Source organism: Oncorhynchus mykiss, chromosome 7 (genome assembly GCF_013265735.2).
Source record: "Oncorhynchus mykiss isolate Arlee chromosome 7, USDA_OmykA_1.1, whole genome shotgun sequence".
Taxonomy (NCBI): domain Eukaryota; kingdom Metazoa; phylum Chordata; class Actinopteri; order Salmoniformes; family Salmonidae; genus Oncorhynchus; species Oncorhynchus mykiss.
Window position 1 is genome coordinate 44,658,712 of NC_048571.1, and position 121,896 is coordinate 44,780,607.

The 121,896-nt window shown below is 42.6% G+C and overlaps 2 protein-coding genes and 1 long non-coding RNA gene across 9 annotated transcripts in view; 2 read left to right on the forward strand and 1 right to left on the reverse strand.

Moving 5' to 3' along the window:
* The window catches only part of LOC118936679, a 1,298-nt gene extending 1,253 nt beyond the window's left edge, over nucleotides 1–45 (reverse strand). For both annotated transcript variants that reach the window (XR_005052586.1, XR_005052585.1), the window contains exon 1: nucleotides 1–45. This exon is cut by the window's left edge and continues 105 nt beyond it. This is a non-coding gene — a long non-coding RNA (uncharacterized LOC118936679).
* An 11,029-nt stretch (nucleotides 46–11,074) lies between these two features.
* LOC110527864 (band 4.1-like protein 1) lies at nucleotides 11,075–119,384 on the forward strand. 6 transcript variants are annotated; one of them, XM_021609428.2, is made up of 26 exons: nucleotides 11,075–11,245; nucleotides 72,927–73,057; nucleotides 73,525–73,692; nucleotides 77,079–77,183; nucleotides 83,908–83,950; nucleotides 85,274–85,349; nucleotides 91,425–91,643; nucleotides 92,142–92,229; nucleotides 92,401–92,553; nucleotides 93,728–93,825; nucleotides 95,294–95,469; nucleotides 95,655–95,902; nucleotides 96,548–96,583; nucleotides 97,267–97,299; nucleotides 98,333–98,482; nucleotides 102,705–102,782; nucleotides 103,222–104,928; nucleotides 106,759–106,809; nucleotides 107,341–107,721; nucleotides 108,957–109,088; nucleotides 111,199–111,279; nucleotides 112,044–112,109; nucleotides 115,094–115,189; nucleotides 115,339–115,419; nucleotides 115,580–115,696; nucleotides 116,258–119,384. In XM_021609428.2, the coding sequence occupies exons 2-26, from the start codon at nucleotides 72,944–72,946 to the stop codon at nucleotides 116,261–116,263; spliced, it is 4,503 nt and encodes a 1,500-aa protein (XP_021465103.2). In that variant the 5' UTR covers nucleotides 11,075–11,245; nucleotides 72,927–72,943; the 3' UTR covers nucleotides 116,264–119,384. The 6 variants fall into 6 exon arrangements, with proteins under 6 accessions (XP_021465103.2, XP_021465104.2, XP_021465108.2 ...); XM_021609429.2 differs by having other exon boundaries at nucleotides 95,658–95,902; XM_021609433.2 differs by lacking the exons at nucleotides 96,548–96,583; nucleotides 97,267–97,299 and having other exon boundaries at nucleotides 11,077–11,245.
* Nucleotides 35,080–36,591, forward strand: LOC118965288. Its single transcript, XM_036983329.1, has one exon. It carries the CDS (start codon nucleotides 35,844–35,846, stop codon nucleotides 36,588–36,590), a length of 747 nt encoding a protein of 248 aa, XP_036839224.1. The 5' UTR covers nucleotides 35,080–35,843; the 3' UTR covers nucleotide 36,591.
* Nucleotides 119,385–121,896: the final 2,512 nt, after the last annotated feature.

Below are 121,896 nucleotides of genomic sequence, written 5' to 3' on the forward strand. Positions count from 1 at the left end.
CTCATGCTGCAATAAAAATTGACAATGATGAATTCAGAATTTAATATACTGGAGGATGTCTTCCCTGTAACGCACAGAGTTGAGATTGCCTGCAATGACAACAAGCCCAGTCCGTTGATGCTGTGACACACCGCCCCAGACCATGACGGACCCTCCACCTCCAAATCGATCCCGCTCCAGAGTACAGGCCTCAGTGTAACACTCATTACTTCGACAATAAAAACGAATCCGACCATCTCCCCTGGTGAGACAAAACCGCGACTCATCAGTGAAGAGCACTTTTTGACAGTCCTCTTTGGTTCAGCGATGATGGGTTTGTGCCCATAGGCAACGTTGTTGCCAGTGATTTCTGGTGAGGACTTGCCTTACAACAGGCCTACAAGCCCTCAGTCTAGCCTCTCTCAGCCTTTCGCGGACAGTCTGAGCACTGATGGAGAGATTGTGAGTTCCTGGTGTAACTCGGGCCATTGATGTTTCCATCCTGTACCTGTCCCGCAGGTGTGATGTTCGGATGTACCGATCCTGTGCAGGTGTTGTTACACGTGGTCTTCCACTGTGAGGATGATCAGCTGTCCGTCCTGTCTCCCTGTAACACTGTTTTAGGCATCTCACAGTACGGACATTGCAATTTATTGCCCTGGCCACATCTGCAGTTCTTATGCCTCCTTGCAGCATGCCTAAGGCACGTTCACGCAGATGAGCAGGGACCCTGGGCATCTTTCTATTGGTGTTTTTCAGAGTCAGTAGAAAGGCCTCTTCAGTGTCCTAAGTTTTCATAACTGTGACCTTAATTGCCTACTGTCTGTAAGCTGTTAGTGTCTTAACGACCGTTCCACAGGTGCATGTTCATTAATTGTTTATGGTTCATTGAACAAGCATGGGAAACAGTGTTTAAACCCTTTACAATGAAGACCTGTGAAGTTATTTGGATTTTTACGAATTATCTTTGAAAGACGGTCCTGAAAAAGGGACGTTTCTTTTTTTGCTGAGTTTATATAGGGCAGCAGCCTCTAAGGTGCAAGGTTGCATAAAAGGGTGAGAGCCGGCTTGTGATGGCTATTTTACAGTCTGATGGCCTTAAGATAGAAGCCATTTTTCAGTCTCTCAGTCCCAGCTTTGATGCACCTGTACTAACCTTGCCTTTTCGATGATAGCGGGGTGAACAGGCCGTGGCGCCGGTGGTTGAGGTCAGGTAGTTTGCCCCCGGTGATGCGTTGTGTAGACCGCACCACCCTCTGGAGAGCCCTGCAGTTGAGGGCGGTGCAGTTGCCATACCAGGCGGTGATACAGCCAGACAGGATGCTTTCAATTGTGCACCTGTAAAAGTTTGTGAGGGTTTTAGGGGCCAAGACAGCCTCCTGAGGTTGAAGAGGCGCTGTTGCGCCTTCTTCACCACTGTCTGTGTGGCTGGACTATTTCAGATCGTCAGTGATGCGTGTGCCGAGGATCTTGAAGCTTTCCACCTTCTCCACTGCGGTCCTGTCGATGTGGATAGGGGTGTGCTCCCTCTGTTGTTTCCTGAAGTCCACAATCATCTCCTTTGGTTTATTTAAGTTGAATGAGAGGTTATTTTCCTGGCGCAACTCTCCCATGGCCCTCACCTCCTCACAGTAGGCTGTCTCGTCATTGTTGGTAATCAGGCCTATTACTGTTGTGTCGTCTGCAAACTTGATGATTTAGTTGGAGGCACGTGTGGCCACGCAGTTATGCATGAACAGGGAGTACAGGAGGGGGCTGAGCACACACCCTTTTGGGCCACTTTTTTGAGGATCTGTGAAGTGGAGGTGTTGTTACCTACCTTCACCACTTGGGGGGCAGCCCGTCAGGGAGTCCAGGACCCAGTTGCACAGGGTGGGGCTCAGACCCAGGGCCCTGAGCTTAATGATGAGCTTGGAGGGTATGATGTTCAACTATTCAACTATGATGTTGAATGCTGAGCTATAGTCAATGAACATCATTCTTACATAGGTATTCCTCTTGTCCAGATGGAATAGGGCAGATTGCATCGTCTGGATCTTTTGGGGTGGGAAGCAAATTGAAGTGGGTCTACGGTGTCGGGTAAAGTGGAAGTGATATGATCTTTAACTAGCTTCTCAAAGCACTTCATGATGACTGAAGTGAGTGCTACGGGGCAATAGTCATTTAGTTCAGTTACCTTTACTTTCTTGGGTACAGGAACAATGGTGGACATCTTAAAGCAAGTGGGGACAGCAGACTGGGATAGGGAGAGATTGAATATGTCGGTAAACACTCCAGCCACCTGTTCTGTGCATGCTCTGAGGACGGCTGGGCCGGCAGCCTTGTGAGGGTTAACACGCTTAAATGTCTTACTCATGTCAACCACAGAGAAGGAGAGCCCACAATCCTTGGTAGCAGGTCGTGTCGGTGGCACCGTGTTATCCTCAAAGCGGGCAAAGAAGATCTTTAGCTTGTCCGGAAGCAAGACGTTGTTGTCCGTGGCATGGCTGGTTTCCCCTTTGTAGTCCGTGATTGTCTGTAGACCCTCTCACATACGTCTCGTGTCTGAGCCGTTGAATTGTGACTCCACTTTGTCCCTGTACTGACATTTTGCCTGTTTGATTGCCTTACGGAGGGAATACCTACATTGTTTGTATTTGGCCATATTCCCAGTCACCTTGCCATGGTTAAATGCGTTGGTTCGTGTTTTCAGTTTTTGGAGAAACCCAAACCACTGGGTAGGTTTTAATAGTCACAGTGGTTACAACATCTCCTATACACTTCCTGATGAACTCAGTCACCGTATCCGTGTATTAGTTGATGCTATTTTCAGAGGCTACCTGGAACATATCCCAGTCCGTGTGATCAAAACAATATTGAAGCATGGATTTCCAATTAGTCAGACCAGTGTTGAATAGACCTTAGCACGGGTACTTCCTGTTTGAGTTTCTGCCTATAGGAAGGGAGGAGCAAAATTAAGTCGTAATCAGATTTGCCGAAGGGAGGGCTGGGGAGGGCCTTGTAGGCATTTCGAAAAGTTGAGAAGCAGTGGTCCAATGTTTTACCAGCGCGAGTACTACAGTCAATGTGTTGGTAAAACTTTGGTAGCATTTTCCTCAAATTTGCTTTGTTAAAATCCCTAGCTACAATGAATGTTGCCTCAGGATATGTGGTTTCCAGTTTGCATAAAGTCCAGTGTAGTTCTTTGAGGGCCGTTGTGGTATCGGCTTCAGGGGAAATATACACGGCTGTGACTATAACCGAAGAGAATTCTTTTGGGAGGTAATACGGTCTGCATTTAATTGTGCAGTATTCTAATTTCTCTAAAATCACCAACCTTATTTATGTATATATTTTTATTTCACCTTTATTTAACCAGGTAAGCTAGTTGAGAACAAGTTCTCATTTGCAACTGCGACCTGGCCAAGATAAAGCATAGTAGTTCGACACATACAACAACACAGAGTTACACATGGAATGAACAAAACATACAGTCAATAATACAGTAGAAAAAAAAAATCAAAGTCTATATACATTGAGTGCAAATAAGGTCAAATAAGGGAGTTAAGGCAATAAATAGGCCATGGTGGCGAAGTAATTACAATATGGCAATTAAACACTGGAATGGTAGATGTGCAAAGGATGGATGTGCAAGTAGAGATACTGTGGTGCAAAAGGAGCAAAATAAATAAATACAGTAGGTAACCTTCAAGAAAAATCAAATGAATATCAATATTCAGGTGGTTTATGCCTACTAGTCGAAGATCCTTGCCATCATCTTACCCTACATAGACAAAATATGTGTTTATGAGTTGCCTAGCATGTGCACAATACTAAAATGTTAAATTATATTTGACTCCTGGAGCATTTTATATCTAATGCTTGTTTGAATGACTTATTCAAAACTGTCCATGAATGTCTGCAAAAATACATAGCCTCATGTAATTCATTTTCAAAGACACAAGTTGTCATATCATTTTTCAAATACGTGATTACAGTTGGGAAGAAGTGGAATAATGAAACACGTTTGGAGAATAACAGCAGTGTTCTTGCTGACAAGCACAGTAATCACCCAATATTTGAGCCCATTGTTAAGTATGAGAATCATCCACTGATCAGACAGAATAAAGTAAACAGATAACTACATCCCCTGAAGACAAGATGACATAAATCCAACCCAACACCCTAACCAAAGTATTGTTATATTCATTGTCCCCTTCTCTAGAATCAAACTTACACTTTTGGGTTCACAATCTGTTTGACAAAATTATCTAGTTACAAATCAGGTCACCCTACCAAACCCTGTTAAAACATACTGTCTGCTGCCTTTTCGTAGTCACAGCCTAAACGCCAATCACCAAACAAGGGGACAAATGCAAGTGTTTTAAGGGGCGTTTCTATAAAACATGCATCCAATCCCCTTGATCCTTTGTGGATTAAATCGACTTTAGTACAGGCTGTCAAAAGGCTGCATTCTGCAATATATTTATGGACGGGAGTAACAGCATCCTAATTATTTTGACAACACTGTACATAAAACATCGCTACCGTGCTACTCTTTACAGTTGTATAAACTCAGCGGAGAATGTTCCCCCCTCTCTATTCAACTCCACTTTAATCGCGAGGGGCGTTTCTTTAAAATCTGCATCCAATTCCCTCGATCCCTTACATAACTAGACCAATCATATACTTTGATGTGTCATCGTTCACAGTGCAGTGGCAAGACAGGACAATGATAGAGGTTATGCTCGTGATGTTAAATTGCAGGCGCATATGCTACTATTTCAGAATGATTTGGAGCACAGTTGAAAAGTTAACGCGCTGTACTTTTCAATGCGTAATATATAAAGAGGTGTGTCGTGAAAGCTTGAAAAGAGGGTCAAATGCGTGTGTCTCACAGACAATGCGTGGCAGCTCTGGATAGGAAGATTTCAAAGGTTTTGAAGAGCACTCTAAAAACACTCCACTAAGGCTAGCAGCAGCAGAGTGGCTGCTTTCTGTTATTACATAATTTGACCAAACAATTCTGATACAGAGTACCAAACCATAGCCTTAACCCAACCCTGCTGTCGTGCTTCATAGCAGGCTGATTGGGATTTGCCATGATGAAAAATGACAATAACGTACATCTCTGGCAAAACCAAATTCCTTCAACGGAGGGAGGTCTGTTGTCTCCTTGAACGTGTCTTTGTTTTGGAATTTTAGAACCTGGTGATTTATGTGGTAGCCAGCCACCACTCAATCCCAAGCGCCTTCACTGGAGGCAGGGTCACATTATAGATGTTACCCTTACAAAGAAGATTGCCGTTCTGAAAGTGCAGTAACTGCAGTCGACTGTGGTATTTTGGACACAGTAATTGCAGAATAACTGCAGTGTACTGCAGTTATACTGCAATCTAACTACAATTACACTGAAAAATTACTGCAGTAAAACAAAGTGTTATTTTGGAGACAGTATTTGCATCATACTGCAGTTATACTGCACTCTAACTGTAGTTGAAATCAAATTGTGTTGTTTACATACACATGATTAGCAGATGTTAATATGAGTGTAGCGAATTGCTTGTGCTAGTTCCGACAGTGCAGTAATACCTAACAAGTAATCTAACAATTCCCCAACAACTACCTAATACACACAAATCTAAAGGGGTGAATGAGAATATGTACATATAAGTATATGGATGAGTGATGGCTGAGCAGCATAGGCAAGGTGCAACAGATGGTATAAAATACAGTATATACATGTGATATGAGGAATGTATAATATGTAAACATTATTAAAGTGGCATTATTTAAAGTGACTGGTGTTCCATTTATTAAAGTGGACAGTGATTGGGTCTCAATGTAGGCAGCTTCTCTGAGTTGGAGATTGCGGTTTAGCAGTCTGATGGCCTTGAGATAGAAGCTGTTTTTCAGTCTCTCGGTCCCAGCTTTGATGCACCTGTACTGACCTCGCCTTCTGGATGGTAGTGGTGTGAACAGGCAGTGGCTCGGGTGGTTGTTGTCCTTGATTATCTTTTTGGCCTTCCTATGACATCGGGTGCTGTAGGTGTCATGGAGGGCAGGTAGTTTGCCCCTGGTGATGCATTGTGCAGACTGCACCACCCTCTGGAGAGCCTTGCGGTTGAGGGCGGTGCAGTTGCCGATGCGCTGTTGTACCTTCTTCACCACACTGTCTGTGTGGGTGGACCATTTCAGTTTGTCTGTGATGTGTACGCCAAGGAACTTAAAACTTTCCACCTTCTCCACTGCTGTTCCCTCTGCTGTTTCCTGAAGTCCACGATCATCTCCTTTGTTTTGTTGACATTGAGTGAGAGGTTGTTTTCCTGACACCACACTCCGAGTGCTCTCACCTCCTCCCTGTAGGCTGTCTCATCGGTGTTGTTAATCAAGCCCACTACTGTTGTGTCGTCTGCAAACTTGATGATTGAGTTGGAGGCGTGCATGGGCACGCAGTCGTGGGTGTACAGGAGGTGGCTGAGCACGCACCCTTGTGGGGCCCCAGTGTTGAGTGTACTGCAGTTATACTGCACTCTGACTGCAATCTGTTTTCGTAAGTGTAGGCAGTGGGGATGGGAGTTGTGTGCTGACTTTATACTCTTGTATAGTTCAACAGAAACAGTGCTAATCTGAAACATGGATGGTCCAAATCACAGGTTGAGAGTGACAGGACTCTCACTGACTACATGCCTAACATATTGATACATATTGATGTGCAGTGGTATACAGCTAGTGATTTCATCATCTTGCTGGCTGGCAAGTGTGTCTGTACTCCCTCGCAGCTACACTGAGTGGAGAGACGCTGTACTTTTCCACAGTGGTACTGGTCTGTTTGAAGGTAAACACACTCAGTGACGCATGCTTATTAATGTTTGTGGGGCAAAGGGAGTTCTAAGCATAGATCAGCGCTTCTAAGAAGGCAGTACATCATTATTTACATTATCTACAGCCCAGAGAAAGAGGGGAAAGTAGGAAATTATCTAAACCAGTGAGTAGGCTACGACAGGTCTACTGTAAGTGTCTGCTCTTTTTTCATCTTTACTGCTTCGCCACATGAGAACATCATGCACGGCATGAAATAGTGGATTTTCCTACAATACAGTGGATTTGATAGGCCTAACAATAGACCAGCCTGGTCTTACAGACATGGTAAACGTAAATCCGGCAGACTGAAATGAGTATGATATGTAATGTTTGGTATGGTTACGTAAGACAGAAGGTTACTTAAGGCAAAAATGAAAGTAGGGTGGTTGGTCAGGGTGGTTGGGTCGGCACATAATGCAAACGTCTAATAATCCAAAGTTTGCATGTTCAAATCTCATCAGACAACTTTAGCATTTTATCTGATTAGCAACTTTGCAACAACTTACTACTTTTTAGCTACTTTGTTACTAACACAAATGTCTAGCAACCCAAAGATTGTGTGTTTGACTCTCATCACAGGTAACTTTAGCATTTTAGCTTATTAGCAACTTTGCAACTTCTATTGCAACTACTTAGCATGTTAGCTAATCCTTCCCCTTCCCCTAACCTCAACCCTTTAACCTAACCTTAACACCTAGCCTAGCTAATGTTAGCCACCTAGCTAATGTTAACGTTAGCCATCTAGCACCCTAGCTAACGTTGGCCACAACAAATTGGAATTCGAACATATCATACAAAATAGATGATGGACATCCACAATCGAATACATCCCATACGATACATAACATATCCTACTAAATGGAGGGAAACAGATTTACATTTACTATGTTACGTCTACTAGTGAGCCACCTCATAACCCCCATCCATGTGGAAATAGGGGCGCACAGGTTTAGGGCCATAAAATATTGTGTGGATGAAAGGCGGGTGTGTGGCGGGCAGGTTGAATAAAGAGTAACTAATAGCCTACCTTAAAAAAAATCCATACATGTATAATTCTTGTGCAATGTATATCTGTAGGGTACATTGAACGTTTTCTTTAATTATTTTAGGCTATCTGGGAATAGTGCATAAGCCTACATTCGAGGGCCTAACTGTACACGCGCCATATAGCCTACACGCCAATCAACAAATGCTTTTGAGAACGGGCAGAAAAAGTTAACCTCAATCCACAGAGGCAAAAGGGACAATGCCAGAGTTGAATTCAATAAGACAAAAGCTGTGAAATGGAGAGTTGAAAATGAAGAGAAGGGAGGGACAGAAAAGTAACGCTTGGGAAAGATTTGGTGAAGTTGTAAAGAGGATGATAGCAGCGCATTCGGAAAGTATTTGACTTTTTACAAACGTTGTTATGTTATAGCCTTATTCTAAAATGGATTCAATAATTTCCTCCCCCCTCATCAATCAACACAATACCCCATAATGACAAAGCAAAAACAGGTTTTTACAAATGTTAGCAGATTTATTTTAAAAAACAACTGAAATACCTGTTTGGCGTAGTGGTCTAAGGCACACCATCTCAGTGCAAATGGTGTCACTACAGTCCCTGGTTTGATTCCAGGCTGTATAACATCCGGATGTGATTGGGAGTCCCATAGGGCGGTGCGCAATTGGCCCAGCGTAGTCTGGGTTTGGCCGGCGTAGGCCATCATTGTAATGAAGAATTTCTTCTTAACTGACTTGCCTAGTTAAATAAAGGTTCAAGAAAAATATAATATTAATATTATATATAATATATAATATAATATAAGTATTCAAACCCTTTGCTATGAGACTCGAAATTGAGCTCAGTTGCATCCTGTTTCCATTGATCATCCTTGAAATGTTTTACAGAGTCCACTTGTGGTAAATTCAATTGATTGGATATGATTTATAAAGTCACACACCTGACTAAATAAGGTCCCACAGTTGACAATGCATGTCAGAGCAAAAACCAAGAGACAAGATTGAGGGAATTGTCCGTAGAGCTCCGAGACAGGATGGTGTCGGGGCACAGATCTGGGGAAGGGTACCAAACCATTTCTGCAACATTGAAGGTCCCCAAGAACACAGTGCAGCACTCCACCAATCAGGCCAGATGGAAGCCACTCCTAGGTAAAAGGCACGACAGCCTGCTTGGAGTTTGCCAAAAGGCACCTAAAGAACTCTGACCATGAGAAACAAGATTCTCTGGTCTGATGAAACAAAGATCGAACTCTTTGGCCTGAATGCCAAGCGTCACGTCTGGAGGAAACCTGGCACCATCCCTAAGGTGAAGCATGGTGGTGGCAGCATAATGCTGTGGAGATGTTTTCAGCATCAAGGGCTGGGAGACTAGTCAGGATAGAGGGAAAGATGAACAGAGCAAAGTACAGAGAGATCCTTGACGAGAACCTGCTCCAGAGCACTCAGGACCTCAGACTCGAGCGAATGTTCACCTTCCAACAGGACAATGACCCTAAGCACACAGGCAAGACAATGCAGGAGTGGCTTCGGGACAAGTCTCTGAATGACCTTGAGTGGCCCAGCCAGATCCCGGACTTGAACCCTATCTAACATCTCTGGAGAGATCTGAAAATAGCTGCCCAACCTGACAGAGCTTGAGAGGATCTGCAGAGAAGAATTTGAGAAACTCCCCAAATACAGGTTTGTCAAGCTTGCAGTCATACCCAAGAAACCTTGAGACTGTAATCGCTGCCAAAGGTGCTTCAACAAAGTACTGAGTAAAGGGTCTTATGTAAGTGTAATATTTCAATGTATTTTTTATACATTTGCAAAAATGTCTAAAAACCTGTTTTTGCTTTGTCATTGTGGGGTATTGCGTGTAGATTGATGAGGAAAATTAACAATTTAATCCAGTTTAGAATAAGTCTGTAATGTAACAAAATATGCAACAAGTTAAGGGGTCTGAATACTTTCCAAATGCACTGGATGTGTGGTGATTGAGGCTCTATACAAATTCGACAGTCACAAAAGGGGGACATTAAATAGGCCTATGGCACATTAAGGGAACTGTATTCAAACCCTTTGCTATGAGACTCGAAATTGAGCTCAGGTGCATCCTGTTTCCATTGATCATCCTTGAAATGTTTTAAATGCCTACTGTTCAGATGGGTTAAAATGTAAACTGAAATCTAAACACTGACTGCAGGTCTATAACCTCTCTAACAGCCTTAATCTTAACTCCTGCAAAATTAAGCATTTCTTGCAGTAAAAGGATATGCCAAATGTTCACTTGGGAACAGGAGTGGAGAAATGATTTATTTCAGCATCTTGAGAAAATGCAAATGCTGTTAGACACCTTCTGTTGAAATCTTATCAGAAACCTGTTTTGTTGTTTTCACAGCTTTCTATTTTCTTACAACCATCAAATTTATGTGACTTGGAAATTTTGAACAGAAAATCTTTTCTGTTTTTTTGTTATTGCATTTTCTCCCCAGTCCCTAAAGTCCTGGCAATGCAGATGACAGAGAGAGAACGTTACAGATGTCAACTAGATTTATGACATTATTCTGGTTTATTTTGTCTTGTAGGGCACCATATAATGACAGAAGAGAAGCTGCATGTAATCAATTATAGACAAATTGACTAACAAATAGCCTCGGAAATTATAAGCAGAAATCAGGCAACAACAAAAAAACCTGCACCCACTGTTAAAAATCGTTCTGCTGTCTTTGATTGTAGCCTACAGCTAATTTTCTATACTAACGGGTTAGGGTTGGGTTATTAGCAATTGCGGGCGGGCGCGGTTGAGCAAACAGCCGAGTCGCGCACCACTAACGTGTAACCCCTAATAGGCCTACAGAACAAACCATTTTATTTGCCTTTTTTTAAACAATTAGAACATGATAGGGTTATTGTTTAACCAAGTAGGAAAACTATAAATGCATGTTCTCACTAAGTAGTCCTACCATAGTTTACACAGGTGGTAATCTATGTCGCATGTATAAACCATTCATAAAGAAAAGGCCCTGAATTGATGGACCAATTTCACTATGCCTGTTATAGTCTTCTATATGCAAAATAAACTGTTTCGTCGCATATTCTACACTACCTGAATAGGGGTTTGTGTTATGACAATGATGATATAAATCAAAGTCATTGCAGTGCCAAAGAAGTGAAGGCCGTTCTCTGCGTGGGGGAAAAGCAAGCTCCCGCTGGTTACTGGGATCCCGAGACTTGCGCGTCTTTCTCTACCACACAGCCTCTGTCCCTCCCTCTTTCACTCTCCTTCTCTTCCTCATACTCACTCGAAGCTCGCTCACTCCCTCATACTGCTGTTCCCCTTAAAGCAGGGAATAACGACGGGGCGGAGGCAGTATTGGATTGATTTGCCCGCGGTGCGCAACGTCAATGGTCCACACCTGGATGTGAGTTTGACGGAAAGGTAGGTAGCAACATTTTGCATTGTATTATTTACATTTCAAAGCCTACATGCGGTACTTCCATGTCATCATAGGGAATAGTTTATTACGCTACAATATCTTACTTCTAAATAAATTGTTGCAGATGCATGCACAAAAATAATCCACTATTGTTGCTCCGGCTAACGCTGTCCACAACACACACGTCCAAAAATGTACTTATGCCTCGTTTTTTAAATATAAAATGTTGGTAGGCTATAAGGCCATTTGTGGGCTATGCTGGATTCCGTTACTTAGTGATTTTTCTTCTTCTTCTTGATGTAGCCATACCGCACTATTTAGTGGGATTGGCTACAATCATGTTGTGCAATGGTATTCCATGTGAAAGACACACTAGACCGAAATGTCTTTCACTATTTTACATTTAGTAAGGGAGACCATGTCAATGCTTGGTTATTCTGCAATAATTCCATTCCATACGGTTTAATTTATGCTCCTCGAGTATAAAGCGAATATGATTCGGAATATGTTTGGTGGAACATGCCCATAGCCTCATCATCATAACATCCCATATGCGCACACAGGAAATTGTGTGAAGGCGATGTGTGGCATGAGGTGATAGGAAATAAACGTTTCATTTCCATGGCGCGTCCTATGGCTCCAGAGGCACTACTTGTAGCGTCAATGACGCGGCTATTCGCCTGACAGCCCCCGCCCTAACTCCTGACAGAATTAATAACAAACCTAGCCTACTCTTCATGATAGTCATCTAGCCACGATGTCATAAAGAGCCAGTATACCTACACAAATAATGAAGAATTACTCCATTAGATGTAACGTATCTTAAAGGGAGAAGGGAGTTCCCAGTATTGAGAATAAAAAGTTGTCATCATACACATATGAACATATACATATGTTATTAGTATCACAGGAACCGTGTGGTGTCGTGAAGTGAGGGTAGCCTTGGGGTGACTGCCTGTTAAGCCCAAGGCTGTGTTAGCCTCCTGGGGATGGTTGCCGTGCAGAGGACAGAAGAGAGCACCTTCTATTCTATTATGGTATGTTCTGTTATATGACCACTCAGGTGGGTGGCATCTTGTCTAAGGCCCATGTAAGCGGAGTGAATTTAGATAGCTGATTACACAGTCAATCCTTGAGCACTTATGTTGAATACATTGCCGGGTATGCTGGCATGCAATTGCTCACAAAGTGCTTTCACCTTTTATCATACCAGTTTCACCAGGCATTACAATCCATATCCAGTCAAATGCCTCACCTCTGCATCCCTTTGTTAAGCCTGCGTAACAGTGTGATGATGGCTTGAATCCCACTCACTCTTAAAACTAGCAGACTCTCACTCCCACTCACCTTCATGTTCACCTCCATGGGAGATGCTGTATAGTTTTTGTTGTTGTTTCTGTTCATTTCAGCCCTGCACAGCTATCTCATAGTATGTCTCTGGTTGACAATTGTCAGTCTTACTTGGCTTGAGTATTGCTGCTTGTAACCAATGTTAATTCACACCATCTCTCGTGACTGCAATATATCGATTTGTTTTCGTCCATGGGCTTTAATTTGTCTCAGTCCTGCTGTCAAGGCAAATTGGATCTTCTACCCAACTCAAAGTTAGCACAATCCACTTGCCTGATTTTCCCCAGACACGCCCATCTCACACAGTGCACACACACTCCACCTGACTGATGCTTATGCACGCACGCACGCACGCACGCACGCACGCACACACACACACACACACACACACACACACACACACACACACACACACACACACTCCACCTGACTGATGCTTATGCACACACACGCACGCACGCACGCACGCACACACGCACACACACACACACATATACACACGTATGCATAACATGTTGAGACACCGATCCAAACGGCAAACACAGTCCCATTTCACACCCTCTCTGAAACACCCAAACACCGCCAGGGGTGCATGTTCAGTCAGGCATTTCTAAAATGACTCAGTGTTTGACGTTTCTCAAAGGCATTTGTATGAACTGTGGACAGAATATTGAGTGACTGACAGCCCATCACCAATACCTAATCACTGATTGTTGTGGCCTTTGTCCAGATAATCACACCAAAGAAGGTATTCCTACTGTCACACTGGTATAAAGGATTTTGGAGACAGGCACAGGAATACACAATAGGGGTTTTTAATACACCTAAAACAAGCACGTATACAAAAACACTGAGCTGTACCCAAACAAAAGAGCGAGGGTAAACCATCGATGAACGACACCCGTAATACACACTATATATAGCAGGCAGCATAACAGCTGCACCAATGCATAGGTACTCACACCACCAACGGACATGGGAACAATAACCGACAAAGACAGTGGGAACATATATAACATACTAATCAGGGGAAATGTGAACCAGGGGTGTGTAATCAGACAAGACAGTCCAGGGTTGATGATAATGAGTCCCTTTCAGTGAAGCCGAGAAAGCCGGTGACGTAGACCTCCGGAACTGGTGAACAGAATGAGCAGCAGTACCGGGGGGAGGATCCGTGACACCTACAGATACAGTGGGGCAAAAAAGTATTTAGTCAGCCACCAATTGTGCATCTTTTTAAGTGGGAGAACTTGCACAATTGGTGGCTGACTAAATACTTTTTTTTGCCCCACTGTACCTCACTGTGAGGGAGTACAGTGGAAGCATCTGGCAGAAGTTAAATGAAATATATCATTCAGAAGACTAGAGCAGGCTCTGCTGCGTGCTCAGACTGGTCCATGTATGGTGGTGGTCTCACCCCTGACCATCATGCTTCTGATGCCTTTCTGGTTTCCTTGACAGCAAATACATAAGATCTGGACAGGGTTTCCCAAAAGCGTTGTGGCTCTAAGATCATCTTTCGTTCATTTAGTTTCAATGGAATTAAGAAGATCTTAGTGCTACAATGTTTTTCGGGAAATCCCAGGCTTTTTTCAGATCAGATGCTTCAATAAAAATGTAACAACTTTAGGTTCTCATAAAAGGCAAACATCTCTTCAGTGTATTTAACCAACACCAACTACAATGCGTGTACAAAACATTAAGAACACCTGCTCTTTCCGTGACAGACTGACCAGGTAAATCCAGGTGAAAGCTACGGTCCCTTATTGATGTCACTTGTTAAATCCACTTCAGTCAGTGTAGATGAAGGGGAGGAGACAGGTTGAAGAAGGATTTTTAAAGCTTTGAGACAATTGAGACATGGATTGTGTATGTGTGCTATTCAAAGTTCCCTTTGAATGGGGTATGGTAGTAGGTGCCAGGCGCACTGGTTTGTGTCAAGAACTGAAACATTGCTGGGTTTTTCATGCTCAGTTTCCTGTGTGCATCAAGAATGGTCCACCACCCAAAGGACATCTAGCCAACTTCACACAACTGTGGGAAGCATTGGAGTCAACATAGGCCAGCATTCCTGTGGAACGATTTCGACACCTTGTAGAATCCATGCCCTGACGAATTTAGGCTGTTCTGAGGGCAAAATGGGGAGTAGTGCAACTCAATATTAGGATGGTGTTCTTAATGTTTTGTACACTCAGTGTATGTTATGTGTGTCGCACTGAAACAATGGACATGGTCATTTGTGAGGCTTGGGGGGGGGGGGGGGGGGGGGGGGGTTTGTCTTCAGTGGACAATTGACCTCTTCATGGAGCTCTACGGTACTCTTCATAGGGCTGTATTCTGCATTACTGTTAACATTTGTCATGCCTCATACAGTATCTGACTGTGGCACATTAAGGTGAACAGCTTGCTACTGGAATTCTTATTTTTATGGAGGCGTTTACTTTGGAAAGCTTTCAAGTTGTTTAGTTTTCGACTGAATGGAATGTTGATTTGAATAGCTGTGGTCTACTCTCCACTTGAATTTGAACTTGGCACAGGATGGATATTTTGTTGTTATTAGATTGGATTAATGACGCTGCAACATTAACAACAAAGTAGCCATTTAATTCACCGAACCCGGCTAAATTAAGCCATGTATATAATGAAATAACTTGTGTCAATTGCCTTCCTGTGATCTAGCTATGTGAGGAATGCTTACCAAAAGCCTTATCAAATGACCATCTTCCTTGCGTAAAATACATGTGGTAAATATTTAATCTGTTGATTCAATCAGCTATCCAGCACGTGCTGGTGAAGTCACTGATGTTTAGCCACAGGACATAATCCTCTTTTTGTTTGGGTCTGAAAACTGGAACGAGGCTATGATAGAAATGCTCTATTAGGCCCTATTCCTACTACGAGAGACGAAGGAGAGTCAGAGGAGCAGAGTGGCAAAAGCGATTTCTACTTTTCATTTCACATTACATCCATGTGTTTCCTTTCGTTGTGACTGGCAACACGTCATTCTTGGTCAGCAAACTCAAATTGACCATATATCAGTCGCCGCTAGCCAGCAAGCACAAACTATTTAACAATTCAAGCTACTTTTTCTTCTAAAACATATTACAATATTGAATAATGCAACCAACCCATATTACACTCTTGAATAATGCAACAACCAGAAGCATGTGCAGACAATTAAAGAGTTTATTTTCTCGTCCGTACACATTGAATTGACTGACAATAGACAGCTAACACCTCAAAAGTCTCAATGTGCAGACATTTTCCTTATTAAAAAAAAACATCTGTTTAAAAAAACATTGCTATGCTATTACAATTTTTACTGTAATAGTGTTGGCTCAACAAGACAATTCTGTTTACACTGCTCTGCTGCTTAGAGGGGGGGGGCAACTGTAGGGCGAGTGTCGGGCGCAACGTCTGGAGGTAGCTGTGGAGACGTGACAAGTACACCAGTTTATATTGTAGTATGTGTAGACGCTTAGATCCAACCTCTTCAGACATTTATGCTCAAATCATTACGTATAGACCTCTATTTCTTCATCTGATAGATCTGATACATATTATGCTGGTTTGCATCTTGTTCTTTCAGCAGTTTCTTCCACCCCAGCTTGTTTTTATAGTTGGTTTGTATTCGTTAAATCATTCTCTCTTAGCCAGCGCTGTCTTTCTTGCAGCCTACACAGTCCGAGTCAGCAGCCTTACTGGGTAGAGCTGTCAGACAGTAGCTTTGTTAACATTAGGCCTGGAACACTCCTGTGAACAGTTTAGATCTCCCTTGCCCAGAGCATCACTTGCCTGCCTACACTCTTCAAAATAAAAGTGCAATTTGGAACCAAATAAGCTTCTTTAGAGCAAAGCCATAGCGGAACCCTTTTAGGGTCTCTGAAAAATTATAAATGGGGATGATTCTTTGAGGAACCATACAAAAATCCCAAACCATAAATGTTTCGGCCCGCCAGGACTGGAATTAAATAGCCCTGCTGTAGAGTTTTAAGCCTTATTTGCATATTTCCCAGGGTGGATTTTAAGTGAATTTTAGATTTACCAGTACCACCCACGACTGTGTTTGCTAGTGACAGAGGACATGGTTGTTGCATTCATTCATTTTCAGTCTTGTGGCCTTCTCCAAATGAGATCCTAAGAGAATATGTTGTCATTAAATTACATTCTTTAAGACAATACATATTTCATAAGGCCTATTTCTTAACACAAGCCTAGTTTTATCCTAATACAGTTAGTCTGAAACTCATATTTTACAGCCTGCTAGTCATATTATGCTGGTTTGCAAAGTGATGTCTAATTCCTGTTGGAATCTAGCCGGAGTGGGGATTATCCAATTTTTTTCAAATTTTTACTCACCTGCAACCTGCATTCAGAATGACTGCCAGGGTTGGGAAGACCAAGATATGAGACTGCCTTAAACATCTAAATTGGAACAACCATTTCAGTAACAGGTGCAATAAGTCCAATTAACAGATTGGATTAGTTTAGGAAAATGTATTATTTATATTTGAGTAGCATAAGATGACTCAATCAATCAATGTACATGCAAGAAAGTAGATATTGAAACAAACAATTCTAAAAATCAACCTGCAATAGAGCATGCTGGGAAATATGATATTGGTGGGTGTGGTTTTGGTTCAACTCTGGTTATTAACACCAACGCTGGAGTTCTTACACACCACTGAGTGTTCATTTAACTATTTACAATGTAAAGGCAAGAGTTCTCCAAGGAACCTTACGAGATGGGGAATAGGCATTTATGAACACTTTTTGTCAGTGTACTGAGAGACTTGGATGAAAGAGAACTGCTGGCATGATATCACATCATATCACTCCCCTGACAGCTCTTTCTCTGTCTGTGTCTGTCTCTACGCTTTTGTATGTCTCTATGGTAAACGTGTGGCACATCTGTCTCACTCTGGGGTCATGTAGATACATGAGTTGGTCGTAGTGTATGTGTCTGTGTTTGTTTTATGCTTGAGGCTGGAATTTCAGATCACAGCATGCTGATTTAAGCCACCCAAGCCATAGACTGTTCACTCTACTACTGTCCAGCAAATAGTGCCTGAGCATCTGCTCAGACAGATTCTACCCCCAAGCCATAAGACTGCTAAATAACCACAAGACTGCTAAATAGTTAGTTGCACTGACTCTATGCACATTCTCAAGACTATATATACACTCACACTCACTACACTGACACTCACAGAAATCCCAAACACATTCACATACACTACATACGCACACACACACATCATATGCTCCTAATCTGTCCTTTATTTGACTATTTTTATTATCTATCCTGATGCCTAGTCACTTTACCCTGCTTTTTATGTACATATCTACCTCAAATTCCTCATACCCCTGCACAGTGATATGGTACTCTGTATATTGCTTTATTCATAGTTTTTTTTATTTTTTTAAAACTTGGCATCAATGGAAAAGGCTCGTGAGCAAGTATTCCACGGTAAAGTCTACACCTGATGCATGTGACCAACAACATATTGTTTTGATTTTCCCTGATTTGCAATTCAAATGAGGAAGTATGAAGCATCCACTGGGTCTGAGGCACAGAGGCAGTGCTCCTCGCTCTGCTCAGTCTTTACCTGGAGACAACCACCCCATGTTAACCTCATTGGCTGATCCTACTACTCATTACCACGTTACAACATGCTGCCGTCATCATTAGAAAATAGAAGTACATTATCTTGCTTGTATCATTATTCATTTATTACAGTGCCAAACCAGAGGACATATGTACACAGACATTAGTATGTGGGCTTTACAGTGCGGCGTGTGTTGAGGACAGAGTGTATGCTTTAGTCCGTGTCTCCACTGAGCTGTCATTGCTGCTGGCCCTGTGGAATGTTCCCTGGCTCCGTGTTGTAGCTGGGTGAATCTGGTCACGTCTCATGCAGCGGTGCAGGGACGAGTCGGAGGGAGTCACAGAGACGAGCCTTAGGCTTGGTCAGAGACACTGTACTACTGAGAACACACATAGACAGAAGAGGAGACTTTACTTCACGCTGCTCTCTGATGTTAGGATGGTAAGGTCTGTTCTGGATAGTGCCATTCATGTCGTTGTTGTAAAGTGTGGCGTTTCTGAGGAGTGATCACGTGCTTTTGTCTTGTGGGAGTGGGTGACATAATGTTTTTAAATTGTGAGGGATGTGGAAGGATATTACACTGATTGATAGTTGATGTTTTGAGAGCTACCTGTAAAACACCCGTTTGAAATGAGCGATACAGTGTACAGGATAAGACACACCTGCAACGAACGGTAAGCAAAGTATAAGTCTGAGCAAATAGAGACCTGAAAAGCAGATGAAAGGATTGTAATCTCATTAGTGAGGAAACAATGATGCCTTTAAAAAAGGACAAGGAAAATGTTTCCATGATACCATGGCGTGGAACTGGCCAGGGTGAGTTGAATGTCTATTCATGCTCTGGGATTGAATTAGGCCTTACAAGAGGTGTAGTGGAATCATTGCAGTCTTTTCAAAGTCGAATTACACCGTAACAGAGTAACTCCCTTGATTTAACGCATGGAGGGTTGCGTTCCCTCGTGGTCAGACTGTTGACAAACACAGTCGATGGCTGAATTTTGAATGCAATATTAGTGCAATGTTTTATTTGTGTACCACTCCTAGACTGCAGTAATTGAGATGATTTATCTTATTGAATCCTCAAAACCTTGTTGATTACTGAAACGCTGCCATCACAGGTTTTAAGGAGAACCATAGGACTATTTGCTGTCTCTGACCGCTGGGGACAATGGGTATTGTCTTGCCATAGGAAGTCAATGGATGTCTCTTTTCAATGGGCTAGACAGCCCGTGTGTTGTTGACGTTTCTAATGACTGCTGGGCAATGAGCTGTCTCTCCTCTCTATGTGTTCTCTCTGGCATCATGTCTCTTTCTCTCATTCCCTCAGTGTTGTCCCTTCACCTCCTACTACTGTCTGTATCATAATTTTTTTTAACGTACTGATTCACTGGCCCCTCTCTCGCATCAGTCTCTGTTCTGATGAGATGGGTGTTCTGCTACTGTAAATCCTAGGGAGCTGCTATTTCATTTCCTTAAGACGGTTTTAGTCCTGTCTTTTATTTCCAGCTTGCCATCATAGCTCGTGGCGTGTGATGGGAAGTGTCACTTTGTCCTTCTGAAGGGGAGGCAGAGCCAGCCCAGAGAGGGAGTGGAGCATCCAGTCTGTTCTCCAGAGCTGCAGAAGCTCTCTGTGCTCCTGCTGATTGCAGTGAGTCAGCAGGTTCTGAGACTGGGATGAATTTCTCTCTCTTTTTTTCTTACATACCTGCCTCCCCCCCACTCTCTCTAAAGAAATCTCCCCTCCTTTTTCAGGGATGAGTCATGTCTCTCTGATCAAGTGGGATGGTGATTACATGTGCATGCTTCATGCCTCATTGTCTTTCACCCCAGCTCAGACAGTGGGGGTGTGCTCTTCTCTTTGTGCTACTGTATCTTACAGCCATCCAGTATCTCAGGGATTCAGTAATGTTTATTGGTGGAGGAGTTGTGTAGCTGTCTGTAGCTCTATGCAGCCAGTGATGTTGGCGGGTAGCCTAGTGGTTAGAGTGTTGGGCCAATAACCGAAAGGTTGCTAGATCGAACCCCTGAGCTGACAAGGTTCAAATCTGTCGTTCTGCCCCTGAACAAGGCCGTTAACCCACTGTTCCTAGGCCATCATTGTAAACAAGAATTTGTTCTTAACTGACTTGCCTAGTTAAATCAAATGTAAAAAAAAACTTCACTGAAGAATGTGTTTTTCCTATTGTCTGTCCATGACGTCAGCGACGCTTAAACTCTCCACTGTAATAAACATCAGAGATCGTAATTAGCCTGTCAGGAGATTAAATGAGAAAGTTTAATCAGTGCTCATGTGAACTGGGATATTCGATTCGTGCCACGTTTGTTTTTATGTTTTGATGATGGCGAGTTCCCATGATCTATGCACAGTTAGTGCTGCATAAAGTACTACCATCAAACTGGATATTGCAGAGCAGACCGGCTGGACAGGGGCGACATCACATCAGGAAAAAAAACATGTCTTTGTTTTCACTCACTTCCCAGTGCTAACTTCCCTGGTCAGGATGCTTGTTGATGTTTGTAGGCTAGTCGCGTAGCAGCAGAAGGTGTGTGGAATAGTTAGGGTCTGAGGAGCAGAGGAGAGGAGACTACTCCTAGTCCCGCTGGGCCTGTCTTGTGTCTCCCAAACTGGTCAGACAGGTTGGATAGGAGATCCCGGATGTGCCTCACCATACTGCACTTGGTGTATGCCTGCTGTGTGCTTAGAGATCTATAGACAATGTACAGGATTATTTACAAGCTAACCGATATCAATGTATGTGTGAATGACCTCTGGTCTCAGGTAATTGTTGGTTTGTATGTAGTGTGTGTGACTGTGACAGGGGTGAGGCGTCTGCCGCCTGTTATTATGTCACAGTGCTACTTTACCCCTGATGCCTGACACAAGGACACTCCCAGCTCCTCTATCATGACCATGAGCACAGCAACACACAGTATCTCTCTGCAATCAGCTACCAACTCTGCTCTTTCTCCCTGCAGACAGAACCACACTGCCAACTTTGGTCCTGGAATACTCAAATCGGTTAGCCATATAATTGACTCCAATATGTCAATGGGTGTGAGTGTCTCGGCCGTTTTAGAACTTATTAAAATCGTACATGCTTCCTATGATTTAAGATTCAGACCAGAGACTCACGTCCAGGGTGAATTTCATAGTCACATTTCACACATTCTGTTCCTCATAAACAGGGCGATTTTACTGGGGATATTAAAGGGCTGACATTAAGTGTCTTAGTCAGGAGGACGTTAGACCGTAACCATTATATGACCTACGTACAGGCCTGCTGTCGAACATCTAGACTACACCACAGCTCCATCCTAAAGGACTAAAAACTGAAACCGAGTGATATGATTTGATAACGGTGTGCGTGTGCGTGTGTGTGTGAGTGTGTGCGTGTGTGTGTGGCAATCCCGATCTATTGATCAGTAGACTAACAATGATGTTTAAATCACTTCTCTGCTTTTTATATCAACTCAGAACTGAAACGGGTGACACGACTTGATAACATCCGCGCCGTTCAATTGTGTTCAACTGTATGACAAATCCTGATGTGTTCAGCAGTCAACAATTATGGGGCTTGTTTGTGTTGTTGTGCTCACTGATGCACTGTTATCAGCAGAAGGAGGAAACAGAGCTCTCGGTTCTCCTCAGCACCTGCATGCAGAGCTACCACAAACCCCTCAGTCGTGAAGAGAGCCCACGCATTGTTTTGGCGCTCTATGAGCAGATCGCCATATTTCTCAACTACAGGCTGTATAGTTGAGTCCGTTAGTTAGTGTAGATACGTTAGTACTAGTAGTCATTAGATAAAGTGAATTTCCCCCATGCAATGTAAAGCCCTTTGATCGAGACAACAAAAAAAAGCAGTCTATTAATCGAATCCATTATTAGTATTCGTTGCATAGTTCCACAGTTTGAGATCCTAGCATTTGTTCTGCTCTCCACACAGATCTTTCTGTGGTACATTGATTCTCATCATGAAAACAGCCAAAAAGGTCCTTGATAATTCGTATCATGATGTTGAAGTGTAGCCGCTATGGTACCGCTCTGTTGCTGCATTCCTTTTGGACATTGACACTAGCACACAGTGCTGCCAACTCCTCCACAGTGCACTGATGCTTTCAGCTAGCACTCAGTAGACCCTCTATTCTGATGCACACAATGGTCTTTAACAAGAGACCGGTTTACTGGACTGACAGTAAGTCTTAAACAGTTAGCTCTTCGGCTCAGTAGTAAAGGCATTGACTGGGTGACTCTTAGTTAGGCCTCTCTGTGTATAGATGGCAGTAACACTGAGCTCCCCGTTCGACCCCTTTACTAGCTCCCTGTCACTGACACCAATAACACACAGAGTCCCTTTAGCTTCCTTTTAGCCATGCTCTGATCCTAATAAGGAGATGAATGGCTCTATACAAACAGGAGAGTGAGCTGAGCTGGGACTGGACCCATGCCCACTGCCAGCCTCTCCTTATAAAATGTCTGTCTCTCTCCCCCAGAGCCTCTCCTCGCAGACTCACCCAGCCTCTCTACCAGCCTCCCCCTGCTTCTCTCAGCTCTCAGCTCTTTGGGCAGAATGACCAGGTCCCATGTAGCTGGAATCAGGATGTAACAACGAGGGACATGAATGTGGTCAGACAAGAAAGGAGAGAGGGCAGTAGGAACTAGTATTGCCACAAACACTTCCACCCTTCAGGACTCTCTCCCTCCGAGGCAGGCAGACCAAAGCATGCTAAATGGGCACCAGCTGACAGAAAAAGCCGAGATTCTTTTGTGCTAAAACACATCTTTAGTGGCTGTCAGCGAATGACAATCCCCATGTAAGAAGTCATTGTTTTCGTATTTTTAAGAAAATGGGAGTTCACTGGGGCAGTATTTCCACTTGGCAACTGAGCATGTGCCAATCAGGGATAGGATTTCCCAAGAGAGGCCTTTTCAACTAGTCTTCCATTTAATATAGCTCTGCTTCCATGGTAACTCTGTCTCCCTCATACAGAAGGGTGCTGTTCTCTTTGTTGAATGTTTTATACACTAGCAGTCTTTTGTAGGTCTTAGTTGACATCTTAATTTCTTTCTAAATGTGTCAGAAAGGAGTGGTGTCGACTGAAACTGTGTGCCTGCCACACACATTCATAGCAGAGGTGTTGAATATGAGTATAAATGGTAACACCCCAGAGAATGTACAGTACTGTACACAGAAGAAGTTCATATACTTTTGAGCTTTTCAGATTAGGTTGAAATACGGTATTTGTTGCCACTGAATCGCTGGTCTTCAGGCTTTTTAAAGGACAAAACTGTAAGCCTTCATACCCACGTCTATCGACTATTGTCGAAAACAAAAATGAAAATCTTTCATTCCCTCACATACTATGGTATGTCTTGATATGTTCTGGCTTCTCGTCTTTACACATTACTCTAACATGCCATAGGGCCCACCCCTGCATGTCCTTCTCATTGGTTCTTTACAACTCCTTCAATACAGTGGCATGCTGTCAGCTCAGGGACTGAATGTGCACATCAGGGTTACCCAATTGGCGGCCCGTGGGTGATTTTTATTTGGCCCCCTTATGTGTATTTTGTTGTTGTTGTTGGGCATGACTGTAAAAACACCAGCAAATCAGCTCCAAGTGATTTTAATTTTGGAAATGTGTTCCAAAGTATTCCCACGCATAACAGAGAGATAGATGTATGTGATCGAGTACAAGGTGTGACATGATTATGTTTGAGTCAAATATTATATCTGTTTGGGCTTCCTGCGGTCAATTTGCAGTCTACAAATGATTTGTGGAAGCCCCCCTGATCATCCCCTCAAGAGAAAATCTGCGTGCCGCTGAACCTAGTTGATGATCCTCGCAGTAGATCTTCTACTGTTGAGGTGATGGAGCTGATGTAAATGGACAGCCTTAATTCCAGTCGACAGACTATCCATTAATTCCATTACCAGCCGAGACATCAGGCAGGCAGTCCTCCTGTGTTCTGTTCTGTTTTTAGTGTTGGACTTAATTCTCACTAGGTAGCCTAAGGGTCCAACAGCCAGTGTGTATGTAAGCAGATGCTTGAGTCAACACCTGTGGTCACTGCCCGCTGTCTAGTCGCACAGATGCCAGCAAGTTTCACAGTTAAAATGTATATAACGCACAAATGGCATATTTTGTAATGATTATAGGTTTGGCTAGCATTTATTGCAGTCTTTTTTTGGGGGGGGGGGGGGCTACAATTTGATTTTGAGAGTCACTGACTGGAAGGAAATTCTGTGTTCTCACCATCAATTAAATTGAATAAACTCCCATCTCTGCTTTGAGAGTGATGAAATATTTTTTTTTATAGGGTCACGAATCGTATCTGTTTCCACAGCAACCACAATGATTTGCAGGCAGCTTATGGTCAGTGGATTGCTATTTGCAGCACTACCGTGTGCTGATGACAGACCTACCAATGGCCATTCAGAGTTTCGTCTGTATAGCCTTTGGCTGCATTTATTTATACAGTATCTGCATTCTCATAATCATGGCTCAGCCAAAGTAAGACTATCATTACGATTCAGTAAAATCAAACAAACGAGAAAAAGAAAAAAAAACTATTTAGATGGCTTGAGTATATTTGTGAACGTCCGGTTCAATCAAGTCTTATGTACTGTAGCAAAACTTGAAATTGTGTTTTTTTTACATTGGATAAAAGTAGAGACTCAGAGCTACAAAATGATATATCGTACACTACAGTCGAGGAACAATTGGAAAGTAATTCTGTTTTGAAAGTTGCTAAACTTGTAAACTCACTTTGTAGAAAATGGCCTTTTGAATCTTTTGGTGCTACTCCTGGAGAGCCCTTTGTCTAGACCCATTTAGCATCGTTAACAAACTCTTAAGCTTTAGCCTCACCCATCTCTGGGTTGATGACAGTGTTCTGTACTAACAACAGCAGTCAAGCACCCAACATAACTTGCTAGCTACTTCCAGACACAAATGAGAGAACCCCCCCCACTCTGACCATTTTACTCGTACTAGCAGAGCTGGTTAGGCTGTTTTCAGCATAGTTAGTCACCAGAGCATTGGTGACTAACTGTGCTGCTGGTAACAATTTTTTATTACGCTTTTTTGCAAAAGTTTACTGACACCAGTTATTCTGCACTCTGGCACACTCAGATGAGAGTGCTCTAAAATCGGAGTAGATGGCCAGACTGAATTTACGAACGCACCCGAAATGGTTACTTGCATAGTGGAGTCTTTTTTTTGTTAAGGCATGTATTTAGCTAGCTAAGTTAACAATGAACCATAATCCCAACTCATGACATTACTACCCAACATGAATCTGCAGGTAGCTAACCAACTAGGTTCAATGGTAGCTAGCTAACATCAGGCTATAACTAGACAAGCAAATGGCTCTGAGATACGAATTAGAAGATCATACACAAGCGAGCCAGCCAGCTAACTTTAGCTAACTAGTTAACAGTACACTTTAACATGAAATTAAAATACTTTATGTCAAAATTAGAAACGTGTAATAACTGAAAATATAGCTAGCTAGACTATCGAGTTTATACATCATGGATGGACGTGTCTCCTGCCGGATGCCATGGTTGCCCTTAGTTTGAAGATGTACAGTAATCCGGAGACAAGTGTTTTTTTCTCCTTAGCTATCATACTCGAATTCCACTGATTTTAGAACTCGGTCCTCCAGAAAGTGGAGAGCAACACTTCTGCAGTTTTATTTTGTGATACATAAAAGCAGCATTAGACTGGATTACCTAAACATACTGACCAGCTCAAATAGAGATACGCGTATTATATGGCATGTCTAGCACACTCATTATCGAAGCCAGACATGGCTAGCTGGAAGATTGCTGTCTTTTTCTGCGGCTAAACCAACTAGGCTCGTAATTTAACAATTTAACACATTTGTTTTTACTGCACATAAAAGTTCAGATGTTCGAGAAGGCATTGCTGCCAAAAAAAAACACATTTAGATTTTTTTTTTTTTAAGTTTGCGTTCAAACGGCTCTTCTGTGAAGTAGTGACCAAACAACTAGTTTCCTGAAACGAGTCACATTTTGTAATATCACTCGCCAGATCAATGCAGGAAAAACTATTACACAGTAACGTGATCTAGTGTGTCCAATGGACAGCCTGAAATGACCACAGGACCTGTTGATGTGTTAGACCCCTTCTCCCCATGATTCTTTCCTTAGTTGTCACCAAGGCAGTCATCTTGAGTGACCCTCTATGAATATGGTTTTGACATGAGATGGACCCCGTGCCCAGACATAGAGAAGGAGACCGTTGACTATTCTAGTGACAGGCTATTCATTTTTGTTGTTGTTAGACCTGCACAACACTGCTTGATTCAAGAACAAGACGTAGACACGAGATCAATTTAAGGAACACGGCGGGAACTATCATCTGCACAATCGTAAATGTCCACCACTAAACCATAGCTCACACTTGGCAGCCAATCGTCAGGAAGGATGATAGACAAGACCGTAGGAGGTGAGTGACCCTCTCACAATTCCCCTTTACTAACAACCCTTCTTCCAGTGCAGGGATGGCCAGCTTTGATGGGGGTGGGGGCCACAAAAAAATCTAAACTCATCATGAGGGGCCGCAGTGGCTTGCGGGTCTGTGTACCCACATCCAGACCCACACATGCAGTCTGAGCCGGCCCTTGCCTTTGGGGGCACTAAGTTCAATTCTGGGGGCCCACCTTGTGAGCAAAACATTTCAGTGGCACACCTCAAGATTTTTTGTTTTTTTGTTTTAGGGTTAATTTCCTGCAATTCTACACATTTTGCCATGGGCGGAGAGAAGATTTTGCAATTGTATAACTATACAGAACAAAAAATAAATGCAACAATTTCAACAATTTTACTGAGTTACAGTTCATATAAGGAAATCAGTCAAATGAAAAAATTCATTAGGCCCTAATCTACGAATTTCACATGACTTGGCAGGGACACAGTCATGGGTGGGCCTGGGAAAGAATTGGCCCACCCACTGGGGAGACAGGCCCAGCCAATCAGAATGAGTTTTCCCCCACAAAAGGGCTTTATTACAGATATAAATACTCCTCAGTTGTATCAGCTGTCCGGGTGGCTGGTCTCAGACGATCCCTCAGTTGAAGAAGCCGGATGTGGAGCTCCTGGGCTACCATGGTTACATGTGGTATGCAGATGCACAACCAAATTTCAAAATTGTACCTTGTGTATTCTACTATACTAACTCTCAACTGAGTCCCCCCCTTGAAAGAAAAAAAAATGATATCATTTTTCCAGCTTTTTGTGTAAATTGATCCGCAAGCCTACACAAGGGAGGCCGCTAGTGACGTGTTCTGTGGCCGGGGTTTCCATGGTAACACTGCTGTAACATTAGCGACCTTTTGGTGGCATGCTGGAGATGCTGACCTCACAGCAGGACCACGCTCACACATTACACAATGTGCGAGCTAGTAACCCCAGGATAGAGGTCTATTCGGCTGAGGAATGTATGAAGGAGTTAATATAACCTACTGAGGAATGAGGCTGACTGGCTTCATGCTCCTCATCTAATGGCACGACCTCTGTCTGTCTCCAAACTGCCACTGATGCAAATATTTTCTGCTGAAACGCTGACCTAACCCATAGGATTCTCTATTACAAGCAGCCTTTATGGATTTTTCATTCAGCTGATGGTGGAACACACACACACGTACACACACACCACCCTCCGTTTAGCCTCAGGCTGAGCGTGGGATGACTGTGTGAGCAACACAGTACTGCTCATGTCAATCTCGTCACCATTGGACGCTATGAGCTATGATCACTGCTGTGTCTCTCTCTTTCTCCCGAATGGATGCTGATCAAGCTTCTCCCTGAACACCAATCACTTTAATAATGTTTACATGTCTTGCATTTCTCATCTCATATGTGTATACTGTATTCTATTCTAATCTACTGTATCTTAGTCTATGCTGCTCTGACATTGCTGGTCCATATATTTAGATATTCCTAATTCCTTTACTTAGATTTGTGTGTATTGGGTGTATGTTGTGAAATTGTTAGATATTACTTGTTAGACATTACTGCCCTGTCGGAGCTAGAAACCCAAGCATTTCCCTACACCCTCAATAACATCTGCTAAGCATGTGACCAATAACATTTGATTTGGCCAAGCCTCTGGGCCTCTGCAGAAGGACCTGGGGGATTTTCTAGGTTGTTTTCAGCAGTGTGTGTCTGTGTGTGTGTGTTTGTCTAATGGCACTCTTCCCCTCCATGGACAAGGCCAACCGGACAAATAGTGCAGCGTCAGCACATTAAGCTCCTTTTATCTCAAGGGGCAGGCAGTGAGCCATTAGAAAACTAAATGAAAGGTGTGTTTGTTTTGGTTCATTGTTGCCGTCTCTGGTTCTGTGTTTCAGCGTGTCACAGGGAGGTACAATAGTCTTTTGTTTCCAGGTGTTCCCTGAGCTGCCTGCCACTGAGTGAGGAGTGCTGAGCTGCTGCAATAGAGGTCATGTTCAGAGCCAGGGTCTGTTTGCTGCAGTGTGTGTGTGTGTGTGTGTGTGTTGAGCTGCAATATAGGTCATGTTGTGAGCCACCATTGATAGTTACTTCCTTCTCATCTTGCCCAAAGCACACCTTTATCCTGGCCTTACTTGAGCCATGCATCGCACACAGCCTTCAGTTATAATTCTACATGTCCCTTAATGGAAAAAAGCTTGTCGTGTTAAGCAGGCCGTGGTAAAAAAAAAATGTCTGAGATGATTACAGAAGACAGAAACGCAGCCCTATAAGCAAAGATATAGATAATTAATGATGATGCAGAACGGCGTAGAGAGAAGAAGCAAGTCACACCCACCACCACACAAACCCACAACTCATTTCAATATCTTCTGACATATCTCCGTGGGATGAAACAGTAACCGCCATTGCTCTGAATGTGGACCATCACTGCTCTACAAACATACACTTTGAGATATCAGAACATGGACAACCTTAGTGTGTATTGACTAGCAGTTTGTGCCCCTGAGTCAGGTCTTTGGATAATTTAGTAGAGTCTCGGTGAGGGACATTATGGGTAAGCATGTTGGCCATTTTATTTTTATTTTATTTCACCTTTATTTAACATGTTGGCCATGACTTCATGCCTGCCCTCTCTTCCCTTCCTCCACCCCTCTGTCCTCCGGTCTATAGCACATTCAGATCAGATTGATGGTTTTTATAACTGGCAGCATTTCTACTAAGGATTCCAATGAACTGGGATTAAGGGCCAGCATACTAAACAGAGAGGTATATATGAGAGGGTCGACTGCTATCTATTCCCTCTGCTTCGATCTGACAAGCAGCCCATGAAGGGAGGGAGTGTCCCGGTGGTGACTGATGTGCAGGATCAGGATCAGTCTGAGTTGTAAAGCTGTGTGTGGTGCAGTAGAGATGGTGTGGGTGTGTGTAGCTCTAAACTGAACTGGGTTTATTTTGGAGCTGGTTTGGTGTGTGTGTGTAGTCTGTCGCTCACTGCACAGTTGGGTAGGGAGGGGTTGGTCTGGATGACGGTCTGGAGACAGGGTCAGCCAGGCTATCAGTAAGGCCTCCTGAGGGTAGGTACTGTCCGGTGAGTAGCACTCTGTGGAACAGCTTGTTGGCTGTCAAGAAGTCAACTCCCTTTTCTGCCAGAAAGCTCACACACATGCATACACATAGACACGCACGCACATACACACACATGTAGTTACAGGCCCTGCGCCGCAGTGACGCATAACCTCAGTGGGAGGTACAGACCATGAGAAGAGCCTCCTCTCTCACTTATAAACACGCTACGACGTTGCGACAGTGTGTGTGTGTACTGCATGTGTCTCTCTCTCTTTGTGTGTGTATGTGTAAATTACATGGTGCCTCTTTTAGACGGCTGTACTGTTTGTGTGTATTTGAGAGCTCCCACGTGAGAAGCTGCAGTACTGTAGCTGTGAGTCGTTTGAGAGGCTGTGAATCTGTTGGCGAACTACTCTAACGAGTCAATCTCCGTGTGAAACCATGTTGTGCAACAGTGTAATCCTTCAGTATGGGCTGTATTTATCTGTCTTTGCAGATGGATTCTTGTAGCCTACACTGTTACAAAAAAAGGGTTCCAAAAGGATAGCCATTTTCAGTTCCAGGTAGAACCCTTTTGGGTTCTATATAGAGCCCTCTGTGGAAAGGGTTCTACATGGAACCGAAAAGGGTTCTTCAAAGGGTTCTCCTATGGGGACAGCCAACTAACCCTTTAAGGTTCTAGATGGCACCTTTTTTAGAGTATATCTGGACAGCTTTGGTGTGTGTTTGGGTGCAACAGAGGGATTTATGGTCTGCTGCTTAATAAACACATGATTAGCTGGCACTTGTGCAGAGTACAGGGGACACCACGAGCCGCCAGAACAGCTTCAATGCACTTTGGCATAGATTCTACAAGTGTCTGGAACTTTACTGGATGCGACACCATTCTTCCACAAGAAACTCCATCATTTTGTTGATGGTGGTGGAAAACACTGTCTCAGGCACCACTCCAGAATCTCCCATAAGTGTTCAACTGGGTTGAGATCTGGTGACAGCGCGCACACACACACACGCACCCTGTGCTCCTTTGAGATCCCCTCTTTCACAGTAACTGAGATCTCTTCTTCTAGCTATGGTAGCCAAAATAATGGGGAACTTGGCATTTTTACAAATGACCCTAAGCTTGATGGGATGTTAATTGCCTAATTAACTTGGGAACCACACCTGTGTTCAAAGCGCCTGCTTTCAATATACTTTGTATTTTATTTATTTTACTTTTATTTACAATGACGGCCTATCCCGGACGCCGCCCTATGGGACAATCACGAACGATTGTGATACAGCCTGGAATCAAACCAGGGTCGGTAGTGATGCCTCTAGCACTGAGATGCAGTGTCTTAGAGCGCTGCGCCACTCGGGAGCCCCCGAGTTTCCTTTATTTTGGCAGTTGCCTATATACTGTGAGTTCAATCAGTCTGTTGTGAGAATAGGTATGGTGACTTAAGGCGGACCAACAATCCCCTGTGGTGGGGTCTGAATCTGGGGAATAGAGCCTGTTTGTTTCACACCAGCGCACAGAGCCAGTAGACATACGCTAGCAGATGTACACATCTTTTACACTGCAGAGGATGAATGTCAGTAAAAGCACAATCACTTGTGTTAATGTGTTCCACTGCTAGCTCAAGGACACCTGCCTCATTTCACCATGCTGCCGCTTTCTACTGATGGATTTTTGTTTGTCTTCTGTGAGATACTCTGGACCGGCAGCAGTAGTGGATTTAAAAAAAAGATGGTGCAGTACTGCAGTTATTTGGCACATCAATAAAAACAAAACATTTTAAGTAAATGCTGCTCGAACATGGTTTGCAGTTTGAGACATTTCAGAAGATTATACAGATTTAAATCATTGGTTAGAAGGCCTGTACAGTTTGGCTTTGCAGAAAACGATCTTGCAGTCCGAATTTTAATTTAAAACCTCTTAAAGGTTTGGGCTCCTGAGTGGCGCAGCGGTCTAAGGCATTGCATCTCAGTGCTAGAGGCTTCACTACAGACCCTGGTTTGATTCCAGGCTGTATCACAACTGGCTGTGATTGGGATTCCCATAGGGCAGCACACAATTGGCCCAGCGTCGTCCGGGTTTGGGGTAGGCCGTCATTGTAAATAATTATTATTTTCTTTACTGTCATGTCTTGGGCTATGCCGGATTAAATGATATGACATGCTATTCTATAAAATAATTTATCCGTAATTAATATCACTTGATTGAGCTAATCATGTAAATGTAATTAACTAGAGAGTCGGGCACCACAAAATAATATTTATAGAGCTGTTATCTTCCGAATAAACTCTTAAAGACCTAGTAATATTTTAACATTAATCTTCATCTTACTTCAGTCTCATCTGAAAGTTGTACATTCTTGGTTATCTGCAAGAACCCTGGCTAACAATTTGAATCAGCAATACAAAATTGGGTTTAATTATTTATTAACTAAATACCTAACTAATGACAGAGAATTCACATACACACAATTAGTCATAACTTGATTACAAATTACGTCATAAAGGAAAACGTTCCTAGCGGGCGGAACAGATATGACAGCTTGTTACACAAAGGAAAAGGGGCTGGGTTGGAGTGAAAGAGCGAGAAGACTGAGGGACACAGGGAGAAGCTGTGCTATCGTAAATACAGTATCTTATGCATTCTAAATTACTGCCCATTTGGAAAAGGAAAATGCAATAAATATTTACTCTGAGCTGCGCTTCAGTAGGTTGGTGGTAGATGGAAGGCCGTGTTGCCAAACCGAGTCCTCTGTCCTTTGAAGAATGTCTCTGGTTGTCAATTGGATACGTTGTAGTAACGTCGTTGTGTAATAGACGGGATACTCTGTCTGTTCATTCCTAACCTGCTTTTGCAGCTGCGTTCGCTAACTCAACAGCTAGGAGGTATCCCTTCTGTAGTGAATAAGAGTTCAAAGTTCATACCATTCGCAACCAAAGCTTATGCTGATGTTGGCTTTGTTCTGTAGTTATTATCTGAACCATTCTGACATAGGACCGTCGCCCTCGTATCCTCGGAACAGGAAGTTATGTTGTCGTCAAGGCTTTATATAGGAAGGGAGAAAAGGGGTGTGTGTCATAGTTTACAACCTCTGTCTCTTCACGTGGGCGGGCCACTGAGTGAGCAGCAATATCTTATGAAAACCCACATCTCACATTTTAGAAGCTAAAATCACATTTCATCCCATCACAAATAATTTCATATTCAAACATTTAAATTGAACAACAATTCCATGTGAATCCGATAACTCTGATGTGTAGACTTTCCACTGTAGAGTTTGTAGAGTTTATGTCATCTTATCATTGATGAGAATGTCTCAGATGACAACTGAACTGACATCATATTCATTAAGTACCACCGCATATGTTCAATTGTTCGGATTACCAGAATATAGTTCATTTCCCCCCACATTTTGATGTTCCCAGAATCTCTATGTTAACCAGGTTTAAAAAAAATGTAACCTCAGTAGGGTAGAGAGAGGAAAAAGGGGGGAAGAGGTATTTATGACTGTCATAAACCTATCCCCCAGGCCAACGTCACGACATTACTGACTTGTCTAGTTAAATAAAGGTAAAAAATTCTCAGCCATTTCCTGGTTGCTAAAATTCTAATAGTTCACCTAATTTCAGTTTGTGACAAAACAAGCAGTCATTGTGTAGAAGATGATTGTACCATCTAAACCAATGTGAAGTATATTTTCCATAACTAAAAATATTGTATTTCCAACTGTTTGAAGCTGATGTACAAAACTGAAAATAAAAGTCACAAAAATGACACTTAAGAACGGGAAGAATAGAAATGGTGCACATAGAACAGATCTACTGCTTCTTAGACTTGCTTTCAATGAGAATTACATATCTATAACTCAATTTCTATGTGAATTTGGTCAGTCGCCCAAAAGTCACATATTGTAGCTTCAACAAAGACACAATCTTGTGGTTCAGTTACAGCTTAACGCCTTAGGGCAGACGGAAAACAGTCAATAACGTTCTGTAGATATGTATATTTGCAAAAAACCCTTGACGTGTTAATAGGCAGTGAATGACTAACCAGACAAAACAATACTGTTACCTCTGTTTCTGCTACTCATATTAATTGAATGAGAATGCATGCAATAAGTAGCGAATAGGCTGACTTTTGTAGTGACCTTTGTAATGCAATACAGTACTGACTTTTGTAGTGTACTATATAGGGCACAGTTAGCTTGCACTTTACACACCTTTCTGCAACATTACCATGGCTCTGAGACAGAGAGTAGTCAAGGGCTTCTGACCATGTTTTCACCTGCTGTTTTCTGTGAGCTCCGAGCATGCCACAGTAATGAGAAGCCCAATGGCTGCGATTATTCATGTGAGCTTCAACCTGAGCTAAGGTCACAGGCGTGCCACATGAACGTGCAAATGTATTTCCCGAGAGTCGTCCATCTCCTCATTTGAATTCCATGCTGTCACTGTCACTTGTCCGCTCAAGCTTAACATTGTTGTCATCTATTGCCCACCAGGTGCCCTTGGAGAGTTCCTCAATGACCTTGGCACCTTGATGAGCTCAATTTCCTGACGATGGCTCACTGCTCTTCATACTTGGTGACTTCAACCTCCCGACGTCTGCCTTCGATTTAATTTCTTTCCAACTCTTTCTTTCCCCTCCTTGTTTCTTTTGACCTCACACTTTCCCAGTCCCTCCAACTCACAAGGCAGGCAATACGCATGACCTCATCTTTACTAGTCTGCTCGCCTACTAATCTCACTGCAACCCCCTCCAGGTCTCTGATTAATTTGTTTCCTTTTCTGTCTCCCTTTCTCCAACCCTAACCACTCAGGCCCTACCCAGATGGTCATGCGCCGTCACAATCTTTGCTCTCTCTCTCTCTCTCTCTCTCTCTCTCCCATACGCTCTTATCTCTCCATTCTGCTAAATCCTTCTCTCTTCTGTCTCCTGATTTTGCTTCTTCGACCCTACTCTACTCCCTTTCTGCATCCTATGACTCGCACTGTCCCCTTTCCTTCTGGGCGGCTCGTCCCTCCCCTCCTGCTCCGTAGCTGAGTGACTCATTGCAAGCTTACAGAATGGGGCTGCGGGCAGCTGAGCGAAAATGGAGAAAAACAAAACTTCCGGAGGACCTATCATCCTTTCAGTTCCTCCTCTCTACCTTCTCTTCCTCTGTATCTGCTGCTAAAGCCACTTTCTACCACTCTAAGTTTCAAGCTTCTTCTTCTAACCCTAGGAAACTATTTTTTCCACTGGTCTCACTCACACAGAACTACCCTATGCCTTGACCTCTTTTTACCCTTTCTCTCCAGATGACATCCTGTGACTAGTGAGGTCTGGCCACCCGAAAACCTGCCCGCTCGACCCCATCCCCTCCTCCCTTCTCCAGACTATCTCTAGACACCTTATCCCATTCCTCACTTCCCTCATCAACTCATCTCTGACCACTGGCTGCGTCCCCTCTGACTTGCTTCCCTCTTCAAGAAACCAACACTCTTCTGACATCAAGAACTATGCACCTGTATCCCTTCTTTCTTTTCTTTCCAAAACACTTGAGCGTGTTGTCTCTGAACTTTCTCCTTATCTCACTCAGAATGATCTTCTTGACCCTAACCAGTCAGGCTTCAAGACGGGTCACTCAGCTGAGACTGACACTGCTCTTCTCTGTGTCACGGAGGCTCTCCGCACTGTAAAAACTGACTCTCTCTCCTCTGTTCTCATCCTCCTAGATCTATCTGCTGTCTTTGACACCGTGACCCATCAGTTACTCTTCTCCACCCTCTCAGGGTTGGGCGTTTCAGGCTCTACACATTATTGGATAGCATCCTACCTGGCAGGCTGCTCCTACAAGGTGACGTGGAGAGGATCTGTGTCTTTACCACATACTCTCACTACTGGTGTCTCCCAGGGCTCGGTTCAGGGCTCGGTTCAAGGCCCTCTCCTCTTCTCTCTATACACCAGGTCACTTGGCTCTACCATATCCTCACATGGTCTTTCCTATCATTGCTATGCGGATGACACACAACAACTTTTCTCCTTCCCCCTTTCTGACACCCAGGTGGCAAAGCACATCTCTGAGTGTCTGGCAGATATCTCAACTTGGATGTCGGACCACTCACCTCACCTCAACCTCGACAATATGGAACTGCTCTTCCTCCTGGGGAAGGCCTGCCCACTCAAAGACCTCTCCATCACGGTTGACAACTCCATAGTGTCCCCCTCCCAGAGTGCAAAGAACCTTGGCGTGACCCTGGACAACACCCTGTCTTTCTCTGCAAACATCAAAGCAGTGACTCGCTCCTGCAGTTTCATGCTCTACAACATCCTTGGAGTACAACCTCTCCTCACACAGGAAGTGGCGCAGGTCCTAATCCAAGCACTTGTCCTCTCCCGTATGGACTACTGCAACTCGCTGTTGGCTGGGCTCCCTGCTCGTGCCATCAAACCCCTGCAACTTATCCAAAACGCAGCATCGCACCTGGTTTTCCACCTTCCCAAGTTCTCTCATGTCACCCTGCTCCTCTGCACACTACACCTGCTTCATGTTGAAGCTTGCATCCACTACAATACCATGGTACTTACCTATGGAACAGCAAGAGGAACTGCCCCTCCTTACCTTCAGACTATGCTCAAACCCCACACCTCAACCCGAACACTCCATTCTGCCACCTCCGGTCTCTTGCCCTCCAACCCCAACGGGAGGTCAGCTCCCCCTCAGCCCAGTCCAAAATCTTCTCTGTCCTGGCACCCCAATGGTGGAACCAGCTTCACCCTAAAGCTAGGACACCAGAGTCTCCCTGCCCATCTTCCGAAAACATCTGAAACCCTACCTCTTCAGACAGTATCTTAAATAATCCTCCTCACTTCGACCCCCCCCCCCCCCCCCAAATAAATAAAAATAGATAAAAAGAACACAACCAGCACTTGCACTTGATAACCCCCGCCCCCCTATGCCTGTGATATGTGGTTGTCCCACCTAGGTATCTTAAGATGAATGCACTAACTGTAAGTCACTCTGGATAAGAGTGTCTGGTAAATGACTAAAGTATAAATACCAGAGCATTTCTCTACCAGTCAGGAACTTAACATTTTTGCAGATGCTCTTATCCAGAGCAACTTACAGTAGTGCGTCCATGCATTTTAATTTGTAACAGTCCCCTGTGGGAATCAAACCCACAACCCTGGCATTGCAGGTGCCATGCTCAACCAACTGCGCCATACAGGACCCTGTGGCAAGACATCAGATACAGAGACAGGTATCCACAGTGCCATAATAACAATGTCATGAGAGTATCCACCAGCCTTAATGCAATTAACTGTGTTCCGGAGACCCACTTACCTTCTCCCGTATAGATTTCCCTCAGCCATAGTGAATACCACCCCTCTGTGTCAGCTCAGCTGAAGGCTGTTCAGGGTGAAGCTGTACTTTGGTAGAAATCCCCATAAACTGACGATGAGTCGCCATTTATAGTTTGGATGGAAATGATCCAACGATTATGTTCAATATGATAATAAACTACATTCATCTACATCAATCTGACTCCAATATTATGTGAATCAATGCAACAGGCACTTTATGTTTCTGTAGGAGTCTAGTCAAGCTAGCGAGCCTCACATCACCACTTAGTATGACTATAATGAACATGTCTAACTTGCACCATTATGCAATTATTAAGAGACTAGATACAAATAGCTAATCCTGGCGACCAATGTTCTAGCAGTAATTTATTGAGGCAAACAGATCATAGATGTCATGGTGGTACCCGAGCATGTGTAGTATATAGTATAAATAAGAACTATCAATATACCTACTAAATACTCTGTAAAATGAGGAATGCATTTACTCAATTCAGCTAATATAATTTATTAGTCACAAAATAATTAACACTCAAACACTTAGTGTACATGATACATTACAGACTACTCAGAGTAAATGACGATCAACTAAATAAGATGTAACGTGCTAACACGTGTCTTCAATTCAGAATAATCTCTAAGAGAAAAAACGATATGATATACGCAGGAGCTTGGTAACAAGTTCTCAAAGTATGAACAAATTCCCTCTCCTGTTAACCAGGGCTCCCGAGTGTCGCAGCGGTCTAGGGAACTGCATCTCAGGGCCAGAGGTGTCACTACAGACCCTGGTTCAATTCCAGGATGTATGCTTCAACCAGCTGTGATTGGGAGTCCGCACAATTTGGTGATCGGGTGGCGCTCAGTGCTGTCCAGGGTAGGCTGTCATTGTAAATAAGATTTTTTTTCTTATTGACTTGCCTATTTAAATAAAATACAAATTCAAGCAGAAACTTGCCCCAACCTGAATTAACATTTCTTTGCACTTTGCTAGTAAAACAAACAAACATGAAAACACACCCAGATTATAATCACCTCAATAAAAATGATAGGAGCGCACCCCTGTGTAGCTGCTCTTTGAACTGTCCTCCATTCAATGAACAAAATAAGTTTCCATGTAACAATTATCAATAGCACTTACAGTACAATGAAACATCTCAAAATTCATAACTCTTTATGAACTATTGAAACAATGCAAACATGATAATTCAATTCACATTGTAACATTCATTTAGTCTATTTCACGTTTTAATACAGGCCTGGGCCATTATTTTCCATGGAGTGCCACATTAGAGTATATTTTTGCCATCACGGGCCAGAATCATATTACAGGATTATACGTCATGTGTATGACTGTATTGGCAGATATATCTACTGTAAATCACATCCAGATATGCTACTCATTTTACTTTTTTAACATGCACAGAAATAAACCACATCCATGTTCTCCTTTTGGTAGGTATTTTCATGATTAAACATGCATTGAATTACACGGAGGGAAAGGTACACTGCATTCAGCACCAAGGACAGAACTCTTGTTAACGGGTATGCACAAAAACACAAGAACGAGAGAGAGCTCAACATTACATTTAAACTACTCAATCAGTGTGAGGAGTGAAGTCTCTGATGGGCGTTAACTAGAGCAGTGCAGTCAGGTATAGTTTCTGACATTGCTATGCGCAGTATTGCTGAGAGGTGAGAGTCAGTAAGAGATAATCTGTGCCTTGACTTGTAATATTTCATCACTGAAAATGTCTGTTCACATACATAGGTTGACCCAAACAGTACAAACATCTTCTGAGCATGACTCCTAATCTTTGGAAAGTTTTGTTCATCGAGAGATGCATAGAACCTCGTCAGTGACATTGTTTTGAATAGTTCTCCAATCACTGCATCAGATCGAAGATCGATAAGCTCAAGTTGCAGGTCAGTGGGAGAGTTATCCACATTGAAGGTGAAAGGAGAGGAAACTAAGAGCATGTCATTTTCCACACTTTGAAATCCTCAAAACGATGAGAAAACTCACCGTTCAAAGCACGCAGCAGCGATGTATACTTCTCCCGCTGGTCATCTGATAGGGAACAGACTAGTAGTGTTGGAAGGTGGGTAAGATTGATGTTATCTGATAGGGAACAGACTAGTAGTGTTGGAAGGTGAGTGAGATTGTTGTCATCTGATAGGGAACAGACTAGTAGTGTCGGAAGGTGGGTGAGATTGATGTTATCTGATAGGGAACAGACAAGTAGTGTTGGAAGGTGAGTGAGATTGTTGTCATCTGATAGGGAACAGACAAGTAGTGTTGGAAGGTGAGTGAGATTGTTGTCATCTGATAGGGAACAGACTAGTTGTGTTGGAAGGTGGGTGAGATTGTTGTCATCTGATAGGGGACAGACTAGTAGTGTTGGAAGGTGAGTGAGATTGTTGTCATCTGATAGGGGACAGACTAGTAGTGTTGGAAGGTGAGTGAGATTGTTGTCATCTGATAGGGGACAGACTAGTAGTGTTGGAAGGTGGGTGAGATTGTTGTCATCTGATAGGGGACAGACTAGTAGTGTCGGAAGGTGGGTGAGATTGTTGTCATCTGATAGGGGACAGACTAGTTGTGTTTGAAGGTGGGTGAGATTGTTGTCATCTGATAGGGGACAGACTAGTAGTGTTGGAAGGTGAGTGAGATTGTTGGCTTCTACTTGACTGGTCAGGAGGAGTAATTGTCCCTTTAAGGCTTTGACAAGGCTGTACATCTGATGTGCAAAAATGCCCTTCCCTTGTAGTTTTGAATTCAGTTAATTCATGAGGCCATGATGTCCACGGTGAAGGCAAAATCAGCCAACCATTTTGTATCTTGTAGTTGAGGAAAATCCACATATTTTCCTTTCATTTGCAAAAACTCAGCAATCTCCGACTTCAGGTCCCACACCGTTTTAAGCACCTTCCCCAAACTCAGCCATCTCACGTTTGTGTGGTAGGGGAGATCTGCATCACCCAACTCGGTCTCTTCCAACAGTGAGACAAAGTGCCTGTGTTTCAATGATTTTGCTCATATGAAGTTTACCACTTTAGTGACTGTATCCACAATATGGCTCATTTTCAGAACACATTTACAGAGCACCTCCTGATGAATAATGCAATGCAGGAAAATATATTTTTTTGATCTGGGTTCCGCTCAACTACTTGATCTTGTATCCTTTTCAAAAGGCCAACGCTTTTTCCTGTCAAGTTTGGGCACCCATCAGGGGTCACACTGGATAACTTTTCAAAACTCAGTCCCAGCTTTGCCACACACTTATTAACCTCCTCCAAAAAATATTTCCCTGTGGTTGTGCACGTCATTGACTGCACTGAAGCTCCTCTGTCATTTCAAAGTCTGGGGTTATGCCTCGTCAGTATATCAACAACTGTGCCGTTTAATGTGTGCCGTTTCATTTCATGCTCTCATCCAGGGCCCAGGAGAAATAGGTGAAATCCTTTACCTTGTCTTTCAACTATTGTTCCATATTCTCTGCGATGTCCTCAACACGCCGTGTCACTGTTCATCTTGATAGGGAAATATTTTCAAACAGCTCTTTCTTGTCGGGGCAAAGTATTGCTGCAGAGTCAATTATACATTCTTTAATGAATTCGCCCTCAGCGAATAGCTTTCTATAGCTAGCTCTCCCAATTCCGTCTTTTGCTGAATGCAGTTTTGTGAAAAGTCCTTGCTCCTTTTGCAACAGGGAAAACAACTCTTTTGATGCACTTGTCCTCTGCTCAGAAGACATATTCCTATATTTCTCTGCATGTTTCGTCTGGAAGTGTCGGGACAAGTTGTAGTCTTTCAAGACAGCGATGCTCTCTTTGCACACTAAGTGCACAGCTTTCCCTGGTACCTCAATAAAGAAACATTTCGCTGTCCACTCTTGCTGGAACACCCTACATTCATTATCTACTTTACTTTTCTTTGAAATCTTTGAAAAACTCATTTTTGCACAATTTCTAGCTAGCTATTATTTGTAACTGTAATGTGTCAGCCACTGTCTCCTTGTGCTGTGGTTATTTATAAGTGCCTTCAACATAGATAAATAATAAATGTCCCACAAGCGGTGGGCGTTAAATCATTACACAAAGGCAAGTATTCATTGGGATTTTAATTTGAATAACAAATACATTTTTCAAAGCTTTACTATCGCAAATTCTTTGATCTGAGCATGATTCCGCAAGCCGTATTGAATCAGGTCGCGGACTGCAAACGGCCCCCGGGCCGGCCTTTGCCCGGGCCTGTTTTTAATCTGTCTTCACAACTCCAACAGTGTCTGTGCTCCCAGGGTACTGTGGAAACCTCCCTCCCGGAGAAAGCCCCAGATAAGGTGTGTTTGACCTCTGTGATAGCCCACAAATCGTCAACCATTCAAACAATGTCATGAACCGTGATTGAGACATCCCGCTGTTCTCCCACGCCAGCTAGTCGCAAGTCGCGAGTATCACCTTCTTATTCTTCCACCACAAAGCTCACAAGGACTCATCAAACACAGAGCAGAGGTTATGCTGGGCCTGAGGCAAGATCTGGCGGTGGACAACATACAAACGCTTTGGAAATGCTTTACCACAGAAGTGTAGCCTTCAGTGTGGATACAATAGCAGGCAATGCCTGGCTGGTAACAGATCTGTATGTGCTTTAACCAACTGCTTTGACATGTGGTGTTATGACATGCTTGTAGGCACTATAATTCACATGATAGAGCAGAGGGGTAGGCTAACTGCAATCTAATACCAGAATGATTGCCAATGATGAACAGACAGAGACAGAGAGAAATACTAAACGTTGTAAAGAGATTTGTGAAATTCTTCTGTCTCAGGGCCATTTCCCTCACTAGGCTCTTTGTCTCTGAGCCTAGTGGAGTAGCTCCCTGGATGTAAGCATGCCTGTTTGCTGTGAAATACAAAGACTTGATCCAGCATGAGTCCTCAGAAACGTCCATGGCTTTCCATGCTACATCACTATACTAGAGGTGTGCTGACCCGACTATACTCGTACTTCAAATCAAAGCAAAATGTATATGCAACATGGGCCGAATACAACAGGTACTTACAGTGAAATTATTACTTACAACTTGGTAGCAGAGAGAACAGTCTATGACTAGAGTCTTTGACAATTTTTAGGGCCTTCCTCTGACACCGCCTGATATAGAGTTCCTGGATGGCAGGAAGCTTGGCCCCAGTGATGTGCTGGGCCTTACGCACTACCCTAGTAGTGCCTTGCGGTCGGAGGCCAAGCAGTTGCCATACCAGGCAGTGATGCAACAGGTGTTGTATGTCTCAGACAGGGGGAGTCAGGCCTAAGAAAGTTGAATAAATAAGCAACAACCAGTGGGTCTTGCGACGGGTATACAGAGATAACCTGCCTAAATAAACTGGTCATCTTGGGCACTTAGTGGTCTGCTTGAAACATGCTGGTATTACAGACTCTGACAGGGAGAGGTTGAAAATGTCAGTGATTACACTTGCCAGTTGGGTAGTGCATGCTTGGAGTACACGTCCTTGTAATCTGTCTGGCCCTGCTGCCTTGTGAATGTTGACCTGTTTAAAGGTCTTACTCACATCAGCTGCGGCGAGTGTGAGCACACAGTCATCCAGAACAGCTGGTGCTCTCATGAATGTTTCAGAGTTACTTGCCTCGAAGTGAGCATAGAAGTAATTTAGCTCGTCTGGTAGGCTCGTGTTACTGGGCAGCACTCAGCTGTGCTTCCCTTTGTAGTCTGTAATAGTTTGCAAGTCCTGCCACAACCGACGAGCGTCGGAGCCGGTGTAGTATGATTCGATCTTAATCCTGCTTTGCCTGTTTGATGGTTCGTCGGAGGGCATAGCGGGATTTCTTAAAAGTTACTGTGGGGACAACGTCATTGATGAAGCCAGTGACTGATGTGGTGTACTCCTCAATGCCATCGGAAATGTATCCATAATTGACAGTTGATAGTCGGATCGGATGATACTCGTGATCAGAAAACACAGAAGTGTTTTAATATGCCTAAATAGATTTTGCCTATAGATGAAATAAGATTCAGAGTATGAGCAGCACGGAGGGTGTGTGTGTGTGTGTGTCTGTGTGTCTGTGTCCTCAATTTGCAGCACGCAGTTTGCTGTCACTCAGTCAGAATGCGCATCAACGTTTCATCTTTTCTCCCTACCCTCTCCCTGCTTGTTAGATACTATGCACTTTTAGAGCTTGCACAAACCTCCAACCCATTTGATTGACAATAGTAGCAGGCTAACAGAAGGCATCATCAAGAAATTATCAGACCGAAACATGCAAGGAGAAGTGGTTGGGTGAAATTATGAAGCAAAGCGAGTGGACCAATCAGAGCAGCAGGATCAATGTACAGTCCACCCTTCTCTTTACAAAACTAGCCAGTTGAGCTATTTAGAACATGTAGCAATTTGCATTTGATTGAACGATGCACGCTGGCACCCAAAATAAAAACAATTCCGATCACAGATTATAATAAAAAATACTCTGATCAAAATCGTATCAGGACAATTGCCCATATCCGTTACGATACTAGTTTTGTCCAACTACTCAGCACACCCCCTAGTAAATACAGTATGACATGAGGGATGCATACAGTCAAGGTTGGGTAAGTTACTTTCTAAATGCAATCCATTACTAGTTACCTGTGCCAAATTGTAATCCTTCATTTACTTTTGTATTGCCCAAACTCAGTATTGTAATCTGATTACATTGAGTTACTTTTAGATTACTACCCCCTTAAGGCATTTGAAGAAGACAAAGATGTATGTTACCAATTGAACAACATCTATTGCAGGATAAATCAATGTTAAAGTTTACATAGCTGGCCATGTATGGATGTTACATTTTACTTTATGGGTTGGTTATTTAGGCTTCTTCTCACCCATTGTTTTCTACTACATACTGTATAATAATACGATTAAAAATAGACTTTGGTTTTTATTGTCAAGATATATCAGAATTCCAGTCATTACATTAAATGTTATACCCCTTGATCTTCAAGAATAGGACTTGGAAATATGGGAGTATTGATTAGCCATATTGTTTTACCCGAGCATAACCCCAAAACTAAGGACTTATTAGCCAGCCCTACTCTGTTGTTTATGATTTTGCTGTCATGGAGGACTGATTGTGCTCATTGATTCTAGTTGAAAGGTAAATGCTGCGCTCATTGAACGGCATGCTTTGAGCACTGCTGAAAAGTGCTATTTACATGTGAACAATTATTTGCTATATGCCTATTGTTTACCTTGTTGTTGGTGACACTTTGATATTTTGATAATATGCAGCTGTTTTAAAGGGCGACTCCACAGAAGAAACAATAACAAAACAGTTGCACCGCCTCTGTTTTGGTTAAAAGCTGAGGGATGGGCCTGGAGAAATGTAACCACTCTCAGATTAATAGACAGAGCTATGAATGCAAGGACTGACAATACATGATATCAACATGATTGTTTTAACCATGCTATGAGGCTATACAGCGTTTGTTTGCATTCACAATGTTTACAAACATTAGAGAATTACAAGCTTGTATTTTGAGTTCTCATGGAGTGTAACACTTGAACTAAGCTCATGAGGCATTTATAAGTTAAATTCTTCAAGATCCATTGACTCTTGAAGAATATAACTTATAAATGCCTCATGAGCTTAGTTCAACTGTGAGAACCCCAAAAATATGCATGTTATAATCTATAAATACAGAAATGGATGTACCAACTACAGATTGCCCCTCTAAGTCTATCAAAAGTGTTCGAGTTTGAGCATCTGTCCATTAGGCCTGTGTTTTTTTTTAATGTATCAGCGTGAATCAGACTGAGCAATAAAAGCCCCACTTTTATTCCATAGGCTGGAATCTGCACTGTGCAGCTGTTGCAAGAGTGCATTTTTCACTGGCTGTCCACTGGTTAAACAATGTTAGATAGGCAGTTTAAACTTCTTGAATTCAACCATCATTGGGTTCAAATACACATTTAGATTTGTGAACAGCCATCCACAACAACCACAATCCATAAGGCGCAAATAGCTAAAGGAGAGAGCAGCAGTGTGATTCACATCCGCATCAATGCGCTACAGTATGTAAATAATACGTGATATCCATGTCACTGTAGACCACACCACTGCTGTCATCCTTACCTCCAAGGGTTTATTCAAGTTGGTTAATCTTTGGATGCCGACAGCAGTCGCACCATTGGAAGACTTAGCTTGGACTGTAGCCTACAAAAGCCTATTCCTGCTCTTTTCCCACGATACATCAAACACGTTTGGTGTGTCATTATAGTGGTCTCTGACTTCTAGTCAGACTCGCTCAGGTGGAACAAACTTAATCTTGCGCCTTTTTTCAATGCTGATTTTAAATGTCATTGAGAAAACAGAAGTGTCAAAGATTTTTTTTTTACCACAAAACATCCTTTCTGAATTTAAAAGTAATCCACAAAGTAATCATCTAGTTTTTCAAAAGCATCTAATCTGATTACAATATTTTTACATGTAATCTGTTTACATGTAATCTGTTACTTACCAACGCTGCATACAGTACAATATGACTTCCATTTAACACATCCTTTAAAGCTGAATTAGTCAATTTATTTGAAATACAATTTTCAATGAACAATTCCACCTATGATCTGTGAGTCAAGGACAGGGTGTATATGTATGTGTGTGGCTCCTTCCCTCAGACTTGTTTCTGTGGCAGAGTGACCTTGTGTCATAAACGCTTGATTCCACTAACAGATTGCACAGCAGATGTCACATAGTGCCGGGGGCTTCAGAGATTGGTTAACCAGGTTCCTTCAGGAGTTAGAGAAGGGTGAGAGGAGTGGAAGACAGTTTGTGGAACTGAGAGATTGATGGAACAAACAGTGTGGTGTGGCAAATCTCATTGAGGAAAAAAACATAAATAACCAAACACTCCCTGCTCTTTCTAGTACAGTCAGTAAGCATTTATCTGGATGTGTTTCAATCAATGATCCCCAGGTCTAGGTTAATAAACTTTGCGTTTGCTTATTATGTCTCATTGGATTCAGCTGCTTCTCCCTCGGGTATCACTTCTACACCCTGTGGTGTACCAGTCAAAAGTTTGGACACCTACTCAATTAAGGGTTTTTCTTTATTTTTACTCTTTTCTACATTGAAGAATAATAGTGATGACATCAAAACTATGAAATAACACACAGAATCATGTAGTAACCCCCAAAAATAGTTAAACAAATCCAAATATATTTTAGATTCTTCAAAGTAGCCACCCTTTGCCTTGATGACAGCTTTGCACACTTGACAATGCTTTCCATCAGTCTTGAAGGAGTTCCCACATATACTGAGCACTTGTTGAGCACGTGTCTTGAATTCTAAATAAATCACCTACAGTGTCACGAGCAAAGCTCCCCCACACCATCACACCTCCTCCTCCATGCCTCACGGTGGGAACCACACATGCGGAGATAATCCATTCACCTACTCTGCGTCTCACAAAGACACAGTGGTTGTAATCAAAAATCTCAAATTTGGACATCAGACCAAAGGACAGATTTCCACCGGTCTAATGTCCATTGCTTGTGTTTCTTGGCCAAAGCAAGTCTCTTCTTATTATTGGTGTCCTTTAGTAGTGGTTTCTTTGCAGCAATTTGACCATGAAGGCCTGATTCACACAGTCCCCTCTGAACAGTTGATGTTGATGTGTCTGTTACTTGAACTTAGTGAAGCATTTACTTGGGCTGCAATATCTGAGGCTGGTAACTCTAATGACCTTATCCTCTGCAGCAGAGGTAACTCTGGGTCTACCTTTCCTGTCGCGGTCGTCATGAGAGCAAGTTTCATCATAGCGCTTGATGGTTTTTGGGACTGCACTTGAAAAAACGTTCCAAGTTCTTGAAGTTTTCCGTATTGACTGACCTTCATGTCTTATAGTAATGATGGACTGTTATTTCTCTTTGCTTATTTGAGCTGTTCTTGCCATAATAGGGACTTGGTCTTTTACCAAATAGGGCCATCTTCTGTATACCACTCCTACCTTGTCACAACACAAATGATTGGCTTAAATGCATTAAGATGGAAAGAAATTGCACAAATTAACTTTTAACAAGGCACACCTGTTAATTGAAATGCATTCCAGGTGACTACCTCATGAAGCTGGTTGAGAGAATGCCAAGAGTGTGCAAAGGGTGGCTACAAAGGGTGTCTACTAAATCAAATATCTTTTGATTTTTTCAACACTTTTTTGGTTACTACATGATTCCATATGTGTTATTTCATGTCTTCACTTCTTCTACAATTTAGAAAATAGCAAAAATAAAGAAAAAGCCTTGAATGAGTAGGTGTGTCAACTTTTGACTGGTACTGTACATCTATAACATATGACTGATCTTGTTAGGTCATGTTTGTGAATGATCCCTTACAGTGATATAGGTCCTAGAGCTCAGTGATGATTCATCTTTAACCCTACTTTACTTTTAAAGAGATTTGAGCAGCACATGATCATTACAATGTCACCCCAAAGAGCTTCACTGTTATTATTTGCGGTGGGGCGATGTGGTGCAGCTGCAGAGATGTGCCTCTGCTTTATTGGCTGCTTGCTGTAACGGAGCCGTCAACAGATAGCTAACTGCTTATTATTCCAGTCCTATCAGATCAGAAAGGGCATCAAGCTTAAGCAGCAGCACCATACCTACCTCCACCCATGCCCAGTGTCTCTATCCTCACACCCACCACAGAGAAGCAGCATCTGCAAAACATGCAGAGTATTAGAACGACTCTCACAGCGTTGGAGTGGACTCTTCTAATAAATCAGTTGTGTACTCAGTGAATGTGAGTCTGAGATCTGAGGACACATCCATCCATCCAGTATCACAGAGTTTTTTTATTTGGTCCAGTGGACAGGTTGTTTCCTTCCTCAGTCCAGAGACCAGCTCCTTCCCGCTGTACTGCAGACTTTGTGCTGTCCGTATGCAGCCCCCCCCCCACAAAGATGCCCATATGGCATGGCCCTGTGCCACCCTCGGCCTGCCTGAGCAGTGAGCAGTAGGGCACATGCTCCAAAAGGGCTGTGTGTGTGTGTGTGTGTGTGTGTGTGTGTGTGTGTGTGTGTGTGTGTGTGTGCGCGCGCGCGCGCGTGTGTGTGTGTGGCTGATTACTGCTTCACGCTCTGTTGTCATAGCATTTGAGGGATAATTTCCTGGTCATAGCTTAATCTTGTGATTTGATGCAAGAATAGTTGAGCACTATCTCCCATGCCATAGGCTCCTGTCTCCTCTCGTCTCTTCTCCTTTCCTCCCCTCTTCATCCTGCTCTGGTTATGTCAGCCAGCGTGAAGTTCCTCACCCACAGTAACCTGCAGTATTTTGCATACTGGTGGAAGAATGGCTGTAGATGGGCATATCAGATACATTCTATAATTTTGGTAACTGGTATCAGGGAATGTCATGACAAACCTTTCCAAAATATACAGTGTATAATTATTGGGACAGCATTTTTTCTTCTTTTGGCTATATACTCCAAGGGTTTGGATTTGAAGTCAAACAATGACTATCAGATTAAAGTGCAAACTGTCAACTTTAATTTGAGGGTATTTTCATATATATCGACGAACCGTTTAGAAATTACAGCACACTTTGGAGATAAGCACCCCATTTTAGGTTAGCAATAGTATTGGGACAAATTCACTTGTGTATTAAAATAGTAAAAAGTTATGTATTTGGTACCATATTTATAGCACGCAATGACTACATCAAGCTTGTGACTCTACACATTTGTTGCATGCATTTGCTGTTTTTTTTTGGTTGTGTTTCAGATTCTTTTGTGCCCAATGGAAATGAAAGGTAAATAATGTATTGTGTCATTTCGGAGTCACTTTTATTGTCAATGAGCACTTCTACATTAATGTGGATGCTGCCATGATTATGGATAAGGATCGTGAACAATGCTTAGTGAGAAAGTTACAGACAAATGTACAAAAAGTACTTTAATTTCTAAACAATTTAAACGATTTAAGCTGACAGTCTGCACTTTAAGCTCATGGTCGTTGTTTGATTTCAAATCCAAACTTTTGGAGTATAAATGCTTCATTTCCCAATAATTATGGAGGGCACTGTATTTGGAGTGTGTTGCCTGCCCTTACTACACAAAAGCTATTTGTGCACTAGTGACTATGTAGGGATTGTGTAGTGAATGTGTAGTTTAGGCTCGACTCAACATTCACAAGTTGAGTTTTATATTGTTTAGTAGGAAAACAGTAGTGTTTCAAGTAGTAATCAGGTAGAGATTTTTTTCTACTTGATGTTGGTAGTAAATAAGTCATCAACACTACAGCTTTATTACATGGGCTTGTCAATAGTCATCAGGTAGAGTTTTTACTTCTTGATGTTGGTAGTAAATAAGTGTCGCTACAGCCAGACTACACTGGGCTTTTCACAACAGCAGAAGAAGTCAAAACAGGAGGTAGAGGTTGTTAGCTAGCTACTGTTTTTGAGTCATTCAGGCCGTATTCCATCCGTCTGTGATTGGGAGTCCCATATGGCGGCGCACAATTGGCCTAGTGTCATCCAGGTTTTTGCCGGGGTTGGCCGTCATTGTAAATAAGTATTTGTTCTTAACTGACTTGCCTAGTTTAAAAAATATATATATATTTGACAATCCCAAATGTAATTATCTTCCATCCTTTGTCATCCTGTATTTCTTAGCCCTTATGCTGGCACAATCTGTAAGTTTAACTTTACTTTAAGGTTTATGAATACTTTCATGTCGTTGTTTAACCATTTATATACGTTTTTACCACATCAAAAAGATTGCTAGCTAAAGCGGTGTTAGCCGTTAGCCGTTTTCATAGAGATGTATTGAGTTTAGCCTAGCTGTTTGCTAGCCCCATTGAAATGTAGCTATGTACCCTCTTTTCCTCATGCTAGCTAATAAGTATGGGTGTTTTTATGCAAATGTATGTTCATATTGGTATACTTACCCATTCTGCTTACCTATTTTGACCTGTTGCCAAGGAGGCCCTTGACATAAGAAGACTGGAGGCCATTGTTGGTAAGAGTAACAGTTGATTGATTGTCTTTTGTCCGTGGCTTTATTTTCTTAAAGGTCACGTGGTGGAGAAATGAGGCTGCAACAAAAAAAGAGGATCTGAAGGTTAAGTCAAAGTTGAATGAAGACGAGGCCTTAAATGGATTTACAAAAGTGTATATATGTCATTTAATACGTCATCAATTTAATAAAAAATAAAAATGGCAATTAAGTTTGTATAAGCTTATTACTTGTTAGATGATATATCTAAAGTTTGAAACTTGAGGAAATAACATGTGCACTAGTCTAGTTGTGACATAGTAGTGAAACAAGATGTCAATAGTGATTCTGAAGAGACAAGCATTAGTAAATGTTTTCAATAGTAATTCAAAAGGGTTTTTGTAGGAAAAAATAAAGGACAACACTACACACAGAGATGGCAATAGTAATTCCATAGGGATTGAGTCGGAATACAGCAGTAATGTTGTCACGGCCGTCATTCAAGGAAGACCAATCTACGCGTGGTGAGCGTACATTTTCTTTTATTTAGTAAAATGTTGCCAACAAAACAAGAAATAACAAAAATGACCGTGAAGCTTACAAGGCCTATAGTGCCCCTAACAAGGACAACTTCCCACAATGACAAAAGGGGAAAAGACTGCCTAAGTATGATTCCAATTAAGAGACAACGATAGACAGCTGTCCCTGATTGAGAACCATACCTGACCAAAACATAGAAATACAAAAACATAGAAAACAGAACAGAATGCCCACCCAAATCACACCGTGACCAAACCAAATAGAGACATAAAAATGCTCTCTAAGATCAGGTCGTGACAAATGTGTAGACATTGTGTCATAATTCAATACTGAACCTGTAGGAATTGTGTAGGTTTTAAGTAGTTACATAGTAATCATTTAAGGGAGAATTATGTAATGATTAGAGTAGGAAATATGTGGTATTCACCAGTAGTGAAACATCCCAATTCATTACTACATAAATTACCACTGGTTTACCTCACATCTCAAAAGCAATCACATAGTAAAACCCGTAGGTTTTGTGTAAATCTTGTGTAGTAGTGATGAGTATTTTTTCCTGAGGGTGCTCTCCGTGGGTGTTCAATGCAATGCTGGGGCTGTATTGAAAAACACACACACACACACTCAGCACCACTGTCCTGCTGTTGCTTTGTCTGTATTCTGGATTGACTCTTTGTGTTGCTGTGGCCAGCTAGAAAGAGCTCTAGGCCAGCAGCATCCACTGAACCAGCAACCCATTTATCCTGTCCTTCTGTGAGCTCTCTATTACTCCCCACACAGCATAGGAAATGCAGCTCGCCCACTCCAGGTTTCTGCTAGACAGTGTGGTGTGACAGCAGGCCGTGGTGTACTGGCAGGAGCCAGCTGCCTCTGGGCAGCAGCAAGATGCCACTCAGTTTGTGCCTAGAAGGCACTCCTATACCAACCGTCCCAATGGACCCATGTGTCTGCACTGCCATTCTGAGGGGCACCAATGCAAATGTGGACCCATTAACTGTGGCACAAAGTGATTGATTTGCGGTGTTGAAGGCTCTCTGCAGAAAGTTCTATTACTGTCATAGAAAATCATCAGATACTTTAATATCTTTATCAGAAACAACCATGATCAATAGAATTGTTGTCTACATAAAAGTCATATTACTAAAACGAAGTCAGGTGAAAAACACTGTTCTCTCTCATTTCCTTTCGTTGTTGCTATGATGAATGATGCCAACACTACATTGATCAAATTCTCATGAGGGGAAACAGTGCCGCTGTCTGCCCCAGCACCATTGTTACTGTTTTGTTGATGAAAACGGAGGAGAAAAGCATTCAGAAGCATAGTAAAAAAAATGTGCCTCGCATATTCTGCTGTCCTATTGCTTGTGCAATGATGTTCGACCGAAAAAAAAACGAGAGTTCGTTGTTAGCAGTAACTTTTTTTGTTGTAATATCCCAAATGACAATTTCCCTAATTAAGGATTCCAGCTTTAACTAAATTCCCCAGCCTTCTCTGATGTTTGAGCCGATATGCTCTAGGGTTCTCCAGCAATCCCAGAACGACTCCTGTGTATCGGCCCCTGATCCGTCTTGATCCCCTGAGATAAATACTTATCTCGGCCAGTGAGGCCTCTGACACCAACCATTTTCAGCTTAATTTAGGCTCCCACTACATCTTCTAAGGGTGAAAGGAAATTGGAAAAGCCATCTTGGAGGTGACCATGTGTTACCAACAGCGGAAGCATCTCTGGTCTGAGAGAGAGCGTATCTAGTCTAAAGGGTGCTACGCCCTTCCCACTACTGGAATGTGTTAGCACTCACTCTCTTTTGACTATCATACAGTGTTATACCCAACATGAACAGCTCCTCCTAGGCACACATCATTAGCTTTCTCAAGGACATGGATTATGCAATATATTAGCATAGAAACGAATATATTGTAGGCAGTAGAATCGTCATTGACAGCAGGGTTGGGGAAAATTAAGGGAAATAAATCACAGTTAAAAGATTATTTCTGTGACCCCCTTCTGGGCCAATTGTGCTCCGTCCTACAGGTCTCCCAATCACAGCCAGTTGTGATACAGCCTGGAATCGAACCAGGGTCTGTAGTGACACCTCTGGCACTGAGATGCAGTGCCTTAGACCGCTTTGCCACTCGGGAGCCAACATGGAAAGGGAACAAATGGTTCCTTTTGTTTGAGTGTTGCAATAGGTAATCTGATATGGTTGACTAAGATGGTATGTCAGTTTGATAGACAGGCAGCCTATCTGCCAAATGTCATTCCTGTTTGTCTTGTAGAGTGGTTGGTAAAGTGGCTTCAGCTCGTTTAATTACAATGTTATCTAGACATGTAAGTACTACACAAGAAGACTTGGAGGCACTTTAACTAACCATGTTGTCTAAACTGCCCCAACCTGCATGTTCTTTATCAACACTTATCGGACACAGGAAATTGCTTCATGGACAGTTGAAGTCGGAAGTTTACATACACCTTAGCCAAATACATTTAAACTCAGTTTTTCACAATTCCTGACATTTAATCCTAGTAAAAATGCCCTGTCTTAGGTAAGTTAGGATCACCACTTTATTTTAAGAATGTGAAATGTCAGAATAATAGTAGAGAGTGATTTATTTCAGCTTTTATTTCTTTCATCACATTCCCACTGGGTCAGAAGTTTACATACACTCAATTAGTATTTGGCTGCATTGCCTTAATAATTGTTTAAGTTGGATCAAACGTTTCAGGTAGCCTTCCACAAGCTTCCCACAATATGTTGGGTGAATTTTGTCCCATTCCTCCTGATATTGCTGGTGTAACTGAGTCAGGTTTGTAGGTTTCCTTGCTCGTACACGCATTTTCAGTTCTGCCCACAAATCTTCTATGGGATTGAGGTCAGGGTTTTGTGATGGCCACTCCAATACCTTGACTTGGTTGTCCTTATGCCATTTTACCACAACTTTGGAAGTATGCTTGGTGTCATTGTCCATTTGGAATAATTATTTGCAACCAAGCTTTAACTTCCTGACTGATGTCTTGAGATGTTGCTTCAATATGTCCACATAATTTTCCTGCTTCATGATGCCATCTATTTTGTGAAGTGCACCAGTCCCTCCTGCAGCAAAGTACCCCCACAACATGATGCTGTCACCCCCGTGCTTCACGGTTGGGATGGTTTTCTTCGGCTTGCAAGCCTCCCCCTTTTTCCTCCAAACATAACGATGGTCATTATGGCCAAACAGTTCTATTTTTGTTTCATCAGACCAGAGGACATTTCTCTAAAAAGTACGATCTTTGTCCCCATGTGCAGTTGCAAACCGTAGTCAGGCTTTTTTATGGCGGTTTTGGAACAGTGGCTTCTTCCTTGCTGAGCGGCCTTTCAGGTTATGTTGATATAGGACTCGTTTTACTGTGGATATAGATACTTTTGTACCTGTTTCCTCCAGCATCTTCACAAGGTCCTTTGCTGTTCTGGATTGATTTTCACTTTTTCGCACCAAAGTACGTTCATCTCTAGGAGACAGAACGTGTCTCCTTCCTGAGCGGTATGACAGCTGCGTGGTCCCATATTGTTTATACTTGCGTACAATTGTTTGTACAGATAAACGTGGAACCTTCAGGTGTTTGGAAATTGCTCCCAAGGATGAACCAGACTTGCGGAGGTCTACCATTTTTTTTTCTGAGGTCTTGGCTGATTTCTTTTGATTTTCCAATGATGTCAAGCAAAGAGGCACTGAGTTTGAAGGTATGCCTTGAAATACATCCACAGGTACATCTCCAATTGACTAAAATGATGTCAATTAGCCTATCAGAAAGCCATGACATAATTTTGGGGAATTTTCCAAGCTGTTTAAAGGCGCAGTCAAGTTAGTATATGTGAATGTCTGACCCACTGGAATTGTGATACAATGAATTATAAGTGAAATAATCTGTCTGTAAACTATTTTTGGAAAAATGACTTGTCGTGCACAAAGTAGATGTCCTAATCGACTTGCCAAAACTATTGTTTGTTAACAAGAAATTTGTGGTTGAAAAACAAGTTTTATTGACTCCAACCGTGTACTGTATGTAAACGTATGACTTAAACTGTAGATTATAGCTGTAGTGCAGAGAATGGACTGTAGGGTTTTTGGGAAGTGCACCTGTGCTGACAGTCTCAATAATGGTTCTCTGTAGCTCAGTTGGTAGACCTAGGTGCTGGCAAAGCCAAGATAGTGGGCTACATTCCCCGGACCACCACCATACATAAAAACATCTGCTAAATGGCATATGTTATTATATTATTATTAGCTTGGGCATTATAGAGGCAATGGGCCAGGCAGAATGTGACAATCATTTTGGTTATGAGTGCAACTCAGTTGTGTCCTGCTCATAACGACAACCAGTTTCTGGTTGAGTTGATGTCCTTTTAACCAGTTTCTGGTTGAGTTGATGTCATTTCAACCAGGTTTGTCCCTGGGCTGTTAAAAGGATATTGTGAGCTAGACAAAATATATTTATTTTAATGAGGTGAGGAAAACTGATTCCTTGCCAAGAAATTGTTAAGACAGTGAAGTGGAAGAGAACATTTAATTAATGTATGACATTTTTTAAAAAGAAAAAGAAAACAAAAGAGCAAATGTCAGCACTTCTATTCATTTTTCTCAGGGCTAATTTAAAGTAGCACTTTTTTTTAAAGCGGAACTTAAAAGAACAGTCTCTACAAATATCCATACGTGGACTTGATATGAGTTCATGATAATCATCTCTTAATATCCTGGATTTGAATAAAGATAATACATTTTGTGGGAATAAAGATAACGTACTGTGTACTAAATTATTAAAGGTTCAATTAGACAAGCAGGGCAAGGAAGCAAGGAAGACAGAAAGCACATGGGCCACAACATTAAAGATGCCAACATATTGTGCTTGTTATTGCATGTCTTTACTAGGATTACACCTATACAGTCTTTTAGTATCTTACTGTTCCATACAGTGCTGTGTGTATAGATGCTAGCAAGCCCTCTCTTGTCATCATGTGTTTATGCTCTGTTTTCCTCCTGGCCCTCAGGCCTCATGGTGCCTGTTCATTGGTTCATGTGCTCCCACACCCACTGCCTTTCTTTTCACCTCAGGGGCCTAACACACCTGCTACAATATGCCAGTAAAGATGAACGCATGTACGTAGCATGAACCTAGACACCTAACCCACCTGCCAACAGTTCAATACTGTATGCCAGTAAAATGAACTGTAATAAATACTTATAATGCTCTGACATACAGTACTCAATGAGAAACAAGGAGGGGAACCTATGGCAAAGGGAGACGAATAAAGCTCCAAACTGTTGTTTTCCATCACCCCTGCTGCTTAATGGAGACAGATACTCTACAACATAGTCCATGTATACTGAACAAAAATATAAACGCAACATGCAACCATTTCAAAGATTTGACTGAGTTACTGTTCATATAAGGAAATTGGTCGAATAAATCAATTAATGAGGCCCTAATCTATGGACTGGGAATACAGAAATGCATCTGTTGGTGACAGATGCTTTTGTATTGCTTTTGTATATATAGTGTATGTGGACACCCCTTCAAATGAGTGGATTTGGCTTTTTCAGCCGCACCTGTTGCTTACAGGTGCATAATCTCATGCACAACGCCATGCATTCACCATAGATAAACATTGGCCTTAGAATGGCCTTACTGAAGAGGTCAGTGACTTTCTACGTGGCACTGTCATATGATGCCAGCTTTCCAACAAGTCAGTGTGTCAAATTTCTGCCCTGCTTGAGCTGCCCCAGTAAGTGCTGTTATTGTGAAGTGGAAACGTCTACGAGCAACAACGGCTAAGCCGCAAAGTGGTAGGCCACATAAGCTCAAAAAACGGGGCCGCCAAGTGCTGAAGAGTGTAGAGCTTAAAAAAACGTCTGTCCTCGGTTGCAACACTCACTACCGAGTTCCAAACAACGTCAGCGCAAGAACTGTTTGTCAGAAGCTTAATGAAATGGGTTTCCATGGTCGAGCAGCCACACACAAACCTAAGATCACCATGCGCGATGCCAAGCATCAGCTGGAGTGGTGTAAAGCTCTCTGCCATTGGACTCTGGAGCACTAATGCATAGTGCTAACTGTAAAGTTTGGTGGAGGAGGAATAATGGTCTGGGGCTGTTTTTCATGGTTCGGGCTAGGCCCCTTAGTTCCAGTGAAGGGAAAACTTTACGCTATAGCATACAGTGACATTCTAGACAATTCTGTGCTTGGGGAATGCCCTTTCCTGTTTCTGCATGACAATGGCTCCATGCACATAGCGACGTCCATACAGAAATGGTTTGTAGAGATTGGTGTGGAAGAACTTGACTGGCCAGCACAGAGCCCTGACCTCAACCCATGCAAACACTTTTGGGATGAATGGAATGCAGACTGCGAGCCAGGCCTAATCGCCCAACGTCATTGCCCGACCTCACTAATTATCTTGTGGCTGAACGGATGCAGCAGTGTTCCAACATCTAGTGGAAAGCCTTCTCAGACAATTGGAGTCTGTTATAGCACCAAAGGGGGGGACAAACTCCATACTAATGCTCATGATTTTGGAATGCGATGTTTCGACAAGCAGGTGTTGGATTGGCTCTGCCCTGCTGTCTGTCTTCTGTCCTTGGTGTTTCTGGCAGGTAGGAATGTGTTGTTATGAACAGCTCTGCAGAAGTAGTAGTAATCACTGTAGTTCTCCCTCCGTAGTGAGGAGGAGCTGAGGCCATATTGCCCACGGCCAGGCCCCTGTCAGCAGCCATCAGCAGGAGCAGTAGCAGGAAGTGTGTACTGATGAGAGGTCACAGAGGGTTTTGTCTGGAAGGGATACAGCTTTTGTCAAAATGTACTTTTCGTGGCAGGTTAGGAGAACTTGCACAGCAGGTTAGGAAAATTAAATTAAAAGGTTAGTAGAATTAGGTTATGGTTAAATAAAATGCAAAAAATAGATATAATTTTGACTTCAATTTGACAAAATCTGTATCCTATCTAGACTGTCACAGAGCTGTAAGAGTTGGAATGTTCTCAGGGGCAGGGGAACAAGGAACTCGGAACACACGATAGCACCTTGTTTTTATCTCAGACATCCAGAACTTGTCATCTGTTGAGATATACCTTCAGTCTCTCCTAAGCAGTGAGGCTTTGTCTTCTGCTCTGCCTCTGTGATACAATTACTCTGTGTTATGGCTCTCCATGTCTCTCTTCTCTCGCCTCTTTTCAACATGCCGATATAGGTTTTTAAAGATTGAAGTACCTCACTTGATTGCAATGACCCGACGTTCAAATGGCAGAGCAGGCAAGCTAACTACCAGCCAAAGTTCTTGCGTGTGCCAACGAGATAATTAAGGTGGCAGAAGTTCACGTGGGAGAGATTACCATTAATTCCAAAACCACACAGAACAGAGGAGGACATCACTCTGCATGCAGTCCTCCTCTACACCATGCAGTTACAGCATGTAGTTACAGCATGCAGTTACACCATGGAAGTGGACAACAGGGATTATTCACTAACTACCACTGAGCAGAATAGATTTGCAATGAGATTTGTGGGGAGGATTAGACTGCCACTGGTATTGTAGCAAGCCCTCCCACTGCAGATTAATGTGTTTTGGCAGGTTCTCACTTGGTCAAAACAGAGATGAAAGTGTGAAGCAGGTTATCAGTGCCAGTGTATGACTCCCACCGGTCGGTCCTCAGAGGAAGGGGTATACTGTGTGTTGCTGGGCCCAGATCCTGTTGTCAGCCTGGTGTCTAGACACAGCAGATTGTTGGTCCCCCTGGTTAGGGAGCTGTGTGGTCCTGACTGCAGCACAAAGCAGAATAACACTAATGCTTGGCATTCCTTTCTGTCCTAATCCCTCTTTCCCCTGCCTATCGTTTAAGTACATCTTCTCCCTTTTTCCTGATTTCTTATTTTCCTGCTCCCTGCCTCTTCCACTGCCCCCCCCCCCCCATTCTTTCTTCCTCCATCTCTTCTTTCTCTTCAACAGATAGCGTTGTCACATTTGCTGATTGGTAGGAGGAAAAAAAAAAACATCTGAACTGTTACTATGGCAACTGAGTCTCTGAACTAAGCCAGTCCTCTTCTGCACACACATGCTCTCTCTCTTCGTTCTCTCACTTAGATTAAAGCTGAGAGAGAGAGAGAGAGAGAGAGAGAGAGAGAGAGAGAGAGAGAGAGAGAGAGAGAGAGAGAGAGAGAGACTGTAATGAATAATTACAAGATACTGTACCACAAGCAATTCAAGAGGTGCACGTTTTGGTTGTTACCCTAGCACTACACAGCTGATTCATATATTCAACTAACCATCAGGCTTTGTTAATTTGAATCAGCTGTGTAGTGTTAAGGCAAAAACCAACACAAACCCCCTTTGGGTTCCAGAGGACCAAGTTTGGGAAACGCTGGCCTACAAACAGTATGGTATTGGAACACACGTCAGTCTGCTGCTTTTGGGGGACGATGAACAGGCGTTCTCCTCTGCAGAGGTCCTGGTGCTGCATTTGTCCAGGCCAGGGCTTTTATGACTAATGAGGTTGAACAGGAAATGAATGTGCACCAATGTGTTCCGAGGGATCCTCCACTTCCCTCTGTGACATCAGTCTGCGTTAATTTGGTAATTAATCTGAATCCATAAAAGGATCTCCAGATAGGAGACCCAATTAGAACATGAGGAATAAGTTGGTTCTGGATGACAATGTGTTGGGTATGTGCGTGTGTAAAATAAAATATATATATATATTTTTTTTACACACCCACATACCCAACACATTGTCATCCAGAACCAACTCATTCCTCAGGTTCTAATAATATATATATATTTTTTTATATATACTGTATATACATATATATATATATACACACACACACACACACACACACACACACACACACACACACACACACACACACACACACACACACACACACACACACACACACACACACACACACACACAAAAGTGAAGGCGCTCAGAATACGCCCCCAAAATAACCCCCCACCCATGTTTGTTCTCTGAGCCCTCCTTATCTCTCCCACATACCCACCATCTCCACTCTGAGGTCAGGGCTTTGTGATGGCCTCTCCAATACCTTGACTTTGCTGTCCTTAATCCATTTTGCCACAACTTTGGAAGTATGCTTGGGGTCATTGTCCATTTGGAATACCCATTTGTGACCAAGCTTTAACTTCCTGACTGATGTCTTGAGATGTTGCTTCAAAATATCCACATAATTTTCCTGCCTCATGATGCCATCAATTTTGTGAAGTGCACCAGTCCCTCCTGCAGCAAAGCATCACCACAACATGATGCTACCTCCCCCGTGCTTCACGGTTGGGAAGGTGTTCTTCGGCTTGCAAGCCTCCCCCTTTTTCTTCCAACCATAACGATGGTCATTATCAGACCAGAGGACATTTCTCTAAAAAGTACGATCTTGTCCCCATGTGCAGTTGCAAACCGTAGTCTGGCTTTTTTATGGCAGTTTTGGAGCAGTGGCTTCTTCCTTGCTGAGCGGCCTTTCAGGTTATGTTGATATAGGACTCGTTTTTACTGTGGATATAGATACGTTTGTACCTGGGATGGTGTTCTTCAGCTTGCAAGCCACCTCTTTTGCCTCCAACCATAATGATGGTCATTATGGCCAAACAGTTCTATTTTTTATCAGACCAGAGGAAATTTCTCCAAAAGGTATGATTAGGTTATGTCAATATAGGACTCGTTTTATCATAGATATAGATACTTTTGTACCTGTTTCCTCCAGTATCTTCACAAAGTCCTTTGCTGTTGTTCTGGGATTGATTTGCACTTTTCGCACCAAAGTACATTCATCTCTAGGAGACAGAACGCGTCTCCTTCCTGAGCGGTATGACGGCAGCGTGGTCCCATGGTGTTTATACTTGCGTATTATTGTTTGTACAGATGAACTTGGTACCTTCGAGGCATTTGGAAATTGCTCCCAAGGATGAATGAGACTTGTGGAGGTCTACAAATTTTTTTCTGAGGTCTTGGGCGATTTCTTTTGATTTTCCCATGATGCCAAGCAAAGGTAGGCCTTGAAATACATCCACAGGCACCCCTCCAATTGACTCAAATGATGTCAATTAGCCTATCAGACGCTTCGAAAGCCATGACATAATTTTCTGGAATTTTCCAAGCTGTTTAAAGGCAGTCAACTTAGTGTATGTAAACTTCTGGCACACTGGAATTGTGATACAGTGAATTATGAGTGAAATATTCTGTCTGTAAAATATTGTTGGAGAAATCACTTGTGTCTTGCACCAAGTAGATGTCCTAACTGACTTGCCAAAACTATGGTTTGTTAACAAGAAATCTGTGGAGTGGTTGAAAAACAAGTTTTAATGACGCCAACCTAAGTGTATGTAAACTTCCAACTTCAACTGTAAGTACAAATTAATAATGATAATATATTAGCTGAAAATAAATAGTAGTAGTTGTGTGTTAGAGAAAACAACACTAGGGTGGGATCAGCTCTTTGGTAGCTGCAAGGAGTTGAGGAGTGGGGTTTTCAGTTTTTGTTGAATTATTTTAATAAAGTATTTTTTCCCCATTATGATGTGGTCTGTGAGAAGGTTAAGCCATTGACAAAGATACAGTTGGTTGAGTAATATTGTTTTTTTGCGGTAGTTGATAATGTTTAGGTGGTAGATCTGATGAGACATTTCCAAGAAGGCAAAGGGATGGGAAGAGTGGAATTCTATGACCGAAAAGGGTGGATAGTTTGTGTTATTTCTTTCCAGAATTGTAGTGGACATTGGGTGGACGGGACCAGGTTTTGTGAAAGTAGTTGTCGGGAGTGTTGTGTGAACAGATGTCGGTGTTAATCAATCCCATTTTGTGTTGAGTGATACGGTATGTGCTCTGTGCATGATCGCACACTCTATAAGTTGTGTTTTGGGCTTGTTAGTCATGGTGAAGATGTTATTGGAGATTTGTTTCCAGAAATAGATATTCGTAGTGATTGCAAGGGCTTTTTCCCATTTTGTAGTCGGTAGGGAGAGATTGGTATCTGTTTTTGATATACTATACTGTACCTTTTACCCAATCAGAGTAAAGCGATGCCATATTGAATTGTGTACCTCTTTAAATCATGCAGGGCCAATACCAGCTAGGTATTGATCTGGCCAACAGGCTGGGAGTGGTTGGTCACATGTTGGTTGATGGAGTGTTTGGGTGCTTGTTATTGTGTGTAGAATGGAAATAACAGTGGCTGTTTGAGCATCCAGGAAGATATTCCTGGAGATGGGAGCTGGGATGGCTTAGTTGTGAGGTGCATGTGAACAACTCCAAAGCTAATGTACACACGCTAACATCAATCAATCAAATGTAATTTATGAAGCCCTTTTACACAGCCTAAAACCCCAAAGAGCTAGCAAAGCAAATGTAGAAGCACAGTGGCTAAGGAAAACTCTCTAGAAAGGCAGGATCCTAGGAAAAAATCTAGAGGGGAACCAGGCTCCGAGAGGTGGCCAGACCTCTTCATGGTTCTCTCTACCTAACCCCAGCTGCAAATGAATCCCTCATGTCATTTACCACATAAGGATGTTCAAAGGAGATGTCAGCATGTGTCTGAGCTAGAGAAATTATTGAAATGTGTTTGCGACATGAAGGGAAGACGGAGACCCATGTTTGATTTGTGAGATTTCAAAGTAGCTCTGAGATGGTGAGACTTGACAGTGAGGTGTAAATAGATAGATGATATTAAAGACACATACTGTATGAATGGCTGTTTACATTGGAATGGTATCCCCATAGGTTGCTACTGCTGCACAATTGTGTGTGTGTGCTGCAGTGAAATATAATTCTCTTTCTGTGGCTGTTTGTATTAATAACCCTATGAGGCACTTTATTTAGGAGGGAGCTGTGTGTGTGAGTGAGAAAACTTCTTTGCAGTAATTTCTGTGATTCAGCCATGGAGGGAAAACGTATTTAGCAGTGTGGCACAGAGACTCAGCTGGATCAGACAGCCAGGGAGAATTAGTCCCTGGAGCAGAGCAAAGCAGAGAAGTCACACACACTGCCCTTTTGTCCCACAGGAGGGGATTTAATGCCTGTCGATTCCATGTGATTGTAAGTAATGAGACAGCGGAGGTTGAGATGGCATAGAGGAGGACGGACGGTCACAGGGGTCTCTTCATGCTGCATGGACAGTATGTCACTACCTTAAACCTTCAGCCTCTGTCTGTCCCTTTGATCCTGAGAGAAGTGGTCATGTTTCTGTCTCTGTCCCCTGGTGATAATGACGGCCGCCCACCGGCCCAATCTACCTTACGCATTATGGGGATGTGATTTTTGCCATGAGGGCAGCAGGGCAGCAGGGGTCAGATGGAGATTGGATTAGATACAATCTCCACTGAGGTAGTGTGACACTGAATACAACTGGCATCAGACTGGCTCACGGTAGCCCCAGCAGGGTTGGTTCCATTGGGGATACTGCCATCTCGGATGAGCCATGTTTTTCTTGATAGAGTGTCAGAGGAGAACGCGTCCCTGTGTCCGATACCTGTCTAAAAGTGTATACCTTGACAGAGTGGAATTAAGGAAGTATACTATTAGGTATAACGTGCTTTGGCATCCACCACCTCACTTTCCTGCATATATTTAAATAACCCATCCCTCTGGTATCCTGAATAACAAATGTATTACTGTATGACTATTGATATCAATTCTACATAAAGCGAAGCCAATTCAGAAATAATCCGGGTGCTCGCCTTAGCTGACACATCAGCTAAGATTGTTACTAGCAATCTAATTGGTGCAATCCCCCTACCTTATTTTGCGATCCATTTATTAAGCTAACCGGTTCTGCTCACACATCTTGCTGCCACTGCTAGTATGCATTTGCTAATTTTTCTCCCATCACCACCCCAGCCTCCACCTGTTAGGTTCTGTTTTCCTGCTTGGAGATTGGTGTAGCTTACCGCACTCACTGCTTTTAGGAAATGTTATATATGCTTTGCTTGGGCAGTGAGCTACCCTGAAGGAGCAGAGCCTATATCACTAAGACATTCTTAAATAAATGGTTAAACATATTTCTAGTTGGTGTTTCCTTTCTGAAATGTAGTTTTATGTGACTTGTCTGTATCACACAAAGCAATTAGGATGCCATTTCTGTTGCAGGTGCAATTGATATAGCAACTGTGATATAGAAAGCAATTAAAACGCAATTGAAATTGCATGCAACATCCAACCCTGTCATACATCACATTATGGTTTCATTAATGATTTGTTTATCCAAACATTTGGTAATTGCAACAGCAGCAATATAGACAAAATGCTGGCTGTACAATTTAGCTAGCTAGCCAAAATGTTACATATTTGCCAACCATATTTTACCAAGCTAGCTAACTAGCTAGCGATGAGCTAAGCTAGCTAGCAAGTGCAGTTCATGTTGGAATGTTTTGGTTGAACCTGGACAGAGAAAGGTATGGGTTCACTTTTAAAATTAATTTTATTGATTGCCAGACCATGTACATAAACCATGACTAGCCATGGTGTCTAGAATGTTTTATGCATTTCCCATTTGGGGTCTCTTTTGTCATGGTTTGCAGCAGCACTGGCAGCTATGTTGACATGACAACTGGGTCGGAGTTCCAAACGGAACGATGTGATGAGTCATGTAAACTCTCTTCTGCTCATTGATTGGACATCGCAAACAGTCAGTTGTTATATCAGTTATTCACGTTATAGTTAGCTTAGCTTACTCAATATGATTAGATAATGACTAGGGTTGTTGTGGTGACCGTATTACCGCCACACTGGCAGTCGAGTCATGACGAAGTCAAATTTCATGTGACCGTTGTTTCACGGTAATCTCCTCTTATGCACTCTGCACATGTGTTGGTAGAATGTCTATGGTGCCGACAGACATGACAGCTCTGCTTCTAGCTCTTAAGCCACTTTGCAGTATTTTGTTTTTTTGTGTGTTATTTCTTACATTATTAGCCCAGAATGTTTTTTTGTGTTATTACATACAGTCGGAAATAACCTTTTGGATGTCAGAGCAACAGTGACTATCCAGCATTAAGTCCAGAAATACGACTTTCCCAAATTGGAACCTTTGTTCGTACCCCCCAGGGCAATTGAACTTATCCCAGAGGTTGCTCCAAGATGCCGCCGGCGGAGAAGAGCTATTCAGAGTGGACTTCTAGTCCGACTCAGTAGGCGTGCACACACTCCACCACTTCCAAGTATTTTACATGATTATGTTCACCCTTCCAGAGAGACGTCAGGGACTGTAACATTCTCTGTTTCCCTGAATCTTGGCTCTCTCTGGATATACTGTCCATGTCCATACAGCCAGCTGGGTTCTAAGTACATCGCACACACAGGAATAAAGAAAACTCCGGGAAGAAGAAAGGCAGTGGTGTATGTTTCATGATTAACTACTCATGGTATGGTTGTGATAACGTACAGGAACTCAAGTCCTTTTTTTTTTCACTCAACCAAGAATGTCTCACAATCGACCGTCTTACCTCCCAAGATAATTATCTTCGGTTATAGTCACAGCCATGTATTTTCCACCTCAAGCCAATACCCCGATGGCCCTCAAAGAACTACACTGGACTTTGTGCAAACTGGAAACCATGTATCCTGAGGGCGCATTTATTGTAGCTGGGGATTTTAACAAAGCAAATTTGAGGAAAACGCTACCGAAGTTCTATCAACACATTGCCTGTAGTACTTGCGCTACAAGAACACTCAACCATTGTTATTCTCCCTTCCGGCGTGGCTACAAAGCCCTCTGGCCTTCTCTTCGGCAAATCAGATCACAACTCAATTCTGCACCTCCCTTCCAATAGGAAGAATCTCAAACAGGAAGTGCCTGTGCTAAGATCTATTCAATGCTGGTCTGTCCAATCAGAATCCATGCAAGATTGACTTTATCACACAGACTGGGAAATGTTCCGGGTTGCCTCTGAGAATAACATTGAGATATACATGGACACGGTGACTGAATTCATCAGGAAATGTATAGGGGATGTTGTTCCCACTGTGATTATTAAAACCTACCCAAACCGAAAACCGTGGATAGATGGCAGCATTACCACAAAACAAAGCACGAACCACCGCATTTAATCAAGGTGACTGGGAATATGGTTGAATACAAACAGTGTAATTATTCCCTCAGTAATCCTATCAAACAGGCAAAACATCAGTACAGAGACAAAATGGGGTCAGACACGAGACATTTGTGGCAGGGTCTACAGACGGATTAGTAAGGGAAAACCAGCCACGTCGCGGACACTGACGTCTTGCTCCCGGACAAGCTAAATACCTTCTTCGCTCGCTTTGAGGATGGCACAGTGCCACCGATGTGATCCACTCCCAAGGTCTGTGGGCTCTCATTTTCCGTGTGCAATGGGAGTAAGACATTTAAGCATGTTAACTAACACAAGGCTGTCGGTTCAGACGGTATCCCCAGCCTCGTCCTCAGATCATTCGCAGAACAGCTGGCTGGAGTGTTTACGGACCAATTCAATCTCTCCCTATCCCAGTTTGCTGTCCCCACTTGCTTCAAGATGTCCACCATTGTTACAGGTTCCCAAGAAAGCAAAGCTAACTGAACTAAATGACTATCACCCCATAGCACTCACTTCTGTCATCATGAAGTGATTTGAGAGGCTGGTTAAGGATCCTATCACCTCCACCTTACCTGACACCCCAGACCCACTTCAATTTGCATACCGTCCCAATACATCTACCGATGATGTATTGAACTTCACACTTCCCTATCCCATCTGGACAAGAGGAAAACCTATGTAAGAATGCTGTTCATTGACTATAGCTCAGCCTTCAACACCATAGTACCCTCCAAGCTCCTCATTAAGCTTGGGGCCTTGTGTCTGAATACCGCTCTGTGCAACTGGGTCCTCGACTTCCTGACGGGCCGCCCTCAGGTGGTGAAGGTAGGAAACAACACCTCCACTTCGCTGATCCTAAACACAAAGGCCCCACAATGGTGGGTGCTCAGCCCCCTCCTGTACTCATTGTTCACCCATGACTGCGTGGCCATGCACGCATCCAACTCAATCATCAAGTTTGCAGACAACACAACAGTAGTAGGTCTGATTACCAAACAGGAAAAGACAACCTACAGGGAGGAGGTGAGGGCCCAAAGAAGCTGATCGTGGACTTCAGGAGACAACAGAGATTACGACCCTATTCACATCGACAGGACGGCAGTGGAGAAGGTGAAAAGCTTCAAGTTCCCCAGCGTACACATCACTGACAGTCTGAAAAGGCGCAACAGTGAACTCTTCAACCTCAGGAGGCTGAAGAAATGTGTCTTGGTCCCTAAGACCCTCACACATTTTTACAGATGTACAATTGAGAGCATCCTATCGGGCTATATCGCTGCTATATCACTGCCTGGTACTGCAACTGCACTGCAGGACTCTCCAGAGGGTGGTGCGGTCTGCCCAACACATCACCGGGGGCACAATACCACAATACCCGGGGGCACAATACCTGCCCTCCAGGACATATACAGCACCTGATATCACAGGAAGGCCAAATAGATCATCAAGGACATGAACCACCCAAGCCACGGCCTGTTCACCCCGCTATCATCCAGAAGGCGAGGTCAGTACAGGTGCATCAAAGCTGGGACCGAGAGACTGAAACACAGCCATCAGACTGTTTAAATAGGCATCACTAGCCAGCTTCCGGTTACTCAACCCTCGACCTTAAAGGCTGCTGCCCTATGTAAATAAACATGGAATCACTGGTCACTTTTTAAATGGAAAACTAGTCACTTTAATAATGTTTACTGTTTTACTCATTTCGTATGTACAGTTGAAGTCGGAAGTTTACATACACCTTAGCCAAATACATTTAAACTCAGTTTTTCACAATTCCTGACATTTAATCCTAGTAAAATTCCCTGTCTTAGTTCAGTTAGGATCACCACTTTATTTTAAGAATGTGAAATGTCAAAATAATAGTAGAGAGAATGATTTATTTCAGCTTTTATTTCTTTCATCACATTCCCAGTGGGTCAGAAATTTACATAGACCCAATTAGTATTTGGTAGCATTGCCTTTAAATTGTTTAACTTGGGTCAAACGTTTCAGGTCGTCTTCCACAAGCTTCCCACAATAAATTGGATGAATTTTGGCCCATTCCCCCTGACAGAGCTGTTGTAACTGAGTCAGGTTTGTAGGCCTCCTTGCTCGCACACGCGTTTTCAGTTCTGCCCACAAATCTTCTATGGGATTGAGGTCAGGGCTTTGTGATGGCCACTCCAATACCTTGACTTGGTTGTCCTTATGCCATTTTACCACAACTTTGGAAGTATGCTTGGTGTCATTGTCCATTTGGAAGAATTTTTTGCGACCAAGCTTTAACTTCCTGACTGATGTCTTGAGATGATGCTTCAATATGTCCACATAATTTTCCTGCTTCATGATGCCATCTATTTTGTGAAGTGCACCAGTCCCTCCTGCAGCAAAGCACCCCCACAACATGATGCTGCCACCCTCGTGCTTCCAAACATAATGATGGTCATTATGGCCAAACAGTTCCTATTTTTGTTTCATCAAACCAGAGGACATTTCTCTAAAGTACAATCTTTTCCCCATGTGCAGTTGCAAACCGTAGTCTGGCTTTTTTTTATGGCGGTTTTGGAGCAGTGGCTTCTTCATTGCTAAGCGGCCTTTCAGGTTATGTCGATATAGGACTCGTTTTACTGTGGATATAGGTACTTTTGTTCCTGTTTCCTACAGCATCTTCACAAGGTCCTTTGCTGATCTGTGATTGATTTTCACTTTTCGCACCAAAGTACGTTCAACTCTAGGAGACAACGTGTCTCCTTCCTGAACGGTTTAACGGCTGTGTGGTCCCATGGTGTTTATACTTGCGTACTGTTGTTTGTACAGATTAACGTGCTACCTTCAGACGTTTGGAAATTGCTCCCAAGGATGAACCAGACTTGTGGAGGTCTACAATTTTTTTTCTGAGGTCTTGGCTGATTTCTTTTGATTTTCCCATGATGTCAAGCAAAGAGGCACTGAGTTAAGGTAAGCCTTGAAATACATCCACAGGTACACCTATCAATTGACTAAAATTTCAATTAGCCTATCAGAAACTTCTAAAGCCATGACATAATTTTCTGGAATTGTCCAAGCTGTTTAAAGGCACAGTCAACTTAGTGTATGTAAACTTTTGACCCACTGGAATTGTGATACAGTGAAATATTCTGTCTGTAAACAATTGTTGGAAAAATTACTTGCGTCATGCACAAAGTAGATGTCCTAACCGACTTTCCAAAACTATAGTTTGTTAACAAGAATTTTGTGGAGTGGTTGAAAAACAAGGTTTAATGACTCCAACTTATGTGTATGTAAACTTCTGACCTCAACTGTATATACTGTACTCTACTGTATTTTAGTCAATGCCACTCCGACATTGCTCATCCTAATATTTATATATTTCTTAATTCCATTCTTTTACTTTTAGATTTGTGTCTGTTGTGAATTGTTATATACTACTGTACTGTTGGAGCTAGGAACGCAAGCATTTCACTTCACCCGCTTTAACATCTGCTAAATATGTGTATGTGACCAAAATAATGTGATTTGATTTAGTACCCAGCTCGTTAACAACCATTAGGTTGCTAATACCCTTGTACTCACCACTCTGACATCAATGCAAATACAATAGAATATCACATCAAACACTGATCATTAAAACAGTATCATCCTTTTAAAACTCACCTCACTGGGATGGTAATTTTGAAGAAAGAAGATCAACAACAGGTTGACAATTTGTTGAAAACATGGTCTGAATTAAAATGTTGATTTGTTTCTTTATACAAAAGCCTCATTTAAGTGATAATGCCATAGAAGCTAGTGTTTGGAGGATATATTGGCACGTGTTGTTAGGCCCGAGACGACTAAGTTGAGGCAAACCATGTCAATATATCCTCCAAACACCGGCTTTGAGGTCATTGCCACTTTAATACAGGTTACCAACATATTCAAATAACGATTGACATTTGTTTTCATGAAACAGTTATTTTGATTAATTTATTTAAGCTATTTCCTCCTTCCACAATATATAGATACAAATCTAGGGTTGCTAAGGCTGGTTGTTCATTCTATTGGTTCGGTTGCCAGAGACCTAACCCAGTAGTTCAGTCTTTTTGTTCTGTATCAATGGACACGACCCAGTCATTCTTTCTAAATGTTCCATTGCCATCCCTTGCTTGCTAGCTAGTCAACTACCGCTAACTTACTGTCACGTCAAAAAGCCATCAGAATAACAGCAAAGTAACTGCATTTGCGTTTGTTTAAGCTGCTTTCAAGTGACATTTATTTGCATACATCCATGACAATGAACTAAGGGTGCCCTGATTCTGCCTGCCATAGAAAATGTCCTCTCTCATCAGGACACTGTTGTTCAGAGGAGCTAGCCAACACAACTAAAACAATCCCTTGAAACTGAAGCTGGAAAGACAACAAACTAGCTGCACTTCATTTCATTTGACCTGTTTTCGATTAATAGTTATTTGTATATATCCATAAAAATGATGCTGATTTATGACTTTGACTGGCTGAGAAAAGTTGCCTGACTGTCTGTCTCATCCCGACAAGTTCATTAATATGGGGCAGCTGGAGATCAAATTTGAATATTGAAGGAATGTTGCAAATGTTGGACAGACAGACAGCAATGTTTATACAAATCTCCGCTGTTGAAAACTAAATGTTAGTCTAAAAGAAATGTGAGATAATGTCTAGATGCTTTTTATAGTGGAAATCAAGTTTATAAATTGCCTGGCTGGGCTGATGAGACAGTGTATTGCGCAATCAGATGGAACAGAGTAAATGGGCATTTTAATGTCATAGATTTAGCCGGTGTTAAGTTGTGGAATGCACTTTTTAAAATATGTGTTTCTTTATGAAATTGGGGAGAAAAAGGGTTAGTTTCCAATTGGTAGTTACAGTCTTGTCCCATCGCTGTAACTCCCGTACGGACTCGGGAGAGGCAAAGGTCGAGAGCCTTGCGTCCTCTTAAACACAACCCAACCAATCCTCACGGCTTCTTGACACAATGCCCGCTTCACCCAGACCTTAGATACTTTTCACAATGAGGGAATGTTTGGCCTTAACCTGGATGTGGCCTTAACCCAATGTGTCAGAGGAAAGGTCGCCAGGTGTACGGTGTTTTCAGCGTGCATGCGCCCGGCCCGCCACAGGAGTTGCCAGAGTGTGATGGGACATGGACATCCCTGCCGGCCAAACCCTCCCCTAACGACTCATAGGTCTCTCGGTCGCGGCCAGCTGTGACAGAGCCTGGACTCGAACAAGGATCTCTAGTGGCACAGCTAGCACTGCGATGCAGTGCCTTAGACCATTGCGCCACTCGGGAGGCAGAATGTGCTTTTATCCAATCAGCATTAGACCCACCTGTTGTATAAAGTCTAAAAGCCTACCACATATTAAGCACGGCAGAAAACCATTAAACAATACTGTTGGTACATTGATTGTGCAGGGCAGCTTACAGAATTAGCCTACAATTATAGTGAATTTGTATTTGATTTTGAAAGCCTAGTAATAGGGCATTTTTTGTATTTTCATAATTAATAAGCTGACACATGACCTTTTTAGCTACAGAATATCTCACCACTGTGCGTTTCCATCTCCTGTTCTCCTTCATTCCTTTCTCCATTACGCAGAGAGAGGTGCTCTCAACAGTTTAATGAAATGTGTTTTGTTGTGAAAAGATGTTGATATCGATGTTCCCGAACAGATTTCACTTGGTTTGGCTGCAGGAACAGGGTTGGATAACCCCATGGCATACAGTTTGGGTGGAATATCACCTGTTGCGCAGGGAGAGGCTGCACGCTCCTCAAACAGTGGTTGATGGATGGAGTGAAAAATAAGTGTATTATTAACCCAGACATTTCCATATGCAATCCCGTGTGAAGCAGAGTTTTGATGGTTGCCACTAATAAGAGAGGGATCCCAGCTGCTACGATATTTATTTCTCAGCTGCTAATGTTAATCACAGCTCAGCATGATTGAAATCAAATGGGAAAGCGGCCTCCATTCGCTATTCGAGTGCATACGGATTACATTTATTTTTTTACCCTAACCCTGTTCCTGCCCATTTTGATTTTGGGGACATTCTAAATCAAAACTGATTTTAAATATTAGTAAAGACAAGATTAAATTGAGAATAGTCTGGTGGGTGAAAATATGATCACTTGATGAGAGAACAGCGTGTGCAGCCTGAGACAAGGAACAAGAGCGCAAGCTTCTTTTGCGTTTGTTTCTTCTTCAAATCATCAATAGCCTCATGCATCATGCAGCCCATAGACGTTTGGATTTCTTAGACATTCTAACTAATGTTGCCAAATACATCTACCCTATAGGACCTGTTTCTAATGATCCCTTTTACACTCAAAATATCCTTTCTATTTTATTAAATAATTGCCCAGGAGACAAGCATATCTTGTCTGCTAAATGAACTAGCATGCAGCCCATGGCATTTCACATAGTCAGATAACATTATAGTACGCCTGTTCTGTTCATCTGAAATACATTTTCATCATATCATAGTGTTTCTTTAGACCTGCTTTAAATAAAGATTCATTGTGATGGTGTATGTTGAATTGATTGATTTGATTGATTTGACTTTTTGTAATGTTCCTTTGCCTCGTGTTCATTAACACGTTTAGCAGCCATTTTGTATGACAAGCTGATAAAATGTCATGACGCCACAGCCCTAGTAATGACCACTACCATTACTCTTTAGCGAGGATATCTCACTGTTTAATTCTACATGCTCACAATCATAACTCGATTGAAATTACCAGCGGCTCCCAGTGCGAACAATATTCAGTCCACAATCTTGCATGCAGCTAAATGAATTGCATGACTTTCTCTGGTGATTGCATCGTCTCAATTGCTGAAGCACTGCTGGCCTAAGTAGAAGATGATTACCTGAATGAGAGATGTCTTAAATGAAGTGAATGTCCTTGATGACAAGGTGGTTTTTAGCAGACAGTCACCACAGGAAGCAGAACGATGATGGCGTTCTGCAGCACTGTTTATCTGTTACAGCCTCTGTTTGTTGTATATAGCTCTGGAGGCCAGAGAATAACTGCTACCACCAAAGAGCTGAATCACATTAACCTATGGCATTTTGAAATGTAATTTTGCGATGTCATACCTTGCCATCGCGGCTGCCTGAGAAATACCCAGTTGGTACAGGCACCTACTTGCATACTGTTTGGAAAACTCTCTTTTTGTGTCATGCAGGTCACTTTGCTTTTGTGTGGTTTTTTTAGGTTAAGGAGAGGTTGCTATGCCAACAGAGCCTGGCCCTGAGGTGAAGAACGCAGCAGAAGTGTCCTCCCAGCAGAAGGGGGCAGCAGCAGGCATGCAAGACTCTGCTTCAGACGGCAAGATGGCTAAACAGGTACGTAGGAGAGCACAGGAAGTTCAATCTACACTATAATTAGGGCCTTGTGTTTTTTCTGGTGAGATCACGTGTAATCTTCGTCCTACATCATCCATTGACAGACATTTACACACATTCAGTGATGTCATAATTATAATGTAAACTATCAAAGTAAAGAAAGTCGCACACTCCATATATAAACTCCCAGCAATTTAATGGGTATTTACCAACGTTTCGGCATCACTGTGCCTTCCTCAGGTGGATGCCGAAACGTTGGTAAATACCCATTAAATTGCTGGGAGTTTATATATGGAGTGTGCAACTTTCTTTATTTTGATAGTTTATAGTTTATTGTTAGTCAGCACGTCCACACAAACTAATTTTTCTGGGTGTGTGCCAGCTCATGTTTATTAAAGTCGTAATTATAATGGACATCATTCATTTACTTAGAATTTCACCTGTGACTATGTAACGCCCCTATGTAGGACCAGGACTCCAAACTGATCGACGACCACAGGGAAACAGACGACGTGTCAGAGAAGACCACCCCATGCAAGACCCCCAAGTCCCCCCAGAAGACTTCCAAACGGCCAAAGACTGTTCCCTTCAAGGTCACCCTACTGGACACCTCTGACTATGAGGCGGGGATTGAGGTAAGGAACCTCCCTCCAGAGCAGTGCTATGTTTTACTATTGCAGGCCACATTTCCAAGTCCTGGAAGGAACCAGTCAAAATATGTTTGTGTGGTTTTACCAGCAGATGCGACTAGTTTCTTTACTTTCGGACGTTATGTCTTTGTTGTGATTATGTTGGAGCTGCAGAGTGCAGATAAGGCCGGCGTAAAGCAGATGACAGACAGGGTGTCATGTTGGGAGCTCTCCGTGGGGCAAGGTTATACCATTCTCTGCCACAGACACACATTCCAATCATTAGGATTAGTGACACAGAGAATATAGTGAAGGAAAAGCAGGCTCTCTCGCTTACAGTGGCTGTTATTACAGCTTCATCACCAAACAAGACATGTCTTCATGCTGGTAGAGAATGGTCACTGTAGTCAGCATCCTCTCCCTGGCTAATCTGTACCAGCCTACCTTTTAGCAATGCGGATGTATTTACATACAGTAGACTAGTGTTACTTTCAATTGTATTTGGTTGCACAAAGACAGTCCACCGAGAAGCCAGATGTTAAATGCAATTCCATTTCAACTTTCTGTGCCGGTGGGCAGGACGGTTGGTCATTATGACGACTGGAGATTAGAGACAAAATCGTATTATTTAAAAATACTTTTCAAACGTGGGTCTGTTGTAGACCCACTCCCCCCCCCCCCCCCCCCCCCCCCAAGTTATAATACGACCGTTTAGATATGTTGTCTCAACCTCCCCCTGTATAGCCTGACATGAGGTAAGCAGAGATGAAGTGGGTCTACAACAGACCCATGTTTGAAAAGTCTATGTCATAATACGATTGTTTAGATGTTTTGTCTCAAATGACCCCCTTCATAAAGACCAACCGTCCTGCCCAAGTAAGTTGAAATGCAATTGTATTTAACTTCTGGCTTCCCTCTGACTGTTTTTTGTGCAACCAAATACAATTGAAAGCAATGCTAGTGCATGTAGGAAAAAAAGCAGCTAGTGTCAGCCAGGAAGGCAGGCTTTGCCACACCCCACTGCCCTCTCTCCCCTCTTCCAGGGCCCCTCCTAGACATAAATATACAACATGGCAGAGCAGAAATACTGTACACTTTGAGGGTCAGAGGATATCTCCCTTTCTGCCACATAAAATCCCTCAACAAAACCCAGTGACAGAACAATGGGAAATCTATACTCATTACATTGCGACCCAGGTGCAGTCAAGCAGAAAATAGAATATTGTGTTATCGTGAGCTGCCCTTATGATACTTAATTTCATGCAAAGGTGTGTGCGTGTGTCTGTGTCTCTGATGTAAGAATCTCAAGAACATTAGCCTCGCTTTCACCAACCTTTCTCAAAAGAAAAAATAGCAAAAATAGGTAAACAAATACTTTTAAGCCACTCGCAAACCTTTTGCTGCTCTCAACACTAGACATAAAACTCCAAATTATGATTACCAAAGCCTTTAAGCATTGTAGTGTCCTTTGCTTCCCTTTGTACTTCCATTCATTACTACAGAATGATGCACATATCGAACCCCCCCATTTTACTCATCATATTGACGTAACAAGCTGCTGCAGTACAGTGTTTATCCAAAACCCTTACCTCACTCCCGGCTTGCCTCCGACCCCCTTCCGGTGTTTAATTGGTGGGTTGCAATGTCAAGCCAGTCCTATCAAACCTCCTCCATGCTCCAGGAGTTGATAATAATAGTGTTAAGGAAAGGCAGGCACCACTCTGTGACAACTCTCACTGGAGGAGGTGCCCCATCCAAGGGTTAATTAGCCCGTCTCGTCACGACTGCTTGGCTCTGGCACCCCAGGGGCTGCAGGGGGAGAGGGGGCCGCACACTCCCATACTTCCCTCACCCCTTCCTTCAGCTTACTAGTGCATACTCTATCAGGCCATGCATGGATGAGCTGCACTGTGTTATTGTGCAGAATGTTGCTATTTCTGGCGCCATATGTTTTATAGAATACCTTGTGACTCTGACAATGAGTTTGTTTGTACTCTTTGCCAATATTTTAAATGTGTTACTTTCTCCTGTGCTTCTTTTGAGGGAAAACACTTGTGAGGAAGTTGCCAAGGTGGAGTTGAAGTAATTACACCGTGAAAGGGAGTGTCCACGGACAAACACCTCAGTGTCTTAGTCACCGGCATATTAAGATCCTTAACATGCCCGGAATGTATATTTTTAATAGATCATCTTTATGCCAGACTGTCCACTCCGACAGACCCTACATCCACATCTACATCTTCTCTCTACAACCTTGCCATGGGAACTGTGTTGAATGAGACGGGGAGAGTTCATAAGTGCTTCCAGAGTATTATCCCACAATCTTTTCAATCCTAATGAGCCAGAAGACACACTCCCAGGACTGGCAGCAGCTACTGGGGATGCAAATAAATACTGAATACTAAAACTCCTCCTAGCTCTGGCCTTGAGATAATAAGGAACCAAAAACTAGAGGGATGGTGCACACATCTGCATCTGTTTCCCTGGCAACGGCTTGCTCTGTCTCCCTGTCACCGCGGAAACCAGGCTCCAGGGAAAGCTCTGAGCCGCACAGACGCTTACTACCCGGAGAGCAGCATGCACAGCTCACACACACAGCTCACTAGCTACGTACTCCAGGGAAAAGTGTGTGTGTGTGTGTGTGCGCGTGAGTGCTTGTGTGCGTGTGTGCAGCAGCACCCTCCACCCATAGTCTGGACTCTGGGATTGAAATACCGGGGTACCATGTTACTCTGATGGAGTCAGAGTTTTGTTTTTTATGTGTGAATGTCTTCTTGAATTTACACAATAGTTTTTCCCCCTCTATTTGTTAAAGTTACATCAAGGTACTGTATATCATCGCTAGAATGATTTGCTAAAGTGCCATCCCATCAGTTGTCTCTCTCCTTTTGACATCTGAGTAGCTTTGATAGCTAAATTTGCACACTTCTTCGGTCTGTCCTTCACAGGAATGTGACAAGAAGATGAACCATTTGGATAGGGTTGAGTGGCATTGGATATTGCACTGTTTGCTCAGACCGCTTATCATGCAGAAAGCAATCTTCCTACAATTCAGTGTTCATTTTCCCTGTCAAGTATTTGATCAATTCTGACTGTAACACAGCACTCTAGGGCAGAACTGTTCTAGCCTGTAGACAGCAACATATAGCAGCTGGTGTCAAGATGGCTTCCCTATCTGGTTGGGGAGAGAGACACATTATGTTGTGTTGATTGATACATTTGCAGTTACATGACACTCTCAATACACTTCCAAGAATACAAATGTATGCACGTCAACAAAACCATGCGGTGTCGTTATGCTTTAATCAGTGAGGCCAGGTCACATGGTCAGAAATCTCCTGTCCCTTGATTGACCCTTGATTTGAATGACACGTGTGTCTGTGTTTCTGCAGAAGCACTGCAAAGGACAGGCCCTGCTGGACAAGGTGTGTGAGCACCTCAACCTCCTGGAGAAGGACTACTTTGGTCTGACATTCAGCGAGGCGGACAGCCAAAAGGTTAGTGCCTTGTCATGTAGCCTCTGACCATTCATGTACCCCCCCCCCCCCCCCTTCCCCCTTCTTCTCATGAAATACTGTCTTCGGCACAATCACCATTCCTCTCACCATAACAACAGAAGACACAGCAGGCTCTGGCAATAGTGAGCCACTCCCTTCGGAATTGGAAATGAAAATGTGCATGCTAGGTCAAATTCAGATCAACAAGCAATTTATACAATTTAAGATAAAATGGCGCCCTAAACTCCTTAAACACATTTGAACACTTAATCATCATCAGCCTACATTAGATAGCCCGATTAGTGCTCCACTGACGTCTGTGCTTTTGACTCTCCAAATGGAACTAGGAAGGCTAATTGGAGTAGAACGGGTGTAATTATGGTTATTACGCAACTGGCTAAGATTTAGCTCTGAGACCAAATTGAATGGCCATGACAGTCAGCCTGTATTAACTGGTATTAGTGTTGTTTCGAGGATGTGTGTGTTTTGGGTCTACCCTTCCTGTGTACACCTCACCTTCAGGGCAGGTATTGCAAATTGCAGTGATTGTGTAAAGATAGGATTTGGCATGTTGAAAGAGAACGGCCACTAAGGTGAGACAAACACACCTGTCTCCTGTCACTAATAACAGCTTGTATATGTCTCAGTAGTTACAGAATGACATGTTGTGACCTGATTTGTCACAAGTGGTTGAGATTTTTGAGCCCGTTCTGTCTGGGGAAGAGAAAGTAGTGTGTGTGTGAGGCAAAGACGATAAATGCTGGAGGATTTATCTCACAGCATACCGTTGAAGTCTGAAGTTTATATACACCTTAGCCAATCACCATATTCTTATCGGCAGACTCAGTAGCCTCGGTTTTTCTGATGACTGCCTTGCCTGGTTCACCAACTACTTTGCAGACAGAGTTCAGTGTGTCAAATCGGAGGGCATGCTGTCCGGTCCTCTGGCAGTCTCTATGGGGGTGCCACAGGGTTCAATTCTTGGGCCGACTCTTTTCTCTGTATATATCAATGATGTTGCTCTTGCTGCGGGCGATTCCCTGATCCACCTCTACGCAGACGACACCATTCTATATACTTCCGGCCCGTTCTTGGACACTGTGCTATCTAACCTCCAAACGAGCTTCAATGCCATACAACACTCCTTCCGTGGCCTCCAACTGCTCTTAAACGCTAGTAAAACCAAATGCATGCTTTTCAACCGTTCGCTGCCTGCACCCGCACGCCCGACTAGCATCACCACCCTGGATGGTTCCGACCTAGAATATGTGGACATCTATAAGTACCTAGGTGTCTGGCTAGACTGTAAACTCTCCTTCCAGACTCATATCAAATATCTCCAATCTAAAATAAAATCTAGAGTCGGCTTTCTATTCCGCAACAAAGCCTCCTTCACTCACGCAGCCAAACTTACCCTAGTAAAACTGACTATCCTACCGATCCTCGACTTCGGCGATGTCATCTACAAAATAGCTTCCAACACTCTACTCAGCAAACTGGATGCAGTTTATCACAGTGCCATCCGTTTTGTTACTAAAGCACCTTATACCACCCACCACTGCGACCTGTATGCTCTAGTCGGCTGGCCCTCGCTACATATTCGTCGCCAGACCCACTGGCTCCAGGTCATCTACAAGTCCATGTTAGTTAAAGCTCCGCCTTATCTCAGTTCACTGGTCACGATGGCAACACCAACCCGTAGCACGCGCTCCAGCAGGTGTATCTCACTGATCATCCCTAAAGCCAACACCTCATTTGGCCACCTTTCGTTCCAGTTCTCTGCTGCCTGTGACTGGAACGAATTGCAAAAATCGCTGAAGTTGGAGACTTTTATCTCCCTCACCAACTTCAAACATCTGCTATCTGAGCAGCTAACCGATCGCTGCAGCTGTACATAGTCTATCGGTAAATAGCCCACCCAATTTTACCTACCGCATCCCCATACTGTTTTTATTTATTTACTTTTCTGCTCTTTTGCACACCAATATCTCTACCTGTACACAACCATCTGATCATTTATCCCTCCAGTGTTAATCTGCAAAATTGTAATTATTCGCCTACCTCCTCATGCCTTTTGCACACAATGTATATAGACTCTCTTTTTTTCTACTGTGTTATGGACTTGTTAATTGTTTACTCCATGTGTAACTCCATGTGTGTTGTCTGTTCACACTGCTATGCTTCACACTGCTATGCTATCTTGGCCAGGTCGCAGTTGCAAATGAGAATCTGTTCTCAACTAGCCTACCTGGTTAAATAAAGGTGAAATAAAAAAATAATAAAAAAATACATTTAAACTCAGTTTTTCACAATTCCTGACATTTAATCCCAGTAAAAATTCTCTGTCTTAGGTCAGATAGGATCACCACTTTATTTTCAGAATGTGAAATGTCAGAATAATAGTAGAGTGATTTATTTCAGATTTATTTCTTTCATCACATTCCCAGTGGGTCATAAGTTTATATACACTCAATTAGTATTTGTTAGTATTGCCTTTAAATGGTTTAACTTGGGTCAAGTGTTTCGGGTAGCCTTACACAAGTTTCCCACAATAAATTGGGTGAATTTTGGCCCATTCCTCCTGACAGAGCTGGTGTAACTGAGTCAGGTTTATAAGCCTCCTTGCTCGCACACACGTATTCAGATCTGCCCACAAATGTTCTATATAATTTAGGTCAGGGTTTTGTGATGGCCACTCCAATACCATGACTTTGTTGCCCTTAAGCCATTTTGCCACAACTTTGGAAGTATGCTTGGGGTCATTGTCCATTTGGAAGACCCATTTGCCACCAAGCTTTAACTTCCTGACTGATGTCTTGAGATGTTGCTTCAATATATCCACATAATTTTCCTTCCAATTATCCACATAACCTAATATCCACATAATTTTCCTTGGCAAGTCGGTTAGATGTCCTAACCGACTTGCCAAAACTACAGTTTGTTAACAAGAAATTTGTGGAGTGGTTTAAAAACGAGTTTTAAATACTCCAACCTAAGTGTTTGTAAACTTCCGACTTCAACTGTAGGTACCTCTGAGAGAAGGTAGGCCCCCTCTTCAATACCAGGGCAGCCTTTACTGTCTTGGGTCCTCGGTGACTCTAAGCCAAACAATACTTGATTGAAATGTCTTCCTCAAATTCATCTCTGCCTCTCTTTGAGGATATTATGTCCACACCATTTGGGGAGAACATCTATTGTGTTATGATTGCTTTGTGAACTTTGACTGCAGTGCATCCTGGCAGCAGAACAGTGAGAACAGTTGTTATTCCTGCTGGACTGCTCTACAGAGAGGAGACAAATGAGACAGTGCCTTTTTAGTTATTGAGTGGCATTTGGCCCAGGCCGACATCTGAGAGATTCGGGAGGATAATAAATGACTGCTGTTGATTATGGTGCTTAGCACGCTGATTAAGCACCAGAGGACCTCACTCAGGTTGTGTGTGAGTGAGAGCTTGTTAGTGTCTGTGTGAGTAGATATCAGTTCATTAAATGCACACCTCACCGGCCAAGTTGTGTGCGTGAGCGCTGCAAAATAATTTCACCCGCACCAAGCGCTAAAATAGAATTTGGTCCTATTTGAGACATGCCACACGCTGCAAGTCCCCTCCTTATTGGATATCGGTAAGCTACAAACCCACGTTGATGCCTATAAGACAAACAAGGAGAGATTAATTCAATAACTAACTAAAAAACTAACTAGGCTTCTCTTTTTATGTGTGGATTAATCGTTGGAGTAGAGAAACATGATTTCATATGGCTCTGGGTCAAAATTCTACAAAGAACCATCTAAAAAGAGGAACATGTGCATAACAGGTAAAATAACAACCCAATGTTTATCTCTAAGGACAAACCAGGCCCACAGTGTCCAGTCTGGAGCGTGAAGCCCAGAGCTCTGCTGGTTGGCTACTGCGTAGCAAGCTGGAGGTGCCAAAAGCGCTGGTCTGCCCTAGAAAGCCTATGTAAATTACAATCACCAGAATGGCAAAACAATGTTTTTTTAAACAGCCGTTTTGGCCTGTAAAATGTGTTTAATATGATCAAGTTTGATCCTCACAGTGAATTATTTGAAAGTTCGCTACAAATCGAGATATTTAATTAAATAGTGATCCATTCTGACTACTACATTTGTGACTCACCACCTGGATTTGGTCTTCTGTAGCAAAATTTGAAAATGTGTTTTTTACATTGGATTAAAGTAGAGGCTCAGAGCTACAAAATAGTATATCATACACTGCATATTTGGGGAAGAATGGGAAAGTATTTCTGCTGAGAAAATGGCCTTTGAATGGTTTGGTGTCTAGTGAAGAGCTCTTCTTTGTCTACACCCATTCAGCATCGTTCACACCCTCTTAAGCTTTAGCCCCACCCATCTCCTTTCGCTCTCGGTGAGTTCACAGCACACACTTGATGCTCTGGCCGATGATTTGTTTACCTCTGGATAACATGAAAACATGCTAACCAGCTCTGCTGGCAACAATTATATTACGCTTTTTTGCAGATGTTTACTGACACCGGCCATATTCAACGGATGTTGTACACTTTAACTGAGTCATGTAGCTAGCTAGGTAAATAATAAACCTGGCTAGGTAAACAACGTGTAAGATCACACACGTCACGTAACGTTAGCTAACGAGCCAGCCAGCAAATGTTAGCTAGTTAAACAGCAATGAACATAGTGCCAAATCATGCCGTTACTATCCTGCATGAATCTGGTGGGAGCTAACTAACCAGGTTCAATGTTAGCTAGCTAACGGTTCTGGGATACTAATAATAACGTCATACACATAACATCAGCTAGGGAGCCAGCCAGCTAACGTAAGCTAGCTAGCTAACAGTACACTTTAGCTTGAAATGAAACCACTTTCTGTCAAAATTAGAATCGTGTAATATCTGAAGGTAGCTAGCCAGACTATCTTACCCGTATACATAATCATGCATGATGGACGCATCTCCCTGTCACGGATGCCATGCCATGGTTGCCCTTAGTTTGAAGATTTTTTCTCCATCTCTTTAGCTATCACACTCTAATTCCACTGATTTTCAAAACTCAACCTCCAGAAAGTGGAGAGCAACACTTTTGCAGCTCCACTACACGTTACATTTCAAAAAAGCCGCGTTCAACAAGATTTCAAACACAGACTGACCAGCTCAAATAGACAGAAACCTTCTATATGGCAGACCAATCTTAACTCCTATCTTGGCTTGTCCAGCCAACTCATTATCTCAGCCAATCATGGCTAGTAGGAAGGTTGCTGACTTTTTCTGTGGCTTAACCAACAAGGCTCGTAATTTAATAATTGTATTTGTATCACGGGCCAGCAGGCCACAAGGAGACTTGCACCCTCATGCATGCTCTTTGCATGTGCACCCAGCAGCGTTGGGTTAACTCTCTCTGGCAGGTTAAAAATAACTACATCAACCATGATCCTTTCTGATAGTTGGTGCCATTCAGCAATATGGGGTGCTTCAAATTCAAATACTTCCGGCTTCATGTGCCATCGTCGCTATCACTATCTACCGGTTTCAATGTCTATGGGACAAACTAGCTAGCAGCAGCTAGCAACAGCTAGCTAGCTAAATGTCCTTGAATGTTTCATGTATGTTTCGACCTGTCCTTAAATGATTAAAGTTGGTTCACAGTTGGTTTGATATGTTAACCTGCGTGTCATGATCGTGTCTGGTGGGGATAGACAAAATCAACATGTGCGGGTTGCCGGTGTAGTCAGCATGTTAGTGTGCAGGTGTGGGTGAATTTTTCAGGTTGTGTGTACTGAAATTGCCACTGTATCGCATTAGTGGAAACCAAGACTGTTCTCATGGCAGATCTGATCGTTTTGACTACTAGCAGGTTAGGATAATTAATGTGGCAGTTTAGGAGAATAATGTTAAGGTTCTGAAAAGGGTTAGGGTTAGCTAAAATTGTCCCTGATGCAACTAACATATCTAGCTACAACCAGGCCTGCCCTGAGAACAGACTTGGTTTCCACTAAAGCGATGCTACGAAATTGGCAGGAACACTCATGGTTTTCCAAAGATATTATTGGAGACTGCGGTGCTGTTTCAACCTATTCCACTCCTGATTTTACAGTGATAGAGTGATACTGTAGTAGCTGCCAAAAATACTTTCACCATTACTCAGCAGCTGGGATGTGCCACTCAGGCTCAGAAAGCTGGGAAGCTCACTGTCAGTGGTCAGGCACACGCCTGCCTGCACTATTATCCATGCAATAGGCATATTCACACTTCCTGTTCAACTAACAGCACATGAGCATGGTGTGATTGTCAAAGAGCAGGCCATAACCTGAGAGATTTCACACCCGGCAAGAGGGTGTGCATTGAATGAGAAAGCTTTATCAACACAAAGCAGGAGGTTAGAGTAGCTGTACAAAACTGAGCCTCTTGTGGCGAACGATGTCAATGTACATATCTGGCGTGATACGAGCTAGGATAACTGGCCAGTGGTAATTCACTGTCAAAATGGGCTAACAGATGCTGGGACTGACACTCTCATTTCCTCATGCTGAAAGTCTCAGTGGGGGAGGATTCCTCCTGCTTCCTCCCTCTCCTCCTCGTTCCATTGAACCACATGTACAGTGAAGGCTTTCACTAGAAACACCATTTGTAATTAGAGCTGCGGAGTGAATCAGAGCATGGCAACAGGGTGTGCATTAGCCACGTCTCTCACAGACGCCTGTGAATGCGCTCTCTTCTGTCTGTCTTTCAGAATTGGTTGGACCCCTCCAAGGAGATCAAGAAGCAGATGCGCAGTGAGTATCCTTGGCCCACACGCAGTATACGTAGCACATAGCACAGACACATCACATCTACACACAGTGACCGAAAACACAGTTATTATTCAAATACTGTTTGTTTCTAAATGGAATCTGCTAAGTACTTATGCAGTACAAGGAGAAGCTGTAGGTCCATTTAAGACAATATAATGAGTTTATGTTTAATACAAGCTCGTTTCTATGCTATTGTTGTAGCCGTACTGTTGCCGTAATTAAATGTTCTCAGACACTTTTATTGGTGATTTGGCGATGTCATACATGTGTCACACATAGGTAGAATCAGGAATTCCCCAAGGCAGCTGTCTAGTCCCCTTACTTTTTCAATCTTTACTAACAACATGTCATTCATTGGCTTTGAGTGAAGCCAGTGTGTCTATGTATGTGGATGACTCAACACTATACATGTCAGCTACTACAAGAACTGAAATGACTGCAACACAGAATGTGTGGCAAGGAATAAATTGGTACTAAATTACTTAAAAAACTAAAAGCATTGTATTTGGGACAAATCATTCACTAAACCCTAAACCTCAACCAAATGTAATAAATAATGTGGAAATTGAGCAAGTTGAGGTGACTATACTGCTTGAAGTAACCCTGGATTGTAAACTGTCATGGTCAAAACATATTAAAACAACAGTAGCTAAGATGGGGGACATCTGTCCATAATAAAGTGTTACTCTGCCTTCTTAACAACACTATCAACAAGGTGAGTTCTACAGGCCCTAGTTTTGTCACACCTGTCAGTCGTGCAGGTGCCACGAAGAGGGACTTAGGAAAATTACAATTGGCTCAGAACAGGACGTACACAGAGAGCTAACATTAATAAGATGGATGTCAATCTCTCCTGGCTCAAAGTGGAGGAGAGATTGACTTCATCACTACTTGTTTTTGTAAGGTATTAACATGTTGAATGCCTGTCTGAACTATTGGCACACAGCTCGGACACCCATGCATACCCCACAAGACATGCCACAAGAAAGGAGTCTCTTCACAGTACATACTATGGGAGGCACACAGTACTACATAGAGCCTTGACTACATGGAACTCTATTCCACATCATGGATTTTGTGTTGTAGATATGTGGTAGTAAAGTAGGGGCCTGAGGGCACACACTTAATGTGTTGTGCAATCTGTTGTGATGTTTTTAAAATGGTATAACTGCCTTAATTTTGCTGGACCCCAGGAATAGTAGATGGGGATCCATTATAAATACAAATACAAATACATCACATCAGTAATAGATGTCCAGTCAACATGGGCAGTAAACTCATCCCCTCTCCTCTGTCTGTCCTCAGCTGCTCCCTGGCACTTTGCCTTCTCTGTCAAGTTCTACCCTCCAGACCCCTCCCAGCTCACAGAGGACATCACCAGGTACTGTGGTCCAGCAGGGCAGCATGAACCCATATCATTTTCACACTGTATAAAAACTATGTTTATTAGGTACACCACTCCATTCACCAAAATGGTTTGCTCCAACAAACAGTGATTCACGTGGCCATGGCTTGCTACAGTTGAAGTCGGAAGTTTACATACACCTTAGCCATATACATTTAAACTCAGTTTTCACAATTTCTAACATTTTATCAAAGTAAAAATTCCCTGTCTTAGGTCAGTTAGGACCACCACTTTAATTTAAGAATGTGAAATATCAGAATAATAGAGAGAGAATTATTTATTTCAGCTTTTCTTTCTTTCATCACATTCCCACTGGGTCAGAAGATACATGCACTCAATTAGTATTTGGTAGCATTGCCTTTAAATTGTTTAACTTGGGTCAAGTGTTTCGGGTAGCCTTCCACAAGCTTCCCACAATAAGTTGGGTGAATTTTAGCCCATTCCTCCTGACAGAGCTGGTGTAACTGAGTCAGGTTTGTAGGCCTCCTTGCTAGCACACGCTTTTTCAGTTCTGCCCACACATTTTCTATAGCATTGAGGTCAGGGCTTTGTGATGGCCACGCCAATACCTTGACTTTGTTGCCCTTAAGCCATTTTGCCACAACTTTGGAAGTATGCTTGGGGTCGTTGTCCATTTGGAATACCCATTTGCCACCAAGCTTTAACTTCCTGGCTGATGTCTTGAGATGTTGCTTTAATATATCCACACAATTTTCCTGCCTCATAATGCAATCTATTTTGTGAAGTGCACAAGTCCCTCCTGCAGCAAAGTACCCCCACAACATGATGCTGCCACCCCAGTGCTTCAAGGTTGTAATAGTTTTCTTCGGCTTGCAAGCCTCCCCCTTTTCCTCTAAACATAGCAACGGTCATTATTACCAAACAGTTCTATTTTTGTTTCATCAGACCGGAGGACATTTCTCCAAAAAGTACAATCTTTGTCCCCATGTGCAGTTGCAAACCGTAGTCTGGCTTTTTTATGCCGGTTTTGGAGCAGTGGCTTCTTCCTTGCTGAGCGGCCTTTCAGGTTATGGCAATATAGGACTCGTTTTACTGTGGATATAGATACCTTTGTACCCGTTTCATCCAGCATCTTCACAAGGTCCTTTGCTGTTGTTCTGGGATTGATTTTCACTTTTCGGACCAAAGTACATACACCTCTAGGAGACAGAAGGCGTCTCCTTCCTGAGCGGTATGATGGCTGCGTGGTCCCATGGTGTTTATACGTGATACCTTCAGGCGTTTGAAAATTGCTCCCAAGGATGAACCAGACTTGTGGAGGTCTACATTTTTTTTTCTGAGGTCTTGGCTGATTTCTTTTGATTTTCCCATGATGTCAAGGAAAGAGGCACTGAGTTTGAAGGTAGGCCTTGAAATACATCCACAGGTACTTCTCCAATTGACTCAAACTATGTCAATTAGCCTATCAGAAGCTTCTAAAGCCATTACCTAATTTTCTGGAATTTTCCAAGCTGTTTAAAGGCACAGTCAAATTAGTGTATGTAACTTAATGTTCGATTGAATGTTCGAATAGGCAAAACGAGTGACCTAAAGGACTTTGAGCATGGTATGGTCTCCTGGGCTTTCTATGCACACCAGTGTCTAGGTTTGACAGAGAATTGTGCGACAAACAAAAAACATCCAGTGCGCAAAAACAGTTAGTTGAGTAGAGAGGTCAAATGAGAATGGCAAGAATCGTGCAAGCCAACATGCGGGCCACGAACAAGTAACGGCGCTGTACAACAGTGATGTGCAGAATGGCATCTCGGAACACACAACTTGTCCGTCCTTTCACGGATGGGCTATTGCAACAGCCGACCACACCGCGTTCCAATCCTATCAGCTTGTCGTGTAGCCTGAGTAACATTTTTTGTAATTTTTTTTATTTCATCTTTATTTAACTACGTAGGCCAGTTGAGGCCAAGATAAAGCAAAGCAGTGCCACAAAAACAATCTATGTACAGTGTGTGCAAATAGAGAAGAGTAAGGAGGTAAGGCAATAAATAGGCCATGGCGGCGAAATAATTACAATTTAGCATCAACACTGGAGTGATAGATGTGCAGATGATGATGTGCAAGTAGAGATACTGGGGTGCAAAAGAGCAAGAGGATAACATGAGGACACAATGGGTCAAATTAAGGATACGTTTACTCAGCAAGCTTAGCACTCCATCACAGCATACATCATCAGCACATGCATACTCTTCTTCTCCCTATCTGAAATCCTGTTCTCATTGTACTTCCATCCTGTGTCAGAATAGGTAGGATAGAATACCTGTGTCTCTAGTGGTAAATGTGGGTAGTGCAGCAGAAATACATATTTCCCTCTTGTGAAAGCTTTCTAAGAACAACCCAAATAAAACATTTCACAATTCTTTAATTGAACAGTTATTCTTATTCAAAGCACAAAATAATGGCACTGTTAAAATGCACAGCATAGTAACCAAAACAACAGTAACTGCAATTAAGTTTACTGATCCAGGCCTGTACAGAATGTCATATGTGAAGCACAGTAAGCGAGCAGACCATCTTGCAATGCGCATTCCAGCACCTTTTGATGCCAATAGGCAGTGGTGGAAAAAGGAACCAATGGTCATACTTGAGTAAAAGTTAAGATACCTTAATAATGACTCATGAAAAATTGAAAGTCACCCAGTAAAACACTACTTGAGTAAAACTCTAAAAGTATTTGGTTTAAAATATACTTAAGTATTTAAAGTAAATGTAATGGCTAAAACATGCTTAAAAATATTAATCATTTCATTTCAATAAATAATTTCAATTTCCTTGTATTAAGAAAACCAGATGCCACTATTCTTGTTTTATTTATTTAAGGATAGCCAGGGGCACACTCCATCACTCAGATATAATTGACAAATTAAGCATTTGTGTTTAGTGAGTCCGCCAGATCAGAGGCAGTAGGGATGACCAGGGATGTTCTCTTGATAAGTGTGTGAATTGTAAAAAATTATTTACTTTAGGAATGTAGTGAAGTAAAAGTTAAATAAATAGTAAAGTACAGATATCTACAAAACTAGTTTAGTACTTTAAAGCATTTTTTACCTAAGTACTTTACACCACTGCCAATACGGGTAGAAAAGGCTTGATGATCAGTTCGTAGGATAAAAGGTGTACCCCACAGGAACGTTCGCTACAGCTCAACTGACCACACACAAGTAAGCGTTTCCTTTTCTACCATAGTGTATTTCCACTCGACTGAGGAGAAGAAACGGGATGCAGAACTGTCCGTTCTGTTCCGTCTGGATGTATTTGCACACCACCCAAGTCATAATCTGATGCATCTGTGGACACCAGAAGAGCAGGGTCGAGTATAGCCAGAATCACGGAATCCAGATAACACTATATTTGGATAGTCCATCTGTAGTTGCTCTACAGACTATCCGTAACATTTCAATTAACTTCTTCCAACCTTAAACCTTATCCTAAACTTAACCCTTATTCTTAACAATCAAACTGTATTTGTCACATGCACTGAATACAACAGGTGTAGGCTTTACTGTGAAATGCTTAGATACAAGCCCTTTCCCAGCAATACAGAGTTAAACAAGTAAGAACATTTTCAAATAATACAAATAAATTAGTAACACAATAAATAACAATAATAAGGCTATATTCAAGGAGTACCGGTACCGAGTCAATGTGCAGGGGTACGAGGTAGTTGAGGTAATATGTACATGTAGGCAGGGGCAAAAGTGTCTAGGCAATCAGGATAGATAAACAGAGTAGCATCAGCGTCAATATGCATGTGTGTGTGTATGAGCGTGTGTGTTGGAGTGACATTGTAAAAAGGTGTGAGTGTGTGGGTAGAGTCCAGTGAATATGGATAGAGTCAGTGCAAGAGAGTCCATGCAAAAAAAGGTCAAATAGTATGGGTAGCCATTTGATTAACTGTTCAGCAGTCTTATGGCTTAGGGGTAGAAGCTGTTCAGGAGCCTAAACATTGCCCTAAATCTAGCTGTAACCTCAGCAAGCAGTTGCTTATCAACAGATGGTTTGTTGGTGTGACCATCTGTAGAGTATGTACAAAAATAAAGTGTGACCAAACAGAATTCAACAATTACTGCACTAGTAGGAATCAAATAAATGTATTGAAAAGTAATTAATTAGCCTAAGTTCATCATTAGACATGAACAGAATGCATCAGTGATTCGTATTTCGTGCGACTTTCTGAAGAGGCATCGAGAATTCCCCGTCTGTGTATCTGTGGTGCGGGTGCCTACCACTTTGTGTAGCTGTTAGCGATGATGGTGGGGGCGGAAACCTGGAAAAAAAAAATGCAGAAAATGAAATTTGGGAAAACGGATTCAGGCTACTAATAGGGCCCTATATAAAGTACACACACACACAAACCCACCTTCACCTTTTCACATTTTGTTACGTTACAGCCTTATTCTAAAATTGATTCAATTGTTCTTCAATTCAGACCCTTTACTCAGTACTTTGTTGAAGCACCTTTGCCAGCGATTACAGCCTCGAGTCTTCTTGGGTATGACGCTACAAGCTTGCACACCTGTATTTGGGGAGTTTATCCCATTCTTCTCTGCAGATCCTCTCATGCTCTGTCAGGTTGGATGGGGAGCGTCGCTGCACAGATATTTTCAGGTTAAGACCGGACTCCGGCTGGTCCACTCAAGGACATTCAGAGACTTGTCCCGAAGCCACTCCTGCATTGTCTTGACTGTGTGCTTTGGGTCTTTGTCCTGTTGGAAGGTGAACCTTCGCCCCAGTCTGCGGTCCTGAGTGCTCTGGAGCAGGTTTTCATCAAGGATCTCTCTGCACTTTGCTCCGGTCATCTTTACCTCGATCCTGACTAGTCTCCCAGTCTCTGCCACTGAAAAACATCCCCGCAGCATGATACTGCCACCACCATGCTTCACCGTAGGGATGGTATTGGCCAGGTGATGAGCGGTGCCTTGTTTCCTCCAGACGTGATGCTTGGCATTCAGGCCAAAGAGTTCAATCTTGGTTTCATCAGACCAAAGAATCTTGTTTCTCATGATCTGAGAGTCCTTTAGGGGCCTTTTGGCAAATTCCAAGTGTGCTGTCATGTGCCTTTTACTGAGGAGTGGCTTCCGTCTGACCACTTTACCATAAAGGCCTGATTGGTGGAATGCTGCAGAGATGGTTGTCCTTCTGGAAGATTTTCCACAGAGGAACTCTGGAGCTCTGTCAGAGTGACTATCGGGTTCTTGGTCACCTCCCTGACCAAGGCCCTACTCCCCCGATTGCGCAGTTTGGCCGGGCGGCCAGCTCTAGGAAGAATCTTGGTGGTTCCAAATGTCTTCCATTTAAGAATGAGGGAGGCCACTGTGTTCTTCAGGAACTTCAATGCTGCAGAAATGTTTTGGTACCCTTCCTCAGATCTGTGCCTCAACAAAATCCTGTTTCGGAGCTCAACGAACAATTCCTTCAGCCTCATGGCTTGGTTTTTCCTCTGACATGCACTGTCAATTGTGAGATTTATATAGACAGGTGTGCCTTTCCAAATCATGTCCAATCAAGTGAATTTACCACAGGTGGTCTCCAATCAAGTTGTGATCAATGGAAACAGGATGCACCTGAGCTCGAGTCTCATAGCACAGGGTTTGAATACTTATGTAAGTAAGGTATTTCCGTTTTTTTCAAAAAACTGTTTTTGCTTTGTCATAATGGGGTATTGTGTTTAGATTGAGGAAAACATTTATTTAATCCATTTTAGAATAAGGCTGTAACGTAACAAAATGTGGAAAAAGTGAAGGGTTCTGAATACTTTCCGAATGCACTGTATAAGCTTGCAGCATGCAGTCTCTCATACTTACAGTGTCGGTTCGCACGTTAAAATATCGCTGTCAAATAACAAAAGTTTGTGTTGAAAGACTTTGTACAGTTGTAATCATTTCAGTGCATATTTCACAGCTGTCAAATAGTTCAAAATCCCACTCTACTTAGAAGGATTAGCTACATTTGGAATTCCACTGACTGTTATGGATTAACTCCTCAGCATTCTTGTTGGAGCTATGGCCTTTTTTAACGTCTCCCTCTCCTTCACAGGTACTACCTGTGTCTGCAGCTGAGAGATGACATGTTGTCAGGTCGTCTGCCCTGTTCCTTCGTGACCCATGCCCTGCTGGGTTCCTACGCCGTGCAGGCCGAGCTGGGAGACTATGACACCGACGACCATGGCCCCGACTACGTCAGCGACTTCCGCTTCGCACCCAATCAGACACGAGAGCTGGAGGAGAGGGTCATGGAGCTCCATCGTAACTACAGGTAGGACGTACGGTTATGTCCAAGAGTATAATCTGACCACCAGAAAATGATAGGGCCATGACTAGGGTCTTGTAGGTTTTCCTGGTCAGATCACATGGTCAGAGAAATCTCTAGGCCCAGTTAGGTTTATTTCAGTTCAGTTCAGCATTTTTTATAGTAAATCCATTTTAGTTACATCTCCCATTCACATGGAACCATTGCAGCCTGCTGATGAACCTTTGCTCAGACAGTGTCCAACAACATACCATACAAATGTTGACAGATGCCACCACATTGCCCTGGTCTGTCATGGCTGTATACAATAGGCCTTGCCAACACTGTCAATACTTCCCAAGTCTCAGGGTCTCCCCCATCCCTTTCCTGGCATGGCCCCTGCACTTGGCTCTTGCCCAAGGAGTTATGGTAGAAAGGTGGAGGGAGAGACATGGGATTAAAAATATCACTCTTACCATTTTGAGTATTCAATTGGTTCTCCCGTTCTCCCATTTTTGGTTTCAGGGGTATGACTCCAGCTGACGCAGAAATCAACTTCCTGGAAAATGCTAAGAAGCTATCCATGTATGGGGTGGACCTTCATCATGCCAAGGTATGCTGTTACATATGACATGTTGTTAGTCTAAATTTCTATGTGACTGTGCAGGATTATTTATTTTACCAACATATTACTTTATTACTTGAATGTTTCCTCTCCTTCCCTCTCTTTTTCCTCTCCTTTTATCTTCCTCTCCTCTGCCATGCTTGTCTTTGGCTGCTCCAGGATTCAGAAGGGATTGACATCATGCTGGGCGTGTGTGCCAACGGGCTCCTGATCTACCGCGACCGCCTGAGGATCAACCGCTTCGCCTGGCCAAAGATCCTTAAGATCTCTTACAAGAGGAGCAACTTCTACATCAAGATTCGGCCTGGAGAGGTAAGCTGAACCAAGTTAGTGGCTTCTCTGTACATTCTTAGAAAAAAAGCTTTGGCTGTGCCCATAGAGAATCATTTTAGGTTCCAGTTAGAAAGGGTTCTACATGGAACATAACACGGTTCTACTTGAAACTAAAAGGGTTCTACCCGGAACCAACAAGGGTTCTTCAAAGGGTTCTCCTCTGGGTGTAGATAAAGTCTTAGCCCCTTTCAAAATGAACATGAAACATGAACATTTATGCAGTATGCACCCCATAATTTCTGTTATAACTGGGAATACGTCCAGCTAAAGATTGTGAGGAAACGGATGTGTGGTCAGTTCGACTGACCAGAGGACTGGAAAATATTTAGTTCCCCCTAATTTAGCTGCTCCACAGGCTTAGATTCTATAGCCTGCCTTTCTCGCCCAGTCTCTATTCAGTTCTTTGCTGCACTGCAGCCTCAACCTCTGCAGCCTACTGAGCTCAGACGCAGCTCAGAAGCTCTGCCCAGTGTGACAGGTTGTCTGGCCAGGGCTGCTAAAGTGACAAGAGGCCCACAGTGAGCCTGTGGAAGAGCAGGATAAAGAGAGCCTTTAACACTGCCAGTGCAGCTGCAGCAGCACCCAGAATAGAGGGATGAAAAGTATAAATATAGTCATGAAAATTGAAACGCTACCCTCATGTTTGTCTCCACTGTTTGAAAATTGTCGTTTCTTAGCCGTTTGCTCGGCTCAGCGCAGGAATCTGTCTGGTGGTTACAGGGCTGGAATTTCAGGGAGAACAGATTACTAGTGTCCATACTTGGGAGTTTTAACCCTGCTTGTTTAACCCTGCTTGGCTTTGGAACAGGTGTCTGTGGGTTTACAGAAGTGAACAGTTTCACACTGTCTGTTTGCTTAGAGCTTGTTTCATCTCCTGAGTGACAAGCAGGCCGATCCAGCAAATCTATCTGAAAAGCATAGAACTTCAAATTGTGACAGTTTGGAATATGAAATAAAGTGACTATGCATTACAAAGTTGTTTTTTAAGAATGTATCATGTCATACAAAACTGCAGTCTCTTCCTCATACGGAATGGAACATGATGCATTCATGCAGTAAATGTAACCCCAAGAAACACCTGCTCCTCTCTCTTTTCCCTCCTTCCCTTCCTATCGGTCTTCCCCTCTCCCCCTATCTCTCTCTCACGAACCAGTACGAGCAGTTTGAGAGCACTATTGGCTTCAAGCTTCCCAACCACCGGGCGGCTAAGAGACTATGGAAGGTCTGCATCGAGCACCACACCTTCTTCAGGTAAGAGCAACTCCAGGTATCTAATCCCCTCACTTGTAGCCATCCCTCTTGTACCTCTGTTACGTTACCCCATGCAAGCCATTTCTCCTTAGATCCTCTTGATCTTTAGGCAGCCAAATATAATCAAACACCACTCGCTTCAATCGTGTTCCCATCTCTCCATAGCTTTTTCCCCAGCCGCTTCCAGCACCTGCTATCCCCCTGCCGGGGAAGCTCAGGAGTGATTAGAGCACAGCTTTGATCAGGGCTCTTTCTCCCTGTAGGCATCATCCACAGCAGCGTTTTTGTTCCACAGCAGCCAGCACTACACTGAGGCTCGAGGTGTTTCCTTCTCTGTTTTGTGTCTTCGTCTTCATGTTACGACTTGTGTCTCTGGTGTTTCTCTGCCTGTGCTGCCTTGGATTTTGAGAAATTCACTGCAAGGGGAGTAAGACACCAGGTAGCCTAGTGGTTAGAGCGTTTGGCCAGTAACCGAAAGATTGCTGGATCGAATCCCTGAGCTGACAAGGTAATAATCTGTTGTTCTGCCCCTGAACAAGGCAGTTGAATGACTGTTCCCTGGTAGGCTGTCATTGTAAATAAGAATTTGTTCTTAACTGACTTGCCTAGTTAAATAGCAAACAAAGGTAAGAGCAATGGTTCCCGAACTATCTCATTAGGGGCCCCCCTTCCAGCGTTGGGGAACATCCTGGGCATGCTCATGCGCGATACCTTTTTCTACGGGCACAAGCACTGTTCATGATGCAAACTGTTCACAGCCATTTTGTTGGTGGGGAGAATTTTGCAGGTTTAAATTCTTATTTTCTGCAATACAACACATTTTGTCATGGGTTGCATGGAAAATTTTGCCGTTTTTAAAGCAAATTTTCTTGCAATCTTATACATTTTGCCATGTCCGATATGTATTCGTGTAATATTTGAGGGACTGAACGTCTGAAAATTTATGTGCATAAAAAAACCTAGCTGACATGGGTTAGTTGATCTGGACATTTCCTGACAAGTTATAAATAGCTCTGACTAACGTGACAAGAGGACCTGATGATGCACTTCCCAATTTTGAAATTGGACCTTCTGCATTCTACTATTACATCTTTCAAGAGTACGTTTAAAACTGGGCCGAGTTTAGGAACCACTGAATTGAGCAATGTGTTCAAACAGGTCCTGTTGCTCTAACACAAGTCCAAAGTTCTCAGCATTTTACAAAGCCGTCTACTACATCCAGTAATTACTCTCATACTTATATCTGGCATTTCTCTTAATTGTATTGCTGTAAAGCAAGGATGGTGAATTTTTCTTTCACCAGTATTTTTAAGTTAACCCTTGTTTTTTTTGTTTTTTTACCGTTACAACCAAAATTACAACCGCAATCAGACAATGAAGATGTTCTTGAATCCGGATTCTCCAGGTTAAAGTCTCCAGAATTAGGGCTGACGAATTCCTCTCTGTCTGTGGACTATAACACCTCCAGGTTAGTGTCTCCAGAGCCTCCTCCTAAGGGCTTCCTGGTGATGGGCTCAAAGTTCCGCTACAGTGGGCGAACACAGGCCCAGACCCGGCAGGCCAGTGCCCTTATAGACCGGCCCGCGCCACACTTTGAACGATCCACCAGCAAGAGGTACCTGCTGTCCCGCAGTCTGGATGGAGGTAGGTACCATGGTTGTGTTCCTCAAAGGCTACTCACACAAGTGACAATTATTCAAAGTGAATTATATTATGAAATATCAGTGGCCATGGGATATTTTTTAGAAGCGGCTAAGTATGTATATCTAGTGCTGGATTGTTCCCCTGTAAAAAAATAAAACAGTCCCACTGTGCCTTTGTCTAACCAGCAGAGTTCTCCCGGCCAGTGTCGGCCATGTGCGAGAACCAGGATGGTCTGTCCCGGCGCTGTGTCAGTGAACACCCCACCCTCCACAGCCCCTCTGGGGACGAACAGGAGACTGAACTGGAACCACCCAGTCTGGAGCAGGACCAAGAGGACCATGAGGAGGATCAGGATGAGGAACGGGATCCTGAGGAAGACCAGGACCAAGAGGAGGCGGGTGTCACCACCCCCAGCAAGAAGAAGGAGATCAAGGTACTGTTAGGCGGATGGGAGGAAGGGTTGATAGGGTAGATGATTTATGATACCGCGGTTGTCATATCTGGTTCAGAGGGTAAATGGCCCAACCTCGCATAGTTGACAGATCTATATGTTTTAGCCAACTCCTCTAACATTCCTTAGGCTACATGACATAGGAGTTGGATAAAGCACAAACAGATCTGTTGACCCAGGCTCAGCCTACTTGTCCCCACTTGCAATGCAGGAAAGTTCTCCTGTAACAGGGTGATCAAATTAGGATCCTGCATCTGTATGGACACTTAGAGAGTCACACTGCTTGTGTGGAGATCATGTTTTTGTCAGGGTGGATCTGTATGTCTCAGTGCAGATGGTCGTGACCGCAAGGGTGCAGGAGTGTACCGCTGGAACTTTTTTGGGGTCGCTGTGACGTTCCCTGCTGGGGTTTAAAAAGTTAAAGATTTGTCAGAACTAACTCTGCTGCCACTCGGTGGCTTATATGCTAACCGTTATGGCTTCACTATCCCCACTAACTGTCGTGTCGATCCTTCACTTCTCTCTCATAATGTCAAGCCGACTTAACCTCTCCTGCTGCTGTTCTTCCTTGCTCTCTCTCCCTGTCATTCACTAACATGCTCTCTCTTTAACCCTCGCTGGCAAAAGGAGGATGCTGGGTCCTCACTTGACAATATACAGGAGGTATTTGGTGTCTTGTCTGTCTCTCTGTTAGTCTGTCTGTCGGTCAGTGAGATTGTTCTTTGCCTACCTGTCTTGTTGTTTAGTAATCCCACATATTCCTGTTAAACTAGCAGTGATTGACCGACAGTGAGTAATCTTCTGCACCATGTTATATTTGTTTGCACCCAAAGTATTACATTGAAGCTGCAAAGCCTTCATTTTATGCTGGTAATGCAATATTTTATTTCCTTCTAGAATGAACTACGGTTTTGGTACAGCTGTATTTTTAGTTGTTAAATAGTGCTTCGGGGGTCGAATTTTTGTCAATTTTTTTTTGCATGAGGTGCTGCTCAAATCAAATAGACATGACAAAGTTCCCCAATGATCATTCAACTATCAGAGCAAGAGCCTAACTACAAGGAGTAGTTACTTACAGGCAATTCGATGTGAAATTCTTAAGGCAGCCTGCATGGTTGTGTATGTTCGTGTTCCTGTTTTGTGCTTCTGTGTGTTTGTGTCTACTGCTGCTGCTGTCTTGTGTCCTGTCCGGGTTGCTCAGTCTCCCTGTCTGTCTGCCTGCCTGACCTCCTTGACTCACCATCTCTGCTCTTCCTCTCTGTCTCTGCATCCTCCCCCACTCCCCCTACCCCACTCCACATGCCCCCGCCCCTGTCCCTGCTCCTGCCCCAACTCTGCCCTCTCAGTTGGACCAGGAGACAACACCTCGACACAAGGAGGTACAGCTCATTGTGCTGATGATCTATCCAGAGTTGGAGTCTGTTCCAAGTCTATTCCTGTCTATTCAATTGGACATTGCATTTCTTCAGCAGTTCTGACAAAAGCTCTGACGAAGGCCGCAAAGGCCGATACGTAAGCTTATTAAATATCAGTGATACTATCAAGAGCAGTGTGCTGTTTCCTTTTTCCTTCGTTTCTTCAGCAGTTACAATCAGCTCTGTAATTGACTGGAATTCAGATGGAATTGATTTCAACCCTGGTTCTGTCCCAGTGCTTTGTGACCCCCTCAACTGAACATGTGGTATCTACCAATATCTCACGATACTATTTGCAGAGTATTGAACATCATGGAACACTGCAATGTATGACTAGGACTAGGGGAGAAATTGCACTGAAGCGCCATTTCCTCTCTAGGTGCCTGTAGCATTAATGTGATGGCCCTATTGTTGCATGGAGATGCAACCAGCCTTCATATGAATTAACAGCATTCACTTGAGTCAGCCTTCAATTGATAGGCAGATACAGTCAATGAAAATGAATATTGGGCAAAAGTAGACTAGCTAGCTAGTCACTAAGACGATTTATTAGGGCACTCAGTTGTTTTAATTTTGTGTTTCATCTTAATAAACAATCCAAAAAGTCAGATAATAATTTCATTTCCGTGGGTCTTAATAGCATCCCAAATGCCATGTTCCTTAATAGACAGACTACTGAACAGAATAGCAATGCGATAACAGCCCACAAACAATGCACTTGATGCATGTGCTGAATCACTAAGTATTAAGACACATTGGTTTAAATCATTGTGTCTTTTCTTGTGTGCTGCCTGCGATATTAATGTCACTTTGATGTGTTATTTCAGATCACGTTCCACTTGTCCATCCATATCAAGTCATAATACAATTGAATTGAGTGTCAGTGTGATTACTACAGTGGTAATTGATATATATGTCAAACTAATGTATATTTATTTCTCCTTCTCTCCCAATCCTCTCTAATTATCATTATCTTATCCCCTTTTATTCAATACAGTTTTTGGATAAGTCGGAGGATGTCTTATTGAAGCACCAGGCCAGTATCAATGAGCTGAAGAAAGCTCTGAGGGGACCCAACAGCAAGCTGACGAACCGTGAGAAGCGTCTGTCAGGAACATCCCCAGGCGGCACGCCCGAGAGGAAGGCTGTGAGTGTGGGATAAGGGTGGTGAGGACCAGCGGTCCACTGGCGCACGGGTGGAGGTTGAGAGATTCACAATCTTTAACCTATGTACAGATTCTCTACTGTATGCCATGAATATACCACTGACAATGCCTTAAAGCTGCAATATGTAACTTTTTGGGCGACCCCGACCAAATTCACATAGAAACGTTAGTTCTAGATCTTTCATTCTTAGTACAAGCAAGTACTTTCGGTTTTGTACACCAGTTTTATCAGCTACAATATTATATTTTTGGTTATGGAAAATATATTTCACAGCGGTTTAGATTGTATAATGGTTCTCTACACTGCTTGTTTTGTCACGTAAACTGAAACTGTTATAATTTTAGCAACCAGGAAATGGTTTCTGCGTAGTGCACCTTTTTAATACTTCTGTTGAAACTGCCCTAGCGTTTGACAAATAGGCTGTGTATGACCGACAGCGTTGATATTCCAGTCTTGAGGTTAGTTTTGTAGCACCTCTTACAGTTCACTCTCCTAGAACCCAGTATGCTTGGAGGTCAACACAGGAGAACATGTTTTTCTCCATTATTCATAGGGAATCAGACAGTACTGGTGTTTTGTGTTTGTGTGCTTTTGGAATAATCTACAGTCTGATGTGAAACCAATAACTGTCTTTTTGACAATGACTGTTAAGGATAATAAAAATTCTTCAAGGTATTGTAGGTGGTTATTTATTGTAGATACAGTTGAAGTCTGAAGTTTACGTACACCTTAGCCATATACATTTAAACTCCGTTTTTCACAATTCCTGACATTTAATTCTAGAAAAAATCAGTTGGGATCACCACTTTATTTTAATAATGTGAAATGTCAGGCTAATAGTAGAGAATGATTTATTTCAGCTTTTATTTCTTTCATCACATTCCCAGTGGGTCAGAAGTTTACATACACTCAATTAGTATTTAGTAGCATTGCCATTAAATTGTTTAACTTGAGTCAAATGTTTCAGGTAGCCTTCCACAAGCTACCCACAATAAGTTGGGCGAATTTTGGCCCATTCCTCCTGGCAGAGCTGGTGTAACTGAGTCAGGTTTGTAGGCCTCCTTGCTCGCAAACGCTTTTTCAGTTCTGCTCACACATTTTCTATAGCATTGAGGTCAGGGCTTTGTGATGGCCATTCCAATACCTTGACTTTGTTGTCTTTAAGCCATTTGGCCACATCTTTAGAAGTATGCTTGGTGTCATTGTCCATTTGGAATTCCCATTTGCGACCAAGCTTTAATTTCCTGACTGATGTCTTGAGATGTTGCTTCAATATATCCACATAGTTTTCCTACCTCATGATGCCATCTATTTTGTGAAGTGCACCAGCCCCTCCTGCAGCAAAGCACCCCCACAACATGATGCTGCCACCCCCGTGCTTCACGGTTGGGATGGTGTTCTTCGGCTTGCAAGCCTCCCCATTTTTCCTCCAAACATAACGATGGACATTATGGCCAAACAGTTCTATTTTTGTTTCATCAGACCAGAGGACATTTCTATAAAAAGTACGATCTTTGTCACCATGTGCAGTTGCAAACCATAGTCAGGCTTTTTTTATGGCGGTTTTGGAGCAGTGGCTTCTTCCTTGCTGAGCGGCCTTTCAGGTTATGTCGATATAAAGGACTCGTTTTACTGTGGCTATAGATACTTTTGTTCCTGTTTCCTCCAGCATCTTCACAAGGTCCTTTGCTGTTGTTCTGCGATTGATTTTCACTTTTCGCACCAAATTACGTTCATCTCTAGGAGACAACGTGTCTCCTTCCTGAACGGTTTAACGACTGCGTGGTCCCATGGTGTTTATACTTGCGTACTATTGTTTGTACAGATTAACGTGGTAATTCAGGCGTTTGGAAATTGCTCCCAAGGATGAACCAGACTTTTGGTGGACAATTTTTTTTCTGTGGTCTTGGCTGATTTCTTTAGATTTTCCCATGATGTCAAGCAAAGAGGTACTGAGTTTGAAGGAAGGCCTTGAAATACATCCACAGGTACACCTCCAATGGACTCAAATGATGTCAATTAGCCTATCAGAAGCTTCTAAAGCCATGACATCATTTTCTGGAATTTTCCAAGCTGTTTAAAGGTACAGTCAAATTAGTGTATATAAACTTCTGACCCACTGGAATTGTGATACAGTAAATTATAAGTAAAATAATCTGTCTGTAAATAATTGTTGGAAAAATGACTTATGTCATGCACAAATTAGATGTCCTAACCGACTTCTCAAAACTATATTTTGTTAACAAGAAATTTGTGGAGTGGTTGAAAAACTAGTTTTAATGACTCCAACCTAAGTGTATGTTAACTTCTGACTTCAACTGTAGATACTGCTGCAGACTCAGACCCAATCTATTGGATAGTGTGATGGTACTGCTAAAATATACGGAACAAAAATATAAACGCAACATGCAACTATTTCAACAATTTTACTGAGTTACAGTTCATATAAGGAAATCAGTCAATTTAAATAAATTCATTAGGCCCAAATCTATGCATTTCACATGACTGGGCAGAGGCTCAGCCATGGGTGGGCCTGGGAGAGCATACAGTAGGCCCACCCAGTCGGGAGCCAGGCTCACCGATTGGGGAGCCAGGCCCAGTCAATCAGAATTTGTTTTTCCCCACAAAAGAAGCCGGAAGTGGAGGTCCTGGGCTGGCGTGGTTACACTTGGTCCGCGGTTGTCAGGCCGGTTACTGCCAAATTCTCTAAAACAACATTGTAGTAGAGAAACAAACATTCAATTCTCTGGCAACAGCTCTGGTGGACATTCCTGCAGTCAGCATGCCAATTGCACACTCCCTCAAAACTTGCGGAATCTGTGGCATGGTGTTGTGTTTAGAGTGGTCTTTTATTGTCCCCAGCACACTTTTCTTGAGATGCCACACCTGTCAGGTGGAATGATTATCTTGGCATAGGAGAAATGCTCACTAACAGGGATGTAAACAAATTTGTGCACAACATTTTAGAGAAATTAGCTTTTTGTGCATATGGAACATTTCTGGGATCTTTTATTTAAGCTCATGAAACATGGGACCAACACTTTACATGTTGTGTTTATATTTCTGTTCAGTCTAGATCATAAGAACATATTGAATTTGAAAAAACTGAAATCATGTCCTGCGTTTATCATTAAAGGTGGGTGTTTGTGGTCATACGCACATCCTTAAAAACATAGGTGCTGGGCTTACAAAGAACACCTAGTAAAGAACAAGAAGGCCCCCCACATTGTCGAAGCTCCCAATTCACCGCTTTATTGATGACGGATCTTCACTTGTAGCAAAATCCCAGTTTATTTAGAGATGTTAGAAAAGTGACTCTGCATTAACTTGAAGAGAAGATGTGCAAAATCTGGACATATTCAGATTATGAGGCCCTAGAGGAACAACCATCTCGATCGTCTACTCACCTTGATTGCCTGACAGTTAAAAACCTTCCCTTTGTGTCAGAACGCAAAAGCCCCTGCCGCTTTGATCACTTTCACATTGTGATTATACTGTTAAGAGACAGTAATATGATAGTACTCTCTAGTGTAGCTCTGTCAATGCAGTCTGTTTCCAGGTGTTTGTGTAGTCTACCGACGCGTTCACATCTGCTCTTTGAGAACAATCAGATTATAGCCATAGAGATTATCATCAGACCTCCTCGAGGGCATGAAAACGCCATCTGTCATGTACCTTCATAGATCTGAGGGAGTGACGCTATTGTCCCGATTGAACAACGACAACGTGTGGCCTGAGAAATCTCTCTATCCTGGAGGAGTCCAACTCGGAGCGATTCAGAGGAAATCATATAGCCTTTGATGTAGTTGCAAATGTTATTTTTGCATTGCAAATACCTCCTCCGTTGGTTATGTGGATGTGGGAGCTGCAATGTGCAGGTGGACGCTAACTAGGCCCATGTCTCGTTATTTGATTCAAGATTAATCTGGATTGGCTCTTAGATTTCAGCTAGGACTTTGATTCAGGAGAGTCGTACAGTATTTAAAAAAAAATCCCTGGTCTCCCTAGCCCATTGAATCAATATTTCTTCCCCCTTTCTATCCTTCACTTTCCTTTCCCCCTTTTGCATGAAATTACCAAACGTTGGATAGTATGCTGTGACAAAGAACCATACAGTTGGGGCTCATCTAATAGCTGTTCTCCTCCCTCTCTCTTCCCTCTCCACACCTCTCCTGGCGGGTAACGCTCGTCCCCCCCATAAGGTGGGGGGCAAGGACCCAGTAAACAGCTTCTCTGTAGAGGGCTTCTTCTTCCAGAAGACTTTGGTGACTTCCCCAGAGGTTGCTCTTCACTTCCTCTTCCTCTCTCTTATAACTTTTACCTCATAACATACTGACTGTACTGTAGTTGGCCATTTATCTGTAATGAATCTGTGGCCTGGTACCATTTCATATACATGCTGCTCACTCAGCTATAGCTGATTTTCCTTGCATCCTGTTTTAATCTGACCAGCTGCAGTCATTGTGTCTGAGAAAATCTTTTAAGAAAAGCAATGACCAACATTTTTGATGTGAAATGTAACATTTCGATGTATGATTGCAGCAATTGAAGCATAAATTATTAGCAGATTACAGTCTATGAGAATGCACCTACCATCTACATGGAGGATTGTAGAGGATCCATTTGTACAATAAAAAAACATTTCTGTACTGTAGCTGTTAACCTATGTTACAGTTCAGTTGGCACCTCTAACTGTGTTTAATCTATATCAACATGTAGGGCTCTGAGGAGTGGGTATTGATTGAGAAACAAGACACTTATCAACATAACCATGACTGGAAGGCCGAGGAACAGAACAAAGCTTCCACCTCGCCTCCCCCATTAGTCCCTGATTCCTCTTGGGAAAGAAAGAAAGAACTGGAAAAAGAGAGGGAAGGAGCCAAGATGATTAATGTCAAGGCTACAGGAGAGGATGGACCAGAAATCATAACAGATATTGATAACTTTCCTTTGCCCAAAGCCACAAGGGAAGCCCATGATGAATGTTCTGAACCGCGGCTGACTAGCAACAGCCGGTTCATGGTGGAATTAGCTGAAACCACTGAATCTTCTGATGATGATACACAGTGGAAAGTACCTCCAGCAGATGACTCTGGTGCAAAGAATGACATAGTCTCAGACCCAGACCCAGTATCAACCCCAGCCCCAGTCCCATTCCGAGACTCTAAGAAGGATCATCAACTCAACAGACACAGAAAAAAGAAGAGGCCTAATAGTTTAAACCTGGGAATGTCAACAGAATTCGTCTATGAGAAAGAGGGCGACGGCTCAAATGGCAAAGAAGACCATGAGGGATCAGACTGGGAGGATAGTCCTACAGAGAAGACAAAGGCGGGACTAATAGACCACCCTGAAGACAGTATAATGAGAGAGGAGCCAGACGACCAGTGTTGGGGGACGAGTGGACGTAGAAAGTGGACGGAGAAAGTGGAGTCTGCCGCTGTGTATGAAGATAACCAGAAGGGCCACATTACATCAATAGGAGAAGACAAGGAGACTCCGGGAAGTGCTGTGGATGATCCGGCAGGGTGTGAGGAAAACGACCAGGCTAAAAGCTTCATCACCGATGAAGTCCAGCCAGCAGATGAAGTGCTGGGCTCTGTCAACGGTCCTGATAAGAAAGAATGGGATAGTTTAGCAGAACTGGTTAAAGAGTTTGATCGTAGAGAGAAGAGCATGACTGACAATAAAGAACACACAGCAGAGGTCAAACTGAGGGTGGTCAAGACCCATGAGAGAAAAGCCAGTAACTCTGGGGGGGAGGACATGGAAGGTCTCATGTCAGAGGTCAGGGGTCAGAGAAGGTCTTTTCAAAGACTATCAGGCAGCAGTCAGTCAGAAATAACAAGGATTGTTCCTCTCAAACCTGAAAGGTCAAAGAGCTTGGCCTGTAAAGATGAGCACGACAAAGGGAGCCAGGAGACTGAGTCTGAGCTGATTGGAGTTTTTAGAAGAGAGTACAGATGGTCAGGGGGTTCCTCAGAGGGACCCTCAGACATCAACCGGAACGACGCACCCACCTTTCATCCAACATTCACCCTGCCTACATCATTCGTAACAACCAACACTAGTCCAGCAAGACAGACTCACTCCCCAACCACGTCACACAGAGAAGCTACACAGGTACAGGGCAGCTTCTGGGGTCTGGAAGGCTTGACGAGAGTCGAGGCTAAAACTGAAGAGCTGGTCCAGGAACAGAGCAGCACTGCCTGTGACGATCCCTTTCAGGTGGCTCGAGAAGCCATAGAGAGTCATCACCTTCTCAGCTTTAAGGCCTCAGTTCCAGCTTCAGCGATTCCCAGAACAGCTCCTCCTGCCCCTCCAGTGAAAACACGGAAAGCCAGAGAGTCTGGACTCATACTCCGGAACATCAACCGCAATGCTAGCAGGGAGCCTGGTCTGGATGCTGCCAAGAAGAGACACTCGGTAACTTGGCTTTTCAGTCATTTGGAAGCAAAAAGCATCGCATGAGCTTCAGACTGACCCGTACACTCCCATTTTCTTATTTTCCTGTTTTCAGTGACTTGAATATACATATATATATATGTGCCTGTATATGAAGAAGGGGTTGGAGTGTAACTTATGAGACACTTGTTTTTGGCTGCGTCTCATTGGCTGATGCCGCCATCAATGCATTTTGTCTGCCATGAGTTTGGATCCTCCCCGTTTAGCCCCCCTACTCCTCCCTGCCTCCCTTCACCCTTATGCTTCACAGCAAACCTGAAACACAACTGCTTGCAAGTCTGTAAAACTCACAACAGGGCTATGGTAGAGATTGTCAAAAAGACGAACACAACTTTTCATGCTTTTGCTCTTGGCTTCTATTCCCCCTCTATTCACATTTGAACCGTGACGCTCTTTCCAACTAACCCTCCAAGCAAGTCTCTTTCGCAGAGGGTTGCAAAGGAAAAAAGCCTCTTGCATATTGCCATGGCGCTGAGTTTTCTTTTGCACTTCTCCTCCATGCTGTTTCCAAGCTGACATGTGGAGGAAGGCATGGACTTCAGACATGGTTTCATACATGTTTTACAGCTCAATTGACTGTGACAGGAACTGTATGAGAAAATGAGAGAAACATGTCATTATCACCCATAAAGGCACTCTGTTACATATACTGTGCAGTATGCTCATCAGTCAAATGTCGGCCATTAATCTCCTGACCTCAAAGATACTTTTTAAAGAAAAAAGTAGTTTGCGTAATGTAAATGTAAATAGTTTGTGATTTGACATGTTTTTTTTTTTCCCCCTTCAAAATATCAACTTCATTAGCATGAAAATGAATAACGGTACCGTATTGGTTAGTGATTATTTAGAAACCAGATCAAAATGCTTTACAAGGATCATACATTGGATGCTATATGCATTATTGTAAAGCAAAGGACCCACCCAGAAAAAAAGAGGCAGGCCACAAGCCCTCAAGCAGCAATCCTCAGGCTGCTGTACTGTAGCTACACAGACCGACTAGCTTTCAGAAAGAGTCACCACTTTCATTTCACAGTTAGTGTCATTAGGTGCTTGCATGTATCTGCCAGTGGAATTATAATAATTCGAAATTAGGACTGGGATCAAACAGCTTAAATCAATTCCCTGCGTTTAGTCTGAGTGTAGTCCCAAGACACATTGGCACGATCAGGCACGGAACGAGGTGTGAGATCACTTTGTAAGCTGCCTCACCCAAAAACTGACAAACAGCAGTGTGAGAGCAACCGTCATTCTGCATACTGGGTGTGGAAAAAATTGAATGGGCTCACAAGCATGTTATAAAATCATAACGAGCCTCCTTATTTTGACTTCCCAAACTGCCTTTGATGTCATTGAAAACCAAACACTATTCTTTGGCCATTTGATCCCCTTGAAATTCAGTCTGCGTGGTTAGCGGCATTCTATGATTCTGTCCTTGGCCAATGATTGACTGTTGCCGTGCTGCTACGGCTGTTTGACACGATCAAATCGTACAACCTGTCCATAGAACATTCTGTACGACACTCCAGTTTAAACTAATTCCAAGTATGACAACTGGCTTTACATGTTGGATTAATTTCTCTTGTCCAAGCTGGTAGTAAGCTTACTTGTTTTTTTTGTACTCACAAATAGGTGGAAGGGGGAACTGCCCTTCTATGCTAGAAACGTGCGGTTTTGTTGTTCTAACGGCCTTTTAGCAGAGACCCAGTCTCTCTACTGATGTCTAGTAGTCTGTCTCTCCAGCTTGGAATAACCTCTGGCTGCTCTCCTTCTTCCCTTGCTTTCCCTCTGCAGGAGCCTCTCTCCACTCTTGCCATTTATGAAGATACAGTAGATGATGCCAAGGTCACTTTTTACATTTTGAATTCAACCACATGCCTCACCATTTTCCCATTTCTCCCCTGTGGTAAATTAGTCCCTCACTCCCCATTGTCTCCCTCACCGTCACACATGGGTAACTCTGTCATATGGGCAGCATACATAGAGGCTGAACCCTGACTATGCCACAGGCGTTTATCCTCCGTTATGTTAAAAGTAATTTCCTCTGTGTAAGACTTCCCCATTTATCTCCTTTCTTCTCTATATACGATGTGGCAAATTGCATGCCTGGAGAAGATTTTTATGATCGATTTTTATGATAATATATACATGTATAATAGGTATCAGGGCCTTGGAAAGATCCTACATGAATACTTATGCACACCTCCAGGCCAGGACATATTCCCTTCTAGAGGATCATTCATCCACTGTCATCATCATCATCATCATCATCCCCTCTCTCATGGTCACTCCCTGCCCTGAGCTGCGGCCAGACTGGCCGTGTGTTGTGATTTTTGTTGTGGCGGCGATCTTTCTGTAACCCCCTCTCTCACCCAGAGGGAACACTGGGAGAGGAGGCCTCGGCCGGGCTCCACCTCGGAGGATGACCATGAGCGTGACACGGTGGTCTTCATGAAAGAGACCCAGTTGGGCATTGAGAGGAAGTGCTCCAGCATGACGGTCAGCTCCACGTCCAGCCTGGAGGCCGAGGTGGACTTCACCGTCATCATGGACCTCCACACGGGCGTGGAGGATTTCTCCAAGGGCCTGTCTGAGCTGGGGGAGAGGGAGTGGTTGCCCGAGCGGCGGCCCGAGGTGGGCCGGGACGACTTTGAGGAGACCTCTAGGTTCTATTCGGCCCGTCTCATGGGCTCCCATGACATGTCCGCTGTAGAGGAGATGCCCCCTGTGCACCGTGAGGACCGTGTTCGCCATGAGGTAGACACAATGTACCCCATCCCTGATCCTTGCCACTCCCTGTCTCCTCCCTCCTGCTTCTGAGAGCGAATCCTGCCCTTAAAGGGAAACTTCATTATTTTTTTCAATGAAGCCCTTTATCTACTTCCCCAGAGTCAGATGGACTCGTGGATACCATTGTTATGTCTCTGCCTGCAGTTTGAAGGACGTTGCTAAATAGCGTTAGTGCAATTGCTAACTAGGGTTAGTGAAATGACTGGAAGACCACGGTAACTGCTAGCACGCTAGTACATACCATCGACTTCCAGTCATTGCGCTTACGCTAGTTAGCGTTAGCTCGCGAAACTACCCCTAGCTTCCTTCATACTAGATGCAGAGACGTAAAAATGGTATCCATGAGTTCATCGGACTCTGGGGAAGTAGATAACGTCATTCCTTTAATGAAATCACCAGTCACCTTTTCTGTTGGAGCATTTTCAGTTGCCATTTTTTGTTGTTGTTGATGTTTTAATTTTATGTTTACATGTTATACAATTATTTGTTATATTTTTGCTTAGTCTTTTGGTTTTTGTTTATTTATTTTCCTATGGTTTGTCCATTTGCTCTTTTCGTGGTTTCAGATTATTGTGAAATGTGTATGTTCTCTGGTATTTTCCCTTCCATTGTCAGTCATGCTTGCGTTACTAAATGTTTGGTCTGAAATGAAGTGATGTACAATCACCAATTGATACTGCAGTGTATGACTATGCTTGTATTGCTTCATTGTCTGTTTGAACAGTATTGTAGTTTTTGAATAAGAAATGTATTGTAGTTGAACTAAGGAGAAGCACGGTCAGTAACACGTCAAGGCCACAGCACGTACATTACAGAATATACAGTATTCAGTAAGTAAGATTCAAATTTGATGGATTTTCATGTGTCTTTCAAGTGATTCACCCACAATTATTTCCAACATAGAAAACGACATACAGTATTTTGATTTGTTTAACACTTTTTCGGTTACTACGTGATTCCATATGTGTTATTTAGTAGTTTTGATGTCTTCACAATTTTTTTTTACAATGTAGAAAATATTAAAAATAAAGAAAAACCCTTGAATGAGTAGGTGCGTCCACACTTTTGACTGCTACTGTACTTCGGGGCTCAATTTTAGGACATTTGTTAAAGATTTGTTAAATATTGACGACGTTGGAGAAGAATAGACTGTCTATGGTCTATGAAATCTTAGTGTACCTGTCTGTGTCCTCCTGCTGCAGCCCCCAGTAGCCAGGAAAGACCCCAGTGCTGTTAGCGCTGCCCAGATGCTGAGGAAGGCCGACACTAAGATGGTGACACATACCAATGGGTCAGAGGTCACCAGCACCAACATCATGGACATGTCCGAGCAGGTACACTAGATCAGTCTATGCATATGGACTCACTCATGTCCCTCTGTGTTTTGATGTTTGATGATTTAGCCTGGTACAGTAGTCAAATCTGTTTGTGCTCTAGCCAAGTCCTTTGCCAATAAACATGACAGATGAGTTGTCTAAAGCACAAACTAGATAAGTGCTATCAGTTTTGTGTTGTAATATTGATCATATATGCCTCACATGCGATCCGGGACTATACAATTAGCCTATTTTAAAAAGTTTTCTGACTCCATAAAAATATGTTTGCAATATGCAAGAGACTACAGTTGCGATACAGTAATAGGCAATCAAGAAAGGTCTGAGAATGGAATTCTTAATTGAATTAACATTGTAAAATGACTGAAATCACATACAAGGCATAAACTTAAGTTACAAAGCTTTGACACTCATTACGCGGCATTATTATCGGATTGATCAGAGCGGGAGAGAGTGGGAGAAGTCGTAGCCTGAAAGGGCATGCCCCAAGAGTCCATGGGGTGGAGAGAGAAAGACAAAACAAGAGAGCGCATGAATCTCACCAGCGCAGGCCAGGAACAAAAGAGAAAGAGACAATGAATCCGAGGCCCCTTTTTTTTTACAAGGTCTCAGTTTGGATTCAACATTTTGAGTTGTTGAACAATAGCATTACAAAGTGATATCAGACTTAAAGGATGTTATCGCAACAGAACCTCTGCTACCCAGAGGTGTGACAAGGGGGTTGGTGAGATAATGCAGAATTCCTACGACAACACAAAGGAAATCCTTGCATCCAGTTGATAAGAGTCACTTTGGTACCAGTGCAGATTAGTGTTACCAGTGCTAGTGCATACTAATGATCAAATGACAAATGTAGCAGAGTGGCCCTACAGTTTGACCAGAAGGCATCTGAAATTATCTTCAGCAGGAAATGGAAACACTGGGTGAATAAGACCATTTATAGGTTCATTTTTACCCCATCAATATAGTTTGTTTTTGTTGACAGAGGGAAATGTAATTAGTCATTTAAAGAGGAAGCATATAATCCTAATATAGATGAGACATTTTCTCTCCGTAGCTCTGCTGTACTGCAGCTCTTGACTCGTTTGAGTGACATATTCTCACAACCACAGGGAGTTAAAGGTCCAATGGAGCCATTTAAAAAAAAATCTCAATATCAAATCATTTCTGGGTAACAACTAAGCACCTTACTGTGAATGTTTTAAGTAAACAAAAATAGCTTCTTAGCAAAGGGCAATTTCTCAAGCAAGGATTTTGCTAGGACTGTCTGGGAGTGGTCTGAGTAGGAAGGGAAAAACTGAAAATGAGCTGTTATTTACAGAGAGGTTTGGAACTCTCTTTGTTATTGGTCAATTAACACATTTACCGCATGGTGATGTCACCATGGAAGGCCAAAATCAAATCATGTTTTTTAATCCATTGGGACTTTAATAACGTTGTTATACAGGGATTAAAGTATTGACAGGACATTAAAGAGAATTATGAAAGCATGCGGGAGTTCCATTCATCTCTAAAGGCAGAGCATGGAGCTGTGTCGGTCCCACAGGTGCCTGATTAAAATGTAATTGGTGCCTCTGGTGTGTCATTCATATAATGATGAGGATGAGCTGTGTTGGAGCGGGTTTCTTTGAAGTGAAAACTCAAGTCAGTGTGTGTTGAGCAGAGAAATTGATTGACCTTGAGTGTACAAAACATTAGGAAGACCTGCTCTTTCCATGACATAGACTGAACAGGTGAAAGATATGATCCCTTATTGATGTCACTTGTTAAATCCACTTCAGTCGTGTAGTTGAAGGGGATGAGACGGGTTAAAGAGCATGTTTAAGGCTTGAGACAATTGAGACATGGATTGTATGTCTGTGTCATTCAGAGGGTGAATGGGCAAGACAAAATATTTAAGCGCCTTTGAACGGGGTATGTTATTAGGTGCTAGGTGCACCGGGTTGTGTCCAGAACTGCAACGCTTCAGCGCGCAACACAATATCAGGAAGGTGTTCTTCATGTTTTGACAAATAGCCATGTCTCGTGTGTTGAGCCTCTTTGGCAGATGTGCTCTTGTTTTGGAGTAAGCAAAAATACAGTAGCGTTTTGTGTGTGTGTGTGTCTGCAGCAAATGGAGGCTGACATCAACTGTAACGAGACAAAGGTCTCCAGCAGCACTGACGTGGCTAAGCCACCAGAGGGCGACCTGGTATGTATCATACACTCTATTGACAATAGCCTTCAAGCCTTTCCGCTATGCTATGCAAGCTCTGTCTGCAGTCTGATTCACTACCCTTCTCCCTGAACTGCACACTAATTCAATCCCCCTGGTGGATTTGAAAGGAACTGGACTGGTGTAAATATGGTGCTCATGGGGGATAAGGGTATAGAGAATCACTAAAATCTGCCATGACAGGTTTTGCATGTGCAAATAATGGGCTGCACATTTATATTGTTTAGTTTTCTGCCTTAATATGATATTGCCTCACAATTTTTGTATGTGCATCCTTTTAGAATAGGCTTGCTATAAAGACTTCTCCCCCTTCTAAATTGTGCAGAGTCACATGTTTACAATATGTCATACTGCTACCACATAATTGGCTTTGGTTATCTATGGCACTTAATATTTAAATAAGCTCCAGTTTGTATCACAGTGCCAACAAACATGCTGTAATGATTATGACAGGAGGATCTGTTGGGTTGAACTTCAGTAGTTGGTACGCTCCTGCTTGGCTGCCTATTGGCTTATAAGTTGCTTTATAAATTCATCCTAATACCTTGCTTCTGATTCACTACGGTCATGGTAGCTGCATGCAATATGGTGATCAGGTTTTGTGGACTGCTTGTTCCCATATGGACACATTGCTCTTCTCCCTGATTAGTTGAATCATCATGAACATGATGACTTCATCCCTTCATCCAAGTGACATTTTCTTTCCTCCCTCCCTCTCCTCATCCTTCCCATTATCCCAGAACCAGAACCAGGAAGTTGGCAGTAGGAAGGAAGTTCCTCTCCCCAGTATAGAAAATGGCTCCCATGTAAGTACATAATTCACCTTACCATCCTCCACCCCCCTCATCTCACTCAATAGACTATGTTACTGCACTCTGACTCCAGACATTTAGTCCTATACTGTAGCGCTTGATTAATTGTAGCTGACGCAGTGATAAAGGTTCCCATGAAACAATGCTCTTGTTTGTTGTTGAATTTAAGCGGTGTCTGTGATTCACTGTATGTTGTCATGTAGAGAGAAGTGGGTAAAGATGCAGTTGTATTTTGGCTGGACTATACTTTGAACCAGCAGCATTGTGTGTGTGTGTGTGTGTGTGTGTGTGTGTAGGGTTTAAATTGGGACTTTGGAGGTGGCAGAGACAAGGTTAGGGTATTGCTAGGGTTAGGGTTGAACCAGGGTGTGGACATGAAGATAAGGTTAGGGCTAGGGTTAGGAAAGTGTCTAGGGTTATGCTAAGTGCTGTATAATGTATTACCATTCTAGGGTGAGGGTTAGTACTTTATTCTACTTTTTATCCTACTCCTATATGTAGCCTTAGAAATAAGGTTAATGAAATCAATAACTTGCTAACATCAGATAATTAATTTGATGATACAGCAGTAGCTATACATGGATATAACATGTATAGAAGAGACAGGGATGCAAATAGGGAGGTGTTGCTGTATGTGCGTAGAGAAGATCTTATGTCAAGTGTTGTGGTTGCAGGTTCATTTGGCATATCTAAAGCCTTTTCTTTTTGGGGTGTTGCTATAGGCCACTAAGTACTAACAGTCAGTATCTACATAATATGTGTAAAATGCTTGATAGTGTATGTGATGTCAACCGAGAGGTCTACTTACTTGGGGACCTGAATATTAACAGGTTTTCATCAAGTTGTTCACTTAAGAAGCTTCTTACTGTAACCAGTTCCTGTAATCTGATTCAGGTTATTAATCAACCTGCCAGGGTGTTTACAAACACTACAGGAACAAGGTCATCCACACGTGTAGAACTTTGTTCTAAAATTGCACCCTTAGGATGCAGTGATCACAATATAGTGGCTATATCCAGGAAAGCCAAACTTCTAAAAACCTGGGCCTAAAATAGTGTATAAGAGATCATACAAAAGATTTTGCTGTGACTCTTATGTGGATGATGATCTGCATTCAGACGGTGCAGTTGATGAATTTATGAAATTGCTTCTTCCAATTATTGATAAACATCCACCTGTTAAGAAACTGACTGTTAGATCTGTTACGGCTCCATATGGATTGATGAGGAATTAAAAAAAAAATGTCTGGTTGAAAGAGATGGGGCAAAAGGAGTGGCTAATAAGTCTGCCTGCACATCTTACTTGCTGACTTACTGCAAATTGAGAAATGATGTGACTAAACACAACGACAAAAAATAAGAAACGGTTACAAGGAAATGATAGGGGAGGTTCCCTAGTGGGCTGAGCCGATATGACGGCTTGCTAGACAAAGGGAAGTGGGTGTGGACTGAGAAGGGCGGGAAAGACAAGAATCACTACACAGTTGATAATTATATTAACTGAAATGCTAATCCTTTGCACATGAACCCTTACTCATTCGGGAATAACTGCAATCAATATATATTTACGCTCAGTGTGTCGTTGTGATCTCTGTTGGAATCGTCCGTCTTTCTGTTGGAAAGTTCATCTGATCGTCTCTCTGTTCCATGAAGTCTTTGGTGGTTAGACTGGTTACTTCAGAGTAACATTCAGAAATGTTCTTGTAGAATAGATGTTGTGGCAGTTGTTGGTCTTCGCATTTCAGGTCGACATAATTTCTCGCTTTAGACTAGTAATTAGTATCGAAAATTTGCTCTTATTCTGTTGGAATCGATAGTCTCAGAGTTTCAACAATCATTACAACCTTAGCTTATACTGAGGTTTTTGTGGTCTCTACTCAACCTTCGCTCACTCAGCTGACCGAGGTATGCATGGTCTGAAGGGGTTTCTTCAGGTGGGGGTTTTATTCGTAACAGTAGAAAAGGGTTGTCCCATGACGCCAGATCATGTCTGTGCTCACGGGGGTGGACCAATGACTTAGTTAAGCTTTGAAGGGAATACAATTCTCTCACATTAACGGTTCAACATCACCTTACATAATTTCACAAACAGTTTCATCTTTACTCATTCATTTTATACAATAATTAGATGCAAACCTCATAACGGAGGCTCCTGTATAAACAGAGTTATGGTAATGTGGCTGTATTGTCTTTCTTGAGGTCACAACATGAAACAAAATGGACCGGGTTGTAGCTGGCTACTCCACTGACTGTTTACACATTCTCCAAAACATGGATATTGTTCAGTTCAGTTAATGTAGAAGTTCCTTTGTTCTACTGTGAAACTCTCTCTCTATATATACTGCCTGGCCATGAGGAGAGAGTCACCTCCAGGAATTTACGACCTGAGATAACAGAACCTGGGTGTAGGAGGGAGAGAGACAGAGCGAGAGAGAAGGGTATGGTACTCGCTATACCCAAAGAGGGCCACGTCATGACATATATTTAATCGGAGAATAGAGGAAAATCGTTGTCCTCAGGCCTGGAGGGAAGCTAAAGTCATTCCGCTATCCAAGAGTGGTAAAGCAGCCTATCAGCTTGCTGCCTGCTCTATGCAAACTTTTTGTTGGACTAAGTACAAATAAAGCAACACCTCACGGCAAAACGTCCATGTGACCTACAGTACTTGTTGTGTGTATGTACTAACTGATAGATGAGCGCACACACACACTTCATGTTAATGTTTATTAAATGTATTTAAATTGTAAAGTCTTTTGTCTGTAATGTATTTTTCGTTATGTGTCGGTTAATGGGGGTTCTAATAAATTAAATCAAAAATCCTTGTTGGACCCATAAGGTGCTGGAGCTAGGCTCCATCTGGCTCTCTTTGACCCTTGCTCCGGGTAGCTCCGGTTCAATTTAACCACTGGATGTGTGTGTTTGTAGCAGCTGTGCTGATAATGTAAGTGACCCTTCTTTCTCCTAATGACCGTGCTGCAGGTGAAGGCGGGCACCCTGGGGAGAGAGGCCGTAGTGTCCCCGCTGACTGTCACCGCCGACAATGTCACCTCAGCAACCACAACTCAAGTTACCAAGGTAACCCCTCGTGTCTCCTCTGCGACCTTTAAAAAAAAAAGTTATTGACACTTCCTCTTCACTTAATATACACTATAGAGTTATGAAAGGTCACAATTATTATCTGATCTGATCTGATTGATGTTGACTGTGTGTGTGTTGTGTTTCAGACAGTGAAAGGTGGCTACTCCGAGACCCGGATTGAGAAAAGGATCATCATCACAGGAGATGATGACGTGGACCAGCATCAGGTGAGGAACAACAGTCACAGCCTTTACTAAGTTAGAAACACTGTAGAAATGCATGTCATTTGTATGGCATCTTTCATGGACACTCAAAGACACTAATATTGTAGATTGAGTGCAAATGAATAGTGCCCATTTAATGGGAACAGTGACCTTTATCACACAGGCCCTTGCCATGGCGATACAGGAGGCCAAGCAGCAACACCCCGACATGCTGGTGACAAAAGCAGTGGTTGTCAGGGAAACAGAGTCTCCCACTGAGGAGCATCATAGAAAATCAGAGGTATGTGGAGCTGCAATGTAAACATCACTGTCAAGACACCATAGTATTGCCTCGATAAGTAGGGAGATAGTGATAGACAGTGTGTTTGTGTGTGTGTGTGTGTGTGTGCGCGCGTATGCATTTTTTTATGAATGTAAGCTATATAGGCTATAGGTGGCTTTAAATGTGCCATAGCTGACGCGTACAGTATGTTGGACATGGAAGTCAATCACGTTGTTTAAAATGCAGGTTGCAATCTATTGTCATGATTCTTGCACTGCAAGCAACTCTGCAGAGTGGTCACTAACTGGCAAGGCCACAAAGTCATAAAATCAGATTTAAACCTAACCATAACCTTAACCACACTGCTAACCCTAATGCCGTACCCTAACCTTAAATTTAGACCAACATTTTTACGAAATGGGCAATTTTGACTTTGCAGCTGGCCTATCTAGTGGAAATTGTGCAGTTCTGCCTCCAGGGAAAGATTAATGACGACAAACCTCAACTTGAGTTTAAACCACCTTGTTTATCCCAGTGTCAGTTTCACAGAGCTGTGTGTGTGTTCTCTCTCTGTTTCAGTCCTGATAACCCATGGTGGTTCCTGGGAGTGGGGACAGGAGCCCATCAAATCCTTGACTCCCACTCCACCGTTGCAAGAGGACTACAGTAACCTACCCACAGTGTATACTACAATACAATAGACAGCTCTCCTTGAAATAATTTCCGTCTCCTCTCCTGTCCCTTTAGCCAGAACCGACTGTGACGCCGCCTCTGACCCATCCTCACCCACCAACCACTCTTCCTCTGGAAAATGCCCTAGAAAATGCCCGGTGTTTGTACAGTAGACCCCCATGAGGACTGACTCATGGTTTGTAAAGAATAGGGCTACAGGTGTAGGATCTTAATTGTGTGTGTCTGTGTGCGCATAATGAAGTTCCTACACCTGTATTTGGTCGCGAATAGGGCTGTTTAGCTCTGGGATCTGTGAGAGATCAGTATAATGGTTCTGCTATTCTACATCCCCAGACAGACTCTGTATGTACAGTACAAACATAATGGCATGTTAATGGTTCATCACCCCTGATCAGCATAGTTCAATTAAATTATTAGCGATCACGATGTAATCCAAAAAAAAAACGGATCGACATTTCCCCAGAACACTTACTTACCTGTATGTACTGGTCATTTATTCTTAAGGAACTCAATAGCCCACCCCCACAAATTGCTGTCATATATGGTCACCATGGAGATGCCTGCTCTGTGCTGACATCATGCATGAAGCATGGGGACTGGGTGAGTGGAGTGTGAGGAAGGGGTTTGGGGGGAGGGGTGCTCTGCAGGGGCCAGTAGTGAGGGTCAGCCTTTAATGCTTGTTGTCACCAGCGTGACACATATATAGTCAACAGCTGTCTTACTAGCTTTTTAAACATTTTTAACAATAGAACAATCTAATTTAAAGTCCAGTGTTTGCTTATCTTCTGAAAATAAAAGAAAATGTGTCGATTTAGCGTCTCATACTCACATGCATGATTCTAAGTAGTCGAGGGAATGAACGATACGATACAGAGCTGTCGTGGAACTGACGTCCACAGGAAGTGCTCAAGGAGGATTCTGTGGAATATACTTCTGCGGCGTGTAGACACTGCATGTCAAACAAAGCTGACGGGCCTATACTGATAGGAGAGTCAAAGGAAGAAATATGTGGACAGACACTTCTACAACATCAAGAGACTATGAGTTGGGACTCCGCTTGACATTCAGGGTGCGTTACTACTCCAGGCTCTGACGCTCGTTCTCTGGATTATAACAAACAGAATCCTTCCACACCCCCTTCTGTGCTCCTCTGCTCATCCTGTTCTCCTTCACTCATCATACTGTTATACTTTTAGTCGCAGATGCTGGTCGCGTAGGGCAAAAGTCAAATCATACCCATTTCCCCATGTAGTGCACTACTTTGGTCCAAACTAGTACACTCTACAGGGAAAAGGGTGTCATTTGAGACAAAGCTATAGTCTGGTCAAATGAGCAGTTTTAATATAATGTTTTACAGTATCTAATTTTATGAAGTGTGAGGATATGTTTGATTTTTTTTTTTTTTTTACTTCTGTTTTTAAGTTATGGTGTGTGAGTTCAACATTTGTATTTATAAGAGTGGTGGTGAATGTGAGCCGGCGGGTTTCTTGCCAACCCTAAAAAATGATTATTAAGTGTGGGATTCCTTTTTCTGTACCTTCACAGACAAAGCCTGGATTCATAGTGTGACACGTTTTAAGGCCAAACTCCCATCACCTTCGACAGATAGACAGGCGGTGAACCTGTTCCAGAACACCTAGCAAAGGCCTCTGTAGCCCTGCCTGGCCAAATCTGTATACTCTCTGGATAATAACTCTAAAGCTATATTCATTCATCAGTCAGTCAGTCTGAAAAATCAACAAAAACGATATGCTGGAACAAACTGTTGAATAAATACTATGCATTGTTTCCTGCGCGGACCAACTTTGAAAACATTACCGAGGAGAACCCGATTACTTTTATGGTGTGCCGCTCTGCTCTCATCTCCTACAGTGTATGATATTGTTTATTACAGCGGTCAATCTTAACTGCTTGTGAGACTTGCAATAACCGTCTCTTTTTGTAGCCACCTCGCTATTGTAATCCATTATCAATCTATTTCAAAGAGAACTGTGAGCTCTTATGCATATAAAAAGCACTACCAAAACCGTTCCAAGATGGAGTTGGATCTAAAGTTGAGTTCTGCCACCGTGTTCCCATGGCTTTGTTACCGTGCTTGGCAGAGTTACTCCACTCTCACTTCACCCTGAAGTAACGGAGAAGATCCTTCGCACCTTGTCTTATCTGCTGTAGAGTTCAGTCGCTGTGAACAGAGTCCCTAACAGTTATTTTGTATATTTTATTTCATTTTATCTGGTCAAATGACACTGGATTCATGTTAAGGCACTTGCTTGCAGTGATAGGCAGCAACGATATTGTTAGGAATATGTGTTTTCTCTATACTGGACACACACCTCTGAAAATGATTACTTGCTGTACAGTATGGACATTGAGAAAGAAGTTGCTCTGTATATCTTGATGTGCTGTTTTGAAGGGTGGGAGGTATATTGTATGTATGAACATAAATACTTTAATGTGTGCATTTAGTTACAAATATACTGGAAGAGTGGTATGAGGTTGTGCGCATTTTGTAATAGAGGATTCACAAATGTGCAATGTTAAGACTACAGACTAAGTGTACGTGCTAATACAGTGCACTTGTTATACTGAAACCATGGAAGTAATTATTTAGCCTACCTGTGTGATCTACTGACATTTCAGCCATCCACTCTCCATGTGGTGCTGAGGTCATGACCTCTTCTTAAGGTCCCGTAGAAGAACTGGGTAATACTATAGATTAGCTATGATACACTGTTTCAGTGGTAGGGATAATACGAATTGGAACAAAAATATATTGAAGAGCAGAAAGATGACAAACAATCACAGGCCCCAACATGACAGACCTAACTGTCTGATTCCATAGGCTCACCTGAGGCACTGTCCATCCCACTCTTCTTCTTCCACCCTTCAATTCACCTCAACCTGTTTGTTCTACATTCCCCCTAGTGCTTGGTGGTGTGTGTTTGCTGTATTTGCGTTCAGTCTAAATGGAAAACATACATACGTAAACAAATAAATGTCTCAATGCTATTCACATTGTCTCTGCGATTTTCATGAGGAAGACAAATGCTGCAAGACCATGTTATGGAAACCGGTAAAGGGCTTGAGACGTTAGGCAGTTACATTTAGTTTGTTTGGAATCCTGCATTGCCATCTTGTGGCCATTAAGAGAATTGCAATTGGGAATAAGATTACAGAAGGACAATACTCAGTCAAGCATAATCATCATTCTCCTCAAATTGATTCAAATATCGCTTAATGGTTATAGTTCTACTATTACTGCCAAGTGCCAGTTGTTCTATTGTTGCTTCGTATTTTGAACATCATTGGACATCTCAAACTCTTTATATATACAATCTAGGCTCTAAGGGGGGAATTCTGAACCGAGTTAATTAAGCCCTTCATAAATGTTACGTAATTCCCTTTTTATGGACTTTTCCCTTTCTTTACACTTTTCTATCGAAGAGTATTCTGACCTTGAACTTAAGCTTGAGGAGAGCATGCTATTCGTCCGCTATTCGTTTGAGGTGGAGATCAACGAAATGAAGGCGTGGCAGAGGTGTGTCTACAGATTCTGATCTTGACAGACACATTTATCAACACAGAGGTCTCCGATCACTACTCTGAACTGACAAAGGGGGACCAGAACATCTCATTTCAGAGAGCTCTGTAAGTTGTTCCACACAAAGAGCGCAACAAAAACTAAAATCAGCTTTACCCAACTCTGTGGAGACCGAAGGGGCCTCCAGTGTTTTCCAAGCCTGAGTCCGGGATTGTTAATTTGTCAGTCTAAATTGAATTAATGATAGGTAAATTGTATGTTTCTGCCTGAGTGCTTTGTAGATACACAAGAAAATATTGCTCTCTCTATACATACAAAGAGGCCCAACCTCTTTTTTTAAATACAAAACACAAGGGCACAACACAAACCTAAGGGCACAATGGAAAACAGCATCTAGTGGTTGAAGTGTAGATGCTGCTTCATATAGATAATATCCCCATAGTCTAAGATAGACATGCATTGCTTGCTGTTTGGGGTTTTAGGCTGGGTTTCTGTACAGCACTTTGTGACATCTGCTGATGTAAAAATGGCTTTATAAATACATTTGATTGATTGATTGATTGATTGATTGATTGATTTACATAAGTGGCCTGGACAATTTCCTTCCTATTACCAAAAGTCAAACATGCTTTGTTTCTGTAAAATAAACCGAACCTTGAACTTCATCTTCTTCACCAGCTCAGTGAAATGTTTTTTTAAAATGACAGTTTGTCATCAAGCCAGATACCAAGATATTTGTAGGAAGGAACTATTCATTACAAATTCATTTAAATCTGGGTCATGGGACCTATAAAAAACCATGTGTTTTGTTTGTATTTAACTTAAGATCCACTAGTGACCTCTGCAGTGACAATTGTTTTAGATCTATTTTATCTGATGATCGCTGGAGTCAAATGTGAAACCAATCGCATGGCAGCAAACTGATGCATGTCAACATATCACCTTTTCCACAGTGAAGTTTATAAAATGCTGGCCTTATACCTTGCAGGGATGAAATTTGGAGACCCGAGCTATATACTGTACTTCTGTAGCCATGATAGTATAGCGACAAAACCTACCGAGTTGATTTCTGATTTTCTAACTATTTTAATTATATGCCTGGACTTTTCACTGTGTCATGTTGAATATTAGCCGCTATCGGTAGCTACTGTCTCTTATACCCACATACATTTATAACTGTCACTTTAGTGTTGGTTTCCCTACCTTTTGCCTCATTCCATTACATCATTAGTTTACATTTCTTTCCTCGGTCACGTTCGTTTGGTTGTTCCTGAGTGGATGAAATCCACTCCAACATATTACAATAATTAGCCTATTAGTCTATTTGAATCATTATGGAATGCAGACCTTATGTGAAGTGTCTTCAGAATGTATTCATACCCCTTGACTTATTTCACATGTTGTTGTGTTACTGAATTCATAATGGATTAAAACACATTTTTATCTCACTCATCTACACACACACACACACACACACACACATAATGGCAAAGTGAAAATATGTTTTTAGAAATGTTAGCAAATTTATTGAAAATGGAATACAGAAATGTCATATTTACATGAGTATTTACACCCCTGAATGAATACATGTTAGAATCAACATTGGCAGCTGTGAGTCTTTCTGGATAAGTCTTTAAGAGCTTTGCACACCGGGATTGTACAATATTTGCCCATCATTCTTTTAAACCTTCATCAAGCTCTGTCAAATTGGTTGTTGATTTTGTATTTATTCATTATTTTTTGTTGTTGAGGGGGGTAAATTTGCTTTAATATTGCAGATAGTGGCTTCCATCAATGTAATTGTCTGCATCATTTACAATCCCCCATATAAATATATATATTTTAATATATACAGTACCAGTCAAAAGTTTGGACACACCAACTCATCCAAGTTTTTTATTTTATTTTTTTTACTATTTTCTACATTGTAAAGTAATAGTGAAGACATGAAAACTACGAAATAACACATATGGAATCATGTAGT

Coding starts and splice junctions, on each gene's coding strand:
- LOC118965288 (XM_036983329.1), top strand. CDS start 35,844: ATGTCGGACCACTCACCTCACCTCAACCTCGACAATATGGAACTGCTC.
- LOC110527864 (XM_021609428.2), top strand. CDS start 72,944: ATGCCAACAGAGCCTGGCCCTGAGGTGAAGAACGCAGCAGAAGTGTCC. Junction 73,693..77,078: donor ACTATGAGGCGGGGATTGAG/GTAAGGAACCTC, acceptor GTGTTTCTGCAG/AAGCACTGCAAAGGACAGGC. Junction 106,810..107,340: donor ATACAGTAGATGATGCCAAG/GTCACTTTTTAC, acceptor TCTCTCACCCAG/AGGGAACACTGGGAGAGGAG.